This window comes from Rhinoderma darwinii, chromosome 2 (genome assembly GCF_050947455.1).
Source record: "Rhinoderma darwinii isolate aRhiDar2 chromosome 2, aRhiDar2.hap1, whole genome shotgun sequence".
In the NCBI taxonomy this organism is placed as follows: Eukaryota; Metazoa; Chordata; class Amphibia; order Anura; family Rhinodermatidae; genus Rhinoderma; species Rhinoderma darwinii.
The window spans coordinates 200,080,601-200,224,779 of record NC_134688.1 but is presented as its reverse complement, the minus strand read 5'-3'; the positions used below and the strand labels follow the sequence as shown (position 1 = coordinate 200,224,779).

Here is a 144,179-nt window from a genome sequence, read left to right as displayed (position 1 = left end):
ACATTTAAAAAGCAGGCTCCAGACAGAGGATGTGCTGAAAAAACAAAATTAATAATGTTCCCCTGGTAAATCACCCATCGCTTTAGCGCTGCTGCTCCGTTGCTCCCCGCTAGTCTGTTAGCTTTTACAGAAAATGATGACGTCCTGTTCCATCCATGTGACCGCTGTAGCCAATAATTGGTTTTAGCGATGACATGCTGTTCTTGCCAGCATCACCACTGAGGCTAGTGTTTGGCTGCAGCGGTCACGTGTATGGAATGGGACATCATCAAGGGCCTATTAAGATGGGTGATGTTCACATCCGTGTGCTGTCTGAGTGCATAGCTGACAGCATTCTGACTGAACACTGACCAATTAAAGTCAATAGGCTCATACAAATGTCTGATATTCCGACCGATGGAGCGTGCAGAGAAAATTGATGCATGCACTGGTTTGATCCGATTCTAGTGTTAGACTTGCCCACTTAATTCAATGGGGAGTGAAAAAAATTGTCCCGCACTCGAACATTATCAGTGTGCATTCCGATTTTCACTGACCCATTGACTTTATATTGAAAAAAAAGCAGTCAGTTTTTCTTTTGACGAACGTGGAAAACTGATGATCACTAATGCTACACTGATGTTAAAAACAGACACACGGGACGCACTCTCACACAATACTGATGAAATACTAACGCGCGTCTGAATAAGCCCTAAGCGTAGTACCATGACAGATTCTATTTAAAGAGGCTCTGTCACCAGTTTATAACGTCCCTATCTCCTACCTAATCTAATAGATGCTTTGATGTAGATAGCTACTGTTTTATTTGGGGCTTTTTTTTAAAAAAAAACAACAAACGTTTATTATTGACCAAGTTATGAACATTTTTCGATTTATGCACATTTTTTCCAAATGCCCAACTAGGCGTTTTTTTTCTATTCACCAAGTGGGCGTTGTATAGAAAAGTGTATGACGCGGACCAATCAGCCTTATACACTTCTCTTCATTTCAGCCCAGCTTGATTCACATCACAGCGTGATCTCACGAGTTCACGCTGTGACGTGACTTCCTCCCGCAGGTCCTTCACCGGAGCGACGGAAGATTGAACGGACATCACCTCCAGCCGTGCCAGGAAATGTATCTGGATCTGCAGTGGCTGGAGGAGATGTCTGTTCAGTAGTCATCTACATCATTAGATTAGGTAGCAGATAGGGAAGTTATAAACTGGTGACAGAGCCTCTTTAAAGAGGCTCTGTCACCAGATTTTGCAACCCCTATCTGCTATTGCAGCAGATAGGCGCTGCAATGGAGATTACAGTAACGTTTTTATTTTTAAAAAACTAGCATTTTTGCCCAAGTTATGACCATTTTTGTAGTTATGCAAATGAGGCTTGCAAAAGTCCAAGTGGGTGTGTTTAAAAGTAAAAGTCCAAGTGGGCGTGTATTATGTGCGTACATCGGGGCGTTTTTAATACTTTTACTAGCTGGGCGCTCTGAAGAGAAGTAACATCCTCTTCTCTTCAGAACGCCCAGCTTCTGACAGTGCAGATCTGTGACGTCACTCACAGGTCCTGCATCGTGACGGCCACATCGGCACCAGAGGCTACAGTTGATTCTGCAGCAGCATCAGCGTTTGCAGGTAAGATCGACTTACCTGCAAACGCTGATGCTGCTGCAGAATCAACTGTAGCCTCTGGTGCCGATGTGGCCGTCACGATGCAGGACCTGTGAGTGACGTCACAGATCTGCACTGCCAGAAGCTGGGCGTTCTGAAGAGAAGAGGATGTTACTTCTCTTCAGAGTGCCCAGCTAGTAAAAGTATTAAAAACGCCCCGATGTACGCACATAATACACGCCCACTTGGACTTTTACTTTTAAACACACCCACTTGGACTTTTGCAAGCCTCATTTGCATAACTACGAAAATGGTCATAACTTGGCCAAAAATGCTCGTTTTTTTAAAATAAAAAAGTTACTGTAATCTCCATTGCAGCGCCTATCTGCTGCAATAGCAGATCGGGGTTGCAAAATCTGGTGACAGAGCCTCTTTAAGCACTTCCTTAAATTGTTGGCAAAGGTTCACCAAGAGTTAACTACAACTCTTAACTTTTTAAAGTTTACAACTATGTAGGACAACGTGATTAAAAATAGTACAGCTACGTAAACCATACCACAGATCAGATATCATTGAGCACAATAACAAATAAATCTGATTGAAATGAATGTACCTTCCCTAAAGTAGACTTCTAACAATAATTCTAACCTATTACATGCTTTACCTTTATGCAAGTGAATTTATTCAGTGCACATGGATATGTTTATTGCTTTCAAAAGCATGGTAAACCATAAAATGCCGTAATAACTGAAAGCTAATAAGATGTAGGGCTAAAAAAAAATGCATATTAAAGCTTGCCTCCAGTCATAACTTAGTATATGATGTAATTGATGCATTTTAATGGCCCATTTTCTTCTCTCCCCTTGAATCCAAAAGAGATTGACGGGAACCAAGGGGACACAACGCTGCGGAACTTTGGTATTGGCGACTAGTTTGGGTCACAGCACTTGGACTCCCACCCATGACTTTTGATGTGTTTCAATACCTGGAGTTACAGTTTAATAAGATTAAAGATTCAAAAATTTACAAGGACTTGTGATGGTTAAATGCTGTGCAAAAACTGGCAAGTATAAAGAAACAAATGAATGTGTGTTGTAGATATCATAGCGCCCGCTAACATTTCAGCATCATTTCATAAACAGCAGGCTTGGGCAATTTGTATTCATTGCTGAGGTTTAGTGGAGCTTTAGCGTAAAAACTAATGGATGTATTTTAAGTGAGTTCTAGTTTTTTGAGCCGTAAACACAAAAAAATGCCAGGGAAATTGTAACATAATTAGCTCTGACTGCTGGGATAAGTGCAGTTTCTATTCTTTATTTCTGAAATGTATAGGGTCATGAATAATAATAAGATTCCAATGGCATCTAGTGTATTTCACTTGGTAAAAGGTATTGGCCATAGGTTACACTGATAGTTTTACTTTCCAGTAAAGCAAATTTACATTATCTAGATTGTTAAACCACAATATTTAATACGGTGTGTACAATATGTATATATAGAAGGAAGTCATATAAATATTTGGACTTAATTTGGTCATGCTTGGAAAATAATGTGTTACCATTTAGACTACATTAGGTTTTAAAAGTAATAAACACCTCTTGGGATCTTTGAACTTCTTATTTCACTGCCCTGATGTGTACCACTGATAATAGAAATTAGTATACAGAAAATGGGGATGTTGGAAAAGAGGGCAAGAAGTTGAGATATCGCATCTCTTCTTAAAAGACCGGCTGTGGTAATAATAGATTACCAAATAGGGATAGGGTGAGGGGTCCCTTATGGAACACCCTATAACATACCAAATCCCACTTAGCATATGATGTAATATAAAGCTTTATGAAAAACCAAGTGGGAATGGGGAGGGATAGTGAATTGAAATAAGTCTGAATGGAATATTGTATATTCTAACAGCAACAAATAGAATATTGGCATGAAAGCAAGTGCTGGAGTGAATAACGGCAAACACAGTTATGAACATTGAGTAACCTAGGAGCCTAAATCACAGTGAGCAAACTAATGAAGAAGCAAACTAAAAGTACAGCAGTATTATAAGTCGCTCTTACTTGTCTAATGCAGTTCCTTGGTATTCATAAACTTTGCTCAAACTATCTATGCACTATATTATTACCATGAAGAAGTATCTTGTAAAACAATGTTACTTTGTAGCCTACTAGTGATTGGTCAAGTAAACTGTCAATCACTCCCGGCTTTAAAAGACGTCAAATACCGAGCGTCCTCGTCCCTAGAAGAAGCTGGCTGACGTCAGCGAAACGCGCGTCGGGAGAAACCCGGCTGTAAATTAGGGACAGCTTAATCGAGGGATAAGCGATACATGCTCATAGCCTTGAACTTTATTTGCCCCGCTCTGCTTAAAGAGACTCTGTCACCACATTATAAGTGGAGATGGGCGCTATAATGTAGGTGACAGCAGTGCTTTTTATTTAGAAAAACAATCTATTTTTACCACGTTAGGAGCAATTTTAGATTTATGCTAATTACTTTCTTAATGCCCAACTGGGCGTATTTTTACTTTAGACTAAGTGGGCGTTGTACAGAGGAGTGTATGGCGCTGACTAATCAGCGTCATGCACTTCTCTACATTCATTTAGTCAGCGCATAGGGATCCTGCTAGATCAGTATGTGCTGTAATCGTTTCCGTTCGTCACCATTCCGGCTGGTTTCCGGTTTTCCGACGGAATCAATAGCGGAGTCGACTACGCTATTGATTCCGTCGGAAAACAGGAAACCAGCCGGAATGGTCACGAACGGAAACCATTAGGGATGTTTCTGTCACCATTGAGATCAATGGTGACTGAAACGGAAGCTGTGCTTTCACTTTCCGTTGCGGGGTTCACCCGACGGAAACCTCTGACGGAACCCCGGACCGGAAAGCGAACAGTGATGTGAACAGGCCCTAAGACACAAGTGTGCGTGTTTACTTTACACTCACAGTGTCTCTTCTAAAGTCTGAATTGACACATTGTGGCTCCTAGGTTACTCAATGTTTGTAACTGTGTTGTCATTATTCACTCCAGCACTTGCTTTCACGGCAATATACTATTTGTTGCTGTTAGAATACACAATATTCAATTCAGACTTATTTCAATCCACTATCCCTCCCCATTCCCACTTGGTTTTTCATAAAGCTTTATATTACATCATATGCTAAGTGGGATTTGGTATGTTATAGGGTGTTCCATAAGGGACCGCTCACCCTATCCCTATCTGGCAATCTATTATTACCACAGCCTGTCTTTTAATAAGAGATTCAATATCTCAACTTCTTGCCCTCTTTTCTCTTTTCCAACATCCCCCTTTCCTGTATACATTAGGTTTTATTTTACGGTATGGCATTTAAGGGTATGTTCACACTGAGTTTTTTTTGCAGGCAGAAAAATCTGCCTTAAAATTCCTGAAGGAATTTTGAGGCAGATTTTGACCTGCCTGCACTTTCTTTGCCGCGTTTTTTGCAGTGTTTTTCTTGACGCTTTTCAGTTGCGCCCATTGAGCGCCACGTGCATTAAATGCATCAAAAAATGCTTTCTCTGCCTCCCATAGATTTCAATGAGACGCCAGAGACGGAGACGCGAGAAGAGCATGTCGCTTCTTTTTGCCGCAAGCATTTTTTCCACTCGTGGGAAAAAAAACGTGGTCGGTCTCCCATTGAAATCAATTGGAGGCTATTTCGGGACATTTTTTTGGCGCGGTTTCCGATGCAGTTTCCGTGTCAAAAACAGCACCAAAAAACTGTGAACTAAGCCTAATGGGTTCTGACTAGAATCTTTCAGAAAATCTATGGCATATTTGAATCATTCATATACTTTATTTGGTAAACACTGGTATAATAAAATTCACAGATACAATGGAACAGATCTACTACTTGTGCTGCGCCAGAATTCTGGCCTAAGTTGCACTTTTGTTTTGGTACAAATCCTTTTAGACACATTTATCAATGAATGTGCCCAAAAAACCCAGATGCTTGCGAATCGCCCAACAAAGGAGCGTGGCTTAGAGGAAAAGGAAGTGGCTTAATATGCACCGAATTGAGATGCGCTTAAGATGGTGCAAAAATGTGGTGCAAAGAAAGCCAACCAAGAGGTGGTATAAAGTTAGACAGATGTTTCTAAAGGTGCGCTAAATTTATCCTCTATCATGTGCCACTGTGATAAATTTGGTGCATCTAGCCTAATTTTTAGCTGTCTAAATTGAACACAGTATTAGTAAATCTGCCCCAATGTTGTATAAAATGATAGGGTCAAAATATTACAATTTGCGTATGCTCATATTGAAAGGGTACTCGACTCTTTGTTCCACATTGCACAATGAGTAAGCTGAGAGGGTAAATATAGTTGTGATCTTATACTAGTATTTAAAATGTATGTTTACTTTTGGGGGACAGCGGGGCAGAGTTATTAATACTGTGTAAGGGCCTGTTCACATCACCGTTCGCTTTCCGTTCCGGGGTTCCGTCGGAGGTTTCTGTCGGGTGAACCCCGCAACGGAAAGTGAAAGTGAAACCACAGCTTCCGTTTCAGTCACCATTGATATCAATGGTGACGGAAACATCGCTAATGTAGCTAGGTGATCTTCAGGGTGTACCTACTTTCAATAACCAATGAGACTTACGACATGTCTTTAGGAGATGTCAAAAGTTTCAGAAAACCAGGGGAACATTTGAACTATAGTGTTAATCTCAGAATTGTCCCCCAAATCTATATTGATGCAGCAGTTCCTATGGCAAAGTGAAGTCAGATGCACATTCAATTAAACAGCACTCCTAAAATCTAATGCAAAGGTGTGTTCACCACAAATTACAGCAATGTTTCAGAAAAAAAATACCTCTCCTGACTTGTCTTATCTATTTTAGTTAGATACACCTATTTTACACCTCTATTTGACACCTATTTTACACCTCTCTATTTATATATTATCTATTTTACTCCTCTGCATAAAATACCAATTCTGGAGCATCTTTTCTTAGAACTCTACGTTGTGCCGTTCCTTTGTTATTCCTTCTAGAAATTTATCAGTTGGGGAAGGGGGGGGGGAGGGTGTCCATACACAGTTAACACCCAGTTGTCAATTTATTCATAAATTTATGAGAGGAATAACAGAGAAACTGCAAAATGAAGAGTTCTAAGATACTCCAGAATTGTTATCTCAGAAGGGATACCACATTTACTAAAACAGACATGTCAGGCGAGACAAGTCCCCTAAAAAGGGCAGAGAGTGCGAAGGAGGAGCATTCCAATTATAAACATGGCTCTTACAGGCCACAATTTTTAAATTCACTTTAACCCCTCAAGTACCAAGCCTAGTTTTGTGTTAAGGCCTGCAGGAATTTTTGGTTTTTGCGTTGCCACATTCAGAGAGCCTTAACTTTTTTATTTTCCAGTCGACATAGCTGTATGAGGTCTTGGTTTTCGCAGGAAGAGTTGGATTTTTAATGCCACCCTTTTGGGGGACATATAATTAATTAATTAGCTCTTATTAACTCTTTCTGAGGGGGAATGGGAAAAAAACAGCAATTCTACCATAGTTTTTTGCACATTAAATATACACCGTTCACCGTGAGGCATTATAAACATGCTATATTTATTCTATGGGTCGGTTCAATTACGGTCATACCAAACATGTATACAGTTTTTATGTTTTATTACTTTTGCAAAATAAAAACACTTTTTTTTTATAAAAAATTTTTTTTTACATTACCACATGCTGGGAGAAATAACTCCTGTTTTTCCATCAATGTAACCGCTGTGTTCCCCATTTAGTGTAAATAACGGGTTAGCTTTATTGTTCGGGTCGTTAACGATCACGGCAATGCTATATGTGTTTATTTTTAAAAAAAATTCTACTCTTATACAAAATAAAACCACTTCGCATAGAAAAAATGATTTATTTTTTATTTTTCTGTACACTTTTTTTTAATAAACTTTATTCGCGGATAAACAGCCAGGATTCAGTTTGGCTTTTACAGCTTGAGCCCGTTTGTTATTCAACGCCAGGCATCCTCTGGTGATCAATTGGGCACAACTTCTGTGCCCGAGCGTTCACCATGACGTAACTTTACATCATGGTGGATTAATGTAAGGCAATCTATGATCTACAGTTATGTCATGGTGGCCTAACCCCTTACCGACATGCCACATACATGTATGCGGTAGCTGTTAAGGGAAGTATGGAGCGGGCTCACGGGCGGAGTGCGCTCCATACTTAGTGTGTGTCAACTGTGGAATATAGCCCACACCTTAGTGCCACGGGCAGAATCAAAGTTCACTTTGATTGCACCCGTTAATCCCTTTAGATGCCGCGGTCAATCGCGACCGCAGCATCTTAGGTGTTAGAATGTGGGGGCGGCCACCTCTGATGTGCTATCGCCCCCCTGTAACGCGATTGTGGGGTGCCAATGGTCGTTATGGCAGCTGGGTGCCTAATGAAGGCCCTCATGTCTGACATCTTCGTACACCTATTAAGCCCTGTCAGAGTTAGGCCACATGCACATGAACGTAAAAACGCCCGTAATTACGGGCCGTAATTACAGGCCCATAGACTTCTATTGGCCATGGGTACCTTCCCGTTTGTTTACGGGAAGGTGCCCAGGCCATTGAAAAATATGGAACACGTCCTATTTCAGGCCGTAATAACAGCACGGGCAGGCCCATAGAAGTCTATGGGGCTCCCGTAATTACGGGTTGCTACGTGTGTGCACCTGTAATTACAGGAGCGTTGCTAGGCGATGTCAGGGCATAGTCACTGTCCAGGGTGCTGAAAAAGTTAACTGATTTGCAGTAACTCTTTCAGCACCCGGGACAGTGACTACCGCTGGAGTTAATGGTATTAAAAGCTAACTTACCCAGAACTCCCTGCTTCTTCCTACATTACGGCCTCCCGGGATGACGTTTCATCCCATGTGACCGCTGCAGCCAATCACAGGCCAATCATAGGCTGCAGAGGTCACATGGACTGCCGCGTCATCCAGGGAGGTCGGACTGGATGTCAAAAGAGGGACGCATCACCAAGACAACGGCCGAGGTACGTATGAACTTCTTTTACTTTCAATTGCTGCGGAAACTCTGCCCAAAAGGGCTGCCCCTTCTCTCTATCCAGCACTGATAGAGAAACGTGGCTGCCGATTAGTACAGAGAGAAAACAGGTCCGTAAATATGGATGGAAAACTGTTGACAACAGACCCGTATTTACGGGCACGGGTCCGTAAATACTGGTGGAATACAGCTCCAATATGTGTGACAAAGGACCCGTATTTACGCCAGTATTTACGGGAGGAAAAAATAAGTTTGTGTGCATGGGGCCTTATGCAACTGAAACGGTAGTTGTGAGGCTACGTTCACACGCTTACTAAAAAACGTCTGAAAATACAGAGCTGATTTTCAGCTGTTTTTTTAAGCAACTCGCGTTTTTCGCGGCGTTTTTTACGGCCGTTTTTGGAGCTGTTTTTCTATAAAAATGAAATATGGCGCCAAAAACGTCTCAAGAAGTGACATGCACTTCTTTTTCGCGGCCATTTTTTTACGTTACCGTTTTTCAAAACGGCTGCGTAAAAAAAACGGCCCATCGGAACAGAACGCCGTTTTTCCCATTGAAATCAATGGGCAGATGTTTGGAGGCGTTCTGCTTCTGAATTTTTGGCCGTGTTTCGGGTCGTAAATGGTCGAAAAATTCACGCTTAGCAAAAATCGGAAAACAGCTCCTGATTTTCAGACGTTTTTTTAAGCCACTCGTGATTTTCGCAGCGTTTTTTACGGACGTTTTTGGAGCTGTTTTTCTAGAGTCAATGAAAAACAGCTCCAAAAACGGCTCAAGAAGTGACATGCACTTCTTTTTTGCGGCCGTTTTTTCACGCGCCCGTTTTTAAAAACGGCTGCATAAAAAAAGCCCCCTTGGAACAGAATGCCGTATTTCCCATTGAAAACAATGGGCAGATGTTTGGAGGCGTTCTGCTTCCGATTTTTCAGCCGTTTTTCGGGACGTTTTAAATGTGTGTGTAGCCCCATCCTTACCATGTGCAGTTGGTAAACTGTAACTGTACACTGTGTGACATACTAAAATACAGTATAAAATGTAACATTTACACTGCACGGTAAAGAACAATCCTAGCAATCGCAGTGCACATATTACTAATATTACAGTTTTAGTAAACAAAGGTTATTCTTTGTATAATAAGTTAAACTTTATGTATCACCATTTTCAAGATCTCTGCTAGCTGTCATTCAAATAGAACCTCCATAGTTTACTTTCAGTGGATAAAAATCTGTCCTGGCCATGTGATGGACACACAGGTGCATGGCTCGTTTCAAAACAGCTCTCTGATACACAAAATGTTCGCCCGGACGAAGCTTTGGGCGAAACGTGCGTTGTGGCCAGGTGGTAGGCTGTGTATGTTATGTTTTTTATTCCTGATGTTGCTATATCATCCCTATTTATGATATGTACTTGTACTAAGCTATGCATTCATCTTGCAGCGTTTTACTTATTATCAGTGGGGGTTGTGAGCACACGTACATTTGGGAAAAATGATATCTGTTCCCTGATAAGTTTTGACATTTTTATTACTTTGCATATCATACCAGTCCTTCCACCTTCCTTTAGGGTTCATTCCTTTCTCTCCCTCTTTTACCATTATATACATGTGTATAGAAATATTTTCTTTTATGTATGTTCTAAATAAAGCAAGTTTTGTACTTTCTATATATACCTATTTGCCTTGAGTATTTTTCGGTTGTATGGATTATTTAAAGTAATAGAATTTATTTAAAACTGTATAAACATGCCTAGAATGAATATAAAAAAAACAACAACATACCTTTATAGTCACTGAAGCAAGAGATCCTGATGAACTTTAATAACACCATTCACTTATCTGTACATTTTAGTCAATGTTGACTTGACGGACGTTGGCAGTTTTGGAATCTCCAGTCACTCCTATTGGATAATCACACATGTATTGATTTCCGTTTGTGCGAGGAGAGGCGTTCACTATGTTAGTTCCCACTACTGACAACTGTACAGGTACAAAAGAGGAGACCTGGGCCAAGACTTAGTTACATGTATTGAGTGTATACAAAAAAAACAGAGGGAAAAAACGGAAATCCAGGCGGCAAAGCAGGGTTAAGCTGTGCAACAGCTATAATGACCAACAACACAAAGCCTAAGCAAACACCCTCAGGTGCTAAAGCCATTGTCGTTTCTACTGCAGTAGCTTACAGTTGTTTGTAATAAATGTGTGTCCAAGCTACGCCACAAACAGTCGTACCAATGGGTGTGTGACAGTAATCATCACGTGAACTCTTTAGACGCTTTGTACTTTTTGTTTGTCTGTCCATTGTTAGAATCGAATCCATATTTATTAATGGGAAGTCGAGTAATGCCTCAAAAAGGACAAACTGACATGCACCTTGGTGAGACTTGATGTAGCACACCATCATTTGCTGTGTGTGTCACAATCAGGGGGCATAACTATAGGGGGTGCAAAGGTTGTAGTCACCCTCTGCCACATAAGGAAATATGAATGTGTATTCTCTGTACTGTGACATCACTGCATGCATTATCCTTCCGCTTTATCACCATATCCATTACCCTTTGTGCTGTGACATCACTATAAAATTGCCTCTGTTCTGACATTACTATGTGCATTATACTTGTATTAAAATGCTGTTTATTATCCCTGTCCTGTGACCTTGCTTCTATTCTGTGACATCACTGTGCACATTATTGCCATACTGTAACCTCACTATGTACAATAACCCTTTCCTATTAATTTAGTCTTTATTATCCTTGTATTGTGTAATCACTTTGTCCTTAGTCCTTTGCTCTGACATCACTATGTTTAATATACCTGTTCTGTAACATCACTGTGTGAATTATTCCCATATTTTGACATCACTATGTGACTTATCCACAGACTGTGACATCACTGTGTTATTCCTTTTTTTTTTTTTTTTAATTATTATTATTAGGGATGGAATCTCTTTCAAGGGTGATTTTAGCCTTTCTGCTGTCAGAGGCAAAAGTGATATGGTGCTCCCCTTCTCTCCATATTGGAAAAAAGTGAGAATAGGGATGGACTATATATTTGTCCATATGCTGCCCCTCTTCTGTGGTCAGTGGCAAAGTTCTCGTCTCACCTCATGAATGGTGTAGACCTCTAAATGCAACTTGTGATCCAACTATAAGGGAATGTCAGTGTACTCTTTCGTCTCTTTTACATTTGATCGACATTGCCTCATATTAAACAGCACAATGAACTGGATTTATTAGAGAATGAAGTGTCTTGTGTCTACACTGTCCGAGATGACAGGTGTTACTGTTTAATAACCCACTTCTAACTATACTGTGTACCGCAGTTTTCTATTTTTCCTTGATATTAATGATATCATTAATGTCTTAGCATTTTAAAATTACATCCAATAAAAACTACTCTTGCGAAGTGCTACAGCTGTCATAGATTTTGACTATTTGAGGCTTTACATTTTCCATTCATCCAAAGAAAATCCGTTAGATGGCATGTTGTGTAGCATTACATAATTTATATATATGAGTTTTTTGCATTTTGCTATTAAACTCCATCTGTCATTGTTTAATTATCAATTTCTATGAATTACTCTTTCCGTGAATGGATTTTAATTAAAACTGTGCAATCCAGACACTTATACACAATTGCTTAATAGATTTTTGAAAGCTTATAAGCAATATATTTAGCAATTTTCAGGGTTATGGCGATGAGGAGCTGGCCTGCATTAACAGTTTTGACATGCGTAGGTCTCTCAAATCTAGCAGATTAAACATGAGTTAAGGTAGAACTATGGTCTGCATGAATTATAGAAACTATTGTTCGCTGACAGTCTTGACCTTTGGGACCATGTGTAATTATTATTGCAGAGGCAGTCAATGGAAAAATTTGTGTTTCTCATTTTAGAACTTCAGTCTTCGAGTTTATATTAGGATTTCACCATGTTTGTCAATGGGAAATAAATAAATATGGCACTCTGGGTTATTACCTGTAAACTAAATATTTATTTTGAATACAATATTTATTAGAATTACAATGAGTCAAATGTATGTAATGAATTTCATTCCAACCTTATTTATTCAATCAATATTTTGCATTATTCTCTATTTAATTATCTCATAACTTTTAGTTATTCCAGTCTGATAGTTTTCCAATATAATATTAGAATTTCATGCTCATCCCTGTTCTTTCTATTATCCCATTATCATTTTTATCACATTTTTTAGAACTGTATGAAACTGGGCTACAGACTTAGGAATCTATATTTAACCCTAAGCAATTTAAGAATCTATATTTAACCCTTTCATGCCGACAATCTGTATATTCACGTCCTTTTCACACATACCCCGTGCAGCCAGGGCGTGAATATACAGATCACTGTTCCAGACGGCTTAGCGCTGTGAATAGCGCTCGGACGCCGGCTGTGTCAGTGTCCGCGGCTCCCCAGCAACCTGTTTGCTGACAGCTGAACCGATTGGTTCGGCTGCAGAGAATATGATCACCGTCATTAACCGCTTCCTGACCGCCCAATGTAAATTCACGTCGGCACTTGCTGGGCTCTGTGCAGAGCCGACGTGAATTCACAGTGGGTGTTAAAAGCGCGATCCGGGTGTCTCAGGGTAGTGCTGACACCCGGATCGCGCTGTTAACCCCTGCCTCTGGTCCCAGAGACATGACAGGGACCTGATTGGTTCAGGTCCCGATCATGTGATAGCAGGGAATGTTTGTTGTAGCAACAAAATGGAAAGTTTGTTGCTACAACAAGCTTTCGAGGACCGATTGCGGGTGCTGCCGTCAGTTGCATGGCAAAACCGGAGGTCATACAACAGCCTCCGGTCTGCCATTCACGGAAGCCTAGGAGGACCAGCTGGTCCTCATAGGCTTCCTGTCAGTGTGTCTGTCAGCGTCACACTGACAGTTTATAACACGTTACACTACCTAGGTAGTGTAATGTAATGTATTATAGCAGCTATCAGTGCTGCAGTTCTTCAAGTAAAAAAAAAAGTAATAAAAATGTTTTATAAAAGTGTAAAAACAAGTTAGAAGTTACAAAAACAAAAAATGCTTTTTTTTCCTATAATAAGAATTTTATTATATGAAAAAAAATAAAACGTTAAAAACAGTACACATATTTGATATCACCGCGTTCGTAACGCCCCCAACTATAAAACTATAATAATATTATATTTTACGCACGGTGAACACCGCAAAAAATAATTAAAAAACAATACTAGCAACACTATTTTTTTGTCATCGCCCCTCCCAAAATATAGAATAAAAATTTATAAAAAATTTGCATGTACCCCAAAATAATACCAATAAAACTACAACCCGTCCCGCAAAAAACAAGCCCTTACACAGCTTTTTTGACTGAAAAATAAAAAAAAATTTACAGCTCTCAGAATATGGTGACACAAAAAATAAATAATTTTATAGAAAAGTGATTTTATTGCGCAAACGCCACAAAACATAAAAAAGCAATATACATATGGTATCGCCGTAATTGTACCGACCTGCAGAATAAAGTAAAATGTCATTTATAGCGCACAGTGATTACTGTAAAAAAAGGACAAAAAACATTGTCAAAATGTATGTTTTTTTGTCACCTTGCTTGCCAAAAAAAAATCAAATAAAAAGTGATCAAAAAAAATCACATGTACCCTAAAATGGTACCAATAAAAAAAGACAGATTGTATTGTAACAAATAAGCCCTCGCATGGCTCAGGTGGAGAAAAAATAAAAAAAAGTTCTGGCGCTCAGAATAGAGCGACAGAAATTGTGCAAAGTGTCCAAAACCATTTATCAGTGCGACACCGGCCACACATCTATGAATTATTTATTTACCTCATTATTATACCCTCTTATTATGCCCTGATGTACTCTGACCAGCTTACATATGCCCCCACATTATAAACTGAAATACCAGCAAAACCCCAAACAACTACTAGTAAGCAAAATCTGCGCTCCAAAAGCCAAGTGGCGCTCCTTCCCTTCTGAGCTCTGCCGTGGGTCCAAACAGCAGTGTATTACCACATATGGGGTATTGCTGTAATCGGGAAAAATAGCTTTACAAGTTTTGGGGTGCTTTTTATTCTTTATTCCTTGTAAAAATTACATTATATTTTTTCAGAAAAAATGTAGATTTTCATTTTCACAGACCTATTCCAATAAATATAGCAAAAGACCTGTCAGGTCAGGATGCTAACTATACCCCTAGATAAATTCCTTGAGGTGTGTAGTTTCCCAAACCACTTTTGGGGAGATTCCACTGTTTTGGCACCACCTCATCAAACCTGACATGGTGCCTAAAATATATTATAAAAAAAGGAGACCCCAAAATCCTCTAGGTGCCCCATTGCTTCTGAGGCCGGTGCTTCAGTCCATTATCATACCAGAGCCACATGTGGGATATTTCTAAAAACTGCAGAATCTGGGCAATAAATATTGAGTTGCATTTCTCTGATAAAACCTTCTGTGTTACAGAAAAAAATGTATTACAAAATGAATTTCGCCAAAAAAAATGAAATTTGTAAATTTCTCCTCTACTTTGCTTTAATTCCTGTGAAACGCCTAAAGGGTTAATAAACTTTCTGAATGCTGTTTTGAATACTTTGAGGGAAGCAGTTTTTAAAATGGGGTGATTTATGGCAGGCCCAAGGCAGGCCCAGCAACACAGGGTCAACAGCTTTGAATAGCACATAGAAAGGCAGAAGTTTGGAGTGAAGAGCTCCCATTGGAGCCTCAGCGGCTTGGCAGAGGTAGTCCATCGGGTTCTCCAGAGCGGTGGTGGGTAATTTCAGAAGGTCCACCAGGTCTCTACGGATGAAATTAGCAGCGGATCCAGAGTCTAGATACGCAGAGATGGTGTTTTCTCGCCGGACACTATGGTCACAGGTATGGACAATCTAGACGGAAGCCCATTCTTACCCAAGGTTGTCACTCCTAGCAACCCTAGGTTTTGGGATCTTTGGGGGATACAGGCACACAATATGTCCACCGAGGCCGCAATAAAGACAGTGTCTAGAGGTGCGTCTGCGTGGTCTCTCCTGGGTGGATAACTTACACTGGTCCATTATCACAGACTCCTTAGGAGGATCGACATCTGAGGACAGCAGGGGTTGCTGCAAAGTAGGAGCCAAACTGGGAAGGACTCCCTCCCGTCGAACCTCTTGGAGGCGTTATCGGATCCATATATCAATCCGGGCAGACAGAAGGATGAGGTCGTCCAGGGTAGACGGCAGATCTCGAGCGGCAAGTTTGTCCTTAATTCTAGAAGCCAGTCCATGCCAGAATGCAGCCACCAGAGCCTCATTGTTCCATAACAGCTCTCCCGCCAGGGTGCGGAAGTGGATGGCGTACTCACTCACGGAGGGGTCTCCTTGGCGTAGGTTAATCAAAGATACCGCTGCAGATGAGACCCATCCAAGCTCCTCAAACACCATGCAAAAAGTCCAGAGGAAGGCTGGGAAGTCACGGGTCTCTGGGCCTTGTCTCTCCCAGATAGGGTTCGCCCATGCAAGAGACTTGCCGGTGAGGAGAGAAATGATGAAAGCTACCCTTGCGCCACCAGACAAAAATGTCCTAGCATACAGGCTGAAGTGGATCTGGCATTGATTAAGAAATCCATGACAGGTACTTGCTTCTCCATCATAGCGGTCAGGAAGTGGCAAAGAAACACGCGGGTCAACACTGCCAAGAGGTGTAGTCTGAGAATCAACACTGCCAGGAGGTGTAGTAGGAGGAACCACAGCTTGTGCCTCCTGCCGACGTGCAAGAATGTTCAACGCCTGGAGGAGTTGGTCCTGTCGAGACTGGAGGTCTAGCATATCCGCTCGCATCTCCTGTGACGTCGTCATGGTCTTGAATCGACCGGCGGGGTCCATGGCCTGAGCGTACGGTCACGAAGGCTCTGTGGACTCACTTTGCCGTACCGCCTTGGCGGTAAGGCAGCTGGCCAACAGGGAGCAGGTAAAAGTCTATAGTTCGTATAGGTACCTGTGGCAGCTCAGACAGCAGCAAGGCAGGCTCGGCTGGGACTAGGCAGCAGGTAGACGTCAGGCGAGGTGAAGCAGGTCAGACGTTGTTACAGCACAACACGACTTTGGCACAGCACTTGGCTAGACCAGGATGGTATGGAATGCATGGAACAGAAACAGGAACAGGAAACACACTAGGAGGCCATCACATAGACAAACTAGGAAACATCAACAACGCTCAGGCATAGAAGCAGGGGGCTGGACCCCTCTTATAGTCCAGGGTACTCACGGGTCAAAGTTCATCAAAAGGTCCGGTGCGTGTGCTGCCCCTTTAAAAGCGGGCACGAGCATGCATGAGGAGGCTGGGGCCAGCGCTTGCCGACTCATGGCTGCGGCTGTCAGGAGGGGATTGGAGCTGACAGCCCGCAGCCACGGACATTACAATTGCCTTCTCGTTATTTAACCCATGTTGTGTTTTGTCATATTTCTTGAACAGATTCTGGATTACTATACTATTGGGCCTCCTTCACACTCGTAAGTGATATACACTATAGAATGTAATTAGAATGGCATACACAATAGAATGGCATTGCTACCCAAAATAGGAGACATATGTTTTTGTAGCTAGGAAAAATAGGAGTATTATCACAAATAGTGAATGGCCCCTAACTATCTACACTGGTACTGTTTATTGATTTGACCAGCGTCAGGACAAAAGTATTTTGGTGCCCAGGTCAGATAAGGAAAATTGGACCGCCCACATACACAATGTGCCCCCTAAGCACAATCGTGTCACACACACTGCCGCATAAAAAAGTGCCACACGCTGTGGCCCCTGAAAATAGTGCTATAGGCTGTGCGTCATGAAAATAAATTCCTTGTCCCCCGAAAAAGTGCCACAAGCTGTGCCCCATTCAAATAAAGTACCCCACATACATGCTGTACCCCCTGCAGACAGTGCCACACACTGTGCCCCCTGCCAATAGTGCCACACACAATGCCCTCTGTAGATAATACCCCACAGTGCCTCCTGGGGACTGTAACCCATACATTCCCCCTGTATAAAATGCCACACGGTGTCCCCTGTAAATAGTGACACACAGTGCTCTCTGTATATAGTACCACCGAGTGCCTCCTGTAGATAGTGCCACAAGGTGCTCCTTGTAAAAAGAGACTCCAGAACCCTAAACTCAGACCTCAAATTGGACGAACAATACTGGGTCCTCATAGAGTGTTTCAAGTGCAGCTGCAGCTCTGGTTCCTAATGCCATACAGTGTCAGGATATTGTGTGTAACGGCATCAGGACATTGTGTGTGCTGCTGCAAACTGTCATGCTGCTGGTTGGTGACTGAACCCTAAATGCAGTGTCAGCACCTGGAGCAGAAGAGGACCAAGGAGTGGTGAGTTACCCACCAACTATGTTCACCTATCCCTGGGCTTCCTGTACCATGTACCCCCTGAGGAAGCAACCATTAACAGCGAAACGCGCGTTGGGGTTCCCTGTGGTGGATTCTGCACGGATGTGCATAGACAATTTTCATTCCTTTAAATGGGTAAGCTTGCATTGCTATATTGCTCACCTTAACAATTGTTTGGCCCCTGTTGATCCTCCCTGTATCCGGCATTAGCCTTTAAATTTATAAGATTATGAGGACACTATGGGCAATCAATACACAATCCATCTGATGTGATAGTGCAGTATCTATGTGGGCAGTGTATATAGCCTGCATTTTATGCCAGTATACCGCTTTATCTAGTATGTCTCCGTGCTGAACCATGTACCACAGTGTTAGTACTAGAGTCTTCATTATCATGTGTTTTTAAATGTGTGTTATTTTGTGTAATAAAATTTATATATTTCTATAATTTTTGACTACAAGCTCTATTTTCTCGTTGGTATGGTCTAATAATTATGGAGCAGTCGATCCGATAAATTATGGGGGGAAGTTGGTTTCTTAAACTTTACCCAGCCTGTAACAAATATGCGATCAGAGTCTATTTTTCTGTACCAATGAGCGCCTCCATCACTGATGAAAGCAGTCATTTCAAAATTGTGCTCCACTCACAGTGTGACAAGTTGTCGCCCAAGGTGGGCGCCTACCTTCGACTAGTGGTTGTTGCAGGCAGATAAAATCATATAATTTATTACATCCTAAAAAGAGAGTGAAGCGGAGCCCATTCTGAGTTTTACTATTGAACCCTATGATTTCTGTATAAGCTCACGACATCAAGTGATGGGTCTCCTGAGTGAAATGCATGTATTATGTGCTGAAAAAGCTGAAGTAGAGGTTTCTGCAACAGTACACCCCTTCAATGGGCACAATAATATTTGCATACCTTGTTTCTCTGTTATTTACAAAACTAAATCTTGCATTTACACACTGAGGAAATCCTCTGTAAGAGCACCTTCCTTTTTTGAAATTTGAATTATGCTAGGAAACGGCATCATGTTCTGTATTATGGCAAGAAAGGTAGCAAAACATTTATAGCATTTGGGCAATGACATCATTTTAACCTCAACCCCAGCCAGGGGCCATTTTGGAGGCAGCCAGTCTATCATGAAACAGCGTGCGATGAAACACAATCATGTAAATGAGGACAATTAAAAAAGCCATGTTAGAAAAATAAATATATATCACTGCATGTTAATCTGGAACATATTGGGGTAGATTTACTAATGTGTTTGTATCCAGATTGTCGTAAATTGGCGCATAATGGTGCATCATATTTTAGTCTTTTTTATTGAGCAAATTTGCCAAAAGAACAGATCTTTGTGCGTTACTAACCCTTTTTTAAAAGTGTCTAAAATTGGTGTGGCGTAACACAAATAGGCCTGGCTTAGAAGGTGCCAAAGCGTGCCAAAAATGCACCAAATATCTAGCACAAAATTCTGTTGCAAAATAAGCCAAATCAAAAAGGTGGTATAAGGAAGAGAAAATCTTCTAACAAGTCATGCAAGATGTGTCAAATTTATCATACAGCATGCACCACAAATTTCTTGCATCTTCTGAGTGCCTGGTCTAACTTTATGCCAGACTAAATTTATGCTTGTATAAATCTTAGATAGTATTAGTAAATCTGCTCCCCTGTTTAATTTACCCTAAAGTTTCCTGAAGGTCATTCTCGTACAGTGGATTCACAGATGATTCTACTGTATTTAAAATCGTCAAATTAGAATTTAATTTCCACAAAATATATTCTTTTTATTTGGACTGGATCTGGATCTTTGTTTAAGTATACATGATGAAAGTTTGATATTCGGAAAAGGCCAAATCTGCATTTTTTTCATTTATTTGACTCATTGAAATTCTGCTCCATTAAGAAGATGCCTTAAAAGTTGAAATACTTTATATTTGACATGCAAAAATTATTAAAATTGTTGAAAGAAGAAAATGCTTTTCAAGTTAAAAGAAAAAGAAAAATAGCCTCATAAACATTTCAAAACCCAGTAGAAGGTCTATATTTTCTCCTAAAAAATATATGTAGTTAAGACTGACATTTCTCAAACACGTCCTTTCATGATGTTATTGTGATAACACCAGCAAACACTGTGACTTCTAAAATGTTCTAATAGACTATTAGAATATGTAAAACAAAGACAGTGCATAGTAAATTAAGTCTGGAATCTAATTAATTATAATGAAAAGGCTGAATGCAGTAACTGGCCTGTCTCTTCAGAAAATTACTTTCATAATAAATAACCGTCTACTGCAAACTAGAAAGCATCAATGATAGAAATAGCCTGAGCTAGATGGCAAACAATGTTATACTGCACTCAGAGTCCTGTCGCCACCCAGCGTCAGGACGTAGTGTACTACATCACACTCTACATCCGGACGCTGGACTGCATCTTGACCCAGAGAGGCAGCAGCACTCCAAAGCAAACTATGGACTCAGTGCAGCAGAGATGGCCCCCACGGGAGCATAGAGAAGTGACTAAATTTTTTGTTTAGTCTGGTCTGCGGTCTGAATGTAGGGTTCTGGAGTCATTTTCTACAGGGGGCACCATCTAAAGGAGGTATCTGGTGCCATAGTCTATAGGGGGCACCTACTAGTGTGGGGGGGGGGGAGTGCACTTTGCCTAATCTGCCTAGGGTGCCAAAATACCTTGTTCTGGCCCTGGTTAGTATTGAACTCAATTTTAGTTAGTGGTAGCTGCAGTTAGCAAACAAAAGTAGCCGTATAGTGCTGGCACAATTCCGCTACGTGTAACATAGCACTTGCATGTCCTGTCTGTAATGCCCATGGCCGCGGGCCGTCAGGTTTACTCACCTCCTGACAGCCGCAGCCATGGATCAGTGTGGGCTGGCCCGCATCTCCTCCTCAGGAGACGCCAGCCCTCATGCCCACTCTTAAAGGGCCAGCGCGATCACCTGAATTAAAGACCAAATTAGCCCATGAGCACCCTGGACTATAAGATGGGCCCTGCCCCTTCCTGCATTGCCTGAGCGTTGTTGTCGTGTACCTATGTTCGTCTCTGCAAATGGTCGCTTAGTGTTTCCTAGTTCCTAGTGTTCCCATTCCTGCTACCTGTATCCTGTGTCCCATGCTATCCCGAACCAAGTGCCGTATAGAGTTGGAATTGTGCTGCGCTGAGTACTACGCCTGTCTTGTTACACCACGCCTGGTGTCTGCCTGCTGCCAAAGTCCCATCCGAGCCGGTCTTTCTAATGTCTGAAGTTACCACAGGTACACCTATTTGAACTATAGACTTTGACCTGTGTCCTGTTGGCCAGCTGCCATACTGTTAAGGCGGTACGGCCCAGAGGATCCACACACCCAACGTGACCTTGTCTCTATGGTAGGTATGCCACTGCTCTGTGTCTCTGCATGCCTCTGCACACTTGTCACAAATACATCTCTGTACTGTAGTCACATTCTGCTTGCCAGAACAGAGCTGCCAATCAGTTTACATAAATAGTGTTGCTATATGGTGTTGAGTAGCAGAGGATAAAAGCAGGTCGAGACCACATCAGGCAGAAGGCTCCATTTTGATTTTGCCCTCATTAGTTTACACTCGTGACCAGATAGCCTTTGAACTGTCCTGGAGTTGGCAATACTATGTTTCATCCCTATATTTTTGACAAGATCCTTCATTGCAAACACATTTTGTTATGTGGTATAAAAATGCTTCAAAATATTCCAATCAACCCTATATTGTTAAAAATGTAAAATGTTAAAGGGACACAAAAAAAGCACTTATTTTCTTCTGTGCCATTGATTGATACAATTCAAAGTCAAACCTCAATATTCAGCAAATTAAATATGTTAGAAGGTACGTTGGTGGCTGAAATTATGTGCACTGTATTAATTTGACCATATTGCTCTTTTGACTTTTTATCCTCTCTCCATTTAGATATATTTACTATTTGCAGGAATATTTAAACACTATAGATAGAAACCATCGTTTTCTGATAATGACACAATTGTTTAAAATATTGCCATTGGGTTATGTTTTTAATTATTTAAATAGCCCCAAGTTTCTTCTTTTAAAAAAAGTTTACAGCAGCTTATATAATAAATCAATCCTTCTCTAAAACCCTATAGTAAACATAAATAATTAACGATTTTTCTGTAGCTCTAGCATACCTCCTAAATGTCCCTCTTTTGGGGTACATTTATTATATACAAAGTGTTAAAAAAAATAAAAGATTTGCGCGTATACGTATATATGTAGATCTTCACACAATTGACTTTAAATATCACTTTTTTCACAGCCAAAAAGTTAGGAAGTGATAGCATTATACATATCTAAAGAAAAATGCATTAAATATTATATATATATATATATATATATATATATATATATATATATATATATATATACACACATACACACACACACTACTATGCGAAAGTTTTAGAAAAATGCTGCAAAGTAAGAATGCTTGAATAAAATTTTGCCCTCTGTCACATCCTAACCTCTGGCTTTGTTCTCCTTCAGTATACAGTTTTTGTGATACATGTCTTTTTGATACAATTTTTAACAATATCTTTTTTTATTGTAGATTATCATGGGACTGCAGGACCACTCCAGACCATACATATTGATATAACATCAAAAGTATCAATGTGACTTATATATGTGAATAAAATATAGACCAATTATGAACAGACATTTGGCTCATCATGTCCAGTGATCAGTATATTTGATATCATACTATTATTTTTTGACCTATAGTAGGGTTATATTAAAGGTACATTCTTCTTTTTTGTTTTAATATGAACGTACTTTGGGTCCGATACACGAGTAAATGGTTATGTGTGTTGGACCGCATACACGAAAGTGATATGCGTTTTTTTCCACGAACCTGGTTGGGGGCTACCGTTGAACACGTAAAGTGATCAGGGACCCTCCTCCCTCGTGTGGACCCTATACTTTATACCTAAGTGGTAATATATAATACAAATGAATAACCTTTATAATGATATTGAAGTTTTATCTGTGTACTTTTATATTGCCCGCTTCGTGCGTCTGTAAATCTTTGGTATATTTACCTTTCTGTGCTGATCACGGACATCATGTGCTACGCTGTCTTCTAATTCACTTCCTGCAGAAGTTTTGTTTACCAGCGATCGGTATCCTGGCGACAAGAGCGGTACGTCATTTCCGGTCTGGACTGATTCGACGCATGCGCATTGGAGTTGGACAGACGCTGATTGTGGATGACAGGTCCCATACGTCACACAACAATCGAATGCTTGCTTTCCGATTGGCTAGTGGTTGTGCGGTCTCAAATCTTTATTCAGCTGCTGAATATTGTAATCTATGTAATTATATTATTTTCTTGCTTAAATCATGTATGTTATATGTTGTTTTTAGAATTTATACACGAGTTCACAGTATGTATCAATTTATTTTACCCTGATACTCTTCTATTGTTTTCTTCACGCTATTTTGAGATGTATATGTCAGCCTCATTATTTTAATGAGATTGATTATGTATATTGGATACACACTATATAAACCACTGAATTTGCATGTATCACTATGCTTGAAAAAGGTCCCAAGGTGGGACGGAAACGTTGCACTTGCCATGTTGGCACAATAAACCACTTTTTTTCACCTTGATTATCGGAGTGCTGCTGGATTTATTTCTGGGATATCTACATGGTCTTTGGATCAGGACTATCAGCTGGCACCCTTTCATTGCTGAACTACTTTTGCTTGGAAACAGAGTGCTGCTGTCTCTCTCTCTACTGGTGTGTATATATATATATATATACATACATATATATATATATATTTATTGTACAAAAGTGGAATGAAAACAGAAGAGCCCTTCCTTCAAATACAGTATGCTTTACAAAATAATCAGTGAATGTGCCTATATACTGGCTCAGAACAGCTAATCAATGTAGTTTCAGATATCACTAGGGTTGAATATTTCCTTCGGCCCATGAGAGCAGATGATTGAGAGGTGCCACCCCTCATCTATACAGAACACATGCATGTCCACTTTTACTTAACCCGTTAGTGACCGCCAATACGCCTTTTCACGGCGGCCACTAATGGGTTTTATTGTTTTGGAGGGAGCAAGCTCCCTCTCATCCCACCGACACCCGGTGATAAGATCACCGAGTGTCTGTGTCTCCGATGGCAGCTGGGGGCCTAATAAAGGCCCCCAGGTCTGCCTGTAGGGAATGCCTGCTAGGTCATGCCAGAGGCATGTCCTAGCAGATGCCTTTCCATTTGAAACGGACAGACAGTAATACACTGCAGTACAAAATTATTGCAGTGTATTATAATAGCGATCGGATGATCGCATATTTAAGTCCCCTAGTGGGACTAGTAAAAAAAGTGAAAAAAAAGTTTCATAAAGTTAATTAAAAAAAAAAAAAAAAAAAAAAAAAAAAAAGGAAAAAAAAATGAAAAACCCACTTTTTCCCCTTACAAACTGCTTTACTATTAAAAAGCGTCTAAGACCCCGACTATAAAGCCATTACATTATTTAACCCGCACGGTGAACGCCGTAAAAAATGTAATTAAAAACTATGGAAAAATTGCGATAAAAAGTCGCACCTACTCCAAAATAGTACCAATAAAAATGACAAGACTTCCCACAAAAAAAAAAGCCCTCATACAACTGCATCGGCGGAACAACAAAAAAGTTATGGCTCTTCAAATATGGAAACACAAAAACAAATAATTTTGGAAAAAAAAAGCGTTTTTTACTGTGTAAAAGTAATAAAACATACAAAAATCGATACAAATGTGGTATCGTTGCAATTGTAACAACCTGCTGAATAAAGTTAGTGTTATTTATACCACACGGTAAACGGCGTAGATTTAGGACGCGAAAAAGAGTGGCAAAATTAATTTTTTCTATTCCCCCCCAAAAAAAAGTTAGAGGCTCTGTAACCAGATTATCAAATCCCTATCTCCTATTGCATGTGATCGGCGCGGCAATGTAGATAACAGTAAAGTTTTGTTTTTTTTTAAAAACGATTATTTTTGGCTAAGTTATGAGCAATTTTAGATTTATGCAAATGAGCCTTTCTAATGGACTACTGGGCGTGTTTTCTCTTATTTCCAACTGGGCGTGTATTGTGTTTTTAGCAACTGGGCGTGTTTACTTCTTTCACTGCACAATCACACTGTGCTGTGGATCATGCTGGGCTGGAATAATGAGAAGTGTAGGACACTGATTAGTCACTGATTGGTCAGCGTCATACACTTCTTTACAACACCCACTTGGTCAAAAGTAAAAACACGCCCAGTTGTCCATTGAGAAACTCATTAGCATAAATCTAAACTAGCTCATAACTTGCTCAAACATGATCGTTTTTCAAAATAAAAACCACTGCTGTTATCTACATTCCAGCGCCGATCAGATTATGTAGGAGATAGGGCACTTATAATCTGGTGACAGAGCCTCTTTAATCAATAAATAATATGTACCTCAAAATGGTGCTACTAAAAAATACAACTTGTCCCGCAAAAAACAAGACCTTATACAGCTATGTCGACGCAAAAATAAAAAAGTTATAACTCTTGGAATGAGACGCTGGAAAAACGTAAAAAATACCTTGGTCATTAAGGTTTAAAATAGGCTGGTCATTAAGGGGTTAAAGTACATCATAATATTTATTGTTGTCATTGCACACATAAGCCACGTCAATAATGTCGAATAGGTTATTTGTGGAACAGCCAAAATAAATACTCAAGTGGCAAGTGATTGGCTCCAAAGTCATCTCCAAATGGGGCCCATTAGGGTCACTTGTGAGCCTGGGCGCAACAGAGTATACGCTAGTGGGCCAATCAGATGGGTATCACACTTCACAAGTTTATGTAATAAACACAGGAGTTGGATGTTGCCCTGTGCGATAGCTTCATTTAGCCCCCCTTTACATGTGGGTTTTGTCATACAGTGTACAGATAAGTATACCAAACCGTGCCTTAATATAAGTACCATACACGGCCATATTTTGGTAAAATATAACACTTCCATACAGTTGCCTAAATAAGAATTCTGTACATTGCTACCACCACCATACACTGCAAAAATATACTGCACACCAAGTAGCATTGCAATACAATGCCTATGTAAATACCACCATACAGTACTCAAATATTACCAACATACTGTGCCCAAATAACAGCTTCCTGTGTAATTTAATATTATTAATTGTATAGCTCGAAGGTTTGTGGTGGTCACAAATGCCACTGAGGCTCCCCTTTCAGCAGGGTTGGCCGAAGCTCCATTTGTGACTTATGTCAAAGTACCGCCACATCCTTCTGATGCAGAGAACAGACTGCTGTCATTAGATGACTCTATGATCAGTGCAGTAAAGAAAGAACAGAGATCAGTCCAGATCTTGGAAGATGCATGTGAGTGCCTCTGTTGGCTGCTCACATATAGCTTTCATGAAAGAGAGAAGAGGAGCGGCAAGCAGCATGGGAGCAAGGACTGGTATGTGCAAATACTGCAGTTTGTGGCTGCAAGTATTGGGGGAATGCAATGTGTGACTGACCCAGGTGTGGAGGGCACTGTGTGGCTGGTATTAATAAGAGAAAATGTGTGGCTAGCACAGTTATGGGAGTGATGTGTAGCCGGCATGAATACGGTAGTTTAAGTTTTATTGCAGTCTTTGGAAGTGATACAATCTGACCATGTGGCCCTCAGACTAGAAGAAGCTGTGGACCCAGTGGTGTAACTACCGCCGTAGCGGCTGCTACGGGGCCCGCGGCATGAGGGGGCCCGTGTCGCCCGCCGGCACGGGCCCCCACCATGGCCGGAGGCTCCGCTAGCAGCCGCTAAGGCTGTATTTTTACAGCCAGCGGTCAGGGTCCTTAAAACCCGAGCCATAGACTTTCTACGGCTCGGGTTTTAACTTGCTGCCCGCGCGATCGGGCAGCTGAATGTCGGGTCTCCGGCTGTCAGTGACTGCCGGGTACCCTGAGGAGAGGATAGAAGCAGCTTTCGCTGCTTCTGTCTTCTCTGATCACTTGTACACAGCGCTGAATGCGCGCTGTGTACAGGAATAGAGACAGCAGCAGCGGCGCTGTCTCTATTCCTCCCGGTGATCATGTGACTGGTCACATGATCGCCGGGTGCCGTTAGTGGCAGGCTGCTGCTGGGTCTTATTAGACACAGCACAGCCCTATTAGTGACAATCGTCACTATGAGAGGGCTGATTTCCCCTGTAACTGGGGCTGCTGTGCAGCTCCAGTTACAGTGGAAAAACATGGTGTAAAAGAAAGAAAAAAAATAATAAAGTAAAGTGCAAAAAAAATGTAAATAATACATACACATAAAATACCCAGCCCAAAAAAAAAACGTTCCCCCCCCCCGCCAATCATTGTTGTAACGCTAGCGCTGACCCAATTACCCTAATATAGACATGTAATATATTAAAATTTACGGTAGACAGTTATAGCCAGTTATAGCCATTTAACTAACACGTGCTAAAAATGCCTAAACGGTGTCTGGTCCTGAAGGCGCAAAATAGAGCAAAAGACATGTATCCCCTATCCACAGGACATGTATCCCCTCTCCACAGGACATACACAGGACAGGGGATACATGTGTGATCGCTGGCATTGATAGGGAGAACGGGGGACTGAAAGTCCCCTGAAGTTCTCCATCACAAACCTCGGACTTCCGGGGTCTGTGTCGGCAGCTCCGTAGAAATAAATTGAGCGCCGGTCGTGCTTGTGCGCATGCGTGACCAGCGCTCCTTTCATTTTTATTGAGCTGCGCAGACGCCGGAAGTCAGAGGTTAGTCATGGAGAACTTCAGGGGACTTTCAGTCCCCCGTTCTCCCTATCGCTGCCAGCGATCACTCATGTATCCCCTATCCTGTGGAGATCCTGTGGAGAGGGGATACATGTATTTTGTAGGACACACTGTAGGTCACATTTTTTTGGGAGGGGGTATGCTGTATGGTGTTCCCTACAGGGGGGGGAACGCTGTATGGCGTTCCCTACAGGGGGGGGGGAACGCTGTATGGCGTTCCCTACAGGGGGGGGTGGCTGTATGGCGTTCCCTACAGGGGGGGGGGCTGTATGGCGTTCTCTACAGGGGGGGCTGTATGGCGTTCCCTACAGGGGTGGCTGTATGGCGTTCTCTACAGGGGGGGGCTGTATGGCGTTCTCTGCAGGGGGGCTGTATGGCGTTATCTACAGGGGGGCTGTATGGCATTATCTACAGGGGGGCTGTATGGCGTTCTCTACAGGGGGATGTATGGCGCTATCTACAGAGGGGGGGCTGTATGGCGCTATCTACAGGGGGGGGCTGTAAAAAAGGCCCTATCTACAAGGGGGGGCTGTAAAAAAGGCCCTATCTACAAGGGGGGGGGTTGTGTGACACCCAGGGGAGGGGGGGCCCCAGTCAAAAGTTTGCTATGGGGCCCAGTCTTTCCTAGTTACGCCCCTGTGTGGACCCCTGCTTTAGAATATCATCATTTAGATGTAAACAGCATCTTGCATAGATCGTAGTTGCCACAAAAGATTGTTTTACAAGTATTGTTGGAAATCACAATCTTCTTCAAAGTCAAACAGCAATTTATTCTTGAAGAAAACTTGTGGATAAAAGACTTAATAAAAAAACTTTGTAAATGTGATACCTGCAGCAGGTACTGAATAGTAGATCTCATTAATAGATTTCAATCAATGGCATTTAGATTACAGTGTAAGTAAAATAATTCTCCCCATTCTGTAAATGGTATATTTACTATTTATGGATTTATTCTAGGCGAATCATTCACTGTATACAATATGAAATACGTTCTATGGACCATATCTTGTAGACGGTTAATGCCTCACTGCACAGCTATGTTTCAAATATTGTTATTGATCTTTCCCAGCTGTCATACTAGCCGTGCGCTCTTTTGTACCTTTCTGCTTACTAATATTACAGAAATACTCATGTGAACAGTTGTTATTTCCATTAATTAGGTCAACAAGCAGCGTTTCCATCCCTTGCGGCTCGTATTCTTATACTGCAACAATCTACGCAGCACAGCAAATTAGTGATGGCAGGTAATCCAGATCCAAGACACACAGTAGCTTATAAAATCTAAATATAAAAAGTTATCAAATAAGTCCACCCATAAGCGATTAGATAAAACTCTACAACAGTGTATCACTATGCTAAATCACATTGATGATGGCAGAATCAGAAACATATTTCCCCAGATGCATCAATTTTGCAAGTCTTCCAGGCTTTCATTTTTAATAACATGAGAGCCAGTGTCTCCTATCAATTCAATAACCACACCATAAAATCACTTTATTGTGTTTTGTTGTATATGAAGTGGGATGTGTGATATAGTGTTCAATACATTAGAGCAAAGGTGAGAGTATGGCTTATATAATTTTACTGTATGTAGGAAAGTGGGAAAGGAAGAACCCTAAATATGTTGATGCACAAAAATTGCAGCGATTTTATAGGGATTTATAAAAAAAATGAGCACATTACAAACGGATAGTGGATTTCTGATAATAACAGCTTCTCTTTTGTAGGTTTGCTTCACTTCATTGATTCAAATGGAGTTGGTAAAAAATAATTGTCAGAGCCCTTTGTTCAGGGATCCCAGCACCCAGACTGACTGACATGTTATTAAATGCTAATAATATGAGCCCCTCTAATCTGTGCCATACCCTGTGTGGTTAGATCTACTCTTTGGAGGTTGACACAATACTTAACCCCTTCAGGACTGAGCCCCTTTTGGACCAAATGACAGAGCCTCATTTTTTTAAATCTGACGTGTGTTACTTTATGTGGTAATAACTCTGGAATGCTTTTACCTATCCAAGCGATTCTGAGATTGTTTTCTCGTGACATATTGTACTTTAAGGGTATGTGCACACACACTAATTACGTCCGTAATTGACGGACGTATTTCGGCCGCAAGTACCGGACCGACCACAGTGCAGGGAGCCGGGCTCCTAGCATCATACTTATGTACGATGCTAGGAGTCCCTGCTACTCCGTGGGACTGCTGTCCCGTACTGAAAACATGATTACAGTACGGGACAGTTGTCCTGCAGAGAGGCAGGGACTCCTAGCATCGTACATAAGTATGATGCTAGGAGCCCGGCTCCCTGCAGTGTGTTCGGTCCGGGACTTGCGGCCGAAATACGTCCGTCAATTACGGACATAATTAGTGTGTGTGCACATACCCTAAGTTAGTGAAAAAATTTGGTTGATATATTCAATATTTTTGTGTGAAAAATACCAAAATTTAGAGAAAATTTGCAAAAAATGTGCATTTTCTAAATTCAAATGTATCTGCTTGTAAGACGGATAGTAATACCACACAAAATAGTTACTAGCTAACTTTTCCAATATGTCTACTTTAGATTGGCATCATTTTTTGAACATCCTTTTATTTTTCTAGGACATTACAAGGCTTATAAGTTTAGCAGCAATTTGTCACATTTTCAAGAAAATTTCAAAAGCTAAGTTTTTTTAGGGAACAGTTCAGTTGTTAAGTGGCTTTGAGGGCCTTATATATTAGAAACCCCCACAAATCACCCCACTTTAAAAACTTCACCCCTCAAAGTATTCAAAACAGCATTCAGAAAGTTTTTTTTAACCCTTTAGGCGTTTCACAGGAATTAAAGCAATGTAGCGGGGAAATCAACAAATTTGAGTTTTTGGGCAGAAATTCCACTTTAATCCATTTTTCCTGTAATACTGAAGGTTTTTACCGGAGAAGCACAACTGAATATTTATTGCCCTGTTTCTGCAGTTTTTAGAAATATCCCACATGTGGCCCTAGTGCGCTACTGGACTGAAATACCGGCCTCAGAAGCAAAGGAGCACCTAGAGCCTTTTGGGGCCTTCCTTTTCTTAGATTATATTTCAGGCACCATGTCAGGTTAGAAGAGGTCTTGTGGTGCCGAAACAAAGGAAACACCCCAAAAAAATACCCATTTTTAGAAACTAAACTCCTTGAGGAATTCATCTAGGGGTGTAGTGAGCATTTTGACCTCACAGGTGTTTCATAGATTTCATTAGAATTGGGCAGTGAAAATGAAAAATGACATTATTTTCCAATACCATGTAGTTTTACCTCCAAATTTTTAATTTTTTCAACAAATAAATGAGGAAAGGCACCCCAACATTTGTAAAGCAACTTCTCCAGAGTACAGAAATACCAAACATGTGGTCATAAACTGTTGTTTGGGCAAGCGGCAGGACTCGGAAGGGAAGGCACGCCATTTAGCTTTTGGAGCGCTGATTTTGCTGGTTTGATTTCCATGTCACATTTGTAAAGCTCCTAAGGTACCAGTACAGTGGAAATCCCCAAAAGTGACTCCATTTGGGAAACTACACCCCTAGAGTAATTAATCTAGGGGTGTAGTGAGCATTTTGACTCCCCAGGTGTTTCATAGATTTCATTAGAATTGGGCAGTAAACATGAAAAAAAAATCATTTTTTTCCACTAAGATGTAGCTTTAGGTAAAAATGTTTCATTTTCTCATCAAATAAAGGAGAAAAATCACCGTAACATTTGTAAAGCAACTTCTCCAGAGTACGGAAATACCCCATATGTGGTAATAAAGTACTGTATGAATACACATCAGGGCTCAGAAGGGAAGGAGCGCCATTTGGCTTTTGGAGAGCAGATTTTGCTGGATTGGTTTTTCTGCGCCATGTCGCTTTTGCAAAGCCCCTTAGGTAGCAGTACAGTGGAAACTCCCCAAAAGTGACTCCATTTGGCAAACTACACCCATTGAGGAATTCATCTAGGGGTGTAGTGAGCATTTTGACCCCACAGGTGTGTCATATTTTATTAAAAATGTGCAGTGAAAATGAAAAATTACATTATTTTCCAATAAGACGCAGCATTAGTTAAAAAGGTTTCATTTTCTCAACAAATAAAAGGAGAAAAAGCACCGTAACATTTGTAAAGCAACTTCTTCAGAGTAGGGAAATACCCCACACGTGGTCATAAACTACTATTTGGACTCTAAAGGCTCTAAAGGGAAGGAGCGCCATTTAATATTTGGAGTGGAGATTTTATAAGATTCGTTTTTTCTGAGCTATAATACCAGTACAGTGGTACCCCCAAAAAAATTACCCCATTTTGGAAACTAGATCCCTCAAAGAATTGATCTAGGGGTGTAGTGAACATTTTGACTGCACAAGTGTTTTGCAAAAATGAGTAAACAATAGATGTTGCAGATTGAAAATTGCTGTTTTCCACAAATATGCCATTTCAGTGCCCAATGTGTTGTGCCCAGCTTGCACCACCGTAGACACACAAGCCATTGCCAATTGTTAAGCGGGTTCTCCAGAATACCCCATATGTGGTCATAAATTGCCGTTTGGGTACACTGCCAGGCTCAGTTGGACCACCATTTGGCTTTTGAAGCGCAGATTTTGCTTGGTGTATTAGTGGTATTTCAGCTTATAATGTGGGGCCATATGTGAGCTGGGCGGAGTACATCAGGGTATATGTAAGCTGGGCGGAGTACATCAGGGTATATGTAAGCTGGGCGGAGTACATGAGGGTATATGTAATCTGTGCGGAGTACATCAGGATATATGTAAGCTGTGAGGAGTACATCAGGGTATATGTAAGCTGGGCGGAGTACATCAGGGTATTTATAAGCTGTGCGGAGTACATCACGGTATATGTAATATGCGCAGAGTACATCAGGATATATGTAAGCTGTGCGTAGTACATCAGGATATACGTAATCTGTGGAGTACATCAGGGTATATGTAAACTGGGCGGAGTACATCACGGTATATGTAATATGCGCGGAGTACATCAGGATATATGTAAACTGTGCGTAGTACATCAGGATATACGTAATCTGTGGAGTACATCAGGGTATATGTAAACTGGGCGGAGTACATCCGGGTATATGTAATATGTGCGGGTACATCAAGCTATATGTAAGCTGTGCGGAGTACTTCAGGGTATATGTAAGCTGGGCAGAGTACATCAGGGTATATGTAAGCTGGGCGGAGTACATCAGGGTATATGTAAGCTGGGCGGAGTACATCAGGGTATATGTAAGCTGGGCGGAGTGCAACAGGTCATAATAGGATGATGTAATAAATGGGGTGAATGAAGAATCCATGGATTGGTGTGATACGCTTGGAACCAATCCTTTATACACAGGCCGGGTTTATTGGGTATTATACAAAATATCTGCGCTCCAGTGTTGCCTTATATTTTACTTCTTCACTAGCCCTATAAGCCGCACAAGGCCCTAAAGTTTCCTCATCTCTGCTGCGTCTACAGGGTCCAGCAAATGACGATGTGGGGTATTTAGTGAAATTCTACTGGACCTAAAAATTAGTCTGGGTCGTCATTTAGCATCATTTTGCACCATTGCGTTTTGAGAGTCATAACGTGTTATTTTTCCGTTAGGGCGTGTGTGAGGGCGCCTTTTTTGTGGAACGAGCTGTAATTTTTATTGGTTCCATTTTGGGGTACATGCGATTTTTTTTATCACTATTTCTTAAATTTTTGGGGAGATGAGGAAACCAAAAAACAGCCATTCCAGCAGGTTTCTTTTTTGGTTTTTTTGACAGTGTTCACCGTGCAGTATAAACAACATGTTAACTTTATTCTGCGGGGCGATACGATTACAGCGACACCAAATTTATATAGTTTTTTTTTACGTTTCACTACGTTCCCACAATAATACTCTTTTCTAAAAAAATCATGTTTTAGTGTCGCCATTTTCTGAGAGCTGTAACTTTTTTATTTTTTCGTTGATATCGCTGCGGGAGGGCTTGTTTTATGCGTGGCGAATTGTAGTTTCTATTGGTACCATTTTGCGTTACTTGCAACTTTTTATTACATTTTTTTTGAGACAAGATGACCAAAAAATAAAATGCGGTCATTGTTTTTTATTAAACATTTTTACGGTGTTCACCGTGCGGTAAAAATAATGTGATATTTTTAGAGATCAGGCCGTTCCGAACGCGGCGATACCTATTATGTATAGTTTTTTTTCATATTTTCATGTTTTTTTAATAATAAAGGAGTTGATCAGGGAAACAGGACAAGTGTTGCTTTTATTATTTATTTATTATTTATTTACTTTTATTTATTTATTTTTCTTTCATATTTTTTTTTTACATTTTTCACTTTTTCTTTTACACTGACCTGGGGACTTGAAGATCTGGTCTTCTGATCCCCGGTACGATGCACTGCACTACTTATGTAGTGTAGTGCATCGTAACTGTAATTTTTCATTTGACAGCGTATTAGGTCCTGCCTCGGGCAGGACCTAATAGGCTACCGTACCTGGGCCTAGTAACGGCTTCCTGGTTGCCATAGCAACAATCGCCACCTGGGATCCACCGCAGGGGGGGCCCGGGGGTTACAGAGGGAGCTCCCTCCCTCTGTAAACCACTTCAATGCGGCGGATGTCATTGACAGCCGCATTGAAGGGGTTAAATGGCTGCGATCGGCGGTAACAGCCATCGCAGCCATTGCAGCGGCATGTCAGCTGTGTAGAACATCTGACACCCGGTGAAGATAAAGCGCGCACAGCTCCTGTGCTCGCTTTATCTGCAGGGCGTAACTGTACAGTTACGCCCAATCGCAGGAAAGGGTTAAAGGGGTTTTCCAGGGATACAAAATTTTTGTACTTATACTCGATGTCTAAATTAAATAAACTTCCGAATATAAATTGTGTCAAAAATCGGAACACATTTGTTCCTATTCCCCCTACCTCTGGCCGACCGAACGTTCTGCTTTTCATTCATGTGTTTTTTTTGTATAATAACGCTCGTGCACGTGCGTTATTATACAGACAGACATGTGTTGATAACTCACTCAGTATTGACACAGGTCTATCATTGAAGCATAAGCAAAGAACGAACGGCACGGGCATAGAGGAAGCTGTGGACCAATAGGATGCCTCAAGCACGGGTCTACGTCAGAAGTCCCGGATTTGAGGCATCCTATTGGTCCACAGCCTCGTCAATGCCTGCCCCATTCATTCTCTGCTTATGTTTTAATGCCGGCACCATTTACTTCGCCTTCATGCTTACGCATCAGTGCGCTGCTCGCCCTTTTCGGGGCGGACATTGCACAAGCACTTAGGAATAGAATGAAAGCAAAGTAAATGGTGCCAGTATTGAAACAAGCAGAGAATGAATGGCACTGGCATTGAGGAGGCTGTGATCCAATAGGATGCCTCAAACACAGGACTTCTGACATAGAACCAGGTTTGAGGCATCCTATTGGTCCACAGCCTCTTCAATGCCCGCCCCGTTCATTCTGTCCTATTTTTTCACGCTTCATGCATCCCTCCATAGACTCTAGTCACCGCAGAGCACGGATACACTTCGGATGTGAAAAACGCCAGTTTTTCACGTCAGAGGTGCGCAATGCCTGTCTGAATCTAGCCTAAAAGGTGGAAAAAGTTCATCTTGTACGGACTTTGTAACATGACAAAACCCTGGCATTTTAACAGGGGTGTGTATACTTTTTATATCCACTGCATATCTGTGCCACACCAAGCTTATTGTCACCAAGGCTAAGTCAGCCTGGTTTTACACAAATAGTTTTTTTTCAGCATATTCTGTAGGAATAAACTGAGTAAGATCAGGGCTGGGGTCTGTATTTGTTTAGGGGGCCGGGTCTGATGTCTGTATTTATTCTAGGGTCTATTACACTATATGGTGAGGGGGTCTAATAAGATGCTGTATTCATTTTATGGTGTGATAATGGGTATCATATGCACTACTTGTGATTAAAATGTCTTACGTTGGGGGCATTCCCTATATAAATGGATTGGGTATATGGTGAAGAAATTTAAATACATTGCTTCTTGGAATCTCCCTGATGTCTATACACTATATGGACAAAAGTATTGGGACACCCCCATAATTCATTGAATTCAGGTGTTTAATTTAGTCCCATCGCCAAATCTGTATAAAATCAAGCACCTAGCCAGGCAGTCTGCCTTCAAAAACATGTGAAAAAAATAGGTCGTTCTAAAGAGCACCCTGAATTCCAGCGTGGTACTGTACTAGGATGCTGTTTAAACAAGTCAGTTCGTGAAATTTCTTTCCTCCTTGATATTCCACGATCAAATAGGAGTAGTATTATTACAAACTGGAAGCATTTAGGAACCACAGCATCTCAGTCACGAAGTGGCAGACCATGTAAAGACACAGAGAGGGGTAATCGAGTGTTGAGGTGCATAGTTCATAAAAGTTACCAACGCTCTGCTGACTCAATAACTGCAGAGATTCAAACATCTGCACAAGATCTGTGCGCCGGGAGCTTCACGGCATTGGTTTTTATGGCTGAGCAGCTGCATGCAAGTCTTACATGACAAAGCACAATACAAAGTGTAAGATGGAGTGGTGTAAAGCATGCAGTCATTGGACTCTGGAGCAAGGGAACCGTGTTCTGTGGAGTGACTAATCGCGTTTGATGGATGAGTCTGGGTTTTGCGAATGCCTGAACGTTAGCTGCCTGACTGCATTTTGCCAAATGTAAAGTTTGGTAGAGGAGGGATAATGCATAGGTTGATTTTCAGGAGTTGGCCTAGGCCACTTAGTCCCAAACAAGGTAAATCCTAATGCTGTAGCATACCAACACATTTTGGACAATTGTATTTATCCAACTTTGTGGGTACAGTTTAGGCAAGGCTCTTTACTGTTCCAGCATAACTGTGCCCCAGTGCACAAAGAAAGGTCCATAAAGGCATGGTTGGGCGAGTTTGGTGTGGAAGAACTTGACTGGCCCAGACAGAGCCCTATGCTCAACCCTAACAAACACTTTTGGGATGAATTGGACGAGAGGGCCTGGCAACAATCTCTGTTCTAACATCAGTGTCTGTCCTCACAAATGCTCTTCTGGATGAATGGGCAAAGATTCCCACAGCCACACTCCAATTTTGTAATAACCCTTTCCAGAAGAGTGGAGGCTGTTTTAGCTGCAAAAGGGGGGGGGGGGGGCAACTCCATATTAATGTCTATGGATTTAGAATGGGATGTCATAAAAGTTCCTGTAGGTGTAATACGTAGAGGTCTCAATGCTTTTATCCATATAGTGCATGTTCCACTTAAATGCTATTTATTTCATGTAGCTCATATAGCAGCAACATATTCTGCAGCTATGTACAGGAGATTGCTAGCACTTACATCAATCAGTTCCTGTGCCCAATGGGTGGAAATAATCTCTCATCCCTCTTCTAAATTCTCTATCTCATACACACACTCACTAGGGCCAATTTAATAGAAAATCATTTCACCTCTCAGTATGTTTTTGGAGTCAAACCCAGGACTCGAGTGCTACGAGGTAACAGTGCTGACATGCTATAGACAAGGTGTTCTGCTGTAAAAATTATTAGCATACATTATAAGAGGGTAATAATCTTATTTATTGAAAAGTCATATTACGTTGGCATCTATTAAAAAAAATCACCTGAAAAGTTAGGTATGCTTTAGGAACAAGCTAGCAGTTTTCCTCTTTGCAGGCTCGAACCCTAATTTTTTTCCTGAGCTAGTGGGCGGATCCTATATGCCATCACGCGTTCTATACGTTACACGCATGATATGCTATATATATATATATATATATATATATATATATATATACACACACACACACACACACACACACACACACACACACACACACACACACACACACACACACACACCCCATGAAGGAGATTATACAGCAGTAAGAAAGAGTGAAGCTGAGAATCCAGCTCTTGGGTGAGACAAAACACTTACCAGGAAGCTGCAGGACTGCTGTCTGTGTCTTTCTTACTCTTCCCCTGCTCCCTTTCACATGATAATAGACTTCTATGGGCACAGTGTTTGTTTCTTTCTCTGGTTCCTCCTCCCCTCTCCATAGACTTCTATGGGCAGGCAGTGAAGAGACACTCCCCCAATTCCTGCAGTCCTCCTGTATTGTAACTAGGGAAGGATTCTGTTTGACAACATGGCGTGGACAGCAGATTACAGGAAGGGAGACACCTAGTGGCAGTAACTTTACACACAATTTGCATGGATAAAGCAACTACATTTTACCAGTAAGTAAATTACAAAGTTGTTTTATATCAGGTATACTATTAGATCAGCATGAGTTGTTTGGAAAGCTAGTATACATTTAAGGGGTACTTTATAGCAATCTCTGCTTAACATTTACAATAATTCATGCCTGCAACTGTTTCTTTGCAAACTGCATCTGTGTAAATGTTGCTCAGTCTCAAGCAGTAAGATTAGGTGTATATTGCTATTTGCTCAAATCCCTAATACGGCCAAAATACTCAATATAATCCTGTACCCAGCTGATCAAATACGTTGGTTTTATTAGCACAGTTATTGTCTTCACATCTGCTATAATTCAAGATATATAAAATAGGATTGTGTCCTTTATTGCAAATGGATTCAGTTTACTGCTCAAACATGCAGGATAACATTTTCTAACACGGTCGCTGCCATATGTCAATTATGCACCTCCACCATTTTTTTTTTGCCTGCAAAAGCTTTTTTTTTTTTTTTTGCTTTGCCAACACAAGTTATACCTTGCTTTTTTTTCCCCCAGAACTTTTAGGTGTTATTTATTTTCTTATATTATATAGCAAATTTTAAATGTATGTTTGTGTTTTTGTATGCTAAATATTACAACTCACTGTAAAGAAAACCTTTAAGGCTGTGTTCACATCAGCGTTGCCCTTCCGTTGAGGGGTTCCGTCGGAGGTTACCGTCGGGTTAACCCCTCAACGGAAAGGCAAACTGAAAGCTTAGCTTCACTTTCCCTCATCATTGATCTCAATGGTGATAGAAAAGTTGCTAAAGGTTTCCGTTTTCCACCGTTGTGACAGGGTTCAGGTGTTTTGACGGAATCAATAGCACAGTTGACAACGGTGACAAACGGAAACCTTTAGCAATGTTTCCGTCACCATTGAGATCAATGGTGAGGGAAACTGAAGCGAAGGTTTCAGTTTTCCTTTCCGTTGAGGGGTTAACCCGACGGAAGCCTCCGATGGAACCCCTCAACGGAAGGGTAACGTTGATATGAACAGGCCCTAACTTTGGTAAATTTTTGCGTTAGAATAATATGCAATATGTATATTTTTTTACAATTTTCATACTGTACCAATATAACTGGACGTGTAAAGAATTGTATAACTTACCTACAAGGCATGGTATCAGAGAATTACCCAGGTCTTTAAAGATATTCTCTTATACAAGAAACCCCAGCAATTACATCATTAGCATTTTCTGCTGTCATGGATACCCACATGGTGATCTTTTTTCCTACATCATTAATAGTGATTAAGCAGTCAGGAAAAAGAATGTAGTTTGGATTTTAATCATTACTTGCCATTACCCTGCAACTACATCAATGGGCAGGAAACGAATTCATATTAAAAATCTTGCCGTTTTCACATTGACCACGGAGGCTTTTAATGTCATTATAATCAGAGGCAGGAATACAGTGAAAGGGAACACCTCTATTATAAAAGGTGGAAGCAGATAACACAGGATCACACCATTTACAATAGGTAATGGGGAAAACTCAGCTCCCTCTTTTCCTCGATGCACAGTTCACAGAGCATGCTCACAATTCCAACAAAGTCAATGATGTGGTGTGATGTGGTTTTCCTCTGACCAGGTACCTGCAGTTACAGCTCAGACAAGATGGCTGCCCCATAAATATATATTCTCTTCTCAAATAATAATCAAATATATTTATCAGAAACTAAAAACTGATCAGACAAAAAAGTGTTTAAAGGGAGTCTGACACCAGAAATTAGATTATCAAAGCAGCAGCACAGTAATATAGTGTAGCCGCACCTGAATATAATGCGGTTTTTATTTTTCAACTGAATGGCTCCGTTGCAGCGATAACTTTATTCCTTATATGCAAATGAGCCATTTGGAGCAACGAGGGAGTCACCGTTGCTCCAAGCAGCACTCCCTCCCTTTGATCGAAAGGGCCATGCAGTGTAGAAGCCGTGATCATGCCTTGCCCCGTATTCTCCTGGGCGCGCCCATGCTCAGTACAGCACTTAAGTTTCACGGGTTGAACGGGCCCTACTGAGAGCCGATTCGACTGGTGAAACTTCAATGCTGTACTGAATGCTCACCTATTATAACCGGATGTTTTTAATGGAATATCCATAAATAATTGGATACATTTCATCATAAAACATTGCTTTAGACGCTCAGCCCTATTGCTGTACAAAACGGTCACAAAAGCGCAGAGATCACGAGGTAAAAACTAATTCTTGTCTGGAACATATTAGAATTCTTGTTCCGTTTCACAACTCGAAATGTAACATTCATTGTGTGATGTTTAATGTTTTCCCGCCCTTAGTATATTGTTAATTTGTGTAGATTTTTTTCTTCACACAACTAAGTTGGACTAAGACGGACACAAATTTAGGTTTTTACAAAGTTTGCTGCTTCAGTATTTTTTAGACCTTTTAGGCCTGATTTACACGAGCGTGTGCGTTTTGCGCACGCAAAAAATGCGGCGTTTTGCGTGCGCAAAAGGCACTTAATAGCTCCGTGTGTCATCAGCGTATGATGCGCGGCTGCGAGATTTTCGCATCATTATGACACTCCGTTTGGATGTTTGTAAACAGAAAAGCACGTGGTGCTTTTCTGTTTACATTGAGTTTGACAGCTGTTGCGCAAATCACGCTGTTCGCACGGAAGTGCTTCCGTGTGACCTGCGTGATTTTCACGCACCCATTGACTTCAATGGGTGTGTGATGCGCGAACAGCGCACAAATACAGGACGTCATGAGTTTTTTTCAGCGAACTCACGCTGAGCAAAACTATAGGTCCGTACGATACGCGTGAAAAACACGCGTATCGCACGGACGTATATCACGCTCGTGTAAACGAGGCCTTAGTCAGATGTTTCTATGGTATACTGAAGTACAATTATAAGCATTGCATAAGTCTTTAAACTTTTATTGACAAATACATAAATTTTATGCATACAGTAGACTCAATATTTACAGAGTTGACCCTTCTTTTTTCATGATTTCTGCAATTCGCCCTGGCATGCTGGATATGTTTCTGGGCCAACGTCTGACTGATGTCAACCCATTCCTGCCTAATCAGTGCTTGGATTTTATACCAATTTCTGCTTGTCCATCCACTTTTTCAGGGTTGACCACAGGTTCTCAATGGGATTGAGATCTGAGGAGTTTCTTGGCCATGGACCCAAAATTTTAATGTTTTGTTCACCGAGCCACTTAGTCATGACTTTTGCCACATGATACGAAGCTCCATCATGCTGGAAAAAGCATTGTTCATCACCAAATTGATTCTGGATCGTTGGGAGAAGTTGCTCTTTGAGGATGTTTAGATAGAATTCTTTATTCATGGAAGTGTTCTTAGGCAAAAGTGTGAGCGAGCCCACACCCTTGGATAAAAAGCAACCCCACACATGAATGGTCTCCGGATGCTTTACTGTTCGCATGACACAGGATTTATGGTAGCACTCACCTTTTCTTGTCGACAATCATTCTTCCAGATGTCCCAGTCTGAAGGGGGCTACATTAGAGAAAATAATTTTACCTCTGAGGTCCAATCCCTGTACTTTCTGTGAATGTCAGTCTGTCCTTGATGTTTTTCTTGGAGAGAAGGGTCTTTTTTGCTGCCCTTCTTGACACCAAAAGCCTTTGCCTCACCTTGCGTGCAGATGCACTGACACCTGCCTGCTGCCATTCCTGAGCAAGCTCTGCACTGGCATTGAACCAATCCTGTAGCAGAATCCTCTTTAGGAGACGGTCCTGGCAGCTGCTGGGCTGTCTTGGGTACCCTGAAGCCTTCTTCACAGCAAGTGAAACCCTAAGTTCGTGATGATGCAATAAATAGTTGATTTTGGGGCAATCTTACAAGCTATAATGTCCTTGCCAGTAAAGCCCCTTTTGATGCACAGCAATGATGACTGCACGTCTTTCCTTGGAGGAAACCATGGTTAACAGAAGACGATAGTGATTTCAAGCACCATCCCCCTTTTAAAGCAACCAGTCTGCATTTATAATTCAATCAGCATGACAGAGTGGTATCAGCTGCCTTGTCCTCATTAACACTTTATCCTGAGCTAACGAGAAGATCACTAAAATGTTAGGTTGTTTTTTTTGGCAGGGCTGAAATGGTGGGTTTTTGTGATTGAGTTAATTTTCATGGAAAGGAATAACTTTGCATTTAATTGCAATTCATCTGATCATTCTTCATAACAATCTAGAGTTAATGCAATTTGCCACTATATTAACTGAAGCAGTAAACTTTGTGAAAAACAAAATTTGTGCCAGTCTCTTTTGGCAAGGACTGCAGTTCTAGGTAAGTGGAATGGAAATAGTAAATACATAGCTAAAGAAATAATTTTTTTTTGTGTATGTATATATATATATATATATATATATATATATATACACACATACATACATATACACACACACACTGAATTTATATTGTTTTATCATTATTACTACCAAATTAAAACAGGGTTTATTTCCCCATGTATGTGCTAATGAGGGAAAAAATCATAGGTAGCCATTTGTGTCCCATGTGAGTAAATGGGCAAGAAAACTGCATTAAAAAAAATAAAAAAGTGTTGTGTCAACACAAGAGCATAGGCATATAAGAAGTAACTGGTTCACCAAGTATGTACAATCTGCTTTCGGCTTGGTTCACACTTTGATTAAGAGTTTCAGTTTGGGTTCCCAGTGTTTTCGATGGCAATAACAGCAGTCTGTAATGCTATTCTTGCCGTCAAAGATACTGGAACCCGGACGGCCCCTATTAGGGTTAGTGAAGTTTGTCAGGATTCGCTGGTATGCACTGTAAAACAGACCCAGCATTGCTGTCATGGCTCGGTTATAAAAAGAAGCTAAGTTGCTAGTGTGCAAGTGGGTAGAACATTACTATTGTCTAGCACTTTACTATCATGTCATCAGAGTACTATATGGGCGCAGTCACACGCGGTGTATTTACCACCTATTTCTGCAGCGTAAGAATATGCTGTGGAAAACTTTACAATGTAATCCTATGGGAAAAATATTCTCCAACTCAGTTTTCTCAATTGCTTGTGTTGCAAAAAATATTTTTCCTATAGGAATACAATGTCAAATTTCTCAGCATATTTTTACGCTGCTAAAATAAGAGGCAAATACGCCATGTGTGACTGCACCCTACTACTCCTAGGGTCTGACTATCTCATTCAAACACCATTATACCATGTGAAATGAAGTAAGAGCGTTAAGTGGCAGATAAGCAATAGATGTGAGGCTAGGGTCACAATGCAGTTTAAGCCCCAAATTAAAAATAGAAACACTATAAAACAAACCACTTAAAAATAGTATTTATTGGCATCAGATTACAATATATAACAATCACCAATTGCTAGTGTTTCCCTCTGGATAGAAAGAAAATGGTCGTCAAGAGGGATCTTTTGTGTTTAAAAAAGTGGATTTGTATCATGTACAATGCATATAGTTTCCCTAACATTATTATTTTTGTGGCAATACATGGACAACCGTTGTGGAATTTCCTCCTGGAAATGCAGTTCAACATAAGGTAAATTGGATCAAGAGCATGCCTTTGTTTAGTGTTCAAAACGTCTATTACATTGCCCTACAAATAGGACTTCACATTTCTACAAGTTCATAAGGGGATAAATAACCTAATATTAATCTACTATAAAAGTTCCCTCCACCATATTTTACACAACAGGGGATCTTTACATTATATGGTCAATTGGCTGGAAATTGTCAAAATGAAATGTTCCACTTTCTATTGCTTGTGCGTCAAAATTCGGACACTTATGTTTGATGATATTTTACATTACAATAAATTACTACATTCTCTGTCAATAATTGTAGTGAAGCTTAGGACTGAAAATATACATTACTGGGATAGATTACCATGTTTTGATTTTTACATTATGAATTCCATAACTGTCTGGTACATTTGTAGAAAATCATTCAGAACAAGGAAGGGTTACGCTCTGTTCACATTACCATCATGGGTTCTATGGAGATGCGACATGTATGACCCATTTTGAAATAGTTCCTGACAGGCGTTTTTGACGGCAAGAATAGCACTGCAGACTACATTATTCTTGCCATGAAAAACACCAGAACCCTGATGGAACACAGTGGCTGTGTGCACAGAGCCTTATTGATGATAGCAAATCCAATGTGTATAAAGAAGTTACAACATTCTGGCCATTAGATATATGCTTCAAATATCTAGCTTACACCAAGTCAATCCAACCATGATCTCAGACTCTGCACAGTAACACATTTAAATAATAAAAAATAAAATATATTAATGTTATACGCCGTTAAACTATTTCTTTATATCTACTTCAAACAGTGATTAGCCTTATGTTAAAGAACTGTATTCTCCCTTGGTGATACATGGTACCAGTAATTCATTTAGGCTTTTCACCCGAATTATGAGATACAGGATTTAACAAGACATTAAATTAGGAAAGAGCCATACATATAAACCGCCTCTGGAATGTAAAAAGGCACAAATGTTTTAGAAGAAAAAAAAAAAAACAAAAAAAAAAAGTTGTAGCAAATATAATTGAGATTAAATTAACTTTCAAAAATTATAACTTCATCAAAAATATCTGTACATATTTCCCAATATGTTGTGTGACATTAATACTTCCAATAATTAGAATCTCCAAGTGCAAAGTCCTCAAGTCACTTCTAAATGACCAAGGAGGTTAGGATTCCCTTCATTATCATCTATGTACACATGTAAGTAAAGCGGTGTTCAGCCGAATAACTCACGTACAGTAGATAACAGGAAAATCAGCTTAAGAGGTATGTTGCTAGAAGCAACATTTACAACAGGAGGAGGAGGAGATTAAGTGGATTAAAAAAAAAAAAGTGAAGACTTTATACAGTTGGCAAGCTTTTTAGACTAAAATCATCATCGTAATCATCATGTTGGCAACAGCAGAACCCAAAAATCACCAACAGCAAAAAACGTGCAGCAAGAACTTCATTTGTCAAGTCCTAAAAAGAAGCAGAAACAAGTGTTAAAAAAATTATTATATCTAAATATGAAATTAAAATGGCAACAAAATTTAAATATTGTTGTATTAATGTAACTCAAACGATTCTAGATTTAGAAAAAAATAAATTCTAAAAAAAAAACAAAAAACCTTTTCTACCTTTTTTTTTATTCTAATCAACTCTTGGAATCTAGTGTCATGGTAGCAGTTCACAGGTATATTGTGAGAATACTTCAATATATCATGGATTCATTATTTGTTGAGGGAAAATACAGGTAGAAAACGTGTGTAAAATTGTTCATACTGGGCTTGGTGAAATAACAAATTTATTTTTCAAAAAGGTATGCGACCAGTACCTGTAGTGCTTGTACACTGATAATTGTGACATACGATGCCCAGTTTGGTTATCTCATAGACAAAACAGAAGCTTTATAACGAACAAGCAAACAAGTATGTCAGGACAGAAAGTTCTTTTTTTAAAGGCTATTACAAAGCTTTGAAAAACGTATATATATATATATCAGTGTGATTGGCGCTACTTTGTAATTACATTTTATTAAAATATTTTTACTTTGAGATATATTAATGCTTTATATCCTGTATACAGAGCAGCTGTATCGCGCGCTGAGACTCGTTTCCATCAGGTCAACGGGTCAGTGATAGCAGGTTATGAACTTCGATGTGATCGATAACAGCTCAATCCTTCAGGTCAGAGACACGCAGGACCCGCTGTCACTGAACCAGTCAGTCCAGCTGACCTGACGGATACAGGTCTCAGTACAGGATATAAAGCAGCTATATCTCAAAAAGTAAAAATACTTAGAGGCTCTGTCACCAGATTTTGCAAGCCCTATCTGCTATTGCAGCAGATAGGTGCTGCAATGTAGATTACAGTAAAGTTTTTATTTTTAAAAAACGAGCATTTTTGGCCAAGTTATGACCATTTTTGTATTTATGCAAATGAGGCTTGCAAAAGTTCAAGTGGGCGTGTTGAAAAGTAAAAGTCCAACTGTGCGTGTATTATGTGCGTACATCGAGGCGTTTTTACTAATTTGGATGATACTTCTCGTCAGAACGCCCAGCTAGTAAAAGTAGTAAAAACGCCCCGATGTACGCACATAATACACGCCCACTTGGACTTTTGCAAGCCTCGTTTGCATAAATACAAAAATGGTCATAACTTGGCCAAAAATGCTCGTTTTTTTTAAAATAAAAACATTACTGTAATCTACATTGCAGCGCCTATCTACTGCAATAGCAGATAGGGGTTGCAAAATCTGGTGACAGCCTCTTTAATTACAAAGTTGCACCATACAAACACCGGTTTTCAAAAGGTGTACATAGCCTTTAACCCCTTCCCGACATTCGTCGTAACTATACGTCATGGAAAGCAAGTGCTTCCCGCAATTTCCAGCTCCGAAGCGGATTCTGTGCCATCATCCCCGGGTGTCAGCTGTATGTGACCGATCCCTGCCATTAACCCCTTGGATGCAGCGATCAAAAGCAATAACTGCATCTTATTGGTTTGCCCCTGTGATGCGACCACAGGGGTGGCCAACAGGAGGCCTAACAATGGCCTCCAGGTCTGCCAATTATGGAAGTCAATTAGGCCCCACCTAATTGGGGGGCAGAGCCTAATCTGCTTGCTGTCAGTGAATAACTGACACTTCTAATACAGTGCACTACATAGGTAGTGCAATGTATTGGAACATAAAATCAGACAGTTGGACCTTCAAGTCCTCTAGAGGGACCAAAACAAATAAAAAGTGTAAAAAAAAAAAAAAAAAAAGTTTCAAGTAATAAAATAATCACCCTTTTTCCCTTATATATATTTTTTGTAAATAATAAAAGGACTTGATATTTTTGGTATCGCCGCACCCGTAATGGCCTGAACTATAAAAATATGTTATGTTATTTATCCCACGCGGTGAACGCTGTAAAGAAAAACTAAAGAACAATGGCAACAATGAGTAGCTGTTTTTTGGTCATCTTGCCCTCTAAATACTGGAATAAAAAAAAAAGTGATCAAGAAGGTAGTGTATCCAAGAATGGTACCTATAAAAACTACAACCCGTCCCACAAAAAAGCCCTCATACAGCGGTCGACTAAAAAATGAAAACGTTATGCTCCTCACAACATGGCGACAGAAATTTTATTTTTTTACAAAGGTAACTTTATTATGCAAAAAGTTGTAAAACATAAAAAAGTGCTATAAATTTGGTATCACCAGAATCCTACTGACCCGCAAAATAAAGTTAACAGGTCATTTATAACGCATGGCCAATGCTGTATATAAAAAAACACTATGCCAGAATTGCGTTTTTAGGTCACCTAGCGACCTTTATCACTTTTCATCCTATTTTGGCACGAACCCTAAAACGGCACAAATAAAAAACTATAGCGCGTGCCGCAAAAAAACAAAAACAAACAAAAACTAAAATCAGCCCTCATACCACTACATCTATGAAAAAATAAAACAAGTTAAGGCTCCAATAAGTCAGGCTCAAGGGGAACATTTCTTCTGTTTCAAGGTACGATTTAAAAAGCCTTAAAATTAGGGAACAAGAAAGGGTAGTGCCAAAACATATCTGCTGAAAGCGAGGGCACCCGTATTATACCAGGTCAACACTTTGCACCTTTGCAGTTTGGGGAATTTTGCTGGGAGTGTGTACACCACAAAGACGACACCATTTATCAGTGCGACACTGGCCTGTGCATAAAGGATTGCTTCACAGCAGCACACACATCTATGGATTTTTTGTTGTTTTTACCCCATTATTATACCTCGCAGATTATATAAAGCACCTACATTATAAACTTATTTATCAGTAAAACTCCAAACAAAAAGTACTACTGTGCAAAAATCCACGCTCCAAAAGCAAATGGTGCTGCCTTCACTTCCACAAAAAAGGGTTCTCCCAGGTATGGGGATGCCATATAACAATTTTTGGGGTGTCTCCCCAGTGGTACAAGCTTGGTATGACATTTGCCACTGAAATGGCATATCTAAGGAAAAATTTAAATTTTTACTTTGCCCCATCCGCAGCGCAATCATTTATGTAAAAGACCTGTGGTGAAAATGCTCAATACACCCCTTAATAATTGCCTTGAAGGGTGTAGTTTCTAAACTAGGGTCACTTCTCAGGGGTTTCTTTTCTTAGTTCACATCAGAGCCCTGCAATTGTGAACCAATACTTTGTAAATCGCCAAATTAGGCCCCAATTTTGCATGGTACTCTTGAATTCCAAAGCCCTGTCGAATGTCCAGGCAAAAGATTAGGGCCACATGTAGGGTGTTTCTAAAACCAGGATACACCGCATAAAATTTAGAGAGTCGTCTTTTCATGGTGGCACAAGCTGGGCACCACATAATTTGGCATATCTATGGAAAAATTTCAATTTTCACTCTGCGACATCAAGCGCACACTAATTTCTGTAAAACACCTGCAGGGTTAACATGCTCACTACACCCCTAGGTTAATATCTTGAGAAGAGTAGTTTCTAAAAGGAGGTCACTTCTGGGAGCTTTCCACGGTGTTCTTCCCACAGGGGCATTGCAAATGCGACATAGCAACCAGAAACCAATGCAGCAAAATCTGCACTCCAAAAGCAAAATCGAGCTCCTTCTCTTCTGAGCTCTGCTGTGTGTCCAAACCGCAGTTTATGACTACATGCGAGGTATTTCTGTACTCTGGAGAAGTTGCTTTACAAACATGTGGAACTGGTTTGTTTTGTTTTTTAGCTAAAACACAATTTCAAAAATAAAATACAAACTAGGGCCATATGCGGGATATTTATAAAAACTGCAGAATCTGGGCAACACATATGGAGTTGCTTTCCTCTGGTAAAACCTACTGTGTTACAGAAAAAAAATGAAATTTGTAAATTTCACCTCTACATTGCTTTACCTCCTGTGAATTGCCTAAAGGGTTAAAGGGGTTGTCCGAGATACCAACATTTTTTCAAAAACTCTGTCATACATTACCCCTTATACAGACAACCTAAATAAAGCATTATTTTTTTTTTTAATTCTACTTAGCACATTTCTTCTTTGAATTTAGCACGGTTTGTTTACATGCAGTTCAGCTCTGGTTTGTTGATCTTTCCTTGTTATGAAACTTTTTTCCCGTGCACGCTCATTGCAGGCTGCAATGAGCGTGCACGTACCTTCCAAGAGTTCACGTGAGCTGTCCCTGCTCCTCCCCGCTGACCTTCACTGGACTTGTCTCCTTGCTGACATTCTTGAAGGATGATAAGCAAATGTTCTCCTCCCCATTATGTTTTTCACATTTATGTTTTCTTTCTCTTTTCAGGTCTATAAACCTCTTCGTGTCTCCCCTCACCCTCGTCCACCCTCACCCTCCCTAACCCTCGTCCACCCTCTTCTATCTCATGTCTCTCTCCACTAAGGCCATGTTCACACAGAGTTTTTTTGCAGGAAGAATATCTGCCTCAAAATTCCGTCTTGAAGTTTGCGGCAGATTTACCTCTCCCTGCACGTTGATTTTTGCGTTGTTTTTACCCGTTTTTTGTGCGCTGTTTGCATATTTGTTTGCCGCTTTGTTCGGGGCGTTTTTCGCTTCGTTTATCTTGCCGTTTTTTGCTTGTTTGTTTGCGTCTTTTTTTGCTGTGTTTTCCATTGCGTTTATCGTAGCCTTTTTCACGTCGTTTATCATTTCTTTTTTTGCGTCGTTGTTTGCGCCTATTTTTGCAGCGTTTTTCGTTGCGTCTTTCGTGCCGTTTTCCCAGTTGATTTTCGCTGCGTTCTTTGCCTCTGTTTGCGGCGTTTCTCGCGTCTTTTTCCGCTATGTTTTTCGCAGCTTTTTCCGTGGCGTTTATCGTAGCCTTTTTTGCGTCGTTTTTCGCGTCTTTTTTTGCGGTTTTTTTTCTGCGTTTTTCATTGCGTCTTTCGTGTCGTTTTCCCTGTCGTTTTTCGTGGCGTTCTTTGCCTCTTTGTTCGCGGCTTTATTTGTGATGTTTTTCGTGGCATTTATCGTAGCCTTTTCGGCGTTTTTTTTTTGCGTCTGTTTTTTGCGGCATTGTTTGTGGCTTTTTTTGCTGCGTTTTTTGCGTGGTTTTCCGTGGCGTTTTTCACCCGCGGCAATTGAGCGCCGCAGGCATAAAACAACGCGAAATACGCTTTCTCTGCCTCCCATTGAAGTCAATGGGAGGTCAGAGGCGTAAACACCCAAAGATGGAGCATGTCGCTTCTTTTTCCCGCAAGGCAGTTTTAATGCTCGATTTTAATGCTTGTTACAACAAATTGCAGCATAAATCACGCACCAAACACGCTTGTTTGGTGCATGGTTTTCACGCATGCATCTACTTGAGTGTAGGTGCATGATAACGCACCAATAGAGGACATGCAGTATGTTTCACGCAGCGGACTCTCGCTGCGTGAAAACGGCCCCATTGAAATAAATGGGTCGCGTGTGCTGTGCGTGGTTTCGACGTGGTGTGAATGGGGCCTTATGCGCGATTTACACTAGCGTGAATCAAGTCTGTGTGCTGTGCTTTGAAAAAACGCACAACACACGCAACCCATTTATTTCAATGGGGCCGTTGACACATGTGTGACTTTTCACGCAGCGAGAGTCCGCTGCGTGAAACATACTGCATGTCCTATTGGTGCGTTATCATGCACCTACACTCACATTGAAGTCAATGCATGCGTGAAAACCACGCACCGCACACGTGTTTGGTGCGTGATTTACACAGCAATTTGTTGTAAAAAAGGTAAAAATATGGGCTGGCTTTGTGAGTGCGTGAATAACACATGACAATCGAAAAGCACACTGATGCATAAGGGCGGATTTAAACGAGCGTGTGCGTTTTGCGCACACAAATACGGTGGCGTTTTGCGTGCGCAAAATGCACTTGACAGCTCCGTGTCATGTTCATACGGATGCGCGGCTGCGGTTTTCGCGCAGCCGCCATCATTATGTCACTCTGGATGTTTGTAGCACGTGGTGCTTTTCTGTTTACATTCATTATTTTACTGCTGTTGCGCGAATCATGCTCGTCCCACGGAAGTGCTTCCATGGGATGCGCCTGATTTTCATGCACCTATTGACTTCAATGGGTGCGTGATGCTCGAAAAACGCAGAAATATAGAACATGTCGCGAGTTTACGCAGCGGACTCACGCTGCGTAAAATTCACGGACTGTCTGCACTGCCCCATAGACTTGCATAGGTCTGTGCGACCCGCGTGAATACCACGTGGGTTGCACGGACGTATAGCACGTTCGTGTTAATCCGCCCTAACGCAAACACACGGATGGGATTGACGCAAGTTTTTCACGCGCGGAAAATACACACGCTAGTGTGCATGAAGCCTTACTAATGGACGCTGTTAGACAGTGGCCATTAATAATGAACTAATAATAAATTTTTAAATAAATGAGAAGGACATAGAAAAAATATTGTAATAAAATAACACACACAACACTGGTTAACGATTTTATTAAAAATAAAAAAGGTGTCATTGAAGTAGTCCTTGAACTTGATGTAGTACCAAGGACCCAACCTGTAAAAAACAAGAGGGATGCTTAGATACACTGCTCATGTGTGATACTGTTAGACCATGTATCTAAGCCTACCACAAGGTAGCCTTAGTAACATTACCCAAGCAGACAGTGTCACACATGGGCCATGTATCTAAGAATACCACATGTTAGGCTTAGATACAGGGCCCCAAAACACTAATCTTAGGGTATGTTCACACGGCAGCGTCCATAACGGCCGAAATTACGGGGCTGTTTTCAGGAGAAAACAGCCCTGTCGTTTCAGCCGTAACGGCATGTGCAGGCGCTTGAACGCCGCGTCCATTACGGACGTAACTGTAGCTGGTTTTCCATGTAGTCCATGGAAAACGGCTCCATTTACGTCTGAAGAAGTGACATGACACTTCTTTGGCGCGGGCGTCTATTTACGCGCCGTCTTTTGACAGCGACGCGTAAATATACGCCTCGTGTGAACAGACAAACGTCTGCCCATTGTTTTCAATGGGCAGATGTTTGCCAACGATTTCAAGCCGTAATTTCGGACGTAATTCGGGGGTTAATACGCCCGAATTACGTCCGTAAATAGGCCGTGTGAACATACCCTTATACAGGAATAAAAAGAATGTCATCTGGGGTCCTGTATCTAAGCCTACATTGTGTTAGGCTTAGATACAAGCTCCATGTGTGACACTGTTTGTTAGACCCTGTATCTAAGCCTAACAATGTAGGCTTAGATACAGGACCCCAGAAGATCTTATCTAGTTCAGGACGGGGCACCGTTTAGCCATTTTTAGCACGTGTTAGTTAAATGGCTATAACTTTTTTATTTGTTGCGCGAACGACGTTATTATTGCGGCGTTTTTTCTATACACACCTTTTTTGCCATTTTAGAATTTTTCATAAAGTTTGAAAATAATAGTAAAAAAATAAGCTTTTTTACGTTTCAGCTATTTTTTTTGGTAATAACATAGTTTTACCCTAAAATAGACCTTTTATTTGTGATCGCCATTGTCTACCGTAAATTTCTATATATTACATGTCTATATTAGGGTAATTGGGTCAGCGCTAGCGTTACAATGATTGGCGGGGGGGAACGGTATTTTTTTGGGGGTGGGTATTTTATGTGTATTTATTATTTAATTTTTTTTTGTACTTTACTATTTTTTTATTATTATTGTCTGTCCCTCAAAAGGTCAAAAAAGACCTTTGGGGAACTTTATATATTTTTTTTCTTTTTTTTTTACACCATCTTTTCCACTGTAACTGGAGCTGCACAGCAGCCCCAGTTACAGGGGAAATCAGCCCTCTCATAGTGACGATTGTCACTAATAGGGCTGTGCTGGGTCTGATTAGACCCAGCAGCAGTCTGCCACTAACGGTACCCGGTGATCATGTGACCAGTCACATGATCACCGGGAGGAATAGAGACAGCGCCGCTGCTGCTGTCTCTATTCCTATACACAGCGTTCATTGAACGCGGTGTAAAAAGACATCGGAGAAGACAGAAGCAGCGAAAGCTGCTTCTATCTTCTCCTCCGGGTCCCCGGCAGTCACTGACAGCCGGAGACCCGACATTCCCGCAGGTGCCGTCCCTCTTCACTTTTTTCACTGTGAACACGCATAGGCGCGCTCAGTGAAAAAAAGCTGCATAGGCTGGGCGGGCACCCGCAGAAACGACACGTCTCCAGTGACGTGTCGTGTCCCATCCGAGGTCTCGCTGGGGCGAGACCATGTGATCGGGACACGACACGACAGTGGAGGAAGAAAACGTGACGTCAGAAGACAGGTGATCGGAAGAAAAGAGCTGCCAGAACGGAGAACAGAAGCAAGATTGCACAGGTAAGTATATTAGGGAATATTTAATGTGTGTATTGTGTGTTTAACTTTTAAATAAAAATTTATCTCGGACAACCCCTTTAAGAAACTTTCTAAATGCTGTTCCGAATACTTTGAGGGGTGGAGTTTTTAAAATGGGGTGATTTATGGGGGTTTGTATTGTATGGGCCCCTCAAAGCCACTTCACAACTGAACTGGTCCCTGCAAAAATAGCCTTTTCAAATTCTTGAAAATGTGAGAAATTTCTGCTAAAGTTCTAAAACTTGTATCGTCCTAGAAAAAGAAAAGGATGTTCAAAAAACTGATGCCAATCTAAAGCAGACCTATGGAAAAGGTTAATTAGCAACTATCTTGTGTCTGTCTTACAAGCAGATTTATTTAAAAATATGCAAATTTTTGCCAAAATTTTCATTTTTTCACAATTATGGCATGTTCACACGCTAAACCAAAAAAAAAAAAAAGTCTGTAAAATACGGAGCTGTTTTCAAGGGTAAACGGCCCCTGATTTTCAGCCGTTTTTAAAGTATCAAGCATTTTTGGATGCTTTTTTTTACGGACGTTTTTGAAGCCGGTTTTCTATTAAGACAATGAAAAACGGCTCCAGAAACGACATGCACTTTTTACGGGGTGTTTTTTTACACCCCCTTTTTACAAAACAGCAAAGTAAAAAAAAATGCCTTGTCGGAACGAATCGCCTTTTTCCCATTGAAATCAAAGGGGCAGATGTATGGAGGTGTTCAGTATTTTTAGCAGTTTTTCTGGGCGTTTATGGTCCGAAAACCAGCTGAAAATAAGCAGTGTGAACATACCCATAAACACTAAGTTAGTGGTAAAATGTGGCCGATACATTCTGCCGTATGCAGAGGAACACCAGATGGTGCATGAGTGGCAGCAGGGCTGGCTGGGACTTGTGGTCCTGTAGATATCACATTGATGTCATGGGTGGCGTGGCCGACCCCTGCGTCTCTACGTCTGAACCCACACAGCTTTTGTCAAGGTGCAAGTCTGCAGTAAAAAGACACCAACTCAGTTGTAATGGGGTAACCAGATGGTAAACTTTACTGATTAGGTCTGTGCAGATTAATGGCATATAAATACAGTAATTTGCAGGATAAGAGTAGTAGTACACAGACTTGCATTGAGGTGTATTATACTTGGTCACAGTTCCCCCCGAGATGGTATAATTATCTCTAGCTTAAATAGTGGCTAGGATGATGAGGAGAACTCTCGGTTGCTATGGGCGACGGACACAGTGCAATATTATGGAATCTACCGAGGGTAGGGACTTCACAGCTTGGCTTACTGTGGATGGTTTCTTGAAAGGCTTTTACTCACGGTTTGGCGCTGGCACGATGGATCTCGACATGATAGCCGCAAAGCTAGCGGATACATTAAAGGCGTAACGCGTTGCAGAGAAGCCCTTGTACAGTGTTATCTTCTCTGGCACATAGAACTTAGCAAAAAGTGCCCTCCTGGTGTTGACTGGTACAGATTTGGTTTTGTCGTATTACTTCATGGCACCGTGCAACACCGCGGAAACTCCAAGGCTGGAAACGGATGAAGGTTTTGGGCAAGCGGATACTGGTGAGTTCACTGGCAGCGCCAGGCTTAGAACCTTGCTTCTAGATAGGGAACTGAACATATGTGGCCTACTCTAGCCTAAGCTAAAGTTGGCTGAATAAACAGACAGCATGTCTGTCTCACCTTATGGCTGAGCTAGCACACCTCTCTTCAAACATGGTTTCTGCCATCAGGGGAGAGAGGGTGGAACATCTAACTCCTCCCACAGAGCTAGCGGATTGGCTTCAAGTAGAAGCCTGAGGTAAGTAGCATGTGACCATGTATTTTACGCCTTTACAAAGTGAGAATATTTTAACGCTTGCACATCACATTTAGGGGATACATGAGTTTTGCAGCAGATAAAAGGAAAATCATATTATTACACACTTGGAACGCACGATACCCAACAAATACACAGGGATTACATAGAGAGTACTCCTCAGCCACTGGACAACTTACATACAGCAGCTGGGAGATGGTACCGGGACACCGCAATTCAGAGTACACGAGAAAACAATCTCAAATTTGTTGTTTATGTGGTAATAACTTTGGAATGCTTTTACCTATCCAAACAATTCTATTCGGTAGGGTTGTCACGATACGAGAATTTGGACTTCGATACCGATACTTATAGTATTGTGATACTGGATCCCAAAATGATACTTTACCAACAATAAAAAACCCACAAAAATGTCCTTCCGTTTTGTGTTGTGAGGCACGTGGTTTTATCACTTTTGAACCTCCATGTGCCTCACATTAATAGTAATTAACCCCATCATGTACCTCACATTAAACCAATGTTGCCCATTAAGACTGAGCGAGGTACTTGATGGGATCACTTACTATAATGATTTTAATGGGCAACATTGGGTTTATCTGTGAGGGAAATTATGGGGTTAATTACTATTACGGCTTAATCACACCGTTTAAGAAGCCGGGCTCCTAGCATCAGTTATCACGGACCACACACAGCCATGTGAATAGGCCCTAACAGTAATTAATCCCGTCATTTCCCTAACAGATTAACCCAATGTTGCCCATTATAGTAAGAGATCCCATCAAGTACCTCGCGCAGTCATAATGGACAACATTGGGTTAATGTGTGAGATACATGATGGGGTTAATTGTTATTAATATGAGGCACATGGAGGTCCAAAATTCATAACATGTGCCTGACATTAACCCCTTCAGGACCAAACTCATTTTGGCCTTCAGGACCAGCCCCATTTTTTCAAATCCAACGTGTCACTTTGTGGTAGTAACTTTGGAATGCTTTTACCTATCCAAGCGATTCGGAGAATGTTTTCTCGTGACATATTGCACTTTATGTTAGTGGAAAATTTGGGTCGATAAATTCATTGCTTATTTGTGAAAAACACCAAAATGTTGAGAAAATTTGAAGAAATTATGATTTTTCTCATATTAAAATGTATCGGTTTGGAAAACAGATAGTAATACCGAACAAAATCGTTACTAATTAACATTGCCCATATGTCTACTTTATGTTTGCATCCTTTTTTGAACGTCCTTTTATTTTTATGCTTAAGTTCTAAGAAAATTTCAAAAGTCTATATTTTCAGGGACAGATTCTTTTTTTTAGAAAATATTTTAGGCACCATGTCAGGCTTAAAGAGGTCTTGTGGTGCCAAAACCGTGAAAACAATCCCAAAAGTGACCCCAATTTTGAAACTACACCCCTCAGGGAATTTATCTATGGGTATAGTTAGCATTTTGACCTCAGGTTTTTTGCTAAATTTATTTGAATAAGGGCTTATTCAGACAAACGTATACTATGTCCGTGCAACGCGCGTGATTTTCACGTGCCTCGCATGGACCTATGTTAGTCAATGGGGCCGTTTACAAACATAAAAACAGAGTGTCATAATGATGGCGGCTGCGCGAAAATCACACAGCCATGCATCATATGCTGCTGACACACGGAGCGGTTATGGACCTTTTGCACGCGCAAAACACCACGTTTTTTGCACGCGCAAAACGCACACGCTCGTGTGAATCCGGCCTTTGTTTGAAAATGAAAATCTTTATTTCCTGGAAAAACGTAGAATTTTTGCAAGGAATAAAAAAAGGAGAAAAAGCACCACAACATTAGTAAAGCAATTTCTCCTGATTACAGCAATACTCCATATGTGGTAATAAATTGCTGTTTGGATTCACGGCAGGGCTCATTTGGATTTTACAGCTCAGATTTTGCTGAATTGGTTTCTGGGGGCAATGTCGCATTTCCAGAGGCCCTGTACAGTAGAAATTCCCCAGGTGTGATCCCATTTTTGACACTATACTCCTCAAAGAATTAAATTAGAGGTGTAGTGAGCGTTTTGATCCCCCAGTTTTTTCTTTTTATAGATTGTATTAAAATTGGGCCGTGAAAATGAAAATACGTTTTCACAATAACATGTGCACTTAGCTCATAATTTTTCATTTCCACAAGAAATACAGGAGAAAAGACACCACAAAATTTGTTAAACAATTTCTCCTGAGTAGGGAAATACCCCATATGTAAACGGCTATTTGGACATACAGCAAGGGTCTAAAAGGGAAAAAGCGCAATTTAGTTTTTGAAGTGGAGATTTTACAAAATTGTTTTTTGGCGCCATGTTGCATTGCGTTGAGGTACCAGTAGAGTGAAAACCCGAGAAGTGACCCCATTTAGGAAACTACACCCCTCCAGGAATTAATCTAGAAGTGTAGTGAGCATTTTGACCACAAAGGTTTTGCAGAAATTCGTACACAGTAGATGTTGCAGATTGAAAATTGCCATTTTCCACAGATATGCTAATTCAGTGCCCAATGTATTGTGCTAGGATTGTGCCACTTTAGACACACACCCCATAAATTGTTAAGCGAGTTCTCCAGAGTACAGGAATACCCCATATGTGGTCATAAACTGACCGTGTGCCCAAACAGCAGACTCAGAAGTACCACCATTTGGAGCGCAGATTTTGCTTGGAGTTTTACTGGTATTTCAGCTTATAATGTAGGGGAATATGTAATCTGGGCGGAGTGCATCAGGGTATACGCAAGCTGGGCGGAGTGCATCAGGGTATACGCAAGCTGGGCGGAGCGCATCAGGTCATAATAGGATGTAATAATGGGGTAAATGAATAAAATTAATTATCCATGGATAGTGACGTACGCTTTGACCCAATCCTTTACGCACAGGCCATATTTTTGGGTACAGGAGTCGCACTTCTAAAGGGTGTCCGTGGTATTGTACAAAATATCCACACTCCAGCATTGCCTAATCTTTGACTTCTTCACTAGCCCTATATGTAGAACAGACCCCAAAATGTCATAGTTTCCGCTGCATTTACAGGGTCTACCAGTGTGGGCTAGCAAAAGATGACGTGGGGTTTTAGGTGAAGAACTGCTGCACATATAACTTAGTCTGGGTCGTCGTTTTGCATTATCGCGTTCAGAGAGTCATAAAAAAACTTTAGATTTTTCCGTTGACGAGCTGTGGGAGTGCTTGATTTTCATGGAATGAGCTGTAGTTTTTATTTGTATCATTTTGGGGTACATGCGATTTTTTTAGTTTCAAAAGGTATTTATTGGTATAAGGATAAAGAATGGATATACAATCATATCAAAGAAAAAAAAACAAAAAGAAAACCAGTCCCCACGCAGGAGAATAGAATGGAGGTGGAAGTGTTACAAAATGGGGATATGGACACTGAGGAAAAGGGATGTGGAGGGACATAGGACAGGAATACAAACACCAAACATCAGAGCCATTAAATTAACCCCTTCCCGACATTTGTCGTAAGTATACGACATGGAAAGCCAGTGCTTCCCGCAAAATGTCATATACTTACACAAAATGCTTGCCACCGGCTCAGAAGCTGAGTCGGTGCCATCATCGCCGGATCTCAGCGGTATCTTACAGCTGACATCCGGCTGTAATGGCGGGGACCGAAATTAGCTTCGATCCCCGAAACTAACCCCTTCAATGCAGCGTTCAAACGTGATCGCTACATTTAAGGTGTTTGCTGCTCATCGAAACCCCAGCAATGAAATTGCCGGGGTTTCCGGTGGCTGCAATGGCAACTGGAGGCCTAATACTGGCCTCCCGGTCTGCCTAGCACGGAAGCCGGTCAAGATCCGCCCGGCGGCTGAGCCTGATCGGCTTCTGTAGCCACCGACAAGGTAGCGCCGGCTCAGGAGCTGATCCGGCGTCATCAGCGGTGGAAGTTAGCTGTATGTTACAGCTGACATCCACCTGTAATGGCAGGAACCGGAGCTAGCTCCGATCCCTGCCATTAACCCCTTCGATGCAGCAATCGAAAGAGATTGCTACATCTTAGCGGTTGCTAGCAGATCGCCAGCCCTGACAGGCAATCAGAACTGGTGACTGCTGCTATGGCAACAGGAGACCCAATGGCTTCCTGCTCTGCCATTACGGAAGCCGATTAGGCTTGCTGTCAGTGAATAACTGACAGATCTAATACATTGCACTACGTAGGTAGTGCATTGTATTAGAAAAAAATAAATCTGACAGTTGGACCATCAAGTCCCCAAGTGGGACTTGAGAAAAAGTGTAAGAATAAAAAAACAAAAAAACAAAAACAAAAGTGAAACCAATAAAAGTTTCAAGTAATAAAATAAAACACAATCGCCCTCTCTTATCAAGTCCTTTATTATTGAAAAATAATAAACCATACGTATTTGGTATCGCCACGACCGTAACGACCTGAGGTATCAAAATATTATATTTATTGCACGCGGTGAACAGCGTAAAAAAAACAAAAACGTAAAAAAAACAAAAACTATACCAGAGTTTGTTTTATGGTCACTTTGCCCTACAAATATTGGAATAAAAAGTGATCAAAAAGTCGCACGTATCCAAAAATGGTACCTATAAAAACTATTGCTCGTCTCGCAAAAAACAAGCCCTCATATAGCTCCGGCGACAAAAAAAGTTAAGTTATGATTCTCACAACTTGACGACAAAAAAAAATACATTCTTTTTACAAAAGTAATTTTATTGTGCAAAAAGTTGTAAAACACAAAAAAAGTGCCATAAATTCGGTATCGCCGGAATCGTACTGACCCGCAGAATAAAGTTAACATGTAATTTATAACGCGTGGTGAAGGCTGTATAAAAATAAAAAATAATTTAAAAAAACGATGTCAGAATTGCGTTTTTTTTGTTTACCTGGCCTCCCAAAAAATAGGATAAAAAGGTGATCAAAAAGTCACATGTACCCCAAAATGTTACCAATAATAACTACAGATCGTCCCGCAAAAAAAAAGCCCTCATACCACTAAGTCTATGAAAAAAATAAAATGAGTTAAGGCTCCAATAAGTCAGGAAATAAAAAATATGCAGTTGTGCCGGCCCGAAGGGAACATTGCTTCTGTTTCAAGAGGCAATATATCAAGGACCTAAAATTAGGGAACCAGGAAGGGGAGGACTCAAACATATCTGCTAGAAGCGAGGGTGCCCGTATTATACCAGGACAACACTTTCCCAGCAAGATTCCCCAAACTGCAAAGGTGCGGAGTGTGGACCAAAAGGGGGATAAGAAAGGACGCCATATATCAGTGCTATCATTTTATTGTTTTTTTACCCTATTACTATGCCACCTGACTATGCCCCTGATGTACTCTGCCCAGCTTACATGTACCCCCACATTATTAATGGAAACACCAGTAATACTCAAAACTACTACCAAGCAAAATCCGCTCTCCAAAAGCCAAATGGCGCTCCCTCCTCTCTGAAAAGTACAATGTGCCTAAACAGCAGTTTCCTTCTGCATATATGGCATCGTCATACCCGAGAGAACCTTTTTAACAATTTTTGGGATGTGTGTCTCCAGCGTCATAAGCTGGGCATGACATATTTGGCACTGAAATGGCATATCTACGGAAAAAATATACATTTTTAATTTGCGCCATCCGCAGTGCAATCATTTATGGAAAAGACCTGTGGGGTGAAAATTCTCACTACACCCCTTAAATGCCTTGAGGGGTGTAGTTTCCAAATGGAGTCACTTCTCAGGGGTTTCTTTTTATTATTTCACATCTGAGCCTCTGTAGTTGTGAACCAATACTTTGTAAATCGCCAAAATAGGCCTCAATTTTACATGGCACGCTCATGGTCGAATGTCCAGGCAAAAGATTAGTGCTCCATGTAGGGTGTTTCTAAATCCGTGAACAACCGCATAATAATTAGAGAGATGTCTTGTTATGGTGGCACAAGCTGGGCACCACATATCCGCATATCTATGGAAAAAAAACAACATTTTCACTCTGCAACAGCGAGTGCAGACTAATTTCTACAAAACACCTGCAGGGTTAAAATGCTTACTATACCCCTAGGTAAAATGCATTGAGGGGTGGTTTCCACTGTTTTGGGCCCACAGGCGCCCAGAAACCAATCAAGCAACATCTGCACTCCAAATAGCGCTCCTTCCCTTCTGAGCCCTGCTGTGTACCCCAACAGCAGTTTATGACCACATATGGGGTATTGCCGTACTCGGGAGAAATTGTTTTACAAATGTTGGGTTCTTTGTTTCCTTTATTTGTCGAGAAAATGAAAAATTTTGCGCTAAGGCTACGTCTTATTGAAGAAAAAGAATTGTTTTTATTTTCACTGCCCAATTCTAATAAATTCTATGAAACATCTGTGGGGTCAAAATGCTTACTACACCCCTAGTTGAATTCCTCAAGAGGTGTAGTTTCCTAAATGGAGTCACTTCTTGGGCGTTTTCACTGTTTTGTCCCCTCAAGGGCTTTGCAAATGTGACATGGCCTCGGCAAACCATTCCTGCTAAATGATCTCCAAATCCAAATAGCGCTCTTTCCCTTCAAAGCCCTGCCGTGTGTCCAAACAGCCGTTTATTACCACATGTGGGGTATTGTTTTACTCGGGAGAAATTTCTTTACAAATTTTGCGGTGCTTTTTCTCCTTCTGTCCTTGTGAAAATTTGAAAAAATTTGCTAAACCTATATTTTCTTTCAAAAAAAAAATGTAGATGTTTATTTTCAGGGCCTACTTCCAATAATTTCTGCAAAAAACCTGTGTGGTCAGAACGCTCACTATGCCCCTAGAAAATTCCCTCAATGGGTGTAGTTTCCAAAATGGGGTCACTTGTGAGGGCTTTCCACTGTTTTGCCCCCTCAGGGGCTTTGCAAATGTGACATGGCCTCCGCAAACCATTCCTGCTAAATGATCTCCAAAAGCCAAATAGCGCTCTTTCCCTTCTAAGCCCTGCAGTGTGTGCAACCAGCCATTTATTACCACATGTGGGGTATTGTTTTACTCGGGAGAAATTGCTTTACAAATATTGCAGCGCTTTTTCTCCTTTTAGTCCTTGTGGAAATGAGAAAAAAATAAAAATAAATGTAAAAAAAAACAAAAACGACGCTAAACCTACATTTTCTTTGAAGAGAACGCTAAACCTACATTTTCTTTGAAAATAAAGCTAAACCTACATTTTCTTTGAAAATAACGTAGATTTTAATTTTCACGTCCCACTTCCAATAATTTTTGTAAAAAACCTGTGGGGTCAAAATTCTTACTATACCTCTAGATAATTTCCTTGAGGTGTGTAGTTTACCAAATGGGGTCACTTTTGGGGGATTTTCACTGTTCTGGCACCACAAGAGCCCTTCAAACCTGACATGGTGACAAAAATATATTGCAATAAAAATAAGGCCCCAAAATCCTCTAGGTGCTCCTTTGCTTCTGAGGCCGATGCTTCATTCCAGTAGCACGCTACGGACACATGTGGGATATTTCCTAAAACTGCAGAACCTGGGCAATAGTGAGTTGCATTTCTCTGGTAAAACCTTCTGCGTTGTATAAAAAAAAAAAAAAATTGGATTGAAAATGTATTTCTGCAAAAAAAATATGAAATTTGTAAATTTCACCTCTACTTTGCTTTAACCCCTTCGCGCTCAGCGACGTAATAATCCGTCGCGCTAACTGTATCGTTAGCGCTCAGCGACGGATTATTACATCGCGGGGATAACGGCCATTTCGGCCGTCCTCCCGACACATGCAGGAGCTGTGACAGCTGCTGTCTCGTACAGCAGCTGTCACAGCTCCTACAGCGGGAAACGATCGCTGTGTCCCCGGTGATTAACCCCTTAAAAGCAGTGTTCAATAGTGCTCAAGGCTTTTTAGGGGTTAAGCTACAATCGCCAGCCTGCTACGCGATAGCGGCTGGCGATGGTGGCTATGGCAACCGGACACAAAACAATGGCGTCCGGCTCTGCCATCGACTGAAGCCTAGTGGGTCCTGACGAAGTCAGGACCCACTATGCTTGCTGTCAGTGAGTAGCTGACAGTTCTAATACACTGCACTACGCATGTAGTGCAGTGTATTACAATAGCGATTAGGGCCTCCTGCCCTCAAGTCCCCTAATGGGACAAAGTAATAAAGTTAAAAAAAAAGTACAAAAAAAAAAAAAGTGTAAAAATAAGAAAATAAAAGTTTTAAAAGTATTAAAAGTAAAAATCCCCCCTTTTCCCTTATCAGTCCTTTATTATTAATAAAAATATATAAACAAAACAAATAAACTATACATAATTGGTATCGCCGCGTCCGTAACGGCCTGAACTACAAAATTATTTCGTTATTTATCCCGCGCGGTGAACGCCGTAAAAGAAAATAATAAACCGTACCACAATCACAATTCTTTGGTCACTTCACCTCCCAAAAAATGGAATAAAAAGAGATCAAAAAGTCGCATGTACCTAAAAATGGTACTGATCGAAACTACAGTTCGTTACGCAAAAAATAAGTCCTCGCACGGCTTTATTGATGGAAAAATAAAACCGTTATGGATCTTAGAATAAGGTAACACAAAAAGTGAATGATTGTTTACAAAACGTATTTTATTGTGCAAACGCCATAAGACATAAAAAAACAAACTATAAACATCTGTTATCGCCGTAATCGTATCGCCCCGCAGAATAAAGTGAATGTGTCACTTATAGCGCACGGTGAACGCTGTAAAAAAAAATAGATGAAAAAAAACAATAGTAGAATTGCTGTTTTTTAGTCACCACACCACCTAAAAATAGAATAAAAACTGATCAAAAAGCCGCATGCACCCCATGAAAACTGCAATGAATTCCTCAAGGGGTCTAGTTTTCAAAATGGGGTCACTTTTGGGGGTTTTCCACTGTTTTGGCACCACAAGACCTCTTCAAACCGGACATGGTGCCTAATAAAAAGGAGGCCTCATAATCCACTAGGAGCTCCTTTGCTTCGGAGGCCGGTGCTTCAGTCGCCGGTGCTTCAGTCCATTACTAGGGCCACATGTGGGATATTTCTCAAAACTGCAGAATCTGGGTAATAAGTATTGAGTTGCGTTTCTCTGGTAAAACCTTTTGTGTTATAAAAAAAATGGTATAAAGAGGATTTTCTGACCAAAAATTTTTTTACATTTCATCTCTACTTTGCTCTAAATTCCTGTGAAACACCTAAAGGGTTCATAAACTTTCTAAATGCTGTTGTGAATACTTTGAGGGGTCTAGTTTCTAAAATGGGGTGTTTGATAGGGGTTTCTAATATATAGGTCCATCAAAGCAACTTCAGAACTGAACTGTAACCTAAAAAAATAAATAAATGAGGCAATACTTCGCTTCTTACATTATACTGATAATGAGCCGTGCCCACCCCGAGATGACCCCAGTTTTGACAGTTTGTATAAACGGAGACCCCTATTAGACCGTTTTAGTGCCCGGTTTTCCCAAGCATACACCCCCAAGAAGTGTATTTCTATTGATGAGTCCTTGGTGGATTTTAAAGGGAGGGTTCAATTCCGCGAGTACCTGCCGGGTAAGAAGGCAAGGTATGGCGTGAAGATGTATGGGCTGTGCGAGAGTGCATCAGGGTATACCTACAGGTTTAGGATATATGAAGGGAAGGACACCAGTGCTCAGCCCCCAGAATGCCCCCCCCCCCTTACTGGCAGTTAATGCAAAAATTGTGTGGGATTTGGTGCACCCACTGCTGGAGCAGGGTCACCACCTCTACCTGGATAATTTTTATACCTGCGTCCCACTCTTCAACTGCCTCGCTTCCAGTCCTGTGGCATGCGGCACTGCTAGAAGAAATCTGAGAGGCCTCCCTAAGACTCTGCAGGGCAAACAAGAAGGGGTGAGCGCAGGGCACATTCTAGCAGCAACATATTGTGTGTCAAGTACAAGGACAAGAGAGATGTCACACCAGTACCCATGTAACTGTACGAGGTACCAGTACAGAGACCCCTAAATCAGACTGCATCCTGGACTACAATAGGTACATGGGAGGGGTGGACTTGTCAGATCAAGTCCTGAAGCCCTACAGCGCCATGCGGTGTGGTATAAGAAGCTGGCCGGGCACATCATACAGATGGCATTGTACAATGTGTACGTGCTACGTCGATGTGCAGGCCAGAGGGGAACTTTCCTGGAATTTCAAGAGGTGATTATCAAGAACCTAATCTTTAGGGACCAGGAACGGGGGGGGCACCCAGTACTTCTGGAAGTGAGGCCACACGCATCGTACCAGGGCAACACTTTCCAGGAGAAGTTCCCCAAACTGGCAAGAAGGGAAAAAGTCAAAAGAGGTGCAAAGTCTGCTATAAGAGGGCGATAAGGGATGACACTATATATCAATGTAACGCGTGTCCCGAAAAACCAGAGCTCTGTATGAAAGAGTGTTTTAAAATTTATCATACATCCCTTGTTTTATAATTTACCCCAATTCTACTTACCCTAATGTACTCCGCACAGCTTATCCCCCCTTATCTTTCCCTTCTGAGCCCTGCTGTGTGCCCAAGCAGCTGATAACCGCCACATTGAGGGTATTGCCATACCCGGGAGAACCCACATTACAGTTTATGGGGTGTATCTCTCCGGTCAAAATGCTCACTACACCTCTAGATGAATGCCTTAAGGGTGTAGTTTTTAAAACAGGGTCACTTCTTCCGGGTTTCAACTGTACTGGGGCTTCTGCACACATGACTTTGCACGAGAAAATCCCCAGTAGGCCAAATGTTGGTCCTTTCGTTCTGAGCCCTCCCATGGGCCCAAACGGCAGTTTATCACCACAAATGGGGTATTGCCGAACTCAGGACAAATTGCGCAACAGAATGGGGTATTTTATTTCTTGTGAAAATAAGAAATTTTCAGCCAAAACTACATATTGGAAAAAATTAATTTTGTTTTAATTCCAAGCCCAATTCAAATAAGTTCTGTGAAGAAACTATGGGGTCTAAATGGTCACAACACCCATAAATGAATTCCTTGAGGGGTGCAGTTTCCAAAATGGGGTCAGTTCTGGTGGGTTTCCATTGCTTTGATACCTCTGGGGCTCTGCAAATGCGAGATGGCACCCAAAAACCAAACCAGCAAAATCTGCACTCCAAAGAACACACAGCGCTACTTCACTTCTGAGGCCTCCCATGGGCCCAAACTGCAGTTTATCGCCACAAATGGGGTATTGCTGCACTCAGGAGAAATTGGGCAACAAAATGGGGTATTTTGTTCCCTGTGAAAATAAGAAATTTTGATTAAAAAAATGACATCTTATTGGAAAAAAATGTAATTTTTTTTTCATTTCACAGCTCAATTCAAATAGGTGCTGTGAAAAAACTGTGCGGTCAAAATGGTAACAACAACCATAAATGAATTCCTTGAGGGGTGTAGTTTCCAAAATGGGGTCACTATTCGGGGATTCCTACTGTTTTGGCACCTCAACACCTCTTCAAACCTGGCATGCTGCCTAAAATATATTCTAATAAAAAAAGAAGACTCAAAATGCACTAGGTGCTTCTTGGGCTTGTGTTTTAGTCCACGAGCGCAGTAGAGCCACATGTGGGACATTTCTAAAAACTGCAGAATCTGGACAATACATATTTAGTAGTGTTTCTCTGGTAAAACCTTCGGTGTTACAGAAAAAAAAAATGAATAAAATTGAAATTCAGCAAGAAAAATGAAATTTGCAAATTTCACCTCCACTTTGCTTTAATTCTTGTGAAATGCCTGAAGGGTTAAAAAACTTTCTAAATGCTGTTTTGAATACTTTGAGGGGTCTAGTTTTTAAAATGGGGTGTTTTATCAGGGTTTCTAATACATAGGCCCCTCAAAGCCTCTTCAGAACTGAAGTAGTACCTTAAAAAAAAGGCTTTTGAAATTTTCTTAAAAATATGAGAAATTGCTGTTTAGGTTCTAAGCCTTGTAACGTCCAAGAAAAATAAAAGAATGTTCAAAAAACAATGCCAATCTAAAGTAGACATATGGGAAGTGTGAACTAGTAACTATTTTGGGTGGTATAACCGTCTGTTTTACAAGCAGATGCATTAAAATTCTGAAAAATGCAATTTTTTCAAAATTTTCTCTACATTTTGCAATTTTTCACCAATAAACACTGAATATATCGACCAAATTTTACCACGAACATGAAGCCCAATTTGTCACGAGAAAACAATCTCAGAATCGCTTGGATAGGTTTAAGCATTCCGACGTTATTACCACATAAAGTGAAATATGTCAGATTTGAAAAATGGGCTCTGAGCCTTAAGGCCAAAACTAGGCTGCGTCCTTAAGGGATTAATTCCTGTGAAATGTCTAAAGGATTAAGACACTTTCTAAATGCTGTTTTGAATACTTTGAGGGGTGGAGTTTTTAAAATGGGGTGACTTTTTGGGGGGTTTCTAATATATAAGCCCCTCAAAGCTACTTCACAACTGAACTGGTCCCTGTAAAAATAGCCTTTTGAAATTTTCTTGAAAATGTGAGAAATTGCTTTGTTATGTCCTAGAAAAATAAAAGGATGTTCAAAAAACGATGCCAATCTAAAGTAGATATTGGGATGTTAATTAACAACAATTTTGTGTTTTAGAACTGCCTGCCTTACAAGCAGATACATTTAAATTGAAAAAAATGCAAATTTTTCGCTAAATTTTGGTGTTTGTCACAATTAAATACTGAACATATCGAGCAGATTTTGCCAGTAACATAAAGTCCAATGTGTCACTAGAAAACAATCTCAGAATTGCTTGGATAGGTAAAAACATTCAGACGTTATTACCACATAAAGTGAAACGTCAGATTTGAAAAATGGGGCTCTGTCAGGAAGGTCAAAAGTGGCCAAAGAGGGAAGGGGTTAAAATGTACATAGTAGCCACAGAAATCTAGAAAGAACAAAGTTCTCTCTTTATCAAAAGCACACACCACATTGGTATAGAGTTATAAGGCAACCATATGTTATAATGTAATGGTATATTGAAAGTCAGGCGCATGAGGAGGAAGAAAGCAATGAGTCAGTTCTTATAGCCTCTAATTTCTCATAGATTCCTATACGGTTAATTCTGTTAATAACCGCAGATAAATCAAGATCTACTGTGCACCACTGTAAGGCTATATAAATGCGAGCCGCCAGTAAAATAAATTGGGCAAGTTTAAATTTGGAATTTGACATTTGTCGTTTCGGTACGGTAAACTGACATACACTGGAGATTAAATGACAAACGTCTGTCCAGAAAGTTCATACTCGGGGGCAAGACCACCATGTACGATACATAGTACCCTCAAAGGTACAGCCTCTAAAACAGCTCGCAGAAACCTTAGAATAGATGGTGTTGAGTCTCGCTGAGACCTATACAATGCGATTTTTTTGATCAGTTTTTATTCAATATTTTTTGGGAGGTGAGGAGACAAACAAAATTCTCTAACTTTTTTTGTTATAAATTTTTAACAGCGTTCTCTGTGCAGTATAAACAGGTTTACTTTATTCTGCGGTAAGATACGATTATGCCAATACCAAATTTATATAGTTTTTAGATGTTTTACTACTTTTACACAATAAACACTTTTCTCTAAATAAAATAATATTTTAGTGTCACCATATTCTGAGCCATAATTTCAATATTTTTTTGTCGACTGAGCAGTCCGTGTGAGGGCTTGTTTTTTGCGTGATAAACTGTAGTTTTTATTGGTACTATTTCGGAGTACTTGCGACTTTGACCACTTTTTAGGACTTTTTTTTGGAAACAACGTGACAAAAAAAAAAAACAAAACAAAAAGAAAATTCTGCCATTGTTTATTACATTTTTTACAGTGTTCACCGTGCTTGATAAATAATATATTTTTATAGGTCAGGCCGATACGAACGTAGCGATACCCATTATGTATATATTTTTTTTTATAAAAAAGGACTTGATCAGGGAAACAGGGCGATTGTTTTTATTACGTAAAACTTATTTATTTATCTAAAATCTTTTTTGTTTCTTACACTTACTAGGGGACTTGAAGATCTGATCTTCTGTTCCCCAGTACAATACACTGCACTACTTATGTATGTACTTATGTAGTGCAGTGTATTGTAAAAGGTATGTGCACACGCAAACTCAAAAACAGCCCGCCGGAACAGTACACGGTATTTCCCATTGAAATCAATGGGCAGATGTTTGGAGGCGTTCTGCCTACGACTTTTCGGCAGTTTACGGCCGAAAATAAGGAATGTGCACATACCCTGTCATTTTACACTGACAGTTAAGCCTATTACGTCCTGCCTTGGGCAGGACAAAATATTATTTTTCGTACCTGGCAACCAGGAAGCCGTTACTAGGCTTCCTGGTTGCCATAGCAACCATCGGCACCCCACCTGATTTTTCGGCGGGCCAACGGGGTACAGAGGGAGCCCCCTCAGTCTGTGTCAATTACTTAAATGCCGCTGTTGACCTCCGCATTTAAGGGGTTAAACTGTGGCAGTCGGAGATAACTGATCGCCGCCGGTTCAGTGGGATGACGTCTGTACATTACAGCAGACACTCGCTGAAAATGAAGCGCGAACAGCTCCTGTGCCCGCTTCATCTTCAGGGCGTTACTGTACGCCCATTTGCGGGAAGGGGTTAAGGACTTCATCATTTCCCGCACATAATGGCAACATTGGGGTTAATGTGGGTCACATTAACCCCAATGTTCCTCAATGCTGGCTGCAAAAAATACTAGTGCCTGCTCTAGTGCCTTTATTTCAAGCTTTTGCTCTGTTCTAACTAACACCCGCCTGGAGCTTGTCTGTCACTACACTGCAGCGCGGTCCGGATTCCACACTAGCGGCGCGAGAGACACCGGCACGTTATCAGAAACCCACTGCCTGTGCCGATGGAAACATTCCCCTCCCCTTCTCACATACGCAGATCATCATTGGTGGCCGTAGAGAAAGGAAGGAGCAGCGTTCCTCTGTCCTACTGTGCTCGCGGCCGGTACTAAGTGGAGCGGGTACTGCGTGCGCCATGTTCTCTTCATTCATTTCAATATTAAGCTGTGCGGCACAGCTCAGTATCGAAATACATAAATTGGCGGTATCGAACAGTTTGCCCCCCGCACAGCATCGAAAGGGTATTGAGATTTCAATGCATCCCTAAATATAAATATATATATATATATTATATATAAAATCTCTTTTAATTATATACATGCACACACTATAAAATGGACAAAAGTATTGGGCACACGTCTATTATTGAATTCAGGCATTTCATTCTGTCCCATTGCCACAGGTGTATAAAACCAAGCACCTAGCCATGCAGTCTGCCTTTACAAACAGTTGCGAAATAATGGGTCATTCTAAAGATCTGACTAAATTAGAGCGTGGTACCGTAATAGAATGCCACTGTTGAACCAGTCAGTTCGTGAAAGGTCTTCCCTCCTAGATATTCCACACTCAACTATGAGTGATATTATTGCAAAGTGGAAGAGTTTTAGGAGCCACAGCAACTTATCCACGAAGTGGCAAACCATGTAACGTTACATGGCAGGGTAACTGGGTGCTGAGGTGCATAGTGCACAAAAGTCACCAATGCTCTGCTGACTCAATAAACTTCAGAGTTCCAAACCTCCTCTGGCATTATCAGCACAAAAACTGTGCGCCAGGAGTTTCCTGGCATGGTTTTCCATGGCCAAGCAGCTACATGCAATCCTTACATCAGCAAGCGTCAGATGGTGTGGTGTAAAGCACACCGCAACTGGACCATGGAGCAGTGGAAACTTGTTCAGTGGAGTGATGAATCACGCTTCTTTATCTGGCAGTTTGATGGGAGAGTCTGGGTTTGGTGAATGCCCGGAGAATGTTACCTGCCTGACTGCATTGTGCCAATTGTAAAGTTTAGTGGAGGAGAGATAATGCTATGGGGTTGTTTTTCAGGGGGTTGGCCTACGCCCCATAGTTCCAATGAAGGGAAATCGTAATGCTTCAGCCTACTAAGACATTTTGGACAATTGTATGCTTTTATCTTTTTGGGAACAGTTTGGGGAAAGCCCTTTTCTGTTTCAACATGAGTGCACAAAGCAAGGTCCACAAAGGCATGGTTGGGCGAGATTGGCGTGGAAGAACCTGACTGGCTCACACGAAAGCCCTGCCCTCAACCCCATAAAACACTTTTGAGATAAACTAGGGCGGAGATTGTGAGCCAGGCCCTCCCGTTCAACATCAGTGTCTGACCTCACAAATGCTTTACTGGATAAATGGGCAAAAATTCCCTCAGACACTTCCCAGAAGAGTGGAAGCTGTTTTAGCTGCAGATGTGGTCAGTGGGTGGCCGGGACTATGACCAACTCCATATTAAGGCCTATGGATTTAGAATGAGAGGTCATAAAAGCCCCTGTAGGTGCAACGTGTAGGCATCCCAATACTTCGCATGGACTACTCAATAGCTCTTAAGGTATCCTGTGGTGTCTGGAACCAAGATGTTAGCAGCAGATCCTTTAAATCCTGTAAATTGTAAGCTGGGACTTCCATGTACTGGACTAGTGCTTCCAGCATATCCCACAGATGCTCCATCAGATTGGGATCTGGGAAATTTGGAGGCCAAGTTAACACCTTGGATTCTTCATCGTGTGTCTCAAACCATACCGAAACAATTTCTGCAGTGTGACAGGGCGCATTATGCTGCTGAAAAAGGCCACTGGCATTCGGATACACCTTTGCCATGAATAGGTGTAATTGGTCTGCAACAATATTTAGTTAGGTGAGGCTTGTCAAAGTAACATCCACATAATTGCCCAGGACCCAATGTTTCCGAGAACATCACATTGCCTCTGACTGCTTGCCTTCTTCCTATAATGCATCCTGGTGCCATCTCTTCCGAGATAATCAAAGCATTCGCACCCAGCCATCCACATTATGTAAAAGAAAACGTGATTCATCAGACCAGGCCACCATCTTCCATTGCTCCATGGTCTAGTTCTGATGCCCATTATAGGCACGTCCAGCGGTGGCCAGAGGTCAGCATGGGCATTCTGATCGGCCAGCGGCTACAAAGCCCCAAATTTTGCAAGGTGCAATGCACTGTGTGCTCGGATACCTTCCTATAATAGGCAGCATGAACTTTTTCAGCATTTTGTGCTACAGTTGCTTTTCTGTGGGATCTGGCCAGGAAGGCTAACCTTTGCTCCCCACACGGATAAATGAGCCTTGAGCGCCCATGATGAACCGGGTGCCATTCCCTGGATCACTTTTGGTAGGTACTAGCCACTGCATGCCGAAACACACCACAAGACCTGGAGTTTTGCAGATGTTCTGACTCAGACGTATAGCACACCATTTGGCTAGTCAAAGTCGTGTACATCCTTACCGTTGCCTATTTTTCCTACTTCGAACACAAGATTCAACTGACTGTTCACTTTAATATAAGCCATCTCTTGACAGGTGCCGTTAGGAGATAATCAATGTTATTCACTTCACTTGTCAGTGGCTTTTACGTCATGGCTGAACGTTTCTATAATTAAGGAGTCCTAATAGATGCAGACTATCAAATATTTTGGATTATTGTACACATTCATAGAAGAGAAACAATTTACTTAAAAAGTAGTCTATAGAAAAAAAAACACAAGATGTATCAAAAGATTAGTCCTTTGCTTGGTGTTCTATTCAAGAATTAATTGTCATAAAGTTCTGTGCTATAAACAAACGCCAATTTCTCATTTTCTGGATTAAATGCCACCTTTTTTTAGGTTATATATATTTTATGGTAGTTTGGAAAGATATTGGCCGCTTCCAGTATGTGTAGAATACAGGGCCACTTTAAATGTATGTTACTTTGTGTTTCTTCCTTCATTTTAAGTCTTGATTCGTGTATGATAAATTGTGACTTAAATCCTGTAACTTGTTACCTACATTATATTCCAGAAGGAATGTTTCTAATCAGAAAGTATTGTAGGTTAGACTTAATTAGCAGTAATCTGTCCCAACGTTTGATAATGAAGGCTGTAATTAGCAAAATGTGTATTAATTACCAAGAGCTCGTCTTTTGTATTTGAAGTAAATTGAATGTGAAGGACAACTGGTAAACCTGATAATAGCTACAGTATACCCATCACCTTACTAGTGTAAGAGCGTAATTGTATTTCTGCACCACAGACTGCACACTTAATGCTAGCCTTCCATACAACTGTATACGCATTGTTATCTTCTGGCACCCTCATGTGGTAACTGGGCGTCAGAACAGCAAAACTGCCACTACTACGTCGGAAACCAAAACAATATACACATTAATTTTCATAATGGTTCGTCGTCATTTTAAAATAATATTGTCACTTTAAAAGGATTTTTGATACGCAAAACCTGAATCTCTAAGGCCCTGTTCGCATTGAGTTGTTTTTTGTTTTTTTTACGCAGTTTTTGCCTCTGCACAAGTCGGCCGAAATTGTCGCCCATTGATTTCAGTGGGAGGTGGAGGAGTTTCTTCCCGGGTGCGGAAAAAAAACGCTCTTGGAAAACTCCTCAAGATAGTGCATGTTGCTGCTTTTTCCCGTCTCAAAAAACCTATTGAAATCAATGGGAGACAAAAAAAAACAAAAGACGCTGCGACTGGCTGCAGCGTTTTTATTCTGCATTTTTTGGCAAAAAAAAAACGTGCAAAAAAGCCTGTGGTGCAAAAGCACTTCCTGTACCAGTGGACATACATGCACAGTAGCTCAGTCCTTTTACCCGGATCCTCTTGTACGTGGGCCGCAGAGGGATTACTGGTATTGTGTAGACGAGCCAATAAGAATTAGTGCACTAGAAACCACTTCTTTTTACCAGCACTGAACTCATTAGGTGGACGTTCTGAGAAGTAAACCAAAAATACCAGTGGGCTTACAAAATATATAAAAATGTTTTTATGTTTTGCGTGATCGAACAGAACCATTTAAAATCTAAATAAAAAATCATAATCAGTTCCGGAATTACACCCTTTCAGGTTCTATATAGCAGATTATTGGATAATCTGTGTGTCACCCAGCTTTTATAAAAACACACTGGACAAGTCAGGCAAGGGTATGGCAAATTAGAATATGATCATCATATGAAAATCCTCTTGATCCCCAAATGGAAGAAAATTGTATTACATTAAAAATAAATGCAGGGGAAAAGAAAATTCTATAGAAATAAATTATTAAGAAGCCAATTATAAAATCGGACAACATGTAGACTTTGAATTGGGATCTAGTTAAGAGAATATAAACTAACCTGTGATGTACTTTGCTCCGATTAACATTACCATGCTACTCACTATGTAAAAGCCCAGAGGCAGACTAGAGAAGATACTAGAGTCACCTGTCGACATCCAGCGGGAGAAGATTCCAGCCAAAGCAAGATAGAAAGGGAGAAAATATAAAAATAAAAAAAAACGTATAATTTACGTTATGAATCAATCAGGATTAAACAGCAGAACAATTACAAGTAGTAACAATTGATAAAAGCAGTAAAGCGATCAATAGATAAGCAAAACAGAGCAATGTAGCATGGCCTACATGAAAGGGCCCAAGATAGCGCAATTTGGAAGACGAGCACTGCAACACCAAACCAGATCTTATGGCGCCTCATTATATATATATATATATATATTTTTTTTTAACACTGGTGGACTCACTCCATAAAATTCGATTTGGTTTGCGAAGCAGGGGTACCGAGTATTTGCAGTCTGTTTGCCTACTAGGAGCGGAATATGCAATGATTAGAGTTAGACAGGATCCATTCATTTTAAATGATAAAAAGTAGTAAGTGGTGAAAACCTAGCTTGTAAACTAATTTGCAAAAATGATAACTACAGCTTGTGATATTCTATCTTCTTATGATGCAGATGTATCAGATACCAATAATTGCCACACGGTAGTTATTGTATACGTTTCAAAGTAAATGTACATTACTGCTAGAAGTCTATGGCCTAACACCATAAGAAGCAGATGAGGCATGGTGCTCTAAAGGACATTGCAGCCCCTTCATTCTATATTTCAGTCCGATACCATCTTCTGACGTGTCTCTATGAAATGTCAAGAGATAGAATTTTAAAAAACGAGTATACAATATCAACTGGTTTCCTGCAATACACAAAGGACACTCCTCTGCAAGGGCTGAGAGGTAGTCGAGCCAACTGACAAAGTGTACCTCCTTCACATCGAGCTTTTAATGTGTTAAAGGAGTTGTACAGGATTAGATAAACATGGCTGCTTTCCTCCAGAAACCGTGCCACACCGGTCCATGGGTTGTATCTGGTATTCGTAACGCATTATCCCTGTCCAGCAAACGCGCATCCACAGTCGTGCTTTTCACAGGTCACTCAGGTTAGCAGGATCTAAGGGACTGCTGGTATTCACCCTTTAACAAATACACAGGAGTCTTGACTTCACTGCAGCAGTCCCCAGGTTGTGTCCGCCGAGTAGTCGCCGATTGATAGCGCAGACAGGGGAAAATAGCAACGACAGATTCTCAGAAGGAAAAAAAAAAAAAAAAAAGCATAGGAACGGTTAGCAGGCTGTCTGGGTTCAATCCAGGAGGGTAATATCAGTCAGAAGACAAGGAATGGTCAGGTAATCAGAGGTCAACAACAAATATCAACAGGAGGAATGAGAGGATAGGGCGGTCAAGGGAGATCGTAGAAATCAAATCTCAGAAGTCACCATAAAAAACGCCACTGTACGTTAAATCAGGCATCCAGCTCGCAGATTGACTTGACAATTGAGGCCCCTGCCATCTGATCGGCCAGTGAGCCTAATCCTCCCATTTGTTGGCTGGCCCAGCAAGCGCGCCACCCAGTCAAATTAACCAGTGCCGTCGATAGCTCCATGGCAGGATGGCACAGAAACTTGAACAGGTAAGTTTGTCATAGTATTGCAGCTCAGCTCCATTGAAGTGGACAGGTGTGGAGTGGTTTTTGAAAGATAGAAGACATGTTTTTCTAGACCTGGACAACTCCTTTAGAGAGGATTTGTCACTTGGTCATGTAAGTTGAACTGGTTAACTGACCTGAATAGCACGGTCTCCCTGATTCCAGTGCAAATTTTCTTTTTTCCTGGACCTCCCTCCCAGACATATAGCCCACTGTTGTGTTCCTATATGCTAATTTGCCAACGGGGTGGAGCTAGAAACCGCTTATGCTGACCAATCAGCGTGAGGCAGCTTGATCGTAGTTCACACACTATTTGCTAACTACAACAAAATAGCATAGAGGGAGCCTACAAAACAGTGGGCCATATCTATAGAACTGGTGATCAAAAAAGAAAAAAAAAAAAAAAAAAAAAAAAGTGCTAGAATCCATGAGGCAGGCTATTCAGGTCAGTGAACCAGTACAACTTATCTGACCTAGTGACAGGTCATCACTTGGTGGAAGTATATTTTGGCATTCGTCCTGTGGTTGTAGGTGCTATATAATGAATGGGCAGGCTCTGCATCTGAGGTGATGGTTTTCAGGCAGTGGAACACCCACTGGGGGACATTGGGGATGATAAGTATACACCAAAAGGAGAAAAGGCACAATTTTGACTTTGGGGCTCCTCCCCAGGACTTACAGCACAACAAAATCTCTAATGCTTTACATATCAGGCCAAGATTGAAATGGTATGAAATGTATAGTTTTCAAAAGTCTATTATGATGTCCAACAGTCTTTAAGCAGCACAGGACTTGTACATGACCCCATGATTACAGAAAAAAAAAAAAAAATAGAAATCAAAATATATTTCATTTCGCAAAAGATGCCAGATTACGCAAGAACAACATGGTGTGCATTTTGCGACTATTAAAATAATATTGCTGTAGGAGAGAGAAGAGATTTCCCCAGGGATTTTTAACTGGCATCCATGGGACCAAATAGATGTTGGCTAATAAATTAGTATTTTATTTTAGGATTATTTTAGTTAGTTATTTTGACACTGGTTTGCCCAGATAATCAGGGGTTTTTGATACTCACACAAGTGCTGGATTAATTTTAGCATATCAGGTGCTAATTTAAAAAGGAATTTCACTTTTATAAAGGAAAATGGCTAGAAGGACAAAGATTACTTATCCAATTGTTTTAAATAGTTTATAAAAAAAATATAAGAAAACCTAAAAAAAAAAAAAAAAAAAAAAAAAAAAAAGTTAAAATATTGTTTTTTTTAGCCAATGATTTTCTATTCCCTACACTGTGACCACTGCAAAACTGGAAAAGGGGTCTTCTGCCTCTGGGATGCAATATTGGTTATAATAAGCTGCCCCTAGTGGCAGCTGGAGGCAGCTAAAGTAGTCATTGAAAGTCTAATTCCTCCACAAAAACCAACCCTTTACAATCTAATGTACCCCACAGTTCTTTACGCATTACCACCTTTTTTCCCCCCTTATTTTTAATACTTTCTTCCGGTTCAAACACATGACCTCCCAACTTAGCCCTGCCTTATATCCCAGGTCCCTATGTGAATTATTGTCTATGACCACAACAGGTTTGTAAAGACGACTAGCCTCCGTGGTCACTAAGACCGGAAGGGACGTCAATAGACTGGCAGATGGGGGAAGACGTCAGGCAGAAGAGGGGGGCATCACACAAGTAAATAATTGGAATGTGAAGGAAAGCAGAACTATTTAAATTGCAAATGTGTTTTAATATAAATCTTTAAGTGGTTTTCTTTTACACAATATTGAACAATGGTAAAATCGCATTCAATTACAATTCAATGATCTGTGTTCTGCCACTGAGAAACATGGGCTTCTAAAATAGTTATCACGAGCATGCAGAGATAACATCTAAAAAGAGAACAGAGTTGACATTCCAAGAATATATACAGCACATGGCGTACAATATAATTCATTCTGTGCTTTACTTGGTCTGAACCTGGACTATAGCACCCAGGTTCTAGTCACCAGGTCATACTTTCTACCATAAAAATTGTAATGGTTACTTCAGTGGGTGACCTTTTGACATTCTATTAAAGAACGGATTTCTTGGAAATCTATTTTTGGCTTCCGCTCTATAAACAATTATAATATAATTTATCATAGTAACATTGAGCCTCTTTTCATTTCAAGCTTAGCATGATAATGGATTTGCATAATAATGTGCTCATTAACAGGAAATTATAAGCAGTTGGAGGAAAATCCGCAGTTCAACATAAATAGCTTTTATTTAGAGAATTATCAAGAAGACAGGCAAAATAAAAAGAGCAGGCTATATGGAGAAGGGATCCGGCTAGTCGACAGAACACAAAAATAGAAGAGAAAAGGCTTGGGAGGTCAATATATATTAAAGTGAAAGTGTATAATTAATATATATATTATATATCTATATATATATATATCTCACAGTCTTTGGATTAATGCCAACATGCCTTTTATATTCTATAGTCTAATATAGTTAGTACAATAGAAAAAAGACAAGTTCAGGGGTCTTGGTTGTTTGACCTCATTAGCTCTGCTACATTAGGTTAGAGCTATGATCAGCGACTGCAGCTTATCTGCATTGCCTACTACACTCTATTAGGACACGCCATCACTTGTGGATTGGTGGGGATCAGACTACTGGGATTGTTAGAATGAAGGGTCTGTGGCGTTCGGTGGAGCACTGCGGTGCCGTTTGAATACTTCTCTGCACAACATTACTGCAATCCAGACTCTGTGCAAGTACTGCAACTCACCCCAACTTACTTGACACCTTGTTCTTGTGATTGGTGAAAGCCCTACGTGATCTGCAAGTCACAGCATATTCTAGCAATACGTCATCTGGTATAACCCTTTACCCGAATTTAATTGATGTCCCACAAACTCTCACTGATCATTAATATTTCCAGGCATAACATTGACTGTACTGTAGTATAAAAGACTATTCAGGGCTGCGAATTCAGTAATATTGACTCAACTTTATATTACACCCCCTAGGGGTCAGAAGCAAACAAATTCAAGCATTAGCACTTAAACAAGATTGTAAAAAGTTGTAGGTTTGTGATAAAAAGGCATTATTTCAGGACACTAAGCAGAGAAGTTGCATTATTGGACAACATTTAATGAAAATAAGGCATTTTAACCTTCAACTTCTATTATATCATTTAAGCGACATTCTAGAATTGACCTCACTGGTAACAAACATAACTATAGTAAGTCCAGGTTATTTGCCCAATATAAAAAAGGTGGATAATATTGTACAAATGTCCAGTCAGCCAACCCATACTACGGTCATTGTATTGGTGAAGCATCGGATTTGGTGAGCATGTATATGTGAATGTCATAGGGAGAGAAGCTGATCTCCAGAGGGAATAATTGATCGGGCATGTTGAAATCCAGCAGGCCGGATGATCTATTCCCCTGATGGCAGACTTTGGGCGTACCCTATACACATTATATTGTTGGATGATAAAGCCATTTAACATGTGTAACAGGTTAAGATCTAGTTTCCATTTTCTCATGCACTTATGTTCCACATCACCTTATGATAGAGGTGAGCAGGTAAGCTATTTTGTCTTGAATTTAGATCATGTAAAAATAAAAAATAAATCTAAAAGAACAAAAACAAGTTACCATTCCCATTGGTTGAAGCTTCAGAACTTTCCCAGCCCATTGATTTCATCACTGCTTTTTTCCAGCGGGCATATCGGAATTCACTTTCTATAACGATACCATGAAATTAATAAAATGCTGGAAAACTTCTAGCAGTATTTTTGTACAAGAAGTGGTTTGGACTTTACCTTCAGGATTAATCTGTGGCTCAAACCGTTCACAAGTCACTGCAGTTAAATCTCCAGGATTAAGACTCCAGACACCTACCCCTTCTGCTGCCCCAGCAGCCATGGCAGCTCCTAATGCAGTGGTTTCAGGCATAGACGGTTTCACTAAATAAGACAGATGTGTTATTCTAATGGCTGAAGAACAGAAATTGTTGGCGAATATTCTTAGCCCGTTCTTATAAAAAAATATATATGGTCAAAAATAAAAACAAGAATGCTTTGATTCTTTGTAGCAAATGGTCACCATTTCAACAGATTATTCACTATGCCCTGAATTTCTAGAACAATCATTTAAATTGATACTTTAAAACTAAATTACAATGTATCCAAGACCTTTTTATTCATTTTTTTTACTAGAACAAGAACACGTAAATTAAAAACAACTGGTAGATGTGCCGGTGCAGTGAAATTAAATTGTGATGCTTGCACTTTAAAATCGAACCTGACGATACTTCGTGGCTGCCACTCAGTCACACGGATTAACAACGCAATTGAACAAGACGGCAATAAGCAAAGGATAGATATGTCTACAGAGCACAGACACTGAACTGCTCACCCACTGGGATGCATAGGATATCAGCCTGTAACTGCATGAGGATCTTATTGTTAGTCATGCCCCCATCAACTTGCAGCTGGCTCAGAGGAATTCCAGTGTCTTGGTTCATTGCATCTAGAATCTGGAAAGAAAAAGAAAAATTAGATTAAGGATGTGGAAACTAGACGCTGGTAACTGTCCCATCATAGATCCCACTTCTGAGATCAAATAAACCCCTCCTGTCTGAATGAATCAGAATGATTTTTTATTTATAAACCACCAGTTTATTTTGCAGCGCTGTACAGAGATTGTCATTATTTGCCCATTGGGGCTCACAATTCCAAATTAATCTATCAGTATGGTTTTTGTAGTCTAATTGTGGTCAGTGTATTACAATTATAAAAAAAATACATTTAAACTCTGCTAGGAATCCTTGTCTAGGACTTGTAATATTTGGGATGTCCCATGCTTGAAAGACCCAGGAGTATAACTGAATCCAGACATTAATTTACCATGGCATTATCTTCAACTCCTTTTCCATTGTCTAATAAATGGCATATACAGTATCATTAAAATATGACCACCAGTAATGACAATGTAAAGCGTAATTCTGGTTTGGAGGGATTTACATAAAATATTTAAAGGGAACCTGTCACCAGTATTTCACCTTTTAAACCAGCAATACCTGGTGGTAGTGGGTGAAAAATAACTTCTATATAACCCATCATTGTCTACTTAGTCGGCTCCGTAGCTTTAGTATTCAGCTTTAGGGTATGTGCACATGTAGTGACCAAAAACGTCTGAAAATACGGAGCTGTTTTCAAGGGAAAACAGCCCCTGATTTTCAGACGTTTTTTGTGCAACTCCCGTTTTTCGCTGCGTTTTTTACGTCCGTTTTTGGAGCTGTTTTCATTGGAGTCTGAGAAAACGGCTCCAAAAACGTCCAAAGAAGTGTCCTGCACTTCTTTTGACGAGGCTGTATTTTTACGCGTCGTCGTTTGACAGCTGTCAAACGACGACGCGTAAATGACAGGTTGTCTGCACAGTACGTCGGCAAACCCATTCAAATGAATGGGCAGATGTTTGCCGATGTATTGTAGCCCTAGTTTCAGACGTAAAACGAGGCATAATACGCCTCGTTTACGTCTGAAAATAGGTCGTGTGAACCCAGCCTAAGTGTTCCCACGTCGTATACAAATGAGCATGAAAGAGTCAAATCTTCATTCCTCAAGTCTTTCCGAGTTAACCCCACCTCCTTACTTTTGATTGACAGCTCCTCGCCTTCCCCCCAGCACACAAAATCCTGTGCTTGTGCATTGATGTCCTCTTCTGGGGTGTGCGCACAAAGGGACACTGGATTATTACCATAAAAAGGCACCAAATGTTTGCAGACTGTTATTTACAGTCTGAGGAGGAGTTTAGGAGAGGGGATATCGGCAATGAACTTTTTATAGCAGCGGCCAGTGAGGGATACGTAAAGTTAAATAGGTGAAATGCTGGTGACAGGTTCCCTTTAAGGATTAGTTTACAGGGAACTACCAATGTATACAGCAGGGCAGCTAGGGTAAGGCGGCTCCGCTCACATCTGCATCAGGGCTCTGTACCGACGTCCAATCAGAGATTTCCATCGGAACGGAGCCCAGACTGTAGTCGACAACCATATTGATTTTAGTAAAAACAATGGAACCCTTGCACAATGGAGAAACAGAAACCATTGGCACCAGATCAGTCACCATTAAAATCAATGGTGATGGAAACGGAAACCTATGGTTTCCGCTTGTGTCAGTCAGGGCATCGTGTCAACGGAATGTCGGTACGGAGCCCTGACACAGACGTCAACGAAGCCTAATTTCATTTCCCTGAAGCTGCTCCAGATCCTATCAGCAAACAATATACACCGTCATTAAAGAGGCTCGGTCACCAGTTTATAAGTGCCCTATCTCCTGCCTAAGGTAAAAGGCACTGTAACAGATAACAGTTGGGTTTTTATTTAAAAAAAAAAAAAAAAGTTTCGTTATGACTTTTTTATTTTATGCGAATTTCTTCTGAATGCCAAACTGGGTGTTCTCTTTACAACGCCCACTTGTAAAGTTAAAAAAAAAAGTGTATGATGTTGACCAATCAGCATCATACACTTCTCTTCATTTATGTTCAGCTGTACTTAAAGCACAGCGTGATTTTGCTGTTTTTTTTACATTAACTATCTCTTGCAGCTCATATTCATGAACACAGGCAAGCCCCGCCCACAGTTCACTGATTGACAGATATTTCCCGGTACTGTGCATAGGGAAAAAGCTGGCACAATATATAGATGTAGTCCTCAATATGCCTGAGCTATGACTACCCTCATCCACCCTCAGATAGGGCAGCCTAAAACTGGTGACAGATTCCCTTTAAAAACAGTCTTCAGCTGGCGATAAACATTCGAGAGACATTACATTTCGTCAGGATCGGCCAAACTACCGAATCTTTATAGTATTTCAATCCTTTGTTCTTGTGGAAAATAAGTCATTGAAATAAATATGCACACTCTGCTTGCTTGCATGCTTTTTTATGGGGGTGTTGGGAGAAATGGAGGTCAGCCAACAGTTATTTCAGGTGTATGGCTAGCATTAACAAAATTATATTTGAAGAGACTACAATGCAACATTTGACCAATGTGTTTTTCCACAGTTATATAATTTAAAAAAAAATGCCCCAAAAAAACATTTATGAACCCAGACTAATTGCGAAGAAAAAAAATAATAATGCAACAAACACTGAAAGAAGTCAGTATGCACCTCTCTGGTCTGGAAACAGACAGCTTCAAGAGCAGCAAATGCAATGTGATTTTTATTTGTAAACTGTGTCAGACCACAGATGATTCTGAAAAACAGAAAAAAAAAAAAAAAAAGTCAGAGAAAGCATCAAAACTCACACAATGTCAACTGTAATCTGTGCTGCAAATGTGTATGTGCTTTCTGCTAAATGGGTGGCATCGGGAAGGCTATATTACAGTTTGTGCAAAAATGTCTACCAATGTATACAGCTGAACCCCATAGCCATGAACATAGAAAAAAAAAAAACATTCTAAATAGGGCCCCAATGGTAGATCTTAGAAACCAAATTTCCAGTGTGATTAAATTTAGATTTTATCACTACACATGCTTGGTTAATTAACTCCTAGCTCAACACAGTGGAATAATTCCACCTTAAAAGATTTCCCCATTATATTGTTTTATGACTGATTGATCGCAATGTGGGTACCAGTGCTAAGAGGACAATTTTAGTCCCGTTACAAGCGCCAGCAGGCCGTGTATGTGTGGACTGTCTTCGGTTCAAAGTATAGGAGTTACAAAGATATACTTATAGTGGGTTTACCAGTGTGGTGTTTTCCTTGTATATATAGTTATGACCAACAATATGTATGCATTGATTATATGCCACCATACCCTCTGGCACTGGGCTCCCAATATGGTGCATATAGGCCTGAAAATGCAGGAACAAAGTAGCAGCCATATGATGTTCCAGCTTCAGCAGCAAGTTTTTCTAAAAGAAAAAGTAAATATTAATCCCTATTGCTTAAGGTAGCAGTGGTGAATAAAGTAATACATATTAAAAAGATACATACCTACTTCTTCAATTTCTTTAACAATGCCAAGGTTATCTCGCAACCAGCGCACCACCGCTCCGGCTATTGCAACAGACCCCTAAAAATTACAAAATTGATAAAGTATCGTCACCTATAAGCAAAGTCACCCAACAAGTCAAACAGATTAGGACGCGAATAGAGAGCCAAAAACTTACTTCAAGTGCATAGCAGGCAGGTTTATCTCTTCCAAGCTGGTAAGCCACAGTGGTCAACAGCCCATGATCTGATAAGACAGGCTATGGGGCAAAGCAAGAGACGTGTGTATACACAACATGCCAAAGTACTAAAGTGAAGAGATACCTAATAAGACTTTTATAAACCAGATATGGAAAAAGCTAAATCCTCACTTTTTTTTTTTACTAAAATTATGTAAGAAACAAAAAACACAACCTCATGTAAATACACGCTATGTGTAATCTATTTGCACACCTTTGGGCCAGTATTACACAGCAAGAAACATCCAGTACCGTACCTGGAAAAAGAAAAAATAATAATTGATTATTAAAAAAAGAACACACAAAACACATACATTACAGAGATAAAACTGATGGGATAACCATTTACCCCATACCCGATTGTTTCGTATCAACCATAGAGCTGTTTGGAGGGGAACAGAGGAATAGTGATTGGTGAAGGACCCAGTGATTTAGGTAAGAATGTTATTTAGATAGGTGATAATTATTATTCATAGGAATATCCCTTTTTAGACCAGCCATAAGAGGTGCTCATACAAGGGCATGGATATTGCAGAGCTCATGAAAATTATTTTTCAAAAACCAATAACTTACAAAAATCTGCCAATTTAGGACTCCCATAAAGGGGTTGTCCACCTGTACGTAAATAAAGTTAACACACCATATAATAAATAGTTATGCAAGTTAAGAGTTTATGCTATTGTCCAATTCCTCACCGTTATCTAGATGTCTACTTGCTGTCAGTGAATACAAACATGGTTTACATTTAGAGGCCAAGACCCTGCCCTGACCTAATTCAGCTCACACAGCTAACGGTTCGGTCTGGGCAATATTCTTTGAGCATAACACAGCAGCAGCATAAATCTCTCTCCTGATCTAGACTCCAGACTGACAGCTCTTACCTTTACTAAGGCCCCATGCACACGACCGTAAAAAACCTCAGTTTTTGCGGTCCGCAAAAATGGACCTATTCACTTTCATTGAACGCGTACACCTTTCCGTAGCGCTACGGGTGGGTGTCCGTGCCGTAGAAATGTTCTGAAAATTATGGAACATGTCCGTTCTTTTGCATTTTGCGGGCCGTGATTGTGGGCACGGTCGTGTGCATGGGGCCTTATACAATGCTATAAATTGCAGTTTTGTGAAACGAGTTCAAGGCGAGTTTTCACCCTCTGATTGTAAATGTATGTTTCATTAACAGCAAGTAGGTTTTGATGGTTGGGAATTGAAACAAAGTATAAGAGAAAGTTGAAGGACTTCTTTATATAAAAAAACCCTATTAACTATATTACCGCAAGCTTGCGTCAGTCACCAGTTCCTCTTCTACATCTAGATTGTTTACATAGGTTACTACAAATTTGCATTCCAGGGGAAAAAAAACCTGAAATAAATAGATTCTCTACAGGGATTCCACCATAATTTCCTTTTGAATATGCTCCATTTTATTTTTGCAATAACCACACAATTATTGAAATGTCAAATTCACATAAAACATCAAATTTCTGTATCTGAAATATAGGCAAGCAGACCACTATAGATGTAAAGTTAGAGTAGGCAAGGTCTGCCACCTACTGGTGATAAGTGGAATTCTAACTCAATATAACCATAACTATCCCCACTGGTCAGAGACCACTATAAATTTTCAAAATCTTAAAAAATAAAAAAAAATATATATATAAAATCTATCTAGATCTATATATATGCTACTGTTGTACCGCTTATTAAGCATTAAAAGACCGGTATAAAAATTAAAAAAATGAATCTGTAGGTCTGATATTATATTAATGCATTTTACAAGCAATTTGTACTGTGTATGGTTATATATTCATTTACAATACTGCTATAGCCTTCACTCACGTATTTTTTGCTTGTCCATCTTGGAAACACATCTGTCCAACTAATGCTGCTGACTGATCACCCAAACACTGCAAGGAAAAGTAAAAGTTTATTTGCAAAGTTCCAGCAATTGCTATATACTTTAATCTCTGGTTATAGTTCCGGGGGGGGGGGGGGGGGGGGGGGGGGAGTGCACAACACATTTCACCTTATGCAATTGTCTGTTTTGCTTACCCCACTTTTGCTGAAGGCATCCTCAAAGAGTCATTTCTGGGTATGCTCTGGACACAAGCAAACTACATCTATCCATACCACATCTACCCTAAATAAAAATATCAGCAACTGCAATTCCTTGTGATAGGAGAACCTCCGTAATGCAGTATAATAACTATATAAAGTTATATTCTTAACTCTTACTATCAGGGAACCCCAGAATAAATCTATTCCTCCTGGGGAACCCCTACAATTTATCCCATTCCTACAAAAGTCTTACTTACTTCTGGGGAACCCCTAACCAGTTTCAGGGAAAGCAGCGTAACTAGTTGGGAAACACTGTATTGAGCACTACAAAGGCACTTCTTATTGGATGCACTGGTGTGACCACAGGTAGCGGATATACATATATCATGAGCTTACCCCTGATATTGGCACTCCGGTCAGAGCTCCTGACTTCTGAAAACAAATTAAAATATAAATTTAAAAAAAAAAGGTTAGAGTAATGACTTGGGAACACAAAAGTTTCCTATATATGAAGTGGCTTAAACTGCCATATTTTAGCTTTGTGGTCAGCTTTTATATCCAGTGAACAGCATTAAAGCTTAAAAGCAGCAAACCAAAGAATTGTGACCAACAGCAAGGGCTTAAACAGACGCATCAGAAAACGGTGCCCTTAAATGTGACTCAATAATAGTGACAATACAAAACCATTGTAGGCCAAAATAAAATAATAACCATACACATTTCCAGTTATTTTGTCCAGTAGAGGGTACAGTCGGATATTTACAATTAGGGTCCATACAGCAATTCCTTCACATATCATTTTAGAACCTGGTAGGAATGCAAGGCATTCACGTTATCCCACGTTGTCCTGCAAATCCATCAGAAGACTGCAGCTTGTCTATGAAGCAGCAGACACAGGCTGTGACAAAACAACTACTGTCTACTGAACCACGGACACAAAAGCCGCTGGAAATTTGCAGTTTCATCTCGGATACATTATTAGATTGCTTCGGCTTGGAAAGAGAGAGATTCCAAAATTATGCGTTAAGGAAATTGTTGTTTATGCAACCCTGTACAATTTCAGTTCACTAGTTACTACCAAAGTATACAACTACTTAATCAGCTGAAATGTATACAATTGCCCCAGGATCATTTGGGAAACCACTGCAAACTCATGGTACTCAGTGACTGCATTCTTTTTGAATATTTTCTAGAATATGTCCGACTGTTTAACTGGAAATTGCATGATTTGTGCTTCATGTGCTTGTGACACGTGACTGGTGAACGGACTAACAAAATCCTTTACTCACCATGCTAGGACAGATTTTCTATGGTAGGCAAAAAACAAGAGCACAGACATAGTTCACAACAAAAGAAATTAGTTTTTCCTGTTTGCTACAGGTTTTCAAATAAGAGACAATTGTTTACTTTATATATAACACGTAACATTATTTTTTGAGGAGCATAACCTGCGGCCTGCAATGCCATTCTGTGTGGCCATCAACCATCAGGACGCAGTTCAGAAAGACATTGCTGTAGACGTTGGGGTAATTCAGGCAAAACTGTTACGGTGTTATGCCTGGTTTAGGCCTGAGGGGCGGTTTAGGACTGGTAATCTCTTTGATGCTGTGTGAATTCCTGTGTCATGCACCGCCCCTCAGGCGTTGCACTAGGCAACAAAATGCATCAGTTTCACCCAGATTGATCCTTTAAAATGGTATTCCCATCAAAGACATTTACGGCATATCCACAGGAAATCATTCCATGTCTGGGTCCCCTATTTATTAGGACAATTCTATTCCATGCTCGCTACTCGAGAGGAGTGCTGCTCTCTCCATTATAGTCAACTTGAGTGGTGTTCTTCCAATAGATGGGAGTCCCCAATCAGACATTTATGGCATATAGTGTTAATCTCTATATATATATTAAAATTAATTTCTGTTTGTTCTTTATGCACGGCCAAATTACTGGACCAATCTGCACTAAATTTAGGACGCAAGTAAATCACGCGCTTCCAAAGATTTAGCCTGGGTTTCAGCACTCTAGGTCCTACCATTTGACATGTTCACAAACCAAATATGACACCACTGGCTTCCACATTAAGGACCTTCCTCCATAATCACATAACACGTATTAGCAAATAGAAGCTCGCAGGTCCTTCATTCTTAGGGTATGTTCACACGCCCTATTTACGGACGTAATTCGGTCGTTTTACGCCTCGAATAACGCCAGAAAAAACGGCTCCAAACATCTGCCCATTGAATTCAATGGGTCTTACGGTTTTCTGTGCAGACTGGCCCGCCTCAAAGAAGTGCATGTCACTTCTTGGGACGTAATTGGAGCAGTTTTTTCATTGACTCCATTGAAAAACAGCTCCAATTACGTCCGTAATGGACGCGGCGAAAAACGTGTGCACTCGTCAAAACGTCTGAAATTCAGGAGCTGTTTTCGCCTGAAAACAGCTCCGTAATTTCAGACGTATTTGGCGTTGCCATGTGAACATACCCTTAGCCTCACTCACACACAGTTTTAGACCAGGTTTCTATAATAACCAAGCTATTTTTCTTTAATCGACATGTTACTCGCTGTAAATGAACTGTGCCTATACTAGATTTGAGCTCTCATAAATTGAAGCCCTTTCATACCAATCATGCCTCCAAAAAGGAACCCTGCACTTGGATGAAATTCCACCGTGGCAAAGAGCACGGCTGTTGCCCGAGCTGCTGAAATCCCTCAACAGTACCAAGCCCGTGGATTTCAGCATTCTCATAAATTGAACCCCTTTCAGACCAGTCATGCCTCCAAAAAGGAACCTGCACTTGACTTTGTTGTTTGTGTGTGTGGTTAAAAACTTTATTTCCTACTGATATGAAGCAGACATATCCAATAAACAAATGGACCAGTGTGAAGCCGGGTTACTCTGCCATTCTATATTATAAAAGTGAATGTCTGTCTGTCCTCTATAGGCATCCAAAGACCTGAACTATCTGACCCCAAATTTGGCACATCGGGTGTTCAGGAAGGTATATGTCCCGACCTTGCTGTTCTCTTTTATCAGTCATTATCACCATTCAATACTATAAAAGCAAAAATAGACATTCTCTTTTATAGTAAAGATGTTTTTATCTAGCAGTAGCAGGAAGTGCACTTTACAAGATAATCCTAGATGAAAAGGTACTCGGGAGCGGTTACCCATAGCAACGAATCAGATTACCGATGGCCAGGAGGAAAGCTGCATTACTAGCTGCAGAGACTACTCTTGCCCAACGGCAAGCTGATCAAATGTGTCATACTGCTGCTCGAGTTGCTGAAACTCCTCAGCAAACTTGGGCTCTCAGCAACAGATGAGACCGGTGGCTCACAGAAGCGCAGAGACTCCTGCCCGAACCCAGGCCAGAAAGCAAGCTGATAGAGCACATCATGATGTTCAGCGTGCTAATGAGTGGGCTTTCAATTATGATCCAACCATAGTCTAAGGCCAACTGGTAATAAAACTGCCAATGTTGTTAGTAAACAGGCTCTGTCACAGTCTTAGGACTCCATTTCCTAGTATTTAGGAAGTTTAAATTGAAATTAACTGTGTGTAACTGCCAGGGTATATACGGAGGCTAGTGATTTCCCTGTAAACAAAGAAAATACGAGGGCATGGATTGGCCTCCTGGGCATCCGAACAAATCCAATGAAGACACAGACAGACCGACACGCTATACCCGGGCACTTTTTCTAGTATACCATAAGAGTAGTTCCATCTGAGGCTTTTAAATTTTATTGTGACCCGTGGGAGTGGTACAATCGTACAATGGTGGCCCTCTGTTCTAAAGTTTAATCAAATAACATTAATTGTAAACACACACTTCAAGTCTTAAGACTTAAACTAAAAGTGTAACTACTTTTGAAGCACTCTGGCTCTCCTGAATGGTGTGTACAATTGACAGAGGGAGAAGCTATAGCAGACAACGTGCTGCCCAGTTGCACACCAAATCTTACCTGCACAGTAGCCTGACAGTTGAGGCTTCGGTATCCTATGGTTGCCTTGACTCTCCACAGCAGAGTATTCCACTGACAATTGTAAACTTTGGGTGGGAGAGCTGGCGTGTTTCATGAGTGGAAAAACAGCTTAAAGGGGAAATTTATTTAAAATGATCTTCTGATTTATCATAGATGTAAGATTACATTAGTGTAGTCTATAATCTTGGACCGTCACCAGCATTAAAAAGGGTCTACAGAGTGCTTAAAAACTTTAGCTCTTTATTTGTTACTAGAAATCTGACAAAACATTCTAAGCAAAGGTTTATTCAAACCAACAGCAGTTTGCTTACAATGTTATGTCAGATTTCCAGTAATAAATCTCTTAGCAGTGCCAGAGGGATTCAAGTGATATATAGACCCCTTTCATTTTGCAAATCAGTGGTGGCCCGACATGAACCAATGCAAACTTTCCAGATGTGTATGTGACATTTGAAGATCATTTTAACTGTATTTCGCTTTTAAGGAAGTCATTTTGACAGTACATAAATCATGAAGTTTTAGAACTCTCCTTGCAGACCGCTTTGCACCATTTGAGAAGGCCTTTAAATCCCTTTTCTCTGAACCACTAGTGCATTATTTCTGGTCTACTGAAACAAGTGATGACAAATGTTTGAACCTTTATGCATAAATGTATACAGTCTAATGCCGTGAATTTACATGAAAATACACAAGATTTCTAAAAATATTTTGTTCAGTATCAGCCAGATGGTTTATTTTTTGATTCATAGTATTGGCTACAGATTTAGTCAGGGAATTCTTTACATGAACAGGACTGGAATACTACGGCCACCTACAGGCCCAGAAGTAGGGTAGCCACAGTATCTTACAAATCCCAGGAGAGCAGGTAGCCAACCCACCTAGAAATTTGTTGGCGTCTAACCTTTTCTGTTTTTGTTTGTTTAGGTCTATGAAAGTTTTTTATTTTGTCTGGACATTAAAAAGTTCTAATTGGTTCCTGGAGCGGATTGAACGGATTGTAATCTTTACAGTATTTTGTCGATCCCCGACTTAAAAACATACAGATTTGGATGCTTTCCAGATAATTTAGACATCAGAATATAATCCTACCACTTATTTCATTTAACCTCTAGCCTAGCATAATTTTTTTGCTATTAAAAAGAAAAGGTTATGAAATGCTTATTTACACTTTACTGAACCCAAATAATAAATCTAGTCCTGGATATTAAATTGATTTGCTCCCACAGAAAATGTGTGAAATAAATATACCAGCTAGTTAATAAATGTGGCATACGGCATGTGCGCCATAATTCTGGCACATTTCGAATAGTAAATCTACCCCTTGGTCTGTTATATTATAGTCAATTGTATTCACAAAGCGAATCTGCTTCAAAGATATTAGCTCAGATCTCAGACATCATTGGAGTCTGCAGACATTTAAGCCTCCACAACCACCATTTATACATTCATAACCACCATGGACTGAGCACAGCACCAATGGTAAGTGATCAGCGTATTTGCCACTTTTCCGTAAATTTTAGCAGACTAGATGGACCTGTTTTTTTCGGTCATCCAATCTCAGCTATGATAGTTTTAATTAGTGATGACTGGCATATAAAAAAGGTTCTGCTCAAAGCATATAAAAAACAATATATACAACAAATGTATTACCATAAGACCGTAGATTTCAGAAGAACTTCTTACTTTCGGCAGCAAACTCATAGGGATGTCAAAAAACCTAGAAGACAAATTGATAGCAAGCCAATAAAAGACAGGATTCTTATATAGAAAGGTTTTCTTCAGCATCATCTTATAGTTCCCCATTTACTGAAGACATCATTAACAGTACTGGAGTAGAAAGCTGGTTGTAACTCACTGGCAGAGCTCTATATCCCATTCCAACGTATTTATGTTGAACAGCATGGTTCTGCTGGCATTGGTCACATCTGTACAGTGTACACCTCCATTCTTCCCTCCAGTCAAGCTCTGAAGAAAGCAAAAAGAAATGATGAGGATACAGCAGTATATAAGCCTTTACTTATGAGTTTTATGTACATCTAGTTCTATTTTAGGGTTTGTACTTTTAATATTGCAATTTCTTATAGAGTACTGTTAATATATGCATTCTGTTGGTAGACCGAAAACTATATTAGGGACTTGGTATAACGTGTTAAATGCAGATTTCACCCTATGCATTGCAAGTACACCGGGTCAAGCTTTCATTAGCTGAAAAGCTAAGTATTTAAGATGACAAATAAGTGTGTACTCCATGCCAAAAGCACAAATGAAGTTGGTAAACCACACATTATCCAGATAGTGGTGATTTTTTTTGTAGAAAAATAAATAAATAACCCTCTTCCTTCAGGGTTAGACCAGTGGAGTTCTATTGTAATACACCCCCAGACCCTTCCTCCAAGCGGACTGCTTCTACACCGAATAAGAACAATGTAAGTGTCCCAATGTGCGAGCCAAAAGTGAACGGACAGCAAATCACTAACCCAAATGATCCAGGAATCCACGGTTCCAAACATGGCTCTGCCTTCTGCCACCGCATGCCTGATTTCTTCAACATTGTCCAGCAGCCATCGTAGCTTTACTGCGCTGAAATAAGTGCTCAAGGGGAGACCAGTTCGTCCCTAAAAATTCGACATCCATTAAATACAGATTGGCATATTGTCCATCAAATGTTTTATATTCAAGTCCACCAAGATAGTGTATTTACAATAGGTTGTTCCACATAATGCCAAGCAACATAATGGATTCAGAATTGTGAATGCGTCAAGATGTTTAGGCTTTCCAATAATACTGCAAATATAATTATTCATAGATATTATGGCTTTTACGAAAACACATTTTGAAGTTTCTTACAGCCAGCATTCATGTAGGCAACATGGACCCAATAGTTATCCAACTAAACAGAGTTTTAAAAGATCCGACCATTAGCATGCCAGAAAAACTGGAAGATCAGGGAGGTCATTTAAATAATAATTTTAAAAAAAAGAAAACAGAGTGGGCTTGCGGAAATTGGCAATGAATTGGCCACAGTCTGCTGATCCTGCCATACATTGATTATACAGCCGAATCAACAGCTGAAAAAAAAAAAAATCCAACCTGACAGATTACATTTCAGCCGACAATAGTTTGAAACGTTTTTCGTTTGCAATGGCTGACGGCAAACTATTGTCAGCTGAAATGGTAAAAATCAGCCCTTTGGGCCGACTTTATTCGTGTGTATAGACAGGGTTAGTACCATAGTCATAATTACCATTACTTTTTAGTGGTTAAAGGGGTTTTCCGTAAATATTTTTATTCAGTGATTAAGATTTAAGTTTCACAGCTTTGTAACACACTTTGGGGGAATAAAGCCAGTTTTCTGGTGTAGAAGTCGCAATAATGCATAAGTGTCGCAATTTTCTGGATAAATATTGACTTTTCTGCTGTCTCTGCTGCAGTCGTCACTTTTCAAAAAAGTGGGTGTAGCTTAGACTGGGACGAGACCACCTGCAGCCCCACAAATTTTTCAATAATTAACGCCAGGAATTCGTGTCAATTATAGCACATATCTACGCCGGCTGATAGCTGCCGTAGATTGACACTATGGTGTACAGACAGCCAGACATATGAAATCCCAGTCTTAATAAATTCCCCCCTATATGTTTGGTGATTTTTGCAATTAATTATATTATTAAGCCAATGCTGGTCTTTATATATGTATACACAGAAGGTCTCTTAAAGCACTACTTTAATGAAATAGTGGTACTTTAAAGGGAAACTTGTCACGCTAAAAATGCAGTTCAATATGCAGGCAGAATAATATAGAGCAGGAGGAGCAGAGCAGATTGATATCTAGTTTGGTTTACAAACCTCTGCACCTTCCGGGCTTAAGAGTCAAGTGGGCAGTCTCACTGATTGACCTGTTTCCGAATATGACCATGCATACAGACTTGGCTGTCAATCACAGTGTAGAACCGCCCACTGGACTCCTAAGCTCAGAGATCACATACTGCCTGCAGATTGGACTGCATTTTCAACGTAACCGGTTCCCTTTAAATATGATGCCTACAAAGGCTTAAAACAAAAAAACTTTAAAAATGTTAAAATGGCAAGCCGCTTACGGATGTACCACCCTACATGTCCCCTTTAGAGGGACCCAAAAACACGGTTTTAACCCACGATGGACATCTTTTAGTTACCCCGGCTTTAAGATAGGTACGTAGGTATGCTTTAAAATGCCACTATTAACACAGCTGATAAGTATTAGTTAAAATGAATCTATAAGCATGCTTTAAAGCAGGGCTTCTAAAACATTTTTTTCTCTGGAGCCTCAACAGCCATTCCAGGCTTCACAAGTAGAAAAATACCATGCCAAAATTTAAAATAGATCTCAATTTATCTTTTGTGTACTGAAGATTGGTGCAGCCAGAGAAAGGCCTGTGCAGAAAATAATTTGTCAAAACCTATCCGAGCCTCATTAACAAATTTTGTGGCACCTCACCAGTGAAACTCAACTTGCAGTTCGTGAAGAACTACTTTAGGGCATCTGTAAGTTGCCCATATAAAGCCATAAACAGGTCAATTAAGTAGGCTGTATAATAGAGAAGTCTCCCAACTGGGACCGCGATATTAGAGCAGACAGCACCTTTAACCCCTTCGTAACCAGCCTATTTTTGACCAAGCTATTTTATTTGTTTTTCTATAGTTGCATTCAAAGAGCTATAACTTTTTTATTTTTTCCGTCCACATAGCTGTATGAGGACGTTTTTTGCGGGATTAGTTGTAGTTTTTAAATGGCACCATTTTAGGGTACATATAATTTTTTGATTAACTTTTATTAACTTTTTTTGGGGGGGGGGGGAATTAGAAATAAACCCCTGAAATATTGTTCTATGCGTTTTAAAATGACGCCGTTCACTGTGCGGCACAAACACGTTACCTTTATTCTATGGGTCGGTATGATTACGACGATACCACATATGTATAGTTTGTGTGTTTTATGACTTTTGCACAATAAAAACACTTTCGAACTAAAATTAGTTGTTTTTGCAGTCGCTTTCCAAGAGCCGTAATTTGTTTTATTTTTCTGTCAATGTAGTGATTTTTTTGGGCTTGTTTTTTGCGGGACGAGACGTAGTTTTGATTGGTATTGTTTTGGGGTACATTGGATTTATGGATTCATTTTTATGACTGAGCCATTGCTTTTTGTGTTTTTTTTTTTACGGTGCTCACCTTGCGGTTTAAATTCCATATTAACAATTGATTGAGTCATTACGGTCGCAGCGATACCATATATGTGTACTTTTATTTATGTTTTACACTTTTACTAAATAAAACCACTTAAGGGGGAAAAAAAATGATGTTTTTACTTTCATTTCACATTGCTTACTTATTTTTTTAGCCCCACTAGGGGACTTTACTGTGTGATCTTCAGATCGCTGCTATAATGCTTTGGTATACTTCGTATACCAGAGCATTATTGCCCGTCAGTGTAAATCTGACAGGCAATCTATTAGGACGTGCCTCTGGCATATGCCCAGAGCAGACCTGGGGGCTTTTATCAGGCCCCCGGCTGCCATGACACCCAATTGTAGGCCCGCAATTGCATTTGCGGGCCGCCAATGGGTGACAGAGGGAGCTCTCTCCCTATGTAAACAAGTGAAATGCTGCGGTCGCTATGGACGGTGGCATTTAACGGGTTAAACGGCCACGATCTAAGTAAACTGTCAGACCGCTGAATCCCGGCTCCAGCCTGCACAGGACACCCGTGCAGGACTTAGAGTGGGCTAATGTGAAAAGGCGGCGGCCTAGCCTAAGGCCCCTTAGTGACTGCCGAGAAAAGGCATATTGGTGGTCACTAAGGGGTTAAGGAGAAGTTCTCCCTCTGGAGGACCTGGCTCATCTAGTTCACTAGGTGCGGTTAGCGCCCAGCAACAATGAGGACTTGACAACAGTGTGCTCCAGCGATAGAGTGTCCACAAAGGAGAGCTCTAAAGCCGGATCTACACTTTGACCTAAAACTACGTTTCAGAAAGGCATAAGAAATGGATACATTGCATCGCCTTTACTAAGTGCGCAGAAGCACTTTACCTTGAAGAAATTCTTATTTCTTCCTGGAATTTTTTTCAGTAGCCGCTCAACAGTTGACTGGGTTCTCAAATCAAGCCAGACTAAGAGAAAATAAAATAAAATTAGAGAACACAAGTAATCCATTACTATAATCTGTAGCTGAATAACAACCAAAAACTATATACAATAGTGACAACAGTAAACATTTTAGAAACTCATACAGTGTTAACTGATTAGAGGGTTTGCCAAGAAAGTAAATTTATACCAGACATTTATAGAAGTAGATGTGCAGTTCATGTGTTTTATTCAATAAGTGTAATGGAGCCATCATCAGCTAAATACTGTAAAACAAAAACCTTACATGTTCTAAAAGTAGTTCAGAAGAGCAGAAGTAAAATAGGTATTGTTAAGTAAATATAGCCTGGATCGTTTCAAAATCAAAACAGAAGTAGGTCTAAACTTCAATACAAATATCAATATAAAATAGGAGGATTAGCCCACAAGACATGCCCCAGAGGAAGCCATCCGACAAAACTCAAGTCGGGCCCCGTATTGGACCTGGACATTTGTTCCAACCGATTTTAATTTTCATGCTCATGTACTGAGGATGTTGGAGTATATTAAACTCATGGTTTTACGCTATTTGGAGCCATTACATTATACCATTGGAGGCCGGTATCTTCACTGCAGTATGAGAGTACACTCGCTAATATACATTCCGGTTCCCCGTCGCGCTGATTGAGATTTTATAACACTGGCTGTGGGACCGGAAGTCTAGTTGCACAGTCTTCCTTCATGACGACAAGACTCGGTCGTGTGACCGGCCCCGCCGTAATTTACGTACAAGTAGCAACTACTGCTAGTACATAGAGTACTGTGGGACCGGTCACATGAGTCGTGTCGTCATGAAGGAAGACTATGCCACTAGACTACCGGTCTCCCAACGGCGCTATGAAAACCTATTAAAATTTCATAATGAGCGCGATGGGGAACCAAAATGTATATGAGTGATTGTACTCGCATACTGCAATTTTCGGTACCCACATAACCCCTTTAAGGCACTATTGGTGGACGGTTCAACTTAATGAAAAAACGGAGATCCTGCAATTGCAACAGGTTCCTGACATTCACAAAAGTTTATTTAGCTTCTGGAACCATATGGACGATCTGGTGACTTCATTTAACCGTGAGCTGGGCAAACCATCTATTTTATATTGATTTCAGTACAACAAGGAACGCCAACACTGAGGCTCATTTGCCTTAAAAAAAAAAAAAATACAGAAAAACGTGTGGCAGTTGATTTTTTTTTAATGATTCATAATCATCCTATCCCATAGGTATTGGAAATTAAACATGCATGTGCAGACTTACAGGTGAGTTTGTGCCTATATGAAGAAGCCACACTAAACATGTAGTTGTGGTGTAAGATAGAGTGGCAAAGCCTGATCCTCTGACAAGACATATGAGGGTTGTCAGACCTGGAACAATGTCCAGAGGACTTCGCTTTGAAATAGAGCAGGCATACGTAATCAAAATATAGGTCTTCTGAATTTCACAAGCACCAGAGATTAATAATTGACTCCACCTATGAGTCCCAGCCGAAGGGTGTAAAAACAAAAACAAAAGATTGATCATTTACCTTACTTAGTCATCTAAATGGAAACCTTTGCTCTTGATTTGCTATACTCTTACCAGAGATATAGAACATAAAACAGTTGTAGTGCCTAATTATGGACATCATTAGAAAATGGAGTGTTACAAAAATAAACCCAACATTTGTTCTGGCCAAGCGTTGTATATTTTATAGCCATTTAAGCCTCACCACAATGAAAACTAAATGAACGGCAAAGGCTGGGTTATATAAAGGCGGTGTTCCAGTGGGGTCAAGCAAAAGTGCCACATGAGAGAAAGGGGAAAAAAAACAAACTAAAAATCTAAAAAGAAGAATTATTTTCTGAGAAACGATAAAAACACAATTTGTTTTTCTCATACCATAAAATACAGCATGGTAAGGACATATTCACACGTGGCAGATGTGTTGCAGAAAATTCTGCGACAAAGTCTGTTCCATACATGTGGTTTCTGCAACATGTGCAAAGATTTCTTCAAATTCCGTTCAGATGACTGGGACAGTCGCAGAACTTTCTGCAACAAATCTGCCACGTGTGAACATTCACGAATACAAAATACAAAGAAACTTGTACAGCCATGGTAGAAAGAACTGTTCATTAGAAGCTTAACTTACCAATTGCATTATATAGAGGTTCTCCAGTCGTCTTATCCCATACAACAGTTGTTTCCCTCTGGTTACTTACTCCAACAGCTTTAAAAACAAAAAAACATACATTTAAAAGACAACTGGGATAATCTGGCTCCCAACTACCTCATTAACGTGCCATACTTGGATTGGCCACGCTCACCTCCCAGAAGTACAAGGGATCGGGCAGGGTAAAGATCAAATATGCCTAGGGCGGTCTTTGTAGGGCCATCATACAGGCAAATTTTAGAGCCCACATTAAGGTGGCAAAACCCAGACCTTCCATGGCTCTACAGATTTACCACAGGAGGTCCAGGGGCTGCAGCCATAAATGAATGCTAAATTGCTCCCATATGACAGGGGCTTAAAGCTTGTTTTTCCCCAACAGCACATTTAGAAGGACAGTTGAGCGGATTACATGGATAAATTTGTACTCATTGGCCGTCTCGTTGGTGGAGTGCCGTAAGTATAAAATCAAAATACTTCTAAAACTACTAAACATTCCTAAATAAGGCCTCATGCATATGGTCGTGCCCGTAATCACAGTCCACGATTACGGGCACGGCCAGCCACCCGCATTTTCAGCCCGTGCTATGGAAGCACGGTCCGTAAAAAGCAAAAGATGGGACATGCTTTCTACGGCCCGTACACCTTCCCGCAAATATACGGAGAGGTGCGGGGGTCAATAGAAGTGAATTGGTCCGTGATTGCGGACCGTAATTACGGTCCCCAATTACAGGCAAATTCTATGGTCGTGTGCATGGGGCATGAGTAATAGCACGCAGAAATCAAGGCGTGTCATTTCTTTATGCTGCCCTAATACAGAGCAATATAAAGTAGTGACAGCTCAACTTAGATAATTAATTTTAACTATAGCGCTACAGCTGCAGTACAAAGTAATATATTGAGTTGCAGACAATCTTGTGGACTGCAGCTGTTACTTTATAGTTAAAAATCAATCAGTAGTGCTACAAAAAGACTCCTTGTACAACTGTACGTTACCATTGTCCTTGTCAATAGGATGTATCCCTACACAGCGATGATTGGACAGTGTCAGTGTGTAGGGATACATCCTATCGACAAGGGGCATGGTAACATCCAGTTGTCAACTTACTCTTCGATTTCCAGGAGGAATAAATGAGGAAGGGTACAATGCAGAGTTCTAAGAAAAGGTGCTCGAGAAATTTTATTTCATGGGTAATGCAAGTATTTACTAACACAGACATGTCAGGAGAGGTGACATGTACTCTTCAATTGGTATATATTCTGCCTGTAACTGCGTCTAATCAGTGCTGTATTCTCTTGTATGGTCTGCAGCGTGATAATATTCTGCAGACCGCCAGTGTAGAACTGGTTTCTGACCACTATATGGTCACTGTATAGTTTGCAGCGTGATAATACTCTGCAGGTGTAGAACTGGTATCTGACTACTATATGGTTATGGTCTGGTGGTATCATTGCAATCACCAATTTATCCATAGTGGTAGCGTACTGTTGTTCCGGATTGTAAAAGCGACACCTGTCCCAGACCGTATCATTTGGTGTTTCTATATTCCAACTTTATTTTTGTTCTTGTGTTGACAGTGTGATTTACATATTTAAGAGAGGGGTCTGACCAAATAAAATGAGATTCACCCTGTATTGCCGCTATTTTTCTGACCACCCCCTCCCTTATTTCAACCCTGGATTCACTACTGCAATTATCTAAAGTTTATGCTGTCGAATTTTCCATGGGACTCAATACAATTGTTCATTTATTTTTTTCCCTTAGGAAATGTGTTTCAATGGTAGCAACATATCTGAGCAAATCGTTTTTTTTAGCAAACTTGGTTATCTAATTAATTTTGAGGTTTGTCTGATAACAAAAGACCACAACTAGCTACGCTGTCAGTCTGTTGCTAAGGAGCATCGCAGAATACGGCAAGTCTCTGCAAAAGCAAGTAAATATTACAGTCTTAAAACTGACCTTTTATATTGGTGATGTCTATGCTCAGCTGGGTTAATTTCTCACAGGTCTTTTCTACACATTCATAAACAGACTGTAAAATCTCCTTTGGATCTTGTTCCACCCACCTTAAATATAGAAACATCAATATTGAACAAAAAACGATTGTGTTAACAATATATACGGTTTATTCATTAAAGTCAAAGAATTATAACACATTATTAGCAGAAAAAGTTTAGGGATTCTGGGCGTCCATAACAAACAGATAGCTAGTTTAATTTTCTTAGCCTCTGTTCACACTTCCCATTAGTTGTTTTCCGTTAGGTTAACATTGCTCTGTCAGAATAGCGCTACTGGATTAGATTGGTTGCTTTGGGGCCGAGTGTCCCTATGACAACACTAAACTTCCAAAACACAGGAGCATAGTGTGGTCATTGAAGCACAGAACTCTTCTAATTGTAGACCTATAACTCAACACAGGAGTAAGTTTTTTTTAAATAATGTCAAAATACACGAAATTAGTTAGAATATAGATCTTCTGTTTGCCGATTCGATAACTTAGCATAACCAGAAATTGATTTTCTATTGGCTGTTTGTAAAAATAAGTTTTATTGGGTTTTCTGTGATAATTGGGGGGGGGGGGGGGTGATAAAAAATAATGAATGACTTCTTACCGATGGCTGTATTTGTGAGTTATCCACTCCCTTCTGGCCCTCAGCTGAGTCATGTGATCAGCAATAGGACTCAACTGCCACAGCGTTTCATGTGTGGACAGGAAGTCAGTTTACATAATGTGCCTTTCCAAAGGGACAGAGAATAAAAAAATTTTGTGGGAGTGCTTCTTTAATGAATGGAATAAGAGCTCTGTACAAACTTACTGAGTAAAAAAAGCAATACTGGTACTTTCCTTTTTGACTGAGGGAAGCGCAGATATAAACACATGATCATTTAGAGGGCTAATAAGCAAACTCATTTTCATGTCTATTTAGGATTCAAGGAATCAAGCTTGGAAATGCTCTATACACACTACACTATGTGAATATTTATTACCCATGTAAAAGTATAGAATGGTGATGGGCGAGGCGGGAGGGACATACAGAAAGTGTCCGTAGCTAAATATGTGCTAGAACTGTCTGCACTGCAATAGGGTTTCTAAATTAGAGTTTAGAATTTTGCAAAGACAGTTTAATAACATCAATGATTCAGATCTAGGATCTGAAAAAAAAAAAAAAAAAGAACTAATGTAACAATAACAGCATTCAGGTTTGCGGTTTGATGGCACATTATAACTGTCCTTAAATCTGCAATGCAAGTCCTAAGAATTTTAGAGAATACAAAATCCAGGGTGTGACCTAGAATGGTGTGCTTATGAGTCATAAATACGAAGAATATTGCAATAAACTTCCTCTGATGCCTAACACTTGGCTTGCTCATAGATTGTGGTCATAATTTCCTGAGTTTATATCAAATTGGAAGGTCTTATTTTGTAATATTTTTTTTTTTAATTCCCAGATTACCAATTTATTTTGATATTAAAATCCAATATTTATTTTTGGTTTAGTTTTTTGTGCAGGGGTATTCAATCATTATTCAGCCGTTGCCTTTGTTTCCACAATGCTTAATGGGAACCGGTCACTAGATTTTAGGGCTCCAAACCACCAGAATGTCACTATACTGCTGGGGTTAAGCGTCCTAATTATGCCGCTCGTAAAATTATCAGTTTCAGCATTTTGTCTAAAAAGAAGTTACAATACTGGGTGTGCTGTATGTAAACTACAAGAGAAGAGTCCTGAGATGAATCCAGGTGTACAGGCTTCATCTGAGCCCTGAGCATGTGCAGGATGCTGTTGGACTCATCTCAGGAATCTTCTCTGGTAATTTACATATAGCACACGCTGCATTATTTTTAGACTAAAAGCGTACAGATTTGAGAGGGGCATGTTTAGGACGCTAAACCCCAGCAGTATAACCGCATGCTGGTGGTTGAGTGCCCTAAAATCTAGTGACCGTTTCCCTTTAAAGCCAATTTTACCTTTAATATCAATTATGTTCTATCTAGTTAATATAGGATTCCTACTCACCCTTCTTTTGGAAACTTCTGTTTTATTTCTACTTGATGGTGACTAAGTAGTTCAGCTGTTTTTGCATTGAAGACCTATGCAAAATACAAAAAAATAAGTGCGATGTACCACATCAGATGTAAATCCTACAGAATAATGGAATACATTTCTTAGCATTATTACACATTACTGTAATTTATAACCCAACTGGTGTAGCTCTATCAGAGATTGGGGAAAAAGAAACATGCTGTATGAGGCAAGAGACATTCGGTGCGGTTACGCTTTATAAATTACCCCTTTGTGGCCATATGTATCTTTAGATCTGCAACGATTGCTGAACTTTTGTTATGAGATTTGTAAGTCAATAGGACATCCTATGGTGTTGAATATTGAACATATTTTTCTTATTTTACCTTCAGACACGTGTTAAAGGTCTGGAAGGACCAAAGCCTACAAACCCAGGTGATACTAATCTTTTGGGAGAAATATATATACACATATATATACACACACACACACACTTGATACTGTGAGTGCTGCTGCTTTTCACATACATACACATTATATATATATATTTCACCATTTCCAGAAATAGTGGTAAAAACCGTAAGCTTCTTTATTCACCCTGGTGCGACATTTTGGCTCAAACACTAGAGCCTCTTTCATAGTCTGATCGCTGCCCTGTTTAAAAAGGGCAATTATCGTGAACGTTCTATGAACGGTCGTTTGCCGATAATTGGCCAGTGTAAAAGCGCCTTTAGCCTCTCTGATATACACAGTTTTATCCCAGGTTCCCATAACAACCCAGTCATTTGTGTTTGACAACGGGTTTCCATAACAATCCAGCCATCTTTCTTTACTTGCCGTGAACGGGCTGTACCTATACTACACTGTACCTATACTGTATTTCTCATAAAATTTAACCCCTTTCAGACCAGTCATGCCTCCAAACAGGAACCCTGCACTTGAACGAACAACTCCTGCAGCAAAGCGCATGGTGCTGCCCGAGCTGCTGAAACCGCTCAACAGACCCAAGCCCGTCTCCTGGCTGACAAGATGCGTCAGCGCCAATGCAGTTTTTAAGCAGACAGCAAACAAATAAACCTGTGCGAAGCCGGGTAACTGCTAGTATTGGAATAAAAACATTTACTCAACCTTTATTAGGCCCTGTTCACATCATGTTTGTGATGCACGTTTAGCATGTACGCCAGGAAAGCTCCCAGCATACACTCTAAACGAGTTCTTTAGCCCGAGGGAGACCAAACAAATGTCCTTTTTGCCTCCATCGGGTCTACTATAGGTCAGTCACAGACATCAGTCAACGTATACATCATGAGTTTTCTTGAGATATATTAAACAGATGCCATAATAGCCTGTGGGTAAAAGGATGCCACTGTAAGACGTTAGCCACAGGCATCTGTTTAACCTATAGGTCGTTAGTTTAACGACGTATACATTGAATGGAGCCCAAAAATTTTTATGTTAACAGGGCTTTAAAGGGGTTTTCCATTTCACTGTATAAATCACTAATCAAACATAATCACTATATAAATGAAAAGTTCTACGACTTTCTAACATTTGTGTTTTAATACCTCCCCATCTTCACTGTTATATGGTGGATGCCGTGATTTAATTAGATAGTGTCAGGAGGCACAAGGGAGCCGTTGTCAACCAAGCACTTAGCTGACCAGTCAGTCCAGCTGACTGACGGATTCCAACTACAGCTATGCAGCGTCTATGTTTATTGGATACTATACTAAATAGTAATTTTAATAAAACTATATTATAAAGGTTTATTATTGCCAAACACATACATTACAAAAAATAAATAAAATAAATCAAAAAAGGTTTTCATAGACCTTAAATGGATATTCCCATCTCAGAAATGTATGGCTTATCCACAGAATATGCCATAAAACGGCTGATAGATCAGGGTGCCTATGTCAATGTTGCCTGGGTTTTTGTAACTCCCATATGAGTGAATGGGGATAGCCGCAACTACCTCTTTAATCCATCCCTGCCTGGATGCAGCAGCCGCCTCAACTGACGGGTCAGGGGACCCCTATTTTTGACATTGTTGCATATCCCACAGGTGGTACACGCATCTAACAGACAGAAATTGTGTTAACTAATGTTTTTGTGGGTGTGGGGCATTTTGCCAGCTGTGTTTTCTTTTTAAAAAAAAAGAAGGCTCTTAATTTATCTCTGTATATATTTTTTGTGTCCATCGGGACATGCCACGTGTACAAACAAACAGCACGTTTTTTTTAGGCTCACTGCCTTCCAGGATATGGGCAAAGGACCTGAAATGATGCCATTACAGTACACTTCCGTATTATTTAAGAGGCCAGTCTATTTACTCTAGGACTGTCCAAGGACAATAAGTGAGACGAATTGTTGGACATGAGCCCAGATGGCAGATAAGAGAAATGTGAGGAAAAAAAAAAAAAAGAAAATCAGATACATTTCACACAGTAAATGCCCAGTCAGATATGTTTATGGGTAAGGATTTTATATTGCTCATATATCAGGTGTAGATTAGAAGTAGATCATCATAGATAACATTGTCAAACAGCTCTTGAGGTTTGTGCACATAATTACCATAGAAAGAAAAACAATGGGCCTCAAGACTAAGAGAAAATATTGTCTTTTTGCCCATAGCAACCAATCACAGTGCAGCTTTCATATTTTTCAGAGCAGTTTAACAAGTTAAACTATTGGCAACGAGGCCAAGTTAGGCTTAAAGTTGACAATATGCGCACCTCTAAAGCAAATTTGTCGGTAAAATATGCACCAAATTATTAAGACGAACATTTGAAATTCCGGACTTAATGTACTCCCTTCCCGTAATGAGAAAGCAGACCAGAAAAATAATATAGGAGGTAGGGGCTAAAATACAGTTTGTCTGGTGTAATATAAAGTGGACCCATGACTAAATGTAATATGTATGAATTGTTCTAATTTATCACATTCAGATGAAAGTTGATATACGGAATAGGAGAAGAGACTGGCACAGGGTGGCACATGATTATCTCACGGGTGGACTAACACATGGTCATCTACTATATCTATGATGAGTCTTCACACTGACGCACATACGGCGTACAAACAAAGAGAAAAGGACATATGAGGTAACGGATAATTGAACTGCTGCTTTCTGTTCGGGTCTAAAGACACACACATCACCTTGTGTTGTTGCCCAGAAGCATTATTTCAGGATCAGTGGCTTCATTTCTCTACAGAATTGATTAAAATTGGAAAGACTAAGCAAGCCACAACCAGCCATCAGTGTGTGCATGAAAAATACAGTCATTGTTTTCTGCATTGGCGTTAATGAGAAATCAATAGGGTACACGGGTTTTATCCAAGTTGGTGTACCGCCTTATCTTCCTTAGCGGTCGCAATTGTGCCTTAACCATTATAAGGGTATGTGCGCACACAAAATAAAATTTAAAAAAAAAAGTCTCAAAATACGGAGCTGTTTTCAAGGGACAACTGCTCCTTATTTTCAGACTTTTTTTAATCATACTCGCGTTTTTCGCTGCTTTTTTTACTGCCATTTTTGGAGCTGTTTTTCTATAGAGTCAATGAAAAACTGCTCAAAAAGTGACATGCACTTTTTCGCGGGTGTTTTTTTTTACATGGCAGTTTTGAAAAACGGCCGCGTAAAAAACGCCCCGTCGGAACAGAACGCTCTGGATTTTCCGTACGGATTTGCGGGCTGGAGATCTGCAGCATATTTCAGTAGCAGCAAAGTGAATGAGATTTAAAAAATGCGTTTCTGTGCAGAAATTGACCTGCGGTGCAGATTTTTTAATCCGCAGTGTGTCAATTTAAGCTGCGCAAAGGTTGCAGATTAAAAAAAAGCTCCTATAGAGGATTTCTACCCAGAACTTCAAAATTGGCCATTTATTAGTAAATGAGAAGTAAAAAGACGACCGGTTACTGTAGCTTTGACTGGTCTGTTTTAGTAAATACTCGTAGTCCCCACAAATAATGTTGGAGCATCTTTCCTAAGGACTGTTTTGTGCCATTACTCTGTTAGCCCTCCTGGAAATGTATGAATCAAAAAAATACACTAGCAATAGGGTGTTTTCCAGCACAGTCTGACACGGTCAGCACTGATTACACAGTATAGGGTTTATTCACATGAACGTTGAATACATCCGTGTGACGCCTGTTAAAACAGCAGTCACATGGACGCATGTATTTCAATGGTGCCGTTCACACTGCCATTGAAAAATAGAACATGTCCTATTTTCTTCCATTTTCAAGGATCCCTCCAAAGATTCAAGTCTATGGGGAAACGTGAAGACTGTTCCCACACAGGTGAAACATGGCCGTTTTTCATGCCAGGACTTATTCACCCGAATGTGGGGAAACTCGAAGACTGTTAAGATACACCCTATTGAGAAGGTGAATGATAACACTCATCATTTAGGCCGGGTTCCCATGTAGCGTAAACGCTGCGCAATTTACGCAACGGAATTTGGTGCAGAAATTCCGCAGCATTTACAGTAGCAGCAAAGTGGATGTGATTTAGAAAATCTCATGCCCACGCTGTGGGAAAAAAATGCAGCGTAAACGTTAATAAATTGACCTGCGGTGCGGTATTTCATTCCGCAGCATATCAATTTATGATGCATTTTTGTTGATTTTCTGCTGCGGGTTTTCCCCACTGAATTCAATTGGGATACAAAACCCGCAACAGAAAGCCAAGTGTTGCTACTTATGTGGATTATTTCGCAGTGATTACACAGCAAAAAAAAAAACGCAACCCCGGAATAAAAAAAAAAAAAAAAATCATACTTACCCAGAACGCCCTCCTTCCTGTAGTCCGGCCTCTTGAGATGACATTCTATCCCACGTGATCGCTGCAGCATCACATGGCCTGCAACGTCACTGTAGGAGGCTGGATTATGCGTAGAGAAGACAGAGGGGGTAAATATGTGCGTGTTCTCCCACAGCAGAAACGCAGTTCGAAAAACCGCACCACAACGAGATTTTTTGGACTGAATGTACTGCGGGTTCCAGGTCGGACACGCTGCGTGATTTTTACGCAGCATACAACCCGTGGGAACCCGGCCTTCTAGCTGCAAAAAGGGGACTAACTCCATATTAATGCCTATGGTTTTGGAAAGGGATGTCCAACAAGATCATATAGGTGTGATGGCCAGATGTCCACATACTTTGGCCATGTAGTGTACGAATAATATCTCACTGTATATGGATTATGTTTTATAATGGTTTGTTCTAGACAACCCTCTATAATTTGTGCAAAGTATTGGGTACAAGAAATACTTCCCACTGGGCCTACTATCAAAACTGTTGCAGAGTGTCAGTAAACTATTGGCCCGTAACAACCAAAGGATTTTTTCCAGGGCAGTTTACACATCAAAAGATAAAACTTAGAAATTGACCCTGTGAAAAGTGAACATGAAACAAGGTAAATGCTCCCTTTAAAGCAGGGGTCTCAAACATGCGGCCCTGGAGGCTGTCATCTGCGAAGCTCCCTCAGGAGAGGAGAGAGCAGGCCAAAAGGAGGAGTGCGCAGTACCTTTCCGCACTGATGGATCGTTGGTGGTAGGTGAGCAATGGCCACACAGCCCCCTGTAGATAGCGTTGTGTGTGGCGTTACACCCCCCCCCCCCCCGGATTGTTAAAAAAAGCTTGGAGTAAACTCACAAATTTCCGGTGCGTTTAAACCTAGCGCGGTTGTTACAGTAATGTAGTATTATAGTAGTGAAAATTACTAAATTGATTAACAATAAATTTTGTATTGTATCAAATTTCTATGTGCGGCCCAGTTAGCCAGCCGAGTTTGGGATCCCTGCTTTAGAGGATATGAACAAAAAACATAAGTCTATGAAGAAAAAAAAGAAAAAATATAATAATAATATCCATAATTTTCTTTTTTGCATTGAAGCTATACGAAAAAAAAAGTTGCAAAAATGGATGTCTTTTAACCCCTTCCCGCTGCAGCCGTTTTTTCGGATTTGCAATTTTTTTCTTCCCCCACCTTCCAAAAGCCATAACTTTTCCGTCAAAGCCGTAGGAGGGCTTAAATTTTGCAGACGAGTTGTAGTTAGTACATTATATGGTACAATAAATGGAAAAAGAAACTGGGAAAAAATTCTTTGCGAAGTGGAATGGGAAAAACAGCGATTCCTCTATTTTTTGGGGGGAAAGGTTCATTACGGCGTGGTAAAAACGGCATGTTAACTTTATTCTACGGATGAATACTATTACAGCGATACCAAATTGATATAGTTTTTTTTTTTTTTTTTATATTTTCCTACTTGTAAAAAGGAAAAAAACGAATTCGTAAAATAGAATTTGATTTGTGTCGCCATATCTTTTTTTTATTTACAGTCGATTGAGCGGTATGAGGGCTTATTTTATGCGGGTCGAGTGGTAGTTTCGATTGGTACATGAGACTTTTGATCACCTGATTACATTTTTTTGTGGCAGATGAGGTGACAAAAGACACACTCAGGCGTTTTGTTTTTTTAATTTTTTTCATTCACCGTGCAGGTTACTTAATCTTATATTGTGATGGTTTGGACTATTACTGATGCGGCGATACCAGTTACGTTAATTTTTGGATTGCTTAAATGATATACTGCAACATTAATGTATATCGTAATTCTGACAGGCACCTATTAAGGGCTTAATAGGTGCTCAAAAGGTGGCAGACATTATTAGGTCCCCAAGCTGCCATAACGACCATCGGCACCTGGCAAACGCATTACGCGAGGGGAGGGGGCGGTCGATGGCACGTCAGAGGGGGCTGAACTCCCTCATTCTAAAGGCTTAGATGCCACGATCAATAGCGAGGGATCCCGCTCGTTACACTAAGGTGTCGGACGACAGGCTCGTTCAATGGAGCAGGTTTAGCCCGTGAGCCTGCTCCATACTCACCCAACCGACCTCTGCCGTATATATACACGGCGGAGGTCGGGAAGTGGTTAAAGAGGCTCTGTCACCACATTATAAGTGCCCTATCTCCTACATAATGTAGGGGACAGCAGTGTTTTTTATTTAAAAAAAACAAACTATCTATTTTCACCACTTTATTAGCGATTTTAGCTTTATGCTAATGAGCACGGTTAGTTAAACGCTGTAACTTTATTTGTTGGACTAGCGATGTGATTTTTGAGACCATTTTGTCATGAACAATGCAGGTTTCTTTTCATATTTTTATACAGGTAATTTTTGCTTTTTCCGAATTTTTGATTTGAAGAAATAAAAATAATAAGTTTGTTTTTTTTTTGCTTCTTAGCCATTTTTTTCTGGTTCCAATATTCTAAAATAGTATTCTAAAATAGGCTGTTATCGTCATTGTCCCCTATTTTAGGGTAATTGGGTCAGGTCTAGCACTGATTGGTGGGGGAGCATTTTTTCTTTTGGGGTGATAGTTTGTGTATTTTTCATTTAATGACGTTTGTTTTTTTACTTTTATTATTATGGTCAATAAGGTAATAAAAGGGGGCCTATTACTTAATTTCTTTTTACACAATACTTTTGCACTGTAACAGGGGCTGCCCCAGTTAGAGAATATTTTTACTGTTAGGGTATGTGCACATGAGAACTACCTTTTACGTCTGAAAAGACAGGCTATTTTCAGGAGAAAACAGCTGCGTCGTTTCAGACGTAAAAGCTCCACCTCGCATTATGCGAGGCGTCTTTGACGCCCGTAATCTTGAGCTGCTCTTCATGGACTTCAATGAAGAACGGCTCAAATGACGTTGCAAAGAAGTGTCCTGCACTTCTTTGCCGAGGCAGTAATTTTACACGTCGTCGTTTGACAGCTGTCAAACGACGACGCGTAAATGACAGGTTGTCGGCACAGTACGTCGGCAAACCCATTCAAATGAATGGGCAGATGTTTGCCGACGTATTGTAGCCCTATTTTCAGACGTAAAACGAGGAATAATACGCCTCGTTTACGTCTGAAAATAGGTTGTGTGAACCCAGCTTTAGGGATGTGCTGGGATCTAGTTAAACCCATCAGCAGCCTCCCACTAACGGTCCAGTCACATGATCACCGGGACCTATAGAGGCATAGGAGCAGCCACTGCCTCTAATTTGTACACAGCGCTTATTGAGAGAGGTGTACATGAGAACAGAAGCGGTAAAAGAACGCTACTGCCTTCACTGCAGGCTCTCCGGCACGTGACATATGAATGCCGATCGTTTAAGTAGCCAGCTTAAACGAGCATTGTAGATATACTATGGCGCAGGCTTTAAAGGACTAGGACTGCCCGCCGTAAATATATAATAACCGGTTCAAGACCGTCCACAATACTCTGGAAAACATCCAACAACCATGGAAAACAGTACTAAAAAGAGCATATCAACCAAGCAATCAATAGTTATAATTTTCAATAACCTTAATGGAGAATGTACAAATCAAAAAAGTTGCTAATATGCATAAACTGCCGTCAACAAAAGTAAAGAAGCACTTTTATTGCCCACGGTAGTGTCTGACTGTAGAGTAGTTATTCTCATCAAATGATCTCATATCATACAGTATTGCTTCACTCACTGGCAGGATACTTGAAAAAAAATGTGCGCCGTTCTTGCATCATTATGAAAACATACAACTCCAAGTGTCCATTGAGAAATATTTAAGTAATAATGGTGAAAAGAAAGTGGGAAAAAAAAAAAAAAAAGGTAAAAAAGTAATTTGCTACAATAGTAAATTTATTATGGGTTTGTAATCACTGGTTCAGCAAATATGATATTACCAAGTATGCTGGAATGGTTTAAAAAAAAAAAAAAAAAGAAGGTTTAGGTAAAACTTCTCTATTATGTACTCTCGTCAAGACCGTACATGTTCACATCAAACAGTTACATGGCTTAAAAAATAAATAAAATACATACTTTGTGGCCTTCCCTCTAACATTACTTCACTCTTCTCAACTCGGCTGCCCAGTTAATCACTGCCAGTACTTTCACTGGCTACTCATTGCCCAGCGGAAACATTTTAAATAACGGACAACTACATACAAGCCAATCTAAATCCTATTCCCCCCCCCCCCACACACACATATATCGCTGCCCTAGAATACCTCCCCACCCATAATCTCTGGTCCTCGCAAGACCATCGTCTCTGCTCTTCTACTCATATTGCATCCAAGATTTTTCCTGCACATCTCCCTCTAATCTGAATAGTGGGAGAGAGTCTAATGTGTTGAGGTATTGTGTTCCAAACGCATTCTGAAAACCCACGTCTTCAGAAAAGTTCACTCCCTATACTGCAATAACCCTGTCTCCACTACACAACTACGTAAGCAGCTTCTGCCCTAACCTTCAGTCTCTTTCCCCTTTTCCATAGATATTAAAGGGTAACTAAACTTTCAAAAAACTTCTGACATGTTAGTGACATTTTATCTGTGGGGGTCCGAGCACTGAGACTCCAACCGATCGCTAAAACAAAGCGGCAGAAGCGCTCGGGTGACCGCTGAGCCACTTAATTTCTTATCGGCTTATCTCGGAAAGTCGAACAGTTGGTCTACGGGCTCAGATTTTCTATTGAGCCCGTACACCAATTGCTCAGCTTTCGGAAAAAAGCCGATCGGAAACAAAGTTGCACTCTGCCGCTTCATTATAGCAATCAGAAACAAAGCATGTCACAAGACACGTCAGACGGTTTTTGAAAATGTAGTTACCCTCTACGCCCTCATGGATAAGGCCCTCTCCTTCTGTACCGGTCTATCACTCAGTAACTTCATGTTTATTGTACTTGCTTGTTTTTATAATTTATTCAAATATCTATACACCCCTCTTTATCACATATGTATTGTGCCCTGGAAGTTAATGGCACTATAAAATTATCATGATCTATCTTTCCTTTTCTGCAGAGCCCCCATGATACTACGTGCACTGGCTGTTGATGTAAAAACTCAATGCTTGTAAAATGATGCTTATTACAAGCTATAAAACACCAGAGGATGTGTAAGGGCCTGTTCACATCAGCGTTGGCTTTCCGTTCCAGGGTTCCGTTGGAAGTTTCCGTCGGGTGAACCCCGCAATGGAAAGTCAAACTGGAACCACAGCTTCCATTTCAGTCACCATTGATATCAATGGTGACGGAAACATTGCTAATGGTTTCCGTTAGGTTTCTGTTTTAACGACGGAATCCATAGCGGAGTTGACTGCGCTATTGATTCCGTCAGAAAAACTGAAACCTGCCGGAATGGTGACGAACGGAAACCATTAGAGATGTTTCCGTCACCATTGATATCAATGTTGACCGAAACGGTAGCTGTGGTTTGTTTGACTTTCCATTGCGGGGTTCACCCGACGGAAACCTCAGACTGAACCCTGGAACGGAAAGCCAACGCTGATGTGAACAGGGCCTTACATTATGTATTTGCAATGTAGCAAAGTACAGGATGGATGCGACTACTGGAATTCTTTTAGTCAAAACGGTTGGGGCCATGAAGAGGAATTATATTGTTCACTAGTTTGAAAATATTTGCAGCACAAGTTAAGATACAATAAATATTATGCAAGATTCATTACTAGGAAACAATTGGAAGAGTTCTTGTGTATTTCAACACTATATTCTGGTATTCTAAACTCCATACAAGGTGGTAATTAGCTTTAACCTTCAGACCTGCAGATTGTTAAACCAAGACTTGCAAAACAGCTATCATACTAGGTCAAAGTTCACAAGTACAGAAGGAATTGGAAAGAAAATTAACCCCTTTGTGGGGTGAAATAGGGAAGAAAAAAAAAAAAAAAACGCGATTCCACCATTGTTTTTTGGGTTTTGTTTCTACAGCCTTCACCTTGCTGTAAAAATGACATGTAAACCTTCTTTTACGGGTGAATACAAATATGGTAATACCAAATTTATTTCTTGTTTTAGGTTTTACCACTTTAGAAAGATAAAGCTGTTAATGAATATTAGTTTTGGGTCACCATATTCTATGAGCCATAAGTTGTTTTTTTTTTTCCATAAATTGAGTGCGGTCAGGATTTGTTTTTTTGTAGGGCGAGCTCTAGTTTTAGGGCTCATCCACATGTAAGGGAATTGTGTATTTTCCGTCCAGAATGGTGTATGGAAAATACGCATCAGAGTACAGTAGCAGCAAAGTGGGTAAGATTTAACAAATCTCATCCACATGCTGCGTAAATATTCCAAGCAGAAATTGACCTGCGGTGCGTATTTTTCTGACCGCAGCACGTCAATTCCTGCTGTTGAAAGTGGACTGAATTCCTGCGTATTTCAGTGGAGATGTCACCATCCCCCAGCATTGAGAAAAATGCAGCAAAATCCGCACCATTTTCTGCAGTAAAAAATCACAGGAAATGGTTCGTTTTTGCCGCAGTAGAATGTCTGCTACTTTCAACGGAAATGATACAGAAATTTTCTGCAGCAATTCCGTTACGTGTGGACAAGCCCTTGTTGGTATCATTTTGTAATACATGTAACTTTTTGACCACTTTATTTTATTTTTGTGGCGCTAAGGTGACCAAAAAAACAGCGATTATTATTACAGCGCTCACCGTAACAGCAGTCAAATGCTGCAGCAGTCACATGGACTACAGCGTCACCCCACCGCCGGGCTACACTCAGAAGAGAGACGCTTCGGTGTAGTTTTACGTAGCATATCCATCTAGAGCAGGGGTCTCAAGCACGCGGGCCGCGGGCCGCATGCGGCCCCTGGGGCTGTCATCTGCGGCCCGCGGGACACAGAGCCGCTAGTACCGGCTCTGCTCCGAGACTCTGGAATCCCCTGACATCGCTGTCCACATATGAACAGCAATGTCTGGGGCTTCCCCAGAGCGGAGTCCCGGGCAGAGCGCTAGTATCGGCTCTGCTCCGAGACTCTGGTATTCCCTGACATCACTGTCCACATATGAACAGCGATGTCTGGGGCTTCCCCAGAGCCGGAGTCCCGGGCAGAGCGCTAGTACAGGCTCTGCTCCAGGACTCTGTGGAATTCCCTGACATCGCTGCCCATATATGGACAGTGTGTCAGGGTCTTCCCCAGAGCGGAGTCCCGGGCAGAGCGCTAGTATGGGCTCTGCTCTGGGGAAGCCTCTGACATTGCTGTCCATACATCGACAATGATGTCAGGGGCTTGCCCAGAGCAGGAGTCCCAGTGATGTCAGGAGCACAGCTGGAGCCCCTGGAAGAGCCTACTAGCGCTCTGCCTGGGACTCCAGCTCTGGGGTTGCCCCTGACATCTCTGTCCATATATGGACAGTGATGTCGTCAGGAGCAGAGCTGGAATCCCAGGCTGCACTCACAACGCTATTATATCATGTACTTTACTCCAGTCACAACTCTACTGTATCATGTACTATACTCCAGAGACATCCACAGCTACACTCACAACTCTTCTGCAAGATCAGTAGATGCAGATGCAAACATCTGGTCTTATACTCCAAATAAATCTACAGCTCCAGTCACAACTCTACTATTATATAATGTGCTATACTCCAGTCACATCCAGAGCTGCAGTCACAAATCTACTGTAGTTCGAGTGCTAGCAGCATCCACAGAGGGCACTGCGGCAGCATCTACAGAGGGCACAAAGCTGGATTGTTGAAATAAGCACGTGGAGAATTCTCTAAAATTTTAAACCTAGCGCTATTATTATAGTAATGTAGTATTATTATAGTAATGTAGTGTTATTGTAGTTCAAATAACTAAATTGATTAATAATAATTTTGTATTATATCAAATTTGAAAGTAATGCGGCCTGTCAACTTCACATTTTTTCTATATGCGGCCCACTTACCCGGCCGAGTTTGAGACCCCTGATCTAGAGTGTTCATACCCGAAAGTTTCAGATCGGTCACTGAAACAGTAAAGGGCAGCAATGTTTAACTATTGCAACACCATCACACAGGGCAGTATGATTAACTAGAAACCAATGAATAATCTTTCCTGTTTTTTACACAAGGATTTCAAATTGTATAACCAGCAAGTAGAGCATACAGTATTTTTCTGGCTTTATTTGCACACAGCTTGATCGGAGTGCTACTTGACCTTCAGGATTGGACAGCAACGTTCATAGTGCGTAGTGCCGTAAACAGTAACGCAAATGAGCCATGTATTAGAGTCAATACCATATGCTTAACAGGTGTTTAACAAAAGTTACTTGGACCATAAAATAAGCCATTTTGAAAGATGCAGATAAACATATGCCCAGATTTACTAAAACTGTTGTGTAATACACCAGTCTCAGGACCCCTGCACACGGGATGGAAATGAGGTGGATTTTCATTGCAGATTCGCATTTCCAGATCGCCATCGTACTTATTCTGTTGTAAATGTTCACAGCGGATTTCACTCTGTCAACGTAGAAGGGGTCAGATCTGCAGAGAACTCCCAGTAAAATCAGCACCTAACATATAGAAATGCTTCCCAAACCTGCAGTACATCCACCACACGTGTGGATGCCCTTAGAAACCAACTAGAGAGAGGCGTGACAAAATGTATTAAGAGAAGCACGCCTCTTAATAAATTTGTCGCGTCTTGGGTTGTCCAATATCCAAAAACTGAAATCTATGCCAGCTATAAGCTGGCATAGATTTCTGATATAATTTACGCCAATGTCCGGCGTAAATTATAGTAAAATTGTCACCCCCTCCACTAAGCCCCGCCCACTTTTTGATAAGTGTCAAGAGCGGTGCAAAAGTTTCAAAATTTGCAAATGGTCACGCAAAACAGGCGTGTGCCAAAATGTGCACATTTTTTAGTCAGAATACTGGCGCAAATGGCAGAATAAAGCTTTCCCATAAACTATTAAAATTAAAGAATTGGTCAGGTGTTCTATTTGATGGCAGCATAGAGTACAGGCACATGAGGAGATCGGAGATATATAGTCTAGGATTTGATTCAGTATTTATATGTAAAAAGTTAAATACTGCCAGGACTCAGAGAAAGCCTGTGAGTCCGGCTTCCCTCCGCCCACACACTGTAATTGACAGCTTTTCTTGTATGGGCTCGTGCTCGAGGAGAAGAGTATGTCAATATGTTTGGCTGAACTGATCGATAAGAAGCGATTGGTACAATAATCAGATCATCTATGATGACAGAGAGAAATTTATTGGACTCCCAAAAACTTTCTACTGTTTAGAGCAACATGTTAAGGCCTCGGGCACAGCCATATTACAGCTCAATACGATCTCCAAGTTATTCTCAATGTTGCAATATCGAAGAATTTGTCCAATCGTGGCCACCGTGACAGGTTGAAGAAGGGGAATGTTGAAAAACAAATTGTATCTATTCTGGATGGTGAGCCCTGCAGAGATATATACAACTCCCACCATAGTAAATAGCTGAGGAATCTTCCGAAACATTAGTCTTTTAATAGAGGTATTGGCCTGTTCACATCAGCGCTGGCTTCTGTTCATCTGTTCCATTGATTTCAATGGTATTTTTACTCTTTCAGTTGGTATCAGTTTGCCTCCGTTCTGCTAGGTTTCTGTTTTTTTCAAGGAAACAATAGTTGTTGACAACGCTATTGTTTGCGTGAAAAAAAAATAACGGGCAAACTGATACCGACTGAAAGAAAAAAAAATACCTTTGAAATCAATGGTAATACAAAAACGGAAGCGATAGTTTCCGTCAGAGGAATGGAACAGATGAACGGATGCAAGTGGTGAGGTAAACAGGCCCTTAGACATTCACGGCGTATCCACAGGATATACCATAAATGTCTGATAGATGCAGGTTCCAGCTCTAGAACCCACATCTGTATCGAGAACGGGGGTTACACGACTCCCATTTTGTCCGCTGAGGCAGGTGCTGGCTGCGGATTCCAGCTGAAGACTAGCAAAGAGGGGGCCACACACATGGCTCTCTCCTGGGAGATACGGAAACAGCCGAGCAAGCGGCCATAAATGTCTAAGTTAAGAATAAGCTTTTAATGCAATACAATACATATTCGACGGAGGTAGAGGTCTCTCTTAGGATAGCGTATGTCAGCATTAGGCCAAGATCACACATCACAGCTTTTAATGCCTCTTTTTTAAAGCCAAAACTAGGAGAGCATATTTTTTTCAAGACAAGACATTACTGTCTCAGGTGGATACAATAGAGCTTCTCTAGCTAAATATATTTCTAGAAAAACGTGATTAATATTGCGGTGAGAGGAAGAAAAGCATGGCATGAGTCCTGCGGAGTCTCCTTGACTATTCCCTGGCCTCAGTTTAGTGCTAATCTGGCCTTGTGATGAAGATCTCAGATATACGGCTTACTAGGGATGGGCTACCTGACAACCCAGTTTAAAACCCTGTTTCTTTTAGATTGGCACCCATAGCAACAAGTCTGTCTAAAGGACTCACCCATTCTTTTCAAAGCTGCCTTGGTACAGACTTGACAGCATACGAGGGGTAAAGGACAAATCGTGCCATCCCCTATTTCAGTGTGAAATATTGATTCGATTTTAATTTAGAGAAAAAGTCTTTCATTTACATTTATTTGGCGGAAAGCTGAAGAGTGAAGCGCTATATTCTCCAGTGCAGAACAGCATTGTATAGCTTTTAATATAAAGAACGGCCCAAATTATTGAAAAGGTTAATTGTAAGGAATTTCTTGCACCTCAGAGAGAAGCAATTACGGAGCAGAGAACGAGGCGAGTTGAGCGTGTATGTATTCATAGACACACGCACCACCGTTTCTTATATTGGGTCCTTGTTGAAAATACAAAACCAAAAGGAGTGCCTACTATTATAATAATTTTTCATACCCACAGTACAAAAAGACTAAAACAACAAATCTTCCCCAAATCATGCGTCACTTTAAACTACACACACTAAAACTGGCAACTCTAAACCGAGGCTCCGTACACAGAAAAAGGCAAATAATGTAAAACTGTGGGCACGTGAACATTAATTCAACTGTTCACCAACTGGGCATACTTTAGACAGTCTGTAATCATATGCACCTGCCATGTAAGACAGTATACTTCTATTATATAACTAATCACAGTCACAACAGGAGCAAATGTCACACGTACGTGCACAATGAATGGTGCAGGCTGGTGAATTGTCCTCTAGGGTAATGACCTCTTACCAAAAAGCGGGTTGATCCCGTGCCTTGATCAATGGCCCCCACTAATGGTCCTAGGACAAGTCTGTTGGATGCTGCCATGCTCCTCACAGTGTGACCCGGGATGACTGCTTGGCCTCTCCTAGTTCTAATGCACGCTGCCCGGTGAGCCCGGCTCACACATAGCCATGCCACACAGCCCGTGACGTCACGGGGCGCCGACCTTGTTCCACCAATCAGGAGCTGGGGGTGTGCGGCGAGACGTCATTGACCTTCCTGCCGCTCGTCACCGGCGTTTTGTACACGCCTGTCTGTTTGTACGTTACGTCAGGCCGCTTCAGAAAGCGGGAGACGAGACGACCTTGTGTAGTGTGGTGCCCAGTTCTCATGTATGGTTACTTTGCGGGCCCCGCCTCAGGGCACCACCTGCACTGGCGCCTGCATTGTGACACGTGTTCTGGCAGACAAATAACGTCAACGAGGGCGCGTTGTAAACTGGTCTGGCCGGCTTTCAGTCAAGCGCGTGTCACAAGTGCTGGATATAGTGCTCCTCTGATGACATTAACTTGGGCATGTTTCCCATTTCTGTCAGCCTCACACACGATACTCCAGGGACATTTCACGAGGGCAGGGTACACGCCATGACTTCTCCGCAACCAATTTCTTGTGGAGAGTAATCTCAGTTTTGCAGTATGGCAACTATTATATGTAGTAAGATTAGCACAAGGATGTGCCACGTATGTTGTGTCCATTTGTGTGAGGATTTATTACAAATACTCTGGGCTCCTTGGACACAAAGAACATGCAAGATGCAACTATATGTCATCAGGCCACTGTAACGCTGCCGCTTTTCACCTTCCGTATCATGTCCTCGTGACAAACGCAGGATTTTTGAAGGGGAGTTCCAAATGCAAACTTTTTAACCCCTTAAGGACCAGGCCTATTTTGGCCTTAATGAGGCTCTGTCACCACATTATAAGTGGCCTATATTGTACATGATGTGATCGGCGCTGTAATGTAGATTACAGCAGTGTGTTTTATTTAGAAAAGCGATCATTTTTGACTGAGTTATGAACTATATTAGATTTATGCTAATGAGCTTTTTAACCCCTTCCCTCTTTAGCCACTTTTGACCTTCCTGACCTAGCCTCATTTTTCAAATCTGACATGTTTCACTTTATGTGGTAATAACTCCGGAATGCTTTCACCTATCCAAGCGATTCTGAGATTGTTTTCTCGTGACATATTGTACTTTAAGTTACTGGCAAAATGTGCTCGATACATTCAGTATTTAATTGTGAAAAACACCAAAATTTAGCGAAAAATTGCAAAAATTAGCATTTTTCTCAATTTAAATGTATCTGCTTGTAAGACAGGCCGTTATACCACACAAAATTGTTGCTAATTAACATCCTCATATGTCTACTTTAGGTTTACATTGTTTTTTGAACATCCTTTTATTTTTCTAGGACGTTACAAGGCTTAGAACTTTAGCAGCAATTTCTCACATTTTCAAGAAAATTTCAAAAGGCCATTTTTACAGGGACCAGATCCGTTGTGAAGTGGTTTTGAGGGCCTTATATATTAGAAACCCCCAAAAAGTCACCCCATTTTAAAAACTTCACCCCTCAAAGTATTTAAAACAGCATTTAGAAAATGTCTTAACCCTTTACACATTTCCCAGGAATTAAAGCAATGTAGAGGTGAAATTTACAAATTTCATATTTTTTTGCAGAAATAAATTTTTAATAAAATTTTTTTTATAACACAGAAGGTTTTACCAGAGAAATGCAACTCAATATTTGTTGCCCAGTTTCTGCAGTTTTAGGAAATATCCCACATGTGGCCGTAGCCTGCTACTGGACTGAAGCACCGGCCTCAGAAGCAAAGGAACACCTAGTGGATTTTGGGGCCTTATTTTTGTTAGAATAAATTCTAGGCACCATATCAGGTTTGAAGTGACCCCATCTCGGAAACTACACACCTCAAGGAAATTATCTAGGGGTACAGTGAGCATTTTGACCTCACAGGTTTTTTACAGAAATTATTGGAAGTAGGCAGAGAAAATTAAAATCAACATTTTTTCAAAGAAAATGTAGGTTTAGCGATTTTTTTTCTAATTTCCACAAGGACTGAAGGAGAAAAAGCAATTTCTCTCGAGTAAAACAATACCCCACATGTGGTAATAAACGGTTGTTTGAAGACACGGCAGGGCTTAGAAGGGAAAGAGCGCTATTTGGCTTTTGGAGCTCAAATTTAGCAGGAATGGTTTGCGGAGGCCTGGTCACATTTACAAAGCCCCTGAGAGGACAAAACAGTGGAAACCGCCCACAAGTGACCGCATTTCGGAAACTACACCCATTGAGGAAATTATCTAGGGGTATAGTGAGTGTTTTGACCCCACAGGTTTTTTGCATAAATTATTGGAAGTAGGACCTGAAAATGACAATCTAAATTTTTTCAAAGAAAATGTAGGTTTAGCTAATTTTTTCTCATTTCCACAAAGACTGAAGGAGAAAAAGCACCGTAAAATTTGTAAAGCAATTTCTCCCGAGTAAAACAATACCCCACATGTGGTAATAAACGGCTGTTTGGAGACACGGCGAGGCTGAGAAGGGAAAGAGCGCTATTTGGCTTTTGGAGCTCAAGTTTAGCAGGGATGGTTTGCGGAGGCCATGTCACATTTACAAAGCCCCTGAGGGGACAAAACAGTAGAAACCCCCCACAAGTGACCCCATTTTGGAAACTACACCCATTGAGGAAATTATCTAGGGGTATAGTGAGCGTTTTGACCCAACAGGTTTTTTGCATAAATTATTGGAAGTAGGCCCTGAAAATGACAATCTAAATTTTTTAAAAGAAAATGTAGGTTTAGCTAATTTTTTCTCATCTCCACTAGGACTGAAGGAGAAAAAGCACCGTAAAATTTGTAAAGCAATTTCTCCCGAGTAAAACAATACCCCACATGTGGTAATAACGGCTGTTTGGACACACGGCAGGGCTTCGAAGGGATGGAGTGCCATTTGGCTTTTGGAGATCACATTTAGCAGGAATGGTTTGCGGAGGCCTTGTCACATTTACGAAGTCCCTGAGGAGACAAAACAGTGGAAACCCCACACAAGTGACCCCATTTTGGAGACTACACCCATTGAGGAAATTATCTAGGGGTATAGTGAGCGATTTGACCCCACAGTTTTCTTGCAGAAATTATTGGAAGTAGGCCAGTAGGAGCAGGAATGGTTTGCGGAGGCCATGTCACATTTGCAAAGCCCCTGAGGGGAAAAAACAAATAAAACGCCCAAAAAGTGACACCATTTAGGAAACTACACCTCTTGAGGAACTCATCTACAGGCGTAGTGAGCATTTTGACCCCACAGATGTTTCATAGAATTTATTAGAATTGGGCAGTGAAAATAAAAACAATCCTTTTTCTTCAATAAGACGTAGCTTTAGTTCAAATTTTTTCATTTTCGCAACAAATAAAGGAAAAAAAAAGAACCCAACATTTGTAAAGCAATTTCTCCCGAGTACGGCAATACCCCATATGTGGTCATAAACTGCTGTTTGGGCACACGGCAGGGCTCAGAAGGGAAGGACCGCCATTTGGAGTGCAGATGTTGCTAGATTGGTTTCTGGGCGCCTGTGGGCCCAAAACAATGGAAACCCCCCAGAAGTGACCCAATTTTGGAAACTACACCCCTCAATGCATTTACCTAGGGGTGTAGTGAGCATGTTAACCCTGCAGGTGTTTTGTAGAAATTAGTGTGAACTCGATGTTGCAAAGTGAAAATGGGATTTTTTTCCACAGATATGTGGACAATATGTGGTGCCCAGCTTGTGCCACCATAACAAAACAGCTCTCTAATTATTATGCAGTGTTTGCCGGTTTTAGAAACACCCTACATGTGGCCCTAATCTCTTGCCTGGACAGTCGACCAGGCTCAGGAGTGAAAGCGTACCATGTAAAATTGAGGCCTAATTTGGCGATTTACAAAGTATTGGTTCACAACTGCAGAGGCTCAGATGTGAAATAATAAAAATAAACCCCTGAGAACTGACCCCATTTGGAAACTGCACCCCTCAAGGCATTTATTAAGAGGTGTAGTGAGCATTTTCACCCCACAGGTCTTTTCCATAAATGAATGCGCTGTGGATGGGGCAAATTAAAAATTTATATTTTTCCCTAGATATGCCATTCAGTGGCAAATATGTCGTGCCCAGCTTATGCCACTGGAGATACACACCCCAAAAATTGCTAAAAGGGTTCTCCCGGGTATGACGGTGCCATATATGTGGAAGGAAACTGCTGTTTGGGGACGCTGTAGGGTTCAGATGGGAGGAAATGCCATTTGGCTTTTGGAGCGTGGATTTTGCTTGGTAGTAGTTTTGTTTGGAGTCTTACTGGTGTTTCCGTTTATAATGTAGGGCATATGTAAGCCGGGCGGAGTATATAAGGGGCATAGTCAGGTGGTATAATAATGGGGTAAAAAAAAAACAATAAAATGATCCATTGATGTGTGTTACGCTGTGACACAATCCTTTCTGCACAGGCCGGTGTCGCACTGATATATGGCGTCCTTTATTATCCCCCTTTTGATCCACACTCCGCACCTTTGCAGTTTGGGGAATTTTGCTGGGAAGTGTTGTCCTGGTATAATACGGGCACCGTCGCTTCCAGCGGATATGTTTGGGCCCTCCCTTTCCTGGTTCCCTAATTTTAGGTCCTAGATAAATCGCCTCTTCAAACAGAAGAAATGTTCCCCTCGGGCACAACTGCATATTTTTTTATTTCCTGACTTATTGGAGCCTTAACTAATTTAAATTTTTCATAGACGTAGTGGTATGAGGGCTGGTTTGTTGCGGAACGAGCTGTAGTTATTATTGGTACCATTTTGGGGTACATGCAACTTTTTGATCACCTTTTATCCTATTTTTTGGGATGCCAGGTAAACAAAAAAACGCAATTCTGGCACAGCTTTTTTCGTTTTTTTTATACAGCGTTCACCATGCGTTATAAATTACATGTTAACTTTATTCTGCGGGTCAGTACGATTCCGACGATACCTAATTTATAGCACTTTTTTATGTTTTACAACTTTTTGCACAATAAAATTACTTTTGTAAAAATAATGTATTTTTTCTGTCGCCAAGTTGTGAGAACCATAACTTTTTAATTTTTTTGTCGACGGAGCTGTATGAAGGCTTGTTTTTTGCGGGACGAGCTATAGTTTTTATAGGTACCATTTTTGGATACGTGTGACTTTTTGATCACTTTTTAGTCTAATATTTGTAGGGCAAAGTGACCAAAAAACAGAAACTCTGGTAAAGTTTTTTACGTTTTTTTTTACGCTGTTCACCGCGTGCAATAAATAATATAATATTTTGATACCTCAGGTCGTTACGGTCGTGGTGATACCAAATACATATGGTTTGTTATTATTTTTCAATAATAAAGGACTTGATTAGAGTAAAAGGGGGATTGTGTTTTATTTGATTACTTGAAACTTTTATTGTTTTAAAACTTTTATTTTTTGCACTTTTTTTTACACTTTTTTATACTTTTTTTTTACACTTTTTCTCAAGTCCCACTAGGGGACTTGAAGGTCCAACGGTCAGATTTTTTTTTTTCTAATACATTGCACTACCTATGTAGTGCAATGTATTAGATCTGTTAGTCATTCACTGACAGCAAGCCGATTAGGCTTCGCCTCCCGGCGGGTGCCTAAATCGGCTTCCGTAATGGCAGAGCAGGAGACCATTGTGTCTCCTGTTGCCATAACAGCAGTCGCCAGTCCTGATTGCCTGTCAGGGCTGGCGATCTGCTAGTAACCGCTACGATGCAGCAATCGCTTTCGATTGCTGCATCGAAGGGGTTAATGGCAGGGATCGGAGCTAGCTCCGTTTCCTGCCGTTACAGGTGGATGTCAGCTGTACAGTACAGCTGACTTCCACCGCTGATGACGCCGGATCAGCTCCTGACCCGGCGCCATCTTGCCGGCAGCTACGGAAGCCGATCAGTCTCCGCCGCCGGGCGGATCTTGACCGGCTTCGGTGCTAGGCAGACCGGGAGGCCAGTATTAGGCCTCCGGTTGCCATTGCAGCCACCGGAACCCCGGCAATTTCATTGCTGGGGTTCCGATGAGCTGCAAACACCTTAAGTGCAGCGATCGCGTTTGAGCGCTGCACTTAAGGGGTTAATGGCGGGGATCGAAGCTAATTTTGGTCCCCGCCGTTACAGCCGGATGTCAGCTGTAAGATACAGCTGAGATCCGGTGATGATGGCACCGGCTCAGCTTCTGAGCCGGTCCCAAACATTCGGCGTATGGGTACGGCAAGATGCGGGAAGTCAATGCTTTCCATGACGTACCCATACGGCAAATGTCGGGAAGGGGTTAATGGACAACTGGGCGTGTTTTACTTTTTGGCCAAGTGGGCGTTGTACAGAGGAGTGCATGACGCTGACCAATCAGTGACCAATCAGCGTTATACACTTCTCTCCGTTCATTTACACACTATAACGTTACTGCAGTGTCATGACAATGAATATACATTACCTCCAGCCAGGACGTGATGTCTATTCAGAATCCTGACCACTTCTGTAGCTTCTCTGTGATAAATCCACTGCCTCTACTCCATTCTTCATCGTATACAGCCAAAATCCACGTGTTCCTCTTCCAGCACCTGCTACGCTATGTCATAAGTACCTGCAGCTAACCATGCATTTGGAGACTTTCTTCATATCTGGCAGCAGACCAGGTCCTCTATCATATGGGCGGTCGACTGCATGGAGAGCAATGCTGAGAGGAAGAGAAGAGAACCTCCTCAGTTTCTTCCTGGAACCAAGGTCTGGCTATCTTCAAGAAATCTTAGTTTAAAAATTCCCTCTTACAAATTTGCTCCCAGGTTCCCTGGACCTTTTGAAGTCCTGCAGCAAATAAACCCTGTATCCTACAAGTTTTGGCTGCCTCCTACCCTCAGAATCCCCAACTCATTTCATGTATCCTTCCTAAAAACTTGTGGTTCTGAACCGCTACAGTAAGTCTCCTCGTTCTACAGTTTCTCCCAGCGGTTCTTCTGACATCTTTGAGGTGAAAGATTCTGGATTACAAGAGGGTAGCAGGAAAGACATTCTATCTGGTGGACTAGAAAGGGTTTGGTCCTGAGGGAAGGTCCTGGGAGCCGGAGGAGAACATCAATGTCACAGCTCTCACCCAAAAGTTCCTCTTTGCTGGATTTACACGAGCGTGTGCGTTTTGCGCACGCAAAAAAACACACCGTTTTGCGCGCGCAAAAGGTACTTAACAGCTTCGTGTGTCATCACCATATGATGCGTGGCTGCGTGCTTTTCGCGCAGCCGCCATCATTATGACACTCTGTATGTTTGTAAACAGAAAAGCATGTGGTGCTTTTCTGTTTTCATTCATACTTTTTACTGCTCTTGCGCGAATCGAGCGCGTCACACGGAAGTGCTGCGTGTGATTTTCACGCACCCATTGACTTCAATGGGTGCGTGATGCGCGAGAAACGCACAAATATAGGACATGTCGTGAGTTTTACGCAGCGGACATGCGCTGCGTAAAAATCACTGACTGTCTGCACGGCCCCATAGACTAGCATAGGTCCGTGCGAGGCGCGTGAAAACCACGCGCGTTGCACGGACGTATATCACGTTCATCTAAATAAGTCCTTACGCTTTGCACCTAAGAAAAGGGGGCGTAAGGGAGGGCACTGTTATGCCCGCGGTCTCTGACCACCGATAATTCCCACTTACCAGCTGCCATGACTGCAGGACTGTATCTTCACGTCGGCGTCTGCAGTGCTCTCCTGTGTCCTGTAGGGTATGCGCTCACTCCTGGCCTTAACCCCTTCCCGCTATTGGGCGTGACTGTACGTCCAGAAACAAAGTGAGTTCCCGCAGACGGGCGTACAGTTACGCCCTGTAGATAAAGCGAGCACCGGAGTTGTGCGCGCTTTATCTTCAGCGGCTGTCAGCTGTCATACACAGCTGACATGCCGCTGCGATGGCTGTTACCGCCGATCGCAGCCATTTAACCCCTTCAATGCAGCTGTCAATGACGTCCGCCGCATTGAAGTGGTTTACAGAGGGAGGGAGCTCCCTCTGTACCCCCCGGGCCCCCCGCGATGGATCGTGGGTGGCGATGGTTGCTATGGCAACCAGGAAGCCGTTGCTAGGCTTCCTGGTTGCCAAGGTACGGAACCCTATTAGGTCCTGCCCGAGGCAGGACCTAATACGCTAACTGTCAGTTGATGAATGACAGTTAAAATACACTGCACTACATAAGTAGTGCAGTGCATCGTAGTGGGGATCAGAAGACCAGATCTTCATGTCCCCAGGTCAGTGTAAAAGAAAAATGTGAAAAAAAAATAAATAAATAATAAAAACAACACTTGCCCTGTTTCCCTGATCAACTCCTTTATTATTAGAAAAAAAATGAAAACGAAAAAAAAAACAGCCTGATCTATAAAAATTTCACATTATTTTTACCGCACGGTGAACACCGTAAAATTTTTTAAGAAAAAACAATGACAGCATTTTATTTTTTGGTCATCTTGTCTCAATTTTTTTTTAATAAAAAGTGATCAAAAAGTTGCAAGTAACGCAAAATGGTACCAATATAAACTACAGTTCGTCACGCATAAAACAAGCCCTCCCGCAGCGATATCAACGAAAAAATAAAAAAGTTATGGCTCTCAGAAAATGGCGACACTAAAACATGATTTTTTTTTAGAAAAGAGTATTTTTATTGTGGGAACGTAGTGAAACGTAAAAAAACAATATAAATTTGGTGTCGCTGTAATCGTATCGACCCGCAGAATATAGTTAACATGTTGTTTATACTGCACGGTGAACACTGTAAAAAAAACAAAAAAAAACGTGCTGGAATGGCTGTTTTTTGGTTTCCTCATCTCCCAAAAAATGGAATAAATAGTGATAAAAAAAATATTGCATGTCCCCCAAAATGGAACCAATAAAAATTACAGCTCGTTACACAAAAAACGCGCCCTCACACAGCTCCGTCAACGGAAAAATAACACGTTATGACTCTCAAAATACAATGATGCTAAATGACGGCCCAGACTAATATTTTAGGTCCCGTAGAATTTCACTAAATATCCCACATCGTCATTTGCTGGACCCCACAGGTGGACCCTGTAGATGCAGCGGAGATGAGGAAACTTTAGGGCCTTGTGCGGCTTATAGGGCTAGTGAAGAAGTCAAAGATTAGGCAATACTGGAGCGCAGATATTTTGTATAATACCCAATAAACCCGGCCTGTGCATAAAGGATTGGTTCAAAGCGTACCACACCAATCCATGGATTATTCATTCACCCCATTATTACATCATCCTATTATGCCCTGATGTACTCCGCCCAGCTTACATATACCCTGATGTACTCCGCCCAGCTTACATATACCCTGATGTACTCCGCCCAGCTTACATATACGCTGATGTACTCCGCACAGCTTACATATACCCTGATGTGCTCTGCACAGCTTACATATACCCTGATGTACTCCTCACATATTACATATACCCTGATGTACTCCTTACATATTACATATACCCTGATGTACTCCTCACATATTACATATACCCTGATGTACTCCTCACAGCTTACATATAGCCTGATGTACCCGCACATATTACATATACCCTGATGTACTCCTCACAGCTTACATATATCCTGATGTACTCCACCCAGTTTACATATACCCTGATGTACTACTCACAGTTTACATATACCCTGATGTACTCCTCACAGTTTACATATACCCTGATGTACTCCGCCCAGCTTACATATATCCTGATGTACTCCGCGCATATTACATATACCCTGATGTACTCTGCACAGCTTACATATATCCTGATGTACTCCGCGCATATTATATATACCCTGATGTACTCCGCACAGCTTACATATACCCTGATGTACTCCGCCCAGCTTACATATACCCTGATGTACTCCGCCCAGTTTACATATGCCCACACATTATAAGATAAAATACCACTAAAACACTAAGCAAAATCTGCGCTTCAAAAGCCAAATGGTGGTCCAACTAAGCCTGGCAGTGTGCCCAAACGGCAATTTATGACCACATATGGGGTATTACTGTATTCTGGAGAACCCGCTTAACAATTTATGGGATGTGTGTCTACGCTGGTACAAGCTGGGCACAACACATTGGGCACTGAAATGGCATATCTGTGGAAAACAGCAATTTTCAATCTGCAACATCTATTGTTTACTCATTTTTGCAAAACACTTGTGCTGTCAAAATGCTCACTACACCCCTAGATAAATTCTTTGAGGGATCTAGTTTCCAAAACGGGGTAATTTATCGGAGGTACCATTGTACTGGTACTATAGCTCAATGCAACATGGTGTCAAAAAACAAATCTTATAAAATCTCCACTCCAAATACTAAATGGTGCTCCTTCCCTTTAGAGCCTTGCTGTGTGTCCAAATAGCAGTTTATGACCACGTGTGGGGTATTTCCGTACTCTGAAGAAGTTGCTTTACAAATGTTACGGTGCTTTTTCTCCTTTATTTGTTGAGAAAATGAAAAATTTTGAACAAATGCTACGTCTTATTGGAAAATAATGTAATTTTTCATTTTCACTGCCCATTTCTAATAAAATATATGAGACACCTGTGGGGTCAAAATGCTCTCTACATCCCTAGATGAATTCCTCAATGGGTGTAGTTTGCCAAATGGAGTCACTTTTTTTCCACTGTACTGGTACCTTAGGAGCTTTACAAATGCGACATGGTGCCGAGAAATCAAACCAGCAAAATCTGTACTCCAAAAAAAACAGCAGTTTATGACCACATGTTGGGTATTTCCGTACTCTGGAGAAGTTGCTTTATAAATGTTGGGGTGCTTTTCATCATTTATTTGTTGAAAAAAATAAAAATTTTGAGGTAAAGCTACATCTTATTGGAAAATAATGTGGTTTTTCATTTTCACTGCCCACTTCTAATGAAATCTATGAAACACCTGTGGGGTCAAAATGCTCACTACACCCCTAGATTAATTTCTCAATGGGTGTAGTTTGCCAAATGGAGTCACTTTTGGAGGGTTTCCACTGTACTGCTACCTAAGGGGCTTTGCAAAAGCGACATGGCGCAGAAAAACCAATCCAGCAAAATCTGCTCTCCAAAAGCCAAATGGCGCTCCTTCCCTTCTGAGCCCTGATGTGTATTCATACAGTACTTTATTACCACATATGGGGTATTTCCGTACTCTGGAGAAGTTGCTTTACAAATGCTACGGTGCTTTTTCTCCTTTATTTGATGAGAAAATGAAACATTTTGACCTAAAGCTACGTCTTAGTGGAAAAGAATGTAATTTTTCATTTTCACTGCCCAATTCTAATGAAATCTATGAAACACCTGTGGGGTCAAAATGCTCGCTACACCCCTAGATTAATTCCTCAAGCGGTGTAGTTTCCAAAATGGGGTTTCCTTTATTTTTGCACCACAAGACCTCTTCTAACTTGACATGGTGGCTGAAATATAATTTAAGAAAAGGAAGGCCCAAAAATCCTCTTGGTGCTCCTTTGCTTCTGGGGCTTTTGTTTCAGTCCAGTAGCGCACTAGGGCCACATGTGGGATATTTCTAAAAACGTCAGAATCAGGGCAATAGATATTCAGTTGTGTTTCTCTGGTAAAAAACCTTCAGTATTACAGGAAAAATGGAATTTCTGAAAAAAAAAATGAAATTTGCAAATTTCCCTTCCACTTTGCTTTAAAGGGGTTGTCCAGGAAAAAAAAAATTCTAAAAAATGTCCCCCAGCCTTGATTTGCCTTCCCTAATACCCTCTATTAAACTTCTAACCAGTTTCTGTTTGATTTCCATCTTCACTGCTGCTTTTTCTGTTTGTTTACATCCCTTGCTGTTTGTTTACATCCCTTACTGGCTGTTTCCTGTCTTGTAACCCACTATACCCATGATCCCCGGCTGCATCTGAGGAGACAGTTGCATCCTCCCCCTTCCTCCAAAGCACCTCAGCTATTTGCATACTGCCACGCCCCTCTATGGTCACATGGTCCTTCCCTGCTCTAATTACAGATTACAGGCAGACGCTCCCTCCCTGCACACTGTCTGAGGCCGGATTACACCAGCGTGTGCCTTTTGCTTGCGCAAAAAACACATAGTTTTGTGCGCGCAAAAGGTACATAACAGCTCCGTGTGTCAGCCGCGTATGATGCGTGGCTGTGTGATTTTCGCGCAGCCGCCATCATTATGACACTGTTTATATGTTTGTAAACAGAAAAGCACGTGGTGCTTTTCTGTTTTCATTCATACTTTTTACTGCTGTTGCGCGAATCACGCGCGTACCACGGAAGTGCTTCCGTGTGCTGCGATTGATTTTCACGCACCCATTGACTTCAATGGGTGCGTGATGCGCGAACACACAAATATCGGCCATGTCGTGAGTTTTACGCAGCGGACACACGCTGCATGAAACTCACTGACAGTCTGCACGGCCCCATAGACTAATATAGGTCCGTGCGAGGCGCGTGAAAATCACACGCGTTGCACGGACGTATTACACGTTCGTCTGAATAAGCCCTAACACAGTAATAATCATCATTATCCTTTGTGCCTCCATCTATCCCTGATCTAAGTACAGGCAGCCATCTCCCTCCCCCGCCCCTTCCACAGCCTGATAAATGTCAGGGTATGTTCACAGGCAAAGACGTCTCAAAATACGGAGCCGTTTTCAAGAGAAAACAGCTCCAGATTTTCAGAAGTTTTTTGTGCAAATCGCGATTTTCGCTGCGTTTTTTACGCCCGTTTTTGGAGCTTTTTTCACTACAGTCTATGGAAAACGGCTCCAAAAACGTCTCAAGAGGTTTCCTGCACTTCCTTTTCGCGGTCGTTTTTTTATGTGTAAAAAACACATCAAAAAACGCTCCCTCGGAACAGAACGCCGTTTTCCCATTGAAATCAATGGGCAGATGTTTGGAGGCGTTCTGCTTTGGATTTTTCGGTCGTTTTTCGGGAGTTTACGGCCCGAAAAACGGACGAAAATAGGCCGTGTGAACATGCCCTAAGTTTGCCCACTCCACCTAAGTCAGACATCTTGGTACACACAATCCAGTCAGCACATTTACCTCACCTGCTGCTGGATCTGTTCCAATAGATCCTGTATTAGGCCCTGTTCACACTGAGTTTTTTTTGCTGGCAGAAAATTCTGCATCAAGATTCTGTCTTGAATTTGGAGGCAGATTTTGACCTGCCTGCACGCCGTTTGCCACGTTTTTTGCCCGCGGCCATTGAGGGAAAAAGAAGCGACATGCCCTATCTTCGGGCGTTTACTCCTCTGACCTCCCTCTGACATCTATGGGAGACAGAGAAAGCGTTTTTCGCAGCGTTTTTGCCCGTTGCGCTCAATGCCCGCGGGCGAAAATCGTGGCAAACGGCGTGGAGGCAGATCAAAATCTGCCTGAAAATTCAAGCGAAATTTTGAGGCAGAATTTTCTGCCTGCAAATAACTGTGTGAACAGGGCCTTACAGTGAAGCCAACACCAAACACTACTCCAAACAATGGAAAAACGTTTCTTTTTTTTTTACATCATTTACTATAAATGTATGTAAGGCCCCATACACACTAACGTGCTTTTGTGGGCGCAATTCCCCCGAAAATCCACGAGAGAATTGCGGCCCCATTCACTTCTATGGGCCCATGCAAAAGACCGTGGTTTCCAAGGTCTGTGCATGGCCCAGGACCCTGGACCGCGGAAAGAACGGACATGTCTTATTACGGCCGTGTTCTGCGGTCCAGGCTCATAGAAAATAATGGATTTGCGGATGACACTCCGGGGCAGGTCGACCCAAAGATCACGGCCGTGCACATGGCTACGGTCGTGTGCATGAGGCCTTAGTGTGTCTCACTATTTATATATATTTTTACATATAAAATTTTGTGTATGTGTGTGTATATATATATATAAAATGTGTGTGTGTGTGTGTGTGTGTGTGTGTGTGTGTGTGTATATATATATAATTTGTATATGTGTGTGTGTGTATATATATATATATGTATATGTGTATATTTATATATATATATATATATATATATATATACACACATACACACACATACAAATTATATATATATATATACACACACACATATACAAATTATATATATATATATATATATATATATATATATACACACACATACAAATTATATATATACACACACACAAAATTATAGATTTATATGGATATATATATATACACACATATATTCACACACAGTGCGGGAACTACAAGTGTGAAGAAGGATGAGAAGGTGTGGACGACGAGATTGTCAGAGGAGGGGGCGTGTTCTGTGATTGATGACACTCCGTGTCTTTGCTAAGACAGCACTTTCGACTGTGTAAAGACACGGCGCGTCATCAACTACCTTTAGGCTCTATTCACACGAGAGGGTCTGAGTGTCGGCCTATAAAAAACGGCGGTTTTGGTCAGTTTTCTCGGCCGTTTTGCATCTGTTCCGTTCCGGGCCATGCTTTCGCTTTTAACCCGTTTTGTACCCATTTTTTTCCTTGTCCGTTTTAAAAACGGATGAATTTCATTTGTCAATTTCCTGCCACACACTGCCCCCTGTAGATAATGCCACACACTACCTTCTATAGATACTGCCACAGCCCCCTGTAGGTAATGCCACACAGCCCCCCTGTAGGTAATGCCACACATCCCCGCTGTAGGTAATGCCACACATCCCCGCTGTAGGTAATGCCACACATCCCCGCTGTAGGTAATGCCACACAGCCCCGCTGTAGGTAATGCCACACAGCCCCCCTGTAGGTAATGCCACAAAGCCCCCCTGTAGGTAATGCCACACAGCCCCCCTGTAGGTAATGCCACACAGCCCCCCTGTAGGTAATGCCACACAGCCCCCCTGTAGGTAATGCCACACAGCCCCCCCCTGTAGGTAATGTCACACAGCCCCCCTGTAGGTAATGCCACACAGCCCCCCTGTAGGTAATGCCACACAGCCCCCCTGTAGGTAATGCCACACAGCCCCCCTGTAGGCAATGCCACACATCCCCCTTGTAGGCAGTGCCACACAGCCCCCTGTAAGTAATGCCACACAGCCCCCTGTAAGTAATGCCACACAGCCCCCTGTAAGTAATGCCACATAGCCCCCCCTGTAGGTAATGCCACATAGCCCCCCCTGTAGGTAATGCCACATAGCCCCCCCTGTAGGTAATGCCACATAGCCCCCCCTGTAGGTAATGCCACATAGCCCCCCCTGTAGGTAATGCCACATAGCCCCCCCTGTAGGTAATGCCACATAGCCCCCCCTGTAGGTATTGCCACATAGCCCCCCCTGTAGGCAATGCCACCCCCCCTACTTTCCTGTAGGGGACGGCTCTGGAGAAATCCCTCACTTCACTGTCCATATATGAACAGTGAAGTGAGGTACTTCTCCTGGAACGGAATCCCCGGCCACATCGGCGGGGATTCCGCTTCAGAAGTCACTGACGTCACTGTCCATATATGGACACAGTGAAGTCAGTGACTTCTCCTGGAGCGGAATCCCCGGCCACATCGGCGGGGATTCCGCTTCAGAAGTCACTGACGTCACTGTCCATATATGGACACAGTGAAGTCAGTGACTTCTCCTGGAGCGGAATCCCCGGCCACATCGGCGGGGATTCCGCTTCAGAAGTCCCTGACGTCACTATCCATATATGGACACAGTGAAGTCAGTGACTTTTCCTGGAGCGGAATCCCCGGCCAATTCGCCGGTGATTCCGCTTCAGAAGTCACTGTGTCCATATATGGACACAGTGAAGTCCGTGACTTCTCCTCGAGCGGAATCCCCGGCCACATCGGCAGGGATTCCGCTTCATTAGTCCCTGACGTCACTGTCCATATATGGACACAGTGAAGTCTGTGACTTCTCTTGGAGCGGAATCCCCGGCCACATCGGCGGGGATTCCGCTTCATTAGTCTCTGACGTCACTGTCCATATATGGACACAGTGAAGTCTGTGACTTCTCTTGGAGCGGAATCCCCGGCCAATTCGCCGGTGATTCCGCTTCAGAAGTCACTGTGTCCATATATGGACACAGTGAAGTCTGTGACATCTCCTGGAGCGGAATCCCCAAACCCGGGCTTGGGGATTACGCTCCTACAGTGACCAAATAAACACCCTCCTCCTCCTCCTCACATGCGCTTCGGACTGTGAGGAGGAGAAGGAGAGAGCGAGCTACAGTAGACACGGCCGTCACAGTGCACACCGATACCACATACTAAAACTTGCGCATGCGCAATGAAACTGCTGCTGAAGACGCAGCCATACCATTTAACAGAGCATGCGTGGTAGACACAACCACGCATGCTCTAAGCAGATGGGGAAAACACGTGGTACAGTTATGACGTAACCGTACACTGTGAAAACCGGAAACCGCAAACCGGAAGTTAGGCGCGAATGGACGGGTATGCACAGGAAGTGCAAATTTTACATGGACAAGCGGTCACGTGACGGAAGAGGGGATACGACGATACATCCAGCAAATCAAACGTAAGTACATTACAAAGTTAAATGTTTTTTATTGTTTAGTTTAATTAAAAGTAATTTTTTACTTCTGGAAAACCCCTTTAATTCCTGTGAAACGCATAAAGGGTTAAGAAACTTTCTAAATGCTGTTTTGAATACTTTAAGGGGTGCAGTTTTTAAAATGGGGTGATTTGTGGGGGTTCCTAATATATAAGGCCTTCAAAGCCACTTCAGAACTGAACTGGTCCCTAAAAAAATAGGCTTTTGAAATGTTCTTGAAAATTTGAGAAATTGCTGCTAAACTTATAAGCCTTGTAACGTCCTAGAAAAATAAAACGATGTTCAAAAAATAATGCCAATCTAAAGTAGACATATGGGAAATGTTAGCTAGTAACTATCTGTCTTACAAGCAGATACATTTGAATTTAGATAATGCTAATTTTTTGCAAATTTTCTCTAAATTTTGGTGTTTTTCACACAAAAATATTGAATATATCGACCAAATTTTTGCACTAACTTAAAGTACAATATGTCACGAGAAAACAATCTCAGAATCGTTTGGATAGGTAAAACATACATCAGATTTAAAAACTGAGGCTGTGTCATAAGGTCCAAAAGTGGCTGCGTCCTAAAGGGGTTAAAAAGCCAACTCACGCACCTGTCTAAAGTTTCTCAATTAACCCAGTTACACCCTGGACTTTAAGGGTATGTGCACACACACTAATTACGTCCGTAATTGACGGACGTATTTCGGCCGCAAGTCCCGGACCGAACACAGTGCAGGGAGCCGGGCTCCTAGCATCATACTTATGTACGATGCTAGGAGTCCCTGCCTCTCCGTGGAACTACTGTCCCGTACTGAAAACATGATTACAGTATGGGACAGTTGTCCTGCAGCGAGGCAGGGACTCCTAGCATCGTACATAAGTATGATGCTAGGAGCCCGGCTCCCTGCACTGTGTTCGGTCCACTACTTGCGGCCGAAATACGTCCATCAATTACGGACGTAATTAGTGTGTGTGCACATACCCTAACTCCTTCCCGCTTTGGCCACTTTTGACCTTCCTGACAGAGCCTCATTTTTCAAATCTGACATGTTTCACTTTATGTGGTAATAACGTCGGAATGCTTTTACCTGTCCAAGCGATTCTGAGATTGTTTTCTCGTGACACATTGGACTTTATGTTACTGGCAAAATTTGCTCGATATGTTCAGTATTTAATTGTGAAAAACACCAAAATTTAGCGAAAAATTGCAAAAATTAGCATTTTTCTCAATTTAAATGTATCTGCTTGTAAGACAGTCAGCTATATACAAAATTGTTGCTAATAACATCCTCATATGTCTACTTTAGATTGGCATCATTTTTTGAACATCCTTTTATTTTTCTAGGATGTTACAAGGCTTAGAACTTTAGCAACAATTTCTCACATTTTCAAGAAAATTTCAAAAGGATATTTTTACAGGGGCCAGTTCAGTTGTGAAGTGGTTTTGAGGGGCCTACACAATACAAACCCCCACAAGTCACCACATTTTAAAAACTGCACCCCTCAAAGTGTTCAAAACAGCATTTAGAAAGTTTATCAACCCTTTAGACGTTTCACAGGAATTAAAGCAAAGTAGAGGTGAAATTTATCAAATTCATTTTTTTTTGCAGAAATTCATTTTTAATCCATTTTTTTGTAACATAGAAGGTTTTACCAGAGAAATGCAACTCAATATTTGTTGCCCAGGTTCTGTCGTTTTAGGAAATATCCCACATGTGACCCTAGTGTGCTAATGGACTGAAGCAAAGGCCTCAGAAGCAAAGGAGCACCTAGTGGATTTTGGGGCCTCCTTTTTATTAGAAAATATTTTAGGCACCATGTCAAGTTTGCAGGGCTCTTGCGGTGCCAAAACAGTGGAAACCCCCCAAAAGTGGCAATATTTTGGAAACTACACCCCTTGAGGAAATTATCTATGGGTATAGTGAGCATTTTGACCCTTTTTTGCAGAAATTATTGGAAGTACGCCGTAAAAATGAAAATCTAAATTTCCACGAGGACTAAAGAAGAAAAAGCTCCACAACATTTGTAAAGCAATTTCTCCCGAGTAAAACAATACCCCACATGTGGTCATAAATGGCTGTTTGGACACATGCCAGGGCTTAGAAGGGAAAGAGCGCCATTTGGCTTTTGGAGCTCATATTTAGCAGGAATGGTTTGCGGAGGCCATGTCGTATTTGCAAAGCCCCTGGGGGCCAAAACAATGGAAACCCCCACAAGTGACCCCATTTTGGAAACTACACCCCTTAAAAGGAAATTATCTATGGGTATAGTGAGCATTTTGACCACACAGGTTTTTTTGGAAATAGGCAGTGAACATGAAAATCTACATTTTGTTTAAAGAAAATGTAGGTTTAGCTTATTTTTTCTAATTTCCACGAGGACTAAAGGAGAAAAAGCTCCACAACATTTGTAAAGCAATTTCTCCCGAGTAAAACAATACCCCACATGTGGTCATAAACGGCTGTTTGGACATACGGAAGGGCTCAACAGGGAAAGAGCACCATTTGGCTTTTGGAGCTCAAATTTAGCAGGAATAGTTTGTGGAGGCCATGTCACATTTGCAAAGCCCCTGAGGGGCCAAAACAGTGGGAAAACCCCCACAAGTGACCCCATTTTGGAAACTACACCCCTTGAGGAAATTATCTAGGGGTGTAGTGAGCATTTTGACCCCACAGGTTTTTTGCAGAAATTTTTGGAAGTAGGCTGTGAACTTGAAAATCAAAATTTTTTCAAAGAAAATGTAGGTTTAACTTATTTTTTATCATTTCCATAAGGACTAAAGGAGAAAAAGCTCCACAAAATTTGTAAAGCAATTTCTCCCGAGTAAAACAATACCCCACATGTGGTCATAAATTGTTGTTTGGACACACGGCAGGGCTCAGAAGGGAAAGAGTGCCATTTGGCTTTTGGAGCTCAAATTTAGCAGGAATAGTTTGCGGAGGCCATGTTGCATTTGCAAAGCCAAAACAGTGGAGACCCCCACAAGGGACCCCATTTTGGAAACTACACCCCTTGAGGAAATTAGGGGTATAGTGAGCATTTTGACCCCACAGGTTATTTGCAGAAGTTTTTGGAAGTAGGCAATGAAAATGAAAATCTACATTTTTTCAAAGAAAATGTAGCTTTAGCTTATTTTTTCTAATTTCCACGAGGACTAAAGGAGAAAAAGCTCCATAAAATTTGTAAAGCAATTTCTCCCGAGTAAAACAATACCCCACATGTGGTCATAAACGGCTGTTTGGACACACGACAGGGCTCAGAAACGCCATTTACTTTTGGAACTAGGATTTAGCAATGTTGCTTTTGGTATAATAAAGGGGTTAATGAAGCATGAAGTTACTAATTTATGGATGTATGGTACTCCCTGAAGCAATCCTTGATACACAGGCCTGGTTTTCACAAGGCAGGTTTCACAGTGGTAAATAGTGTATTTTCTTATTCCCCTTTTGGAACACACTCTGCACCTTTTTTGTGTCCTTCCCTTCTTTGCAATTTGGGGCACTTCATTGGGGAAATGTTGCCCTGGTACAATACGTGGACCATCGCTACCAGAAGATGTGCTTGTGCCCTCCCCTGCCTGGTTCCCAAATAGAAGTGCCTTGAAAGTTAAGGAATGTCCCTGTCCAGCCTGCACATCAAGATAGTACGTAAGCGTAATACAATGCCATCTGTTTAATGTGCACGGCCAGCTTTTTGTACCATGTCTTTGTTTTCCGTAGGGCACTATAAGGCTTCAGTACTTGATCAGAGAGATCAACCCCGCCCATGTACTTATTGTAGCCCAGGATGCAATTTGGCTTCTGGGTCACTGTGGTGGTACCTCGTTCAGGGACAGGGGTGCTGCCGCTGCCATCAATTGTGGTCAATATAAGGACATCCCTCTTGTCCTTATATTTGACGAACAGAATGTTCTCGCTGCATAGTTCCCTGCTCTCCCCCCTTCTGAGGCTTTGGCTAAGCAGTGTTTTAGGGAGGCCTCTCTGATTTTTGCGCACAGTACCGCATGCTACAGTACTTCTGGCAGAAAGGCACCTAAATAGTGGGATGCTGGTATAGAAGTTATCCACGTAAAGGTGATAACCCTTGTCCAGCAATGGGTGTATTAAATCCCACACTATTTTCCCACTAACTCCCAGGACGTGGGGGCATTCTTGGGGTTCAATAATAGAGTCCTTCCCTTCGTAAACCCTAAACCTGCGTGTATACCCAGATGTACTCTCACACAGTTTGTACAATTTAATTCCATACCTTGCTCTCTTATTGGGCAGGTATTGGCGGAATTTAAGCCTCCCCTTAAAATGAACAAGGGACTCGTCTATGGAAATATATTTATCGGGGGTGTACACTTGTGAAAATTTGGTGCAGAAATGATCAATGAGTGGCCTGATTTTAAATAGACGGTCAAATGTGGGGTCATCCTGGGGCGGGCACTGTGCATTATTTTTTTTCTTTATCAAAGATTTTTATTTTGAAAATATAACAATACATAAACATTTCACGGTTTGTGCAAAAAATAGAAATTTGCACGCAGTGCAATACATTTAAATGAAGTATCATAGTATAACAACAGTATGCATATATATATATATACATGTATAAGAACAACAGTAGAAGGTAGCCTCCCACCCATCAGAATTGAGTGATAAGAGAGATATAACGGCAATAACTGTACCATGTTCGCATCAAATCAGTGCAATAGTCAGGGAGACCGCCCCCCCAGTAAAGTGAGAAGTGACACATATAAGAGCACTTTTGAATATATGGACACACAACACATAACACCAGACAACAAAGGGAAAACATATACAGACAAAGCGCCTCAGGTAGGTAATATGATTTGTTCAGAACATTCCATCCAGCCAGAGAGGTAGATCAGCACCATCCCGGAATCCAGACCACACCATCCAAGTTTGGACGAAGAGCCCTGATCTGCCCCTATCAGCGGACAGCAACTCCTCCATCCTCATAATCCCGTTCACCCCCGTTACTGTACCGTCCCTGGCAGAATGGGTATGTGACTTCCAGTGACGAGGTATCACCGTTCTCGCTGCGGTCAAGAAATGTAGAAAGATCCCCTTTTTGAGGTGTGAGAGTGATCCAGGAACCATAGAAAGCAAGCCTATGGAAGCCGAGGTCGGAACCTCAGTATGGAAAAGCTTGTTGCCTAGGTCAAAAATCTTTCCCCAAAAGGGACATAGCATGGGACAGTCCCACCAAATATGCAACATAGTTCCAGGAGCCCCCCCACACCTCCAACAATCAGCAGACACATTAGGGTATAGCCTATGTAACAAGGTCGGACAACGGTACCACCTGGTAAGTATTTTGTAATTCTTTTCCTGGGCAAAACAAGACATCAATAACTTATGGGCTAGAAAGAAAGCGGTGCCCCACTCCTCTTCAGAGTGTCTAACCCCCATTTCCTCGTCCCATGCGGCAGTGAAGGATAATTGAGAAAAAGAAAATTTTGGCAGAAGGATCCCATGTAGGTGGGACAACACATGAGAAGGGGCTGTGGGCAAGGACAAGTAGAGTTCCAGAGGTGTCTTATCCTGTAATAATACCAGACAGTCACCCATGGAAGAGAGATAGGACCGCAACTGCAAATAGGACCACCAAGTTGACCGCCTCCCCGGGCAGGCAGCAGATACATCAGTCATTGGCAACATGGCACCGTCTGGAGTAAGGGTCTCAGACAAACATCCACCATTTCCTCTCTCCCAACAGAGGAATGTATCAACACCCTCCGCCGGAGGGAAAGAAGGATTATCAAATAGAGGAGTCAAGGGACCCGGGCGATGAACAAGGCCCGTAGTACCCAGGATCCGTTCCCATACCATGAGAAACTGACGTGTGAGGAAAGGTAGAGAGAGAGTTTGTCTCTGAAGGACTGACAGCCACGGCAGAGAGGATAATGCAAGAGGAGACATAGCCTTTTCAATGCGCACCCATTGCTTACCTGTTTCCGAACGGAACCAATCCACTACTCTCATAATTATCGCTGCTTGATGGTATCGTTTAAAGTCTGGGAGACCCGCGCCCCCGTCTACTTTTGGCCGCCTAAGGACAGCAAACCGGATACGAGGCTTAGAGGAGCCCCACACAAACTTGGTTATGGCCCTATGTAAAACCTGGAAAAAACTGGATGGTACGGCAATAGGGACGGTCTGGAAGATATATAGAAATTTGGGCAAGATATCCATTTTAACCGCATTGATACGCCAAAACCACGACATGCGGTTCCCGCCGTATTCCGCCAAGTCCTTCATGGTACGCTGTAGAATGGGCGTATAATTCAGAGCATACAAATCCGATTGTTGCGTGGGGACATGTATCCCTAGGTATTTTAAAGATGTAGGTTGCCACCTGAACGGAAAAACCTGAGCAAGATGGGCAGCTAGAGAGTGATCCAAAGAGATATTCAAGGCCTCCGATTTAGAATAATTGACTTTAAAATTACTTAAATGACCAAAGCACTCAAACTCCTCCATCAAAGATGGCAAAGAAATCATGGGAGTTGTGATGTATACCAGGAGGTCATCTGCGTATAACGCCAATTTATGATGCTGTGAGCCAACGCGTATACCATTAATATTAGGGTTGTTCCGCAGTGCCACGGCCAGGTGTTCCATGACCAGAACATACAAAAGAGGCGAAAGTGGGCACTCCTGTCTCGTGCCATTAGCAATAGACAGAGGATCAGATAATAGTCCGTTAACACGAACTCGAGCAGTAGGCCTTTGGTACAAGGCTATTATCCTATCCACCGTGGTGGTGCCAAGGCAAACCTGCGTCAGGACACTGCGGAGGAACACCCAGTGCACTCTATCAAAAGCCTTTTCGGCATCTATCGAGAGTAAGCACATCGGTATCTTACGGGTTTGGCAGTATGACGTCAAAAGGAGGGTCTTGTTAGTGTTATCCCGCGGTTCCCGACCACATACAAACCCCACCTGATCATCCACGATCAAGCCAGGCAGTAATGGCGATAAACGAGAGGCAAGCAACTTCGCGAAAAGCTTCACATCTACATTGATTAGCGATATGGGCCTGAAGTTTGCGCACACCGTTGGATCCTTGCCTGGTTTTGGTAGGAGAGTTATATGAGCCTCGAGGGATTGAGGCGCAAAGGGACACGAGGAGGACACCGAATTAAAAACTTTCGTCAGAAAAGGAGCCAATTGATCTTTAAATGCCTTATAAAATTTGTTATTAAACCCATCGGGCCCCGGGCTCTTGTCCAAGGGTGACTCTCCAATAGCACGCTCCACTTCGGCTTCCAAAAAATCCTCTCCTCCAAGGTCGGCAACGCAGTATCATGAACATAACGGTCGATTTTATCCCGTAACGCCTCTGCCTGCATATCATGAAATTGGCCTTTAATATTGTATAGCGCCGAGTAATAGTGTTTAAAGCAGTCAGTAATACCAACCGGGTCATGAACCTCACCGCCCGAGGGAGATGAAACTTTAGGGATATATGACGCTTGTGTACGGGGATGCAGCATCCGTGCCAGAGACCTACCGCATTTATCCGCATGTTCGTAAGAGTGCTTGCGCATCCGATCCCTGAACCGAGCGTGATTGGTCTATCAAAGAACGCAAGGATTCTCTCGCTGTAGTGAGCTCCGCAAAAATCTGTGAGGATGGAACCTGTTTATGACAGGATTCCAGATCCCGTATCTGAATCAAGAGACGTGCAATAGCAAACCCCTTTTCGCGCTTCAATCGCGCCCCATTTTGTATCAGTACCCCTCGAATGACACACTTCAGTGCCTCCCACTGGAGTGGCAAGGGAGTAGCTTCATGTTCATGAACCTCAAAGAAACCGGTAAGTGAATCTTTAATGGCCGCCATGCATACTGCATCCCGTAACAAATTGTCATTAAGTTTCCAGGATTGGAAATTAGGCAACGAGTTAGGAAATGTAAGGGTCAGAAACACAGGGGCATGATCCGACCAAACCATAGGGCCCACGTCAGAGGTAGGATGCCAGGTAAGCAAGTGGTGGCTAACCAAAAAAGCGTCTATCCTACTGTACATGTTATGCAGTGGGGAGAAATAAGTGTAATCTCTTACCTGAGGGTGTAGAATCCTCCACACGTCAATCAACTGCATGGAATGCATCACAGTTTTCAGTGCCCCCAAATGCAACTTAGGGACAACAGACCTGCCCGAGGAGGTGTCAAGTCTGGAATCGAAAGTCAAATTAAAATCACCTCCAACAATTAAAACGCCCTCAGTGAACTCCTCCAATTTCCTTAAATACAATCGGCCCACTCGTGCCTGGTCCTTATTGGGGAGGTACAAATTAGCCAGAGTAAAGATCTTATTACGTATGGATAGCTTGAGAAAAACATATCGACCATCCGGGTCAACCAGAACATCAAGAATTTTATGAGAGAGTGACTTATGAATACATATACTGGCACCCTTGGACTTGGATTCTGGGTTGGTACTGTGGAACCAGGCCGGAAAATATCGATGCGTGAACTGTGGCGTATAGACCGCCTGAAAGTGGGTCTCTTGTAGGAACAAAATATGTACCCGCTCTTTATGCATGTTATATAAAATTCGTGAGCGTTTTTCTGGGACATTAAGCCACCTAGCATTAAAGGTACAAGCCTTCAATTGTGCCATCGCCACCTCTCACTGAAGGAACTCGTAGAGCAATGCACTAAGCAGAGGCGAGACGAACAACAGGACAAACAAGGAAGGGAGACACGACCACAAAGACAAACAGACAGGTGAAATAATCACCCACTCCTTGAGCTACTCAAGGAGAAACAATCCAATATGCACCGGATATAACCAGTGAGTCCCTAAGAGGAGAAGTGTCAGGACAAGGTCTAGCCAGCGCCCCGCACCCTCCAACCCAGTACAAATATCACACATCTTAGAACCAAAACAT

The 144,179-nt window shown here is 41.2% G+C and overlaps 1 protein-coding gene across 5 annotated transcripts; it reads right to left on the bottom strand.

Moving 5' to 3' along the window:
* Positions 1 to 43,367: 43,367 nt before the first annotated feature.
* On the bottom strand, positions 43,368 to 118,985 carry GK (glycerol kinase). 5 transcript variants are annotated; one of them, XM_075852724.1, is made up of 21 exons: positions 118,693 to 118,985; positions 102,669 to 102,742; positions 100,609 to 100,715; positions 98,631 to 98,708; positions 96,407 to 96,486; positions 92,821 to 92,958; positions 92,199 to 92,308; positions 91,994 to 92,060; positions 87,646 to 87,663; positions 86,753 to 86,788; positions 86,138 to 86,205; positions 84,516 to 84,558; positions 84,242 to 84,322; positions 84,066 to 84,144; positions 83,887 to 83,983; positions 83,236 to 83,320; positions 80,477 to 80,597; positions 79,882 to 80,025; positions 79,715 to 79,801; positions 74,425 to 74,511; positions 43,368 to 45,054 (listed from the first exon to the last, which is right to left on the bottom strand). In XM_075852724.1, exons 1-21 carry the CDS (start codon positions 118,768 to 118,770, stop codon positions 45,041 to 45,043), a joined length of 1,692 nt encoding a protein of 563 aa, XP_075708839.1. In that variant the 5' UTR covers positions 118,771 to 118,985; the 3' UTR covers positions 43,368 to 45,040. The 5 variants fall into 5 exon arrangements, with proteins under 5 accessions (XP_075708839.1, XP_075708841.1, XP_075708840.1 ...); XM_075852726.1 differs by lacking the exon at positions 87,646 to 87,663 and having other exon boundaries at positions 86,753 to 86,785; XM_075852725.1 differs by lacking the exon at positions 87,646 to 87,663 and having other exon boundaries at positions 118,693 to 118,984.
* Positions 118,986 to 144,179: the final 25,194 nt, after the last annotated feature.

Bases quoted from the DNA above. Each gene is read 5' to 3' on its own strand.
- GK (XM_075852724.1), bottom strand. From the start codon at position 118,770: ATGGCAGCATCCAACAGACTTGTCCTAGGACCATTAGTGGGGGCCATT. The intron at 102,743-118,692 runs GTAAGAGGTCAT...TATTTTGCATAG, and splicing joins CGGGATCAACCCGCTTTTTG to GTCTTCAATGCAAAAACAGC. The intron at 86,206-86,752 runs GTAAGCTCATGA...TTTTCCTTGCAG, and splicing joins CCGGAGTGCCAATATCAGGG to TGTTTGGGTGATCAGTCAGC.